At 40.0% G+C, this 105,987-nt stretch overlaps 9 protein-coding genes across 13 annotated transcripts; 3 read left to right on the forward strand and 6 right to left on the reverse strand.

Annotated features, from left to right (window-relative positions):
- Positions 1–6,934: 6,934 nt before the first annotated feature.
- LOC306842676 (N-acetyllactosaminide beta-1,3-N-acetylglucosaminyltransferase 2-like) lies at positions 6,935–15,890 on the reverse strand. The gene is made up of 2 exons (XM_079373679.1): positions 15,812–15,890; positions 6,935–8,502 (listed from the first exon to the last, which is right to left on the reverse strand). Exon 2 carries the CDS (start codon positions 8,346–8,348, stop codon positions 7,077–7,079), a length of 1,272 nt encoding a protein of 423 aa, XP_079229805.1. The 5' UTR covers positions 8,349–8,502; positions 15,812–15,890; the 3' UTR covers positions 6,935–7,076.
- A 4,499-nt stretch (positions 15,891–20,389) lies between these two features.
- napab (N-ethylmaleimide-sensitive factor attachment protein, alpha b) lies at positions 20,390–27,708 on the reverse strand. The gene is made up of 11 exons (XM_079374331.1): positions 27,522–27,708; positions 26,190–26,269; positions 25,889–26,005; positions 25,363–25,409; positions 23,548–23,625; positions 23,392–23,447; positions 22,959–23,043; positions 22,357–22,461; positions 22,182–22,250; positions 21,452–21,502; positions 20,390–21,230 (listed from the first exon to the last, which is right to left on the reverse strand). Exons 1-11 carry the CDS (start codon positions 27,617–27,619, stop codon positions 21,129–21,131), a joined length of 888 nt encoding a protein of 295 aa, XP_079230457.1. The 5' UTR covers positions 27,620–27,708; the 3' UTR covers positions 20,390–21,128.
- A 2,538-nt stretch (positions 27,709–30,246) lies between these two features.
- On the reverse strand, positions 30,247–39,610 carry LOC306842520 (EH domain-containing protein 2-like). The gene is made up of 7 exons (XM_079373444.1): positions 39,220–39,610; positions 37,736–38,206; positions 36,515–36,691; positions 34,868–34,965; positions 32,437–32,849; positions 32,058–32,222; positions 30,247–31,975 (listed from the first exon to the last, which is right to left on the reverse strand). The coding sequence occupies exons 2-7, from the start codon at positions 37,954–37,956 to the stop codon at positions 31,418–31,420; spliced, it is 1,632 nt and encodes a 543-aa protein (XP_079229570.1). The 5' UTR covers positions 37,957–38,206; positions 39,220–39,610; the 3' UTR covers positions 30,247–31,417.
- A 391-nt stretch (positions 39,611–40,001) lies between these two features.
- LOC306842521 (BRD4-interacting chromatin-remodeling complex-associated protein-like) lies at positions 40,002–55,476 on the reverse strand. 3 transcript variants are annotated; one of them, XM_079373447.1, is made up of 14 exons: positions 55,425–55,476; positions 54,008–54,053; positions 53,864–53,909; positions 51,022–53,034; positions 50,680–50,865; positions 47,974–48,618; positions 47,475–47,706; positions 47,315–47,397; positions 47,064–47,189; positions 46,922–46,971; positions 43,317–43,465; positions 43,112–43,206; positions 42,913–43,015; positions 40,002–42,795 (listed from the first exon to the last, which is right to left on the reverse strand). In XM_079373447.1, exons 2-14 carry the CDS (start codon positions 54,046–54,048, stop codon positions 41,114–41,116), a joined length of 5,451 nt encoding a protein of 1,816 aa, XP_079229573.1. In that variant the 5' UTR covers positions 54,049–54,053; positions 55,425–55,476; the 3' UTR covers positions 40,002–41,113. The 3 variants fall into 3 exon arrangements, with proteins under 3 accessions (XP_079229573.1, XP_079229571.1, XP_079229572.1); XM_079373445.1 differs by having other exon boundaries at positions 42,913–43,018; positions 55,425–55,455; XM_079373446.1 differs by lacking the exon at positions 50,680–50,865 and having other exon boundaries at positions 55,425–55,455.
- Positions 55,477–58,334: 2,858 nt separating this feature from the next.
- On the forward strand, positions 58,335–63,266 carry LOC306842525 (26S proteasome non-ATPase regulatory subunit 8-like). Its single transcript, XM_079373452.1, has 7 exons — positions 58,335–58,504; positions 58,990–59,062; positions 59,154–59,256; positions 59,601–59,766; positions 59,842–59,942; positions 60,026–60,137; positions 61,080–63,266. The coding sequence occupies exons 1-7, from the start codon at positions 58,394–58,396 to the stop codon at positions 61,215–61,217; spliced, it is 804 nt and encodes a 267-aa protein (XP_079229578.1). The 5' UTR covers positions 58,335–58,393; the 3' UTR covers positions 61,218–63,266.
- A 1,396-nt stretch (positions 63,267–64,662) lies between these two features.
- Positions 64,663–68,171, forward strand: LOC306842632 (sprouty-related, EVH1 domain-containing protein 2-like; the record flags this gene model as incomplete). The annotated part of the gene is made up of 5 exons (XM_079373593.1): positions 64,663–65,008; positions 67,313–67,478; positions 67,621–67,789; positions 68,012–68,073; positions 68,154–68,171. The coding sequence occupies exons 1-5, from the start codon at positions 64,998–65,000 to the stop codon at positions 68,169–68,171; spliced, it is 426 nt and encodes a 141-aa protein (XP_079229719.1). The 5' UTR covers positions 64,663–64,997.
- Positions 66,999–86,506, reverse strand: dhx34 (DEAH (Asp-Glu-Ala-His) box polypeptide 34). 2 transcript variants are annotated; one of them, XM_079373449.1, is made up of 17 exons: positions 85,641–86,506; positions 83,816–84,127; positions 83,479–83,733; positions 83,039–83,141; positions 82,592–82,809; positions 82,255–82,429; positions 81,970–82,163; positions 81,551–81,652; positions 81,183–81,449; positions 79,059–79,232; positions 78,877–78,982; positions 78,689–78,795; positions 77,606–77,887; positions 76,349–76,534; positions 76,112–76,253; positions 75,139–75,284; positions 66,999–67,779 (listed from the first exon to the last, which is right to left on the reverse strand). In XM_079373449.1, exons 1-16 carry the CDS (start codon positions 86,334–86,336, stop codon positions 75,151–75,153), a joined length of 3,453 nt encoding a protein of 1,150 aa, XP_079229575.1. In that variant the 5' UTR covers positions 86,337–86,506; the 3' UTR covers positions 66,999–67,779; positions 75,139–75,150. The 2 variants fall into 2 exon arrangements, with proteins under 2 accessions (XP_079229575.1, XP_079229574.1); XM_079373448.1 differs by having other exon boundaries at positions 66,999–68,733; positions 85,641–86,496.
- Positions 68,473–74,391, forward strand: spred3 (sprouty related EVH1 domain containing 3; the record flags this gene model as incomplete). Its single annotated transcript, XM_079373450.1, has 2 exons — positions 68,473–68,655; positions 71,290–74,391. The coding sequence occupies 2 exons, from the start codon at positions 68,473–68,475 to the stop codon at positions 72,256–72,258; spliced, it is 1,152 nt and encodes a 383-aa protein (XP_079229576.1). The 3' UTR covers positions 72,259–74,391.
- Positions 86,507–86,738: 232 nt separating the features above from the next.
- st14a (ST14 transmembrane serine protease matriptase a) lies at positions 86,739–101,520 on the reverse strand. 2 transcript variants are annotated; one of them, XM_079373835.1, is made up of 20 exons: positions 101,418–101,520; positions 100,855–100,940; positions 96,922–97,081; positions 96,696–96,826; positions 96,539–96,609; positions 95,802–95,962; positions 95,367–95,399; positions 94,105–94,339; positions 93,872–94,014; positions 93,662–93,765; positions 93,474–93,574; positions 92,070–92,206; positions 91,817–91,921; positions 91,620–91,727; positions 90,876–90,992; positions 90,631–90,744; positions 90,352–90,535; positions 89,962–90,230; positions 89,467–89,603; positions 86,739–87,865 (listed from the first exon to the last, which is right to left on the reverse strand). In XM_079373835.1, exons 2-20 carry the CDS (start codon positions 100,897–100,899, stop codon positions 87,707–87,709), a joined length of 2,514 nt encoding a protein of 837 aa, XP_079229961.1. In that variant the 5' UTR covers positions 100,900–100,940; positions 101,418–101,520; the 3' UTR covers positions 86,739–87,706. The 2 variants fall into 2 exon arrangements, with proteins under 2 accessions (XP_079229961.1, XP_079229962.1); XM_079373836.1 differs by having other exon boundaries at positions 101,085–101,424.
- Positions 101,521–105,987: the final 4,467 nt, after the last annotated feature.

The raw sequence follows: 105,987 nt of genomic DNA on the forward strand, positions 1-105,987 counted from the left end.
GCAATAATGCTTTCAAATTCAGTCAGGTTTATCACAAAATACAAATTATAAATGTGATTTTCCTATTTATTTAAAGTTATAGCATGATATAAACGTGAAGGAAGAAAACTCACATGAAAAACAAAATATAGCCTAATTTAATTAAAGGTGCAATAGGTCATTGTCTTCAGAAACATATTATGTTATGCTGGTTGAAAATCTCTTCACATCCCCACAGCAATCATTAAGTTAAGTCTAAATGTATTTATGTATTTAAATATTCTGTGGAAGGTAAGACCAAGAAATGTTCGTCCAATCAATATGTGCATTATTGTGGCATCTTTTGAATATTCAGTGATTACTATGGTTAATGACGTCAAGTTCACCACAGCAATATGGCGGACGGCTTACGTATAGCGGCCCATAGAAACAGTCGCTAATGAGGCATCTAGTATATCTATGTTCATCAACAACCTCCCAGCTAACAAATTTAAGTTCTGAGAAAGTTTTTCTAACGTTCTGTTTTGGTTGTGGGAACGTTATTTGGAATGTTCCAAAAATGTGGAAATGTCCAGTTTGCTTAACGTTCCTAGAACATTATTTTATGGTTAGCATAATGTTCCTACAACGTTCTTGCAACCTACATTTCACTAAAAATATAACGTTCTATGAACGTTTATTTGGAACATTCCAAGAACGTTAAAATGTCGTTTGCTTAACGTTCCTAGAACGTTATTTTGTGGTTAGCATAACTTTCCTGCAACCTAAAATTCATTAAAAATATAACGTTCTATGATCAAATGATCAAGACTATGATCAAAAGTATTGAAAGTGGCACTGAGATAAGAAAAGGAATGAGATTAGTGAGCCATAATCAGATGCCATCAGCAAGTCTTTGGTAACTTTGACCAAGGCCGTTTCTGTACAGTGAAATTTATGAACAACTGACTAGAGGGGGTCAAGGTGGTTATACAAGCTAGAGGCAACAGCTAATTATTTTTGCCATGAACGTAAGATTTGAGAAGGTGTGACAATTGTTAATAGTTGCATTTTTTGAGTTACAGCAACAATTTTTTAATGATACTTCTTTTTTTGCAGGCATATCCTTCACTGCTTTCTGCTCCATTTTGGCAGCTTTATTATTGCTTATAGTTGCACTTCTTATTCTTATGATTTATAAAAGGTAGGATCTTGCTTAATTTTTTTAATCAAATATTTTATACATTATTGAGATAGTTTTCTTGTTTTGGTTTTCATGTTTTGGTATGTGTAGGTATAAAGAACCAATCAGAAGTGTAATTATGTTTTCTGCCATATGTTTTTCACAAAGGTTATATATAACCTCAAAGCTAAAACACATTGAATAAAAGCTACAAAACCTAAGTTTTGATTTGAAATTCTTTGATTTCAAAACAATGTTTCATTTCAGTCTGCATTGTGCCTGTTGTGAGAGAATTATCATAAAAACTAACAGAGTACATAAAAGTTCACAGCTCATTTATCAATGCATTTCAGGAAACAAGCCAAGATCAGGACATTTATGCCGATGAGTCTGCAAGTACAGAGGAAAGCCAGCAGCTTCAGTCAAAGACATGTGAAGATGAGAAGACCTGCACCATTAACCCTGTATACGCATCCAAACAGAATCTCCCCGACGAAAGCATCTACGCAAACTGCTGAAGTGAAAAGTAGCATGTTTTAAACACCCGTTCATGGATTACCACTGAACAATTAGTCTCTGCATGTCATTAGTGATCATTTTAATAATTCACAAAATTCACTTCCTTTCTCTTCTCAAAAAATGGAAATTCTCCAATACCTCAACATTGAATCTACACTGAACTACCTGTATCTTTTAAAAAAAACTCATAAATCCAAGGCACTCGAGTAGTGTGAAAAAATTAAAAAGCCTTTATTCACATGGCTTTAGAATTTAAAAACAACACATTTGTGCACCGACGCGTTGCGGCTAACACACACAAGAGTTCATTTAAACAATCAGTTCATCACATGACGTAGTCACCGGAACAGTCAAATTCTAAAGCCATCTTCACACTACTCGAGTGCCTTGGATTTATTAGTTTTTTGATGATACGAAAGAATCCCGCATCCAAAGAGCACCGATTAATGGATTTTTTTACACCCCAGCAGCACTTTTTTGCATAATTGTGAATACCTGTATCTTTATTTTTAATCGTTTTTGTGAAACAATTCCCCTCACGTAATTTAAGAATTCATTTATGGGTCATTTGCACTCATAATGCATAATTAATACTGTAAATGGTATAGTACAGTGTAAGGAATATATATTTTCTTTGAGCAAGGGCTTCTTGAGTCTAAGTCTTATGATTTGCTTTTTCTCTCTCTGCATTTTTTTGTCAATTTTGTTTAAAATTATTAATGGTCTGTGGTGTGTAAAATATTGATGTATATTTCATTTACACTTTTTTGCATGCCACATTTAAGACTGTCATATCACATTCACTGTATTGTGTAGGCCTGTGTGTGGTTTTAGAAGTTCGTTGATAATTATGAGAAAAACTAGTTTGGAAACTCAAGTTCACGTTGTGCATGTCAGTGAGTTTCTGTTTCCCTTGGTAGATTTTTACACCAAAGCAATGAAGTTTATTCAAATAGTAAAGGCTGCCCATTTTTGTCTGATTTGCTGTTGAGTTTTGTGGAAAACTTTAAAAGTTATTACCCTCAAAAAGGAAAACGAAAAGTTTCATTTATCAGTATTTAATTCATTTGAAAATTAACTTAAAACCTTTTATTTGATAAAAGAATCTTCTAGATGGTTTGAAAAAAACAAGGATATTTTCTTTCATTATCTAACAGTGTTTAATGTGTGGCTTTCTACTATTTGATCTTCACAAATCTTGTTTTTGCCTACTCTTATCATATTTGGAACATTGCGTAAAAGCATGTGTGAGCAATATGGCCTTTGCACATATGGAGTAATGGAAAATGCAAATTTAAATACGGAAATAAATGGCCATTTTGAATAGCCTATTGCATTGCCATTTTGCGTATTACATTGCAAATTGAATTTTGCTATATGCTTCCATAGATTACAGACATCATGTGTCAGATTGATGATTTATCATTAAGCTACAAGCTAAGGATGTTTCAACTATTATCATCATTTCTTTTTGACCCTAATAAACCGGTAATGAATTTTCTATGGCGAGTGATACACTATACAGTTCTCATACTGTGTGTAAATAGCTGTGCTAAAACATTCATAAGTATTTTTGCATGCCAACAGATTTTGTTAAGGATGTGTCGCATCTAACAATCTTTTGTAAATGACATTTTTCTTAGTCATATTACCAAGATTTCAGATGACCGTTCACAGGTTGTTTGCTGGACTGTGAATTTTTTAGATGAAGACACCTCTTTGTGAGCTGTCATCATAATAGGTATAAATTAAGAAATGAAGTAACTTAATATCTTTTCTCTTTGAGATATTTCTTTTAGTGCAACTTTGTGTCTGTCCACGATGTGCGAACACATGAAGCATCAACACGAAAACTAAGTCTTGCTGTTTTACCCTTATTACAGCTGAAACAAATCAAAAGCTGCACATTCATTTAAGTTTGAGCATGTTAAAGTTTCCACACTCTTGTAAAGAGTACTGAATTTCATCCATAACCTTTCGTACAGTCAAGAGACAAAATCACTAAGAAAGAGAGTATAGCGAGAAAAGAAAATGTTTATAATGCATATAGAATTCAGAAAATCTGTTTCATAAACAATTGATTAAACGCGGATTTGTAAATGATATTTTATTACTCCACTGGATTTAGTCATCTTGCTCAGATAGCAGATTACACAATTCACATTTCGTTTGGCTGTATTTGTTTTAAGACTCCTCCGCAAGTCCATGCTAATCCTTGCATGGGAAAGAGAGCATGACGAGCACATACTTATTTGTTTAAGAAATCGAACATTTGACTGAACTTTTTATTATTTTGACTCCATTTCAAATGATTTCTCTTGAGGTGCTTGTCCACGGAATCTTTTTCAACACAACGACATTAAACATTAAAGAATGTTATCAGTCACTATCGCCATCTTCTTTGACTCAAATAAAGCATCTGGTGTACATAAGCATCTATAATGTGTGCATGTGTTAAACATCTTTGTTTCTCCACTTCTGTCATATTTGTTAGATGTAATGCCAACACATTTGAGAAATATGAACTTTTGGGAAGGTTATAGAAAAAAAATCAAACATAATCTTTACATAGGGATTATCTTTGCACAAAACAAATTGACTATATAAAAATAATTGAATTATGAAATGCATAAGTGTGCGGCATTTGGCAAAAGAGAATGTTTGCTATAATGAGCACATGAGAATCGTAAATACTATTTTTTCCACCAGAGATAATCGATGAGTCTGTTTACCTTTTGTTTTTGAATAGTTTTCAGGTGATGAGTTCATTCTGATTGTGGTCAAACATGCAGTGCATAGGAATTTATGAACAACTACAGCGTAAAAAATCCACTTTAGCCAGATTTGCTAGAGGGACTATGTCACCTTGTTGTAATGTGATTATGATTAAGAAACATAACATTACACTACACACCCTTGAAAAGGTTATAGACATACTCTTTTATACAGGAAATATGTTTGCATGCGAGACACAACAGACCGATCCCTGGTAAGTACACCTAAAAAGGCTAGATATCTTGACTTTCTATTCAGCTAGGCCTTGTGCACCGTTGTGAAATATAAGCCACAAAGTTTTCCATAGCGTTACACTTTGAAAGCAGAACAGTTGTATTGGTTTCCACGATTGCATTCTTTATGATTGAAATTTGTTCCCCATCCAGCTGTAATTGATAGCCCTCAATTCATATACTCGCACAATCTTAAAATATGTTCTACATGAAGATAAAGCCATCAGCATGATCTACATGGAAAGTGCAACATGTGCAATAAAATAAAAACCCAACCACTGGGAAAACTAACGAGCAAATGTTTAAAATCGTTTAAAAACTGCCTGTATTCACTTATGAGAGATGCCTCAGTCAACAAGAAACAATGCAGCTGCAAAATCTGGCCTCATAAAACCATATGTGCTTGACATCATTAAAATGTAATTACCTAACTTAATCATTAGCCTACAAATAACACAAAAACGAAAGTACTGAAATCAAGGTTTTGATTTTGATTGGCTTTTGTGAGCAAACACTACATTTCCCAGGGGAATGTAATACTTTTCCAAGAGAATGCAAAATGCAAATGTTTTGTTAGCAAACACAAAAGCATTGAAATATATTTTTTAGATATTTTATCTATTTTCATAAGTGTTAAAGAATGCAGACTGTAAAGCAGTACTTGTCCATTCCTGTCACAATGAGTGGTTCACCCATAGCTTCCTCATTTCTTTGTCAGTGCCTGCTTCCTCCATATCCAGAACGAAATAAACACTGTTAATTCTATAAATGCTTGTTGAAACAGAATCAGCAAATTGCATCGTTTTAGGTTCTTATTTCAGTATACCACTCACTAAATAACTTTAATGTGAACTTAACATTGTATTTCATTTGTGCAGTTTAATATAATTTGCACAGACACCTGAATACTGCAAAGTGAAAATGATAACAGTCTAGACACATTATTTAAGCATAGACTGAAGCACAAAAATATACAAAATTCATCTCACGCTTTGTTACAATTTTTACATTTATCACTAGTAGACAAGGCACTTATATATATAAAAATGTCACAGATAATGATGGTATTCATGCAACCATTATCACAGATCACGAGAGAAATGATGCCTGATGATAAAATTTAAAAAAAAAGATATTCATCTTCCACCAGGCTAACGTTCCAGGAAATGTGGTTCCCAAGAAGTCATTTCAAGCAATACTGCCACCCTTGCGTTTTACTCATGCACCAGTCTCATTTCGCATATGCAAACTTGTTAAATAGTGTATCCGTCTTTCGCACAGAACATACAGTGAAGAATGCTCAAGTCAACAAGGTTTAAACTCCAGAATAGATCCAAAATAGGACATACAGAGGTAGTGTGACTAAATCCATCAGCTTCAGTAGTATTGCATGTTCTAAGGTTACAATCACACTGCAAGAATCGGTGCTCAATTCTGATATTTTGGTCTGATCTGATTTTTATATGGCTGTTCACATTATAATTTTTAAATGTGGCCAATGTCAGATTCCAGTGTGATATGTCACATGAATTCAGATATGATCATACAGACTGGAGTCGTATTGCAAAACATCTGACCTAAATCAATTTAGGACCACATAAGCAGCCTAAAACAGATGCAAAAAGTTCAAATTCCATGTGGTTTGTGCAGTTCACACTGTCATTGAAATAAAACGATGTGGGTCACATGTGGGAACCATTAAAAAAAATTATAAAAATCAAATGGGCCACATTTTTGTAGTGTGAATGTAGCCAGTATGAGTTTGAATCAAAATACCCTCATGTCATTCCAAACCTTTAAAACTTATTTCTGTGAACCACAAAACAGGGTATTTTGAAGAATGGTAGCCATTAACGTCCACTGAGTAAAATACACAACTTTGACTTCCTGGGTGAATGGTCCCTTTAAATCTTTTAGGTTTGTGTTTGCATGTCTTTGTTTAGATTTGAGGGTGAATAAAATGAAATTGTGGTCCATTCAGCATACATCATGATGCCACTTCACTATGTATTTTTTATTTGGATTCTATTCATTTTCATAAGGACAAAAACTTCTGAAACATTCCTCAAAATGTGTCTTCCACAGAACAAAGCTTGTTCTGTACGAGTTTGGAAAGACACAATGATGAGTAAATGATGATGAAATCAATTACCTACAAAAGTTAACCTTGCTCAGTTGCACAGAAACATAAGCTATGATGGTGTTGGAGAACCACTTTTCTTTCAAGTATAATATTAAAATAATAGAAAACAAAGATTCTTCATCCAGAGTTTCTTAAGATGTACCTTTAATGCTCAGTATTGTCTCCATGTTGCCCTCCAGAAAATTTCAACAGGTTATTCTTTTCCAAACATGGGTTTTATCAAGCACTACAGCTGAACTCAATGGGGTTTAATAGTCTACAAACATCAGCAGGTCAGCATGGAACTGTGCATACTTCTCCACAGTCTCATGGTCTGCTGAGGGTCACGCTGGTGCACCAGGAGCAGGTCTTTGTGTACACAGGGGTTCTCTCTGTCTTGTTCCCGAATGTCAAATGTCCTGAAACCATCATGTTTCGTTGCAGTGATTCCAAGTGCCTTGAAGCACATCCCATTGTAGACGTCATCAATTGGGAAAAAGGGTATGTAAAAGGAAACGTGGTAAAGAGACGGAAGAAGATTTCCAGAAAAAAGGAATCCACCGCCACTAGCATAAGGAGGGTAAGGACCATCATAGAACGAATGAGGAACATAATATTTTATTTTAGGGTCCCGTAACGGGCTGGCATCAGTAATTACCTGCCCGGTGTACAACACCGTGGCCTGTTCTGGCTCAAGAGACTGCAGATGATTCAGTATTGCTCGAGTGTTAGCAAAAACATCATCGTCACCCTTAAAAATAAAAGACACGCGAGTACAGTTATGAAGCATCCACTTGAAGAACACGTGCTCCTTGAGAGTCAGGTTGTAAAAGGAGTCGTGAAAATCCCAGACGAGGAGATCTTGAAACTGCTGAGCTTCAAATGAAACCAGTTTGTCGAGACTGGGATCATCTGCAGATGATCGGCCCAGCAGAAAGACAGTTCGTACCTGAAGTCCGTTTTCATACAAGCCTTCTCTTCCCCATGTCTCTCGGACTGCTTGGCGCCTCTCGAAGTTCTTTGAAATGGATTTGATTGCAAAAAGGAGGAAAATCTGATCCGGTCTGCTCTCTGATGCACATTTGTCAGGCTGATCAATAAGAAGCGGTGGGTCTCGACACTCCATGCCTCTAAGGAAGTCTCCATAAAGTGGAGGGTACGACTGAATATCCTGAATGTTGGTTTGTAGTGACTCAAAATTCTCTGGCTGACAGTGAAACTTGTCATGTGGGTCTTTGTGCATATGATTGTCGATGGAGTCAAACTGCCTGAGGAGAGAATGAAACTTCCGGTTCCAGAAGGCACCATTTTGGGGAATGTCTTTTCTCAAAGTCTCAGAAATAGCTAGTGGTCGGTTTTCATACGGCATATCACTTTTGGTTTTGATAGTGCTCATCACTACAGTTGTTGGTTTTCTAGATGTGGCAGCTGGAATCGAAAGGATCTTAGCCAAGTATTTTTGGCTGTGTTCCACATAATTTACCTTGGAAAAGATGAGGAGAATGCAAAAGCTGCTAGCTAGTGCTACGATTAGTAATTTTATATACTTCTTTTGCATTTTACAACAACTCTGAGAAGCAAATAAGGATGTTGGTCTTTACAGGAAATGGTGGGGATCGACACTACAGAATGTACTCGTGTTAAACATTCATCTTCCACTGAATTCAGTTTCTTCAATCATATTCCCATTGATGTCAAGTTCAGCTGTGAGCCTAGCAGACACAAGAAACAGTAACGCAAGTGAGATTACAAGAATGTGACAGTTAAACAGTTTGTGTAGCTTTTCAAATTATATGAAAACATCATGCATACAAAATAACACCAGACCATTTCCTCTGTGGTTTGTGTGAGTGATAAATGTTGTCGGTCTGAGTCTTGCTTTAACATTAATGAACGTCTCGGTTACGTCCCCGATGGAGGGAACGGAGACGTTATGTCGTGACGACATAGGGGGTTTACTTGGAAGCCCCAATCATCTCTGACTAAAGAGAAAACGCCAATGAAATTGGCTAGTGGATTTTGCATACCTGAGCCACTCCCCGTACATACGGGTATAAAAGGGCGACAGGTGCATCCACTCATCAGGTTTCTACCCGCTGAGGAGCCAAGAACGAGTCCTCGGCAACCAGCGATGGTTCAAGATTGTGGCATGGGGACATAACGTCTCCGTTCCCTCCATCAGGGAACGAGGGTTACGTACGTAACCGAGACGTTCCCTATCTGTCGGTCACTACGAGTTATGTCGTGACGACATAGGGGTCATATGGAAAGCGCCACAACCTGAACCCCGTCACGACCTTGTGCATGCAGATGTTGACAAGCTAGTGCGTGACAGACAAATGCCATGCGAAGGTCGCAACCTTCCCATCGCCCCAGCGCAAATTCGCTAACCTTGGTGCCCGCAGGGACCACTGAGTACATTGCCGCTGGAGATAGCCAAGCCGCTGTTCCTTTCCCCAAGAAATCGGAAGGGATTTCGACCTTCTATGAAAGACTGCTTCAAGTCTTTCCTATTTGTTGTTACAGCCTGGCAGTAACGACGGGGAAGCGAGCCTTCCGGAGAAGGGCGCTACGGAGGCCACATCCTGCCCGAAGGGAGGTAACATGTGAAGACACTGATATGGACTGACCCAGGCCTGGGGCAGTACTACATACGACTGGACCCTGGGGCAGATCCTACCTAGGAGTAGGGAGGAGGGCTGCCAGCAGGGCCTGACAGAACTCTGCCAAAGGGAAGACACGGGTTTACCGTGAGGGAAACCGTACCGTGGACGAATACACGTGTGGGATTACCCGAAGGGAATCAGGCCATACGGACACCTAGCCGAGTACAGGGGCTGACCGGAGACCCGGGCGAGCTAGCACCAGTACTGGGCCTGGCGTCAGACTGCTCCGCCCAGTCTGACTGCCGGGGGTGCTGGAGGTCTCCACCAGGGTTCGCCGTCCGGGGAACTGAACTGGAGGAGGAAACAGGCGCTCGTATCCCCGGGTGAGGGGGAATGGCGCAGCAAGCGTGACACCGGCCAACTCTTCCCGCCACTTACCTGTTACCCAACACACGGGAAGAGACTGGCTCCACGCGGAGACTGTAAAATCTCGCGAAGGTGTTCGGTGTCGCCCAGCCCGCAGCTCTACAGATGTCTGCCAAAGAGGCGCCGTGCGCTAACGCATAGGAGGAGGCAACACTCCGTGTGGAGTGAGCCCTCACCCCAAGGGGGCACGGCTCGCCTTGGGATTGGTATGCCAAGGTGATGGCCTCCACTATCCAGTGGGCCAACCTCTGCTTGGAGACAGCCTTCCCTTTCTGCTGACCTCCGTGGCAGACAAAGAGCTGCTCAGAGCTTCTGAAGCTCCGGGTGCGGTCCACGTATATGCGCAATGCTCTTACGGGACACAGCAACGCCAAGACTGGATCTGCCTCCTCCGAAGGCAGTGCTTGCAGGTTCACCACCTGATCACGGAAGGGCGTGGTGGGAACCTTGGGCACGTATCCAGGCCGGGGTCTCAGGACAACGTGAGAGTAGTCTGGCCCGAACACAAGGCACTCTTCGCTCACCGAAAATGCTTGGAGGTCCCCGACCCTCTTGATGGAAGTGAGCGCGGTCAGGAGCGCTGTCTTAGCCGACAGGAATTTCAGCTCGACTGAGTCCAGCGGCTCAAAGGGACCCCTCTGAAGTCCCGCCAGGACGATAGAGAGGTCCCAGGAGGGCATCAGGGGTGACCTAGGCGGATTCAACCTCCTGGCACCCCTCAGGAACCTCACGATGAGATCATGCTTTCCCACGGACCGGCCGTCCACTGCATCGTGATGGGCCGCGATAGCAGCCACATACACCTTCAAGGTGGAGGGTGACAGCCTACGCTCCAACCTTTCTTGCAGGAAAGAAAGCACTACTCCAATCGTGCATCTTCGGGGGTCTTCCCGGCGAGAAGAACACCAGTTCGCGAACAGACTCCACTTCAGAGCATAGGCTTGCCTTGTTGAAGGAGCTCTAGCCTGAGTGATGGTGTCTACCACGGCCTGTGGTAGACCACTTAAGTCTGCCGCGTCCCGTCCAGGAGCCACACATGGAGGTTCCACAGATCTGGACGCGGGTGCCATATGGTGCCGAGCCCCTGAGAAAGGAGTTCCTTCCTCAGAGGGATACGCCAGGGAGGGGCTGTCGCGAGGAGAATGAGTTCCGGAAACCAGGTCCGGGTGGGCCAATACGGCGCGACCAGCAGGACCTGCTCCTCGTCCTCCCTGACCTTGCACAGTGTCTGTGCGAGTAGGCTCACTGGGGGAAATGCATACTTGCGTAAAGCCCGAGGCCAGCTGTGTGCCAGTGCGTCTGTGCCGAGGGGCCCCTCGGTCAGGGAGAAATATAGCTGGCAGTGGGAGGACTCGCGGGAAGCAAACAGGTCTACCTGAGCTTCCCCGAATCGACTCCAGATCAGCCGGATCGTCTCGGGATGGAGTCGCCACTCTCCGGGAAAAGTGAGCTGTCGTGAGAGCGCGTCGGCCGCACGGTTGAGCTCCCCCGGAATGTGGACAGCGCGCAGCGACCTGAGCTGCGTGTGACTCCAGAGGAGGAGATGGCGGGCGAGCTGTGACATGCGGCGTGATCGTACACCTCCCAGCCGGTTGATGTACGACACAGCCGCAGTGTTGTCCGTACGGACCAACACATGCTTGCCTAGCAGCAGTGGCCGAAACTGCCGCAAGGCCAGATGCACTGCCAACAGCTCCAGGCAATTGATATGCCAAAGCAGTCGAGGCCCTGTCCAGAGCCCCGAGGCTGCCTGCCCGTTGCATGTAGCGCCCCCGCCCGTGCTGGAGGCATCTGTTGTGACAACAACATGCCGGGACACTTGTTCTAAGGGCACCCCGGCCCGTAGAAAGGCAAGGTCCGTCCAGGGGCTGAAGGAGCGGCGACACTCGCGTGTGATACTTACCCGAAGTGAACCGCGGCGCCATGCCCACCTCGGGACTCGGGAGTGCAACCAGTGCTGGAGTGGTCTCATATGAAGCAATCCGAGCGGCGTGACCGCAGCTGCGGATGCCATATGCCCCAGGAGCCTCTGAAACTGTTTCAGTGGCACCACAGTCCTGCCCCTGAAGGAACTCAGGCAGTTCAGCACTGATTGGGCGCGCTTGTCCGTGAGGCGCGCCGTCATACTCACCGAGTCTAACTCCACACCGAGAAAAGAGATTCTCTGCACAGGGGAGAGCTTGCTCTTTTCCCAGTTGACCCGAAGCCCCAACTGGCTGAGGTGCCGTAACACCCGCTCCCTGTGATCGCACAACTGCTCTCGGGACTGGGCCAGAATGAGCCAGTCGTCGAGGTAGTTGAGGATCCTGACGCCCACTTCCCGTAGCGGGGCAAGGGCGCCTTCTACGACCTTCGTGAAGACACGGGGAGACAGGGAGAGCCCGAAGGGGAGGACCTTGTACTGCCATGCCCGACCTTCGAACGCAAACCGTAGGAACGGTCTGTGTCGCGGAAGGATCGAAACATGAAAGTAAGCATCCTTCAGGTCGATCGCTGCGAACCAATCCTGGGGCTGAATGCACCTGATCATACGCCTGTGCGTCAACATCTTGAACGGAAGCCTGTGCAGGCTCCGGTTCAAGACTCGCAAATCCAGGATTGGCCGAAGACCACCGCCTTTCTTGGGTACGATGAAGTAAGGGCTGTAAAACCCCTGCCTCATCTCGGCTGGAGGGACCGGCTCGATTGCATCCTTTGCCAGGAGGACAGCAATCTCCTCGCGCAAGACAGGGGCGTTCCGAGGTACCACTGAGGTCTCGAGAACGCCGCTGAACTTGGGAGGTCGCCTGGCGAACTGAATCGCATAGCCGAGTCGAATTGTACGCGTGAGCCACCGAGACGGGCTGGGCAGCGCAAGCCACGCTTCCAGACGTCGTGCAAGGGGCTCCAACGGCACAATCGACGTACCTGTGGTGGTGCAGCGCAGAGGAGTATGGCTGGATGATACAGAAGGCAGCGCGTTCTGAAGCACCCTTACCGAACTCCCTGGGTCCCAAAGGGTACTGGCTAGAGGTGCGTGGGGAGGCACTGCGTCCCCAACGCGCACTCTCCTGGCCGCTGGCAAGATGGGTCGCGGGCGAGAGTGAGGAGGCAGCGCGTCGCACACTGTCAACCCGCGAACCTGATAACCTGGAGGAAAAGGAAATTGCTCTTTCTGTGACATTGTGGGTACCGCTGGCCCTTGGGCCAACGGCGGAACAGAAACAAAAGGGAACACAAGATTCTCCACCCGGCCCTCCTCCGGGGGAAGGAGCGGCGCTGTCCTCGCCGTCTCCTGAGAAAGAGCAAATTCCATCATCTCCAGGTTGCCCGCGTCAGGGCCGCTTCATCGCTCTCCTGGACGACTTGGGGCCCGGCTGGGACGCGGGGGGCGCCGCCCTCCTGCGAGAGGCTCGACGCGCCGGCCCAGGTGTTGATTCGGCACGGGGCGGAGCAGCTCTGGAGGACGCAGGGGGGCGCCCACGGCGGCGAGCAGACTGAGGCCTGGGCCCGGGGGCAGCTGTTGCAGGTGCCTCACGCCGGGGCAGGATGTGCTGGATCGCCTCTGTCTGCCTCTGCACCGCCGAGAACTGCTGAGCAAATCCCTCGACGGTGTCGCCGAACAGCCCAACCGGGGAGATGGGAGCGTCGAGAAAGCGTGCTTTGTCGACATCCTTCATCTCCGCCAGGTTGAGCCAGAGATGGCGCTCTTGGACCACCATGGTAGACATCGCCTTCCCGAGGGACCGCGCCGTGACTTTCGTCGCTCGTAGAGCGAAGTCAGTTGCCGTGCCGGGTCGGAACTACCCTCGTGCATTTGTTTGAGTGCCTTGGCTTGGTGAACCTGCAGGATAGCCATGGCATGCAGGGCAGAGGCTGCCTGGCCCGCAGCACTATAAGCCTTGGCCGCAAGAGCAGCCGTCAGCTTACAGGCTTTGGACGGGAGACGCGGGCGATTCCTCCAAGTGGCGGCGTTTCGCGGGCACAAGTGCACCGCGACCGCTCTCTCCACCTGGGGAATGCCCACGTACCCCCTGGCAGCCCCGCCATCGAGGGTAGTGAGGACGGAGGAGGCAGACGAGCGGCTTCTGGCCGTGAAAGGGGCCATCCACGACTTCGTCAGCTCCTCATGCACCTCCGGGAAGAAAGGCACTGGAGTAGATCGCGGTTGTGAGCCGTGCCCCACTCCGAGAAACCAATCATCCAGCCGCGAGGGCTCGGGACTGGGCGGTCTGTTGACCTCAAGCCCGATGCTCGCGGCTGCCCGGGCAAGCATGGCCGTCAACTCTGGGTCCGGTGCAGGGGAGGCGACCACACCCGAAGGGGGCAGCCCCTCTGCACCTTCATCCTCAGAGGACGAAAGCCCGTCCCCCGATGCTGCGATCGACATCCTATCCTCGGGTGGCGCACCGAATGAAATGCTGGGCGCCCCGTGGGACGGACCAGCGAAATCACCCGGGAACCGGACGGGACATTCGCTGCGTGAGGAGTAAGAGGTCCGTGGGGACGTACCCGGCGGAGAGGCTCTTACTGTGACCCTCAGATCTCCCAGAGCGCCAACCGGCGGTCCTCTGCTCGAGCCAGAGAGACCGGGGCGGGTGGCGGCAGAGGGTGCCAATCCTTTCAAAAAGGAAAGGCAAGATCGCAGCGACGTCATGCTCATACGCCCACAACAGGCGCATGAGTCATCCACGAACGCAGCTTCAGCGTGCTGGAGACCCAGACACTGAAGACAACGATCGTGTCCGTCATCCGCGGACAGGAAACGACCGCAACCAAGAGGACACGGACGAAACGGCATCTTGAAAAAGACGCGATCGTCCGTGATTTTGCTCTTTTAGAATTTGCTCTTTTAGTTGAAGTGCCCAGGGGAATCGCTGGAGAAGGGACTCCGCTGTTTGCACCGTGACGCCAACCAGGAACAAAAACAAAGATGAGGCTTGTGGAGAATGGCACAACCGTCTTCATCCACTTGGCTCCGAAGCAAAAATCTGATGAGTGGATGCACCTGTCGCCCTTTTATACCCGTATGTACGGGGAGTGGCTCAGGTTTGCAAAATCCACTAGCCAATTTCATTGGCGTTTTCTCTTTAGTCAGAGATGATTGGGGCTTCCAAGTAAACCCCCTATGTCGTCACGACATAACTCGTAGTGACCGACAGATAGGGAACTGGCTAACAGTTATGGTGCAGTTCACTTGAATTAAAATTCTGTCATCATTTACTAAACTTCCTGTTAGTCCAAAGCTGCATGCATGCATTTCTTTCTTTAACTATATGGACAAAAGAAACCAAAACATTTTTCAAATTCAAATTTCAGTCATACAGGTTGGAACGACATGAGGGTGATTAATGATGACAATTTTCATTTTTGAGTGCACTATACCTCTTACATAATACTGACTGAAACTGAAGATAGAGCTTTGTCAACGGCAATAATACCATGCATCAAAATTATTAGTTTGTTCTTACTGTATGCATTAATAGACATCATTTTTGTATGTGGATCTAAAATTAAACACAACCTTTTAATTTATTGGAAAATTGGTCTCAGGTGATTAATTAAATAGCACAGGTTCTAAAATGAAGTACATTTCAGTCCCAAGAGGACACTGCTTTGAGCTCAGGGACAGATGATATACAGCACCCAAGAGAAAGTGAATGCTATACAGTCTTAAAACCCCTGTAGATACTCCTTTAGTAAATATTTCTATTGTAAATAGATTATTGTCCTTCTGGAGGTGTATTCAGAATATTTTTGATCTGGCGCATGATTTATAAGTGTAAGCTCTTCATCCTGATCTATTTCTTCAGCATTTGGCATATACAGCAAAACTGGCCTCGTTTTTAATTGATAGTGCAGATAAAATGAGGTTTATTGTGGCTAAGCCTTTCCTTTTGAGTATCATTGCAAGTTTTGTATGGGTGCAATATAGGCTACTGTCAGTTTGATAGAAAAATGACACTAAGCTTTTGAACAGAATAATGAGGCAAAGCATAACATGGCTTACCGTGTGAGCGTCTATAAATATTCAGTCCAAACTGCTTGTCTTGACAAGAGGAAACCACGTTGTTGCCTGCCACCAGAGTGTGCGTGCTGTTCCACTGTAGTAGGCTATATAGGCAAAAGCAAATAAAGCGCTACGTCGACCTGCCTCTTTATTCTCCATCAGCACCTGACTGTCTGTGATTGGTGATCATCTGCCAACACACCTAGGATGTATTCCAGGAAGCAGGTTGTGACATACCGGGGTAAGTTTGAGGATAAGTGAGCGGATGACCTCAGCTTTTGTTTTCAAAATAGGAGGTTACTACTTTCAGGGTACATAAGTAACCGTAATAACTTGCACTCTGAAGAAGTTACAATTACACAGTAACTACACATAACAAGAGGGTAACAAGGCATCGCTTTAGATTACAGGCCGAGGATGTTACACTTACACAGTAACTACATATAACAAGGGTGTACGCTTGCACAGTAGTTAAGAAAAAGTTTGTAGTACATTTTATTCTACTTTCCTCAACCCACATACGCAAGCCCAAAGTGCACCAACAGCACTACAGCTATCAAAAAACATCAATTATACAGTAATTATACGTGTTGTGTATTATGCTGTTATATATCCTGGGAGGAGCTGGAAACAGGTCATTTCCACTGTATTGCACCTCGACAGTGCAATGCTGGTGTCCTGACTCGCTGCTGAGATGACCATAAGCAACACTCTTTCATCAGGCAAATTTTCATATGGAAATTTCTAAACCAAATTATATCAGAAGCTCATCACGTAACTGCCCCATACTTACAGCTGAGTTCAGCAATCTCCATGATCCCACATACATACATAAGTAAATAATATAGCTTATATTCTTTAGTAAACTGTGGTAAAATTTATAAAGACTATGGTGGTTTTTAACTTCACTATAATTACTAAATTATACTATAGTATACTACAGTTTACTATTTGTATCAATGTCATGTAAGATATTAAATTGTTGATATCAGAAATGAACATTGTCACTAGTGACAATTTAGTTGTTGATATCAAGAACAGACATTTTTACTAGTAAGAATTGTATTTCTGTGAAATTGGAATTTCAACTAGTAAGAAATTCATTCTTGATATCAACAATTGATTTTGAATGGCAGCCTATGGTGACATTTAACTAGTGAAAATACAATTACAGATATCAACAATTTAATTGTTGATATGAAGAATTAGCATTTTAGCTAGTGAAAATTGAATTGTTGATATCAAGAATTAACATTGTTACTAGTAGAAATATAATTCCTGATATCAAGAATTAACATTTTAACTAGTAAAAACTGAATTGTTGATATCAAGAATTCATATCCTGAGAAGGAATAAAAGTCAAAACGGCTTGCCATAGAGCGCGGGCGGAGTTCATGTAGTACTCCAAGTGGACAGTGTCGCATCTGAACAGCAAGTCTTTGCGGTGTAAAGAGAGCTACAGTATCCATACTAATGTCAGCATACCACCGAAGGATGAACCACATCTAGGAGTAGCTGTCAACGCAAGAGCCTGAACGGGATGTACAGGTTATTAACCTGGATTGTACCCCCCCCCCCCCAAAAAAAAACATAAAACCACAGCTGCCTAACACACTACAGAATGAAATATGCACCTTGACTGTCCTGTTTCCACCAAAACTGTTCATTGGGAGCTTCACAAGGTCGACTGCTATGCCCAAACCTTTGGTCACTTGTGCTAATGCTGAGGAATACCCAACCATTGGACCACGTGGTTCAATCATTGTACTGGTGCCATGTATCAGCTTGTTAATGCACCAGTACACACAGCACGACTGGTGACAGAGTGAAGTTCATCTCCCATGACCTGCACAATCACCAGATCTGAATATTATTGAGCCACTTTGAGGGAGTGATCTGGCCACTGTTCTGCAAGATGAATGGCTCAGAATCCCCCTGGCATGTAAAGCACTTACATCTGTAATTCCCAAGATGAACTGATGCTGTACTGGTGGTGGAAGGAAGCCCTACACCATACTAATAATTATTGTGGTCTAAAACCAGGTGTTACAGTTTCATTGCCCAACCCCTGTATTTATTTCTAAGTTAGCAATTTTGAGTATTGGCATTATATATGCACATTATACATATAATTTACGCATTTACTTATTCTCGGAGATAAAATCCTTTTTTTATTGTGTAAAACTGTTGAATTTGTTTGTTTCACAAACTCCAGTCTGTGTTACATTGGTGCTACAGTACTTGTCCTTTAAAATCTTAAGCATATGCCCTAAATCACATGACTTGATAGAAGTGACATAATTTCTTTGGAGGGAAAGCAATTCATGGAAGACATACATTTTTTTTCTTCATTTTAGAAGACTTTTTTAATAGTCTTAACACACACATACATTTTATATATATTATACATTAAGAATTTTAATAATGTTAATCTTTTAATTATCAATTAATTAATCAGTTGATTAATTTTTTACTTTTATCACATCTGTTTAGCTCACAATCCACCAAACAGTGGGAATGACCCTTAATTATATTTGTACTTTATTCAGGAAATAAACTTTATGAGACTAAAAGTCACCATATAAATACATATTTAAAACATCTGCGATTCGAATATTGCTTTACCAGAAATTATCTTCCAGGAAACCATTAGTAAAGCATTTTAATCGCTAGATGTGTCATAACAAAAAGCTTCTTTCCCATGTTTGTTCTTACAAACAGAATTGAAAGGGTAAACAAGTTCTGTATGTGAAGAGCATGCATTAACAATTTGCTGTTGAGTGAGAGAACAAAGATATGACAATAGACTCAAAATGGATTTATAAATGAACAAGTAATGCTTCAGTCAGCATGTTGATAATGAAGACTAACATGCTATATTATACAACTCATAATGAGTTCTAAAATGACCATTTGTTTTGAACCTGAGTGCACCGTGATATAGTGTGTCTAAAGAACATTCAAAACTGGCACATGCAAATTTATAACCATCTCCATAATCAAAAACTGGCAAAAAGTAGCAGAAACTACACTTTTTTGCCTCCATAGGCTTTATTTCTAATATGCAATCCCAGTTTCACCTTGTGTTTAAACTGTAACTGATTTACATGAGATTGAAAAGATAAAGATTATTCAAATATAAAACCAAGATATCTGTATTCTGGCACTAACTCCTTTACAGTGCTCTGTATAGCTGTAACCAGTATAGAGTTTGTCCTTTATTTAACCAGGAAATCGTTGATCATATCTTTTGAATAAGAAAATGCTTAACTTTAGTTCCTCTTCAGGAACTCGAGCTGCGTCCGAGATTGCATTGGGGAACGACTCCAGCATGAGCGGCTCTGAATATCGTTTGCAACCTATGGATGGGCACCTCATGGCGTCATGGACGGGGTGACGTAACGACCAGCTGGTATAAAAGCACATGCGGTGAAACCGGAGTGAGCTTTTTGTCATTCAGCGAAGCACTCTGTGTGTTTATCTGTCTGATATTTTCTGTTGTGAGTCTTATTTAGTGTTGTTTGTCCTCACTATTATAAGCTCCCTGATATCTTTTGCATATGAGCTAAGAGGTATGTCTAAAAGATATCTGCGATTCCTCCCTGCAAGCATTGCATCACTGCAGGTGGCACACACAGCTTGTGCGCGTTCTGCTTGGGAGCGGAGCATGCACAGTCGGCTCTCGAGGGGGCCGGCTGTCTGCATTGTGAACGTTTGCCAATGCACGTGCTCCGCTCCCGGAAGGCTCTCTTCGATGAGAAGGGAGCCTTCACCAGCCTTCCCCGCGGTGCTGGTGGGCCCCGAGAAGGCTCTGGTAATGGAACAAGAAGTAGATACTCTCTTGAGGAAGGAGGCCATCGGGGTGGTCCCTCCTCACAAAAGAGAGTCAGGGTTCTAAAGCCGGTACTTCATAGCTCTGAAGAAGGATGGAGGGTTGCGTCCGATTTTAGATCTGCGTCGATTGAACCGCTTAGTCATGTGACTGAAGTTCAAAATGCCTACTCTCAGAGGAAGTTCCTGAGGTTTGCTTTCGAGGACGAAGCTTACCAATATTGGGTTCTTACTTTCAGCCTAGCACTCTCACCCCGCATTTTTACAAAGTGTGTGGATGCTGCGTTAGCGCTGTTGCAGCTGCAAGGCATCCGCATACTCAACTACATCAACGAATGGTTGATTCTAGCTCATTCAGAGCAGATGACAGTTCAACATCGAGATGTCCTTCTTACTCACATGAAAGTGCTGGGGTTAAGACTGAGCGCCAAGAAAAGTTGCTCAGACGCAGCTTGAATTTCTGAAGAGGAGCGTCTCTAGGTTACGTATATAACACTAGTTCCTCGAGGGAACGAGATGCTGCGTCTCAAAACCACACTTTCGGCATTCCTGCCAGCGCTTGCTTCATTCCTAGAAGCTGACGACGGTTTCACCGCACGTGCTTTTATACCAGCTGGTCATTACGCCACCCTGTCCGTGACTTCTCACCCATCCATTGGATAGTTTGCACACAATATTCAGAGCCGCTCATGCTGGAGGCTTTCCCCAATGCAATCTCGGACGCAGCGTCTCGTTCCCTCGAGGAACTAGGGTTACATATGTAACCTAGAGACGTTTTCTTAGCTTTACAAAAAGATCAATGATTTTCATAGCAAACGTAAATGTTACATATATTTACCAATGACTCATGAACAATCAGAACTGATTACAAGAAAGGCGTAAAAAAAACAAAAACTTGTTTCTCCCTTTTTGGGAAGTCAATAAAACCACACTGTATAGGTTGAATCAGTCCTTTTACTCTTTCTTCTCCATATGTCAAAATAAAAAACAGGAAAAGCATTTCAAATCATTTTTCAAGCTTAGTCTACGCAGGAATCAGCAAGCAAAAAAATAAGCAGAGATACAAGGTATAGTATTTCCGATAAGAATAAAAATACATATGCCACTATTAAAGAATTGAACAGAATGAGCAAAGGTTTTTGTGCTCAGTAATACAGGTGCTCCGTGTCAGCCTGAGCACAAGGTATTTCTGAAGCTTGGTGTGCACAGCACCCCGTAATATTACTGTAGCTGGTTTCAGCTCTCATGCAACACTCCCTCAAATCTCATTTAAACAACCAACCTTCCTTCCTTTCTTTAGTGTTCTCTGAGGCCTGGCGGTACGGCCGTGTCATAGAGAGAGAGAGAGAGATAAAGCAAGAGCGTTAAGGCACTGAGAGTTGAGTTGGTGGTAAAAGAGGGCGATAGTCCACCATCATACTGAAGTCACGGTGTTAAAGGCACGAGGCAGAGCGAGCGGCAAGGAGCAGAGGGGAGGAAGAGGATCTTAGCGAAGGTCGCTTTCATCATCTTGTATGGATTTCTTGATACGAAGCAGCATGGTGGTGAGCCACTGATCCAGTCGTGAGATGGTGTCATACTCTTTTACCTAAAAGATGGAGAGAAATAACAGTGAAAATGACAAACAGCCCTGCTACTGTTACTATGAATTGACGTGACAGCCATTGATAGGCATGTCACGTGGGTAGCTTAACTGTTTTTTAGTGGAACTAGGAAGCTATGGTAGTGAAACTTTGCTTCTCTAGTGAAATGAAAATTGTTTAAGAGGTTTTATTAAGAACAGAAAGGGCAAGTAAGCACTTGTCTTACAGCGTCAGTATATGTATCCACATTCTGCTCCTCAAAGGCATCTAAAAGTTTCTGTAAAAAAAAAAAAAAAAGAACATGTTAAGCACATAATTTATCCATCATCCATCTGTCAGGACCACAATACCGCTGCTGTTACCCAACACACTTCACAGACATAATGATTGTGGTCTAATCACAGTACTTTCACATCACTGGCATGATACTTTTCCACAAATGAGAATAAATTCTTTCAGCAGATATTATTTTTGCACTTTTTAATGTCACTGCATTAAAAATGACAACAAGCCAATCTAGAAGCACAGCTGCAGAGCAAAGTATACAAAACCAGTTTGCCATGTCAATTGATAAATCACCAAAATGGCATGTTTTTACTAGCTAAAAATACAGCAACCTTAATAACTCGGATCAAAAATTACTACTGTACAAAAAAAATCCAGTATTATAAAAAACCATTAGCCATAAAGTTTTATGGAATACTTTAATATGGATGAATAAATAAAAATAAATTGAATGAATAAATAAATGTATGAATAAATAATTATATACATGCGGTATTTATAAAAAAAACGGGTTTGTTCAGTTCGTCAGTATGGGCAATGAATTACCAAATAATAATTAAACAATCAAAAAGCAAATACATAAAAATAAAGTGATGATAATAACAGTTACGATGATAATGCGATATATTTTATTTTGTGATATGTCATTTTGTGCCAACATCCAGGCTTACCTTCACCAATTTGCATTCACGTGAATCTGAAAAGGCTGGAAACATTTCCTCATACTTCTGCACGGCAAGCTACAAGGGCAGCATGAAGGATAAAGTATATGAAAGGGAAATGCAAATGACACAGCTGTTTTCCATCAGCTTGTTAAAAGATGTGGTTGTGGTGAGGTTTTCATACCTTAGCATTTAGCATGTCCACACAGAAGTGGCAGAGAGCTGCCTTAAAGAAATAGTCCTTTGCGCTGTATTTCAACAGAGTGCTGTCCATTGCATGTGTTGCAACCTGGAAGCCCACCAACACACATAAAGAAGCAACTTAATAACTAAAGAAAAAATGCCTGATAGGTAAAAAAGAAAAGAAAAAAAAAGCTGATATTTCTTTCACAAAAACCCTTTTTTCCTCTATTGAAATCCATTCACAAATAGCAGATAACATTATTAAAAATCTACATTTTCACATATGCAAAAAAACACTTAACATAGGCAGTTTTGAGTAAATGTGACTGCATTTTCAAGATCTGTTTGTTAGATAAAGAAACCCTCACATGAGATTTGATCTGTTTTCATTTGAGGAAATGAATGATAACAGGACTAAAATGTGGTATAAATGTGATGCTTTCACTTTCAACAGCTACCTTTATTTACATATCAAAACTTAATGTTGGCTACACAGAGGGAACTCTGTTTAAGGTAATATTTGTGATTGAACACTGATGACCTCATATGGCATCTCCTAGGGGATCAGGTGTACTGAAACCAGAATGACGTGGTTTTGTTTACCTGTTCATAGATCTCAATGGCTTTAGGGTACTGCTCCAGTTGAGCTGCATAGGTAGCAACTTTGAGCAGGCACTTGTTGGCTGAACTTTGACATCAGAGACAGAGCGAACAGATTAGAAACTCGTTAGAAACTTCTAGATCATGACTTGGTTACAATTACAGAAAAAAAATCTCCCCAAAAACATCAAGTGATAATGAATAACAGGGTTATGTGTCGTATGTTGCCTGGTGGTATATCTCAATAATGATCCCGTAAATGTGAGACGGGGGCAAGGGTCTTTACCTTCAGCAAACATGCTTGCTATGCATTAGGTACTCATATTGTAATCAAAACCATTCACTTGAGAAGATCTAAGTTTATAGGTAACCTATTTCATTTAGGATCGATAAGTCTTGAGCAATAGAAGTAAAAGTAGCTTTAAAACTGCCATACCTTGTGGACTCCTCGCCTTTGTAATAGTCTGCGGCCTGTTCATAGTGAGCTATGGCCTAAGGAAAAGGTTATAAAGTACTTTGAATAAATCTTACTGAATAACTGAATAAATTATAATATGTAAATAATCAATCAATGTGACAAAAGAAATCTGACCTTGTCAATGTCAACCAGTTCCGTCTCATAAACTTCAGCAATAGTGATGTGGTGTTTCGCCGCAATAGTAAATCGACCCTAAAAAACAAACAAGTAATATCACGTTTACAAGCTAGGCATGACTAAATGCATAGTTTAGATCAGGGCTCACCAAGTTTGGTCCTGGAGGGCCGGTGTCCTGCAGAGCTTAGCTCCAACCCTAATCAAACACACCTGAAGCAGCAACAAAAAAGGGTGTTGCTACCAAGGATCTGTTGAGACAGTTCCTTCAGCGAGCTCATGCAGAGCAAGCAGTAGCCCCTGGGTGACAGGCCAAGACCTAGTTACTTTCCTAAGCGCTTGGTCGTATCCCCTTAAAGGAATCTCTTCTTCTGATTCCAAGCCTTGAGCTCTACCCTGGGTCCAGGAGGACCGGCCCCTAACAGGTAAGTTCTGGTGTATGCAGCTCAGGCCTTTGGCCGAAGGGGATAATGTCACTGACAGCTGTTGAACCGTCCCAGGGGCAACTCCCTTAAGCTTTGGTAGAGTTGGTACTTAGTGCTCGCCTTTGGGCTTGGCATGCACTCCCTCAGCATGGCAGCGTGGGTATACCGTTCCCCATACCGACTCCTAGAGGACTCAGTTTGATGTTCCCTCAAAGGGGAACGTCTCAGGTTACGTATGTAACCATGGTTCCCTGAGAGTGGAAGGAGACACTGGAATCCTCTAGAATCCTCACCATGCTTCGGACGCTAGCTTCAGACGAAGAAGAGGATGACGTGTTCTCCCGGCGCCCCTTTATACTGTGGGTGCGCCGGTAGGGAACATACGTAACCTGAGACATTTTACAAATATCCTGAATTACCAATTTAAAAAGATCAAGTTTTGGGGGTCTTTTCAAAAGAAAGAAATAAACAAAGAAGAATTCTGTCTTTCATCACAGCTCAGGAGTCAGAAGTTAAAGGTTTGAGACTGTGGTTTCATCCGCCATTGTGGGTAATCATTTTGTCCTTTTCCAGAGTGATTAAATCACTTAAACATTTAGAGTTCTGTAGCCGTATTCACAAAGAATTTTATCTTACCTCCTAAAAGTTCTTGGCTAGGAGTTTTAGCTTAAAGCCTATTCATAAAACTCTTACTATTTTACTAAGAAACTGGTAATATAAGAGGTGGGGTTGACCTTGTTGCTATGGATGATTTCGCTTTTTATGAGAGCGTTCTTTTAAATCGCTCATAGTGGGTGGCAGAGATGTGTAGCAGGTAAACAGACAGTGGGAAGGACACTTATACTGCATGTATGCATGTATGTGAATATACATATATATATATATATATATATATATGTGCACACACGTACACACGTGTATATATGGGCTATTGCCTTAATCAATTAAACTAAATAGTGCATATATTTAAACCACATTTCAAAAATACTGTAAGCATACAGCGATACAGAACCACCAAAAAAAGGACTGGACTGTAAAATTAAGAAAATAGTTAGTCCTAAAATTAGGAGTGACATGTCCCTTATTTTAATGAGTTGCTCCTAAATTCTTTAGAATTTTTTTTTTTTTGAATACAGCCCCTGGTTAATTCATTCTAAACCCCATGCATTGTGTTACAGTGCCCTCTAGTGGTGTATCAAGTCATTTGAAGTATGTTTTATGAAAAATTGCTTTGGATGTGTTGAACAATTTCCAAAACAAGTGTTCACAGCAAAAATATGACAAGATGAAAACAAATGAAGTGTCGAAATTATTCTGTACAAAAAAAGCACATCTACCTTTATTTAAAACACCATCTACAGTCTAATAAGCAGATGCAAGAGACTCTTACCATGTCTGTATAGATCTCAATGGCCCTGTTCAGGCAGTTTATGGCCTCTGTGGAGAGAATGACAGAACCTTAACCATTTTCAATTAATCGCATATAGACAGCTAGATCATTTTTACACAGAAGTAAAAATATATATTTTTTTTGTTGGTGCATAAAAAGCAACGGGTTTCATTCACTAATAGCTGTGTGAATTATTTGTATTTCTATGCCCAGGGCCAGGAGTAAAAATGTTAATCTAATTCACAACACATGTATACTGTTAATGAATATAGAGATTTAATCTAATGAGTGACCAAGTATCCAAAGATATCCATTTGCATAAAACACATCCAGACCATCTCCATATGACTGGTTTCTGCACAATATTTCAGCATTTAGTCACAGCTTAATATTTTTGTGGAAAGCACGACATTTTTTTCAGAAAGAAAATTCAAAAGAACAGAATTTATTTGAAATGGAAATCTTTTGTAACAGCAAGTGGATGCTGAGAAGTATAAAATAATTAATGCAAAATTCAGATGAATACCTTGAGGGTCTGATTTTTTAAAGGCATTGCCGGCATCAATGAAGTTTGTGGCTGCGTCATGTTTACTCTGCATCTGCAGGTGTAGGAGAGCCGCCTGGGAGAAAGCGTTTCCTGCAGCTAACAACCACATACAACAAAATGTAAATATTACGATAAATATTAAAATACAAATGTACTAGACATGCATAGCCTGTAAACTTCAACTAAAATGTGCATGCACTTTTGTTCCATTCACACATTTAAATTAAGAGGACCAAATGACAAGTAGATTTTTATGTTGAAGCTGAGTGTATGTCTTTACCACTCCAGTTCTTGGCCATCTTGAACATATTTGCTGCCCTTCCATACAAGTCACAAGCATCCTCCATCTTTGAAGATCCCCTAGTAAAATATAATAATAAATATAATCATGATTTCTAACCTAATCACATTCTCAACACGCAACAGTTTTTTAAAGAAGTCCCATTTTGGTGTCCACATCAAATTAAATTTACAAGAACATTTATTATACATAGTAAGCATATTAAATGTAAAAAGTGTTTACTTTAATGTATCAAATAACTTTTGTGATAATGACAAAATATGGGTGAAAGCGTAACAGATATATTTATGTAAAAATTAAACAACATGCTTATTCTGACATGACTTATTAAATATATAAAATAATAAATCATAATACATTTTATTATATTTTTAGTTCTTGCTGACAAACAGGTAAAACCTAGTGGTTTGAAGGATAATGGCAAAGATTTAAAATAACAAAAATTAGTTTTTGGGGCCTGCACCGTGATCATTAAATGGAGTCTTTTAATGATTCTTGTTTTAAGTATGCCTGGCAAGATTTCTATAGTATATGAACTATTGATACATTAAATGGCATTTTAGTGGGTGCATTCTGTAAATCATGATAAAAATGTATGCTAGTCATACATATAAAACAGAATAAACCGGTCACATTCAAATGTAAGGGGCAATAAAACTAAATTTAAAGCTGTATTGAATTATTATTACATTATTTGATTATTTTGATGCACGAAAAACCTTCGTCTTTGACCTATATATACAACATTTGTCATAAAAGACACTTTTTTTCTTAAATTTAGCAAAACATCAACATTGATGGTTTTCCAGCTATTACAGGTTTGGTGGCAGGTTAATGTCGTCATGTGTGTCCAGTGATGTTGTAACTGGCTCGACTGGGTGTCAGCTGACTCTCATCTCATCTCCTGACTATTTCATCATCAGTTTTATGGAAGCTTTAAGCCAGATCACATGACTAGATCTCAACCTTAATAACATAAAGCTATAAGTATAGACTTAAACAGACACAAGATCTATGGTGACAATATTTAGATTTATTACAATTAGTCGTTGCGCTAACTAACGTTACATTACGAACTCACATCTGGAAACCAAATATAAATTAAACTTACAAACGTTTAATATTAAATGTGGTTCCTCACTCCACGTCCAAACAATTATATTTGGCAGGAAAAGTTGTTTTAGACCATTTTTTTCCACTCGGATAATCACTTATATGAAGTTCGTGTTTGACAGCTAACTGACTAGCATGCTAACTGTCTGTTTACCCCGGTTGGTCTGTCAACAGTGATTTAAAAGTTATAAAACATACCCAAACAGAGAGCCAAAGAACGACTGCGAGGACTTCACTTTCTTCTCGGCTTCAGCCATGAGAGCCATGGCCTCTTTTTCTTTCCCGGAGTTATCCATGAATATTGTTAACAGTTTAACTTTAGCAGCAGACTCTGGAGTCCAGCCACATCAACACATCTCTGAGGAAACTACCAACATGTCCGTCTGCTGCCTCATTTCAAAATAAAAGTACAAAAAAAAAAGCACTGAAAGTTTCAGTAAAAGCCTGACATATAAAATAATAGCCAATAAAAATCCAAAATGAAACTTCAGACAAAATATTTGTTATTATTTTAAAGTTTGCATGTGTTTTATGTTTTGTATTATATTTGATATATCAGGCTTTTGGTGGTTTCTTGATTTTATTGCATGTACATTTTGTGCATTTTTATTTATTTGGACAAAAGTTAAGGTGAAACTCTGATAACTTGTAATGTCAATTATATAGGAGTAAAACAGACCACTTGCATATAAATATCAGTTGTCACTCTATACCTCACAATAATGATATTTATATGCTTAGTTTTATGATCAATGTGCTGTCGTTTTATCATTGTAATGGTCTGTTTGTTTGTTTATTTTTGGTTCCGTTTTAATTCTTTTCCCTGTTCCTATTTTGCCTTTGAGTTCTTGTACATTGTCAGTTGTCATGGTTCCAGACATGTTCCTGTTTGTTTCTACTGTTACTCATTAGTTCCCTCAATTTGTGTTCTCAGTTAACAAGCTCAGCCCCACTCAGCCACAGCCTACCCAGCCCACTTTCATAACTCTACCGTCGCCCATCATCATTCCAGTGACCCGCCTGCCTCAGAATTCCTCACTAGTCCTTCCCCACTCCTCCACATTTCTGCCACAAACCCAGAGTCAGTGCCACACCCCATCCAGGACCTAAAGCCTGAGCATGTACTTAAACCCAATGGTGAATAGTTTTAGAACTATATCTACTGAAAGGCATTTTACTTACTAAAAGAAATGTGTGAACTATACTAATCAGAGGGAAGAAGGCTTTTTTTCACATTTTGATCATGTTGATCATTTGGAGGCTTTAGAAATTCAAAAGGTTAAGCTCTTAAAAGTAAGGTGCAGAATTGTTTTAGCATGAAAAGATAGAAATAAGTAAAAAATTGCTATTATGACAGGTTTTGTGCTCCAGGGTCACATATATAAGCAGAAATTTCCCACTTGCTATAAAACAGTGCAGCCTCTGTAAATGTCCACCAGAGGAGGCGCTCTGCTGATGTGAGATGACACTTGCCTGGGCTAGCATGAAGTTTGTGGGGCATCTTTGTGAGGAATTCCCGATGTAGGCACGTGACCTACAGACCCCTGAGTGCTGGTCTGAGAGGGAATCCCGGCGTAGAGGCGGTGTCCACAACATGTACAAATATTATGCATGTTTTCTCGTTTCTGTGGTTACTATGTAGGCTGCCACGTGTTTGGTGCCTTTACTTAACTCTTTTTTCCTACTTAAAGTACGAAATGTCTCATAGTTCGCATGGAGAGACTATGTGAACACATTTAGACGCTTGGTAAGAGGCTTGTGGAAAATAACATGCCATTATGTCCCAAGGGAATATTGTTATGCTGGCACAGTGACTAAAATATGTACTTTTTCTGTTCAGGATAATATTTTAATATATGGAGAGGTGAGAACCAGAAAGTAAGTGACATTTCAACTTTTTTTTTTTTTTTTTTTTACTATAGTTTGATCTGACTTGCTTTTAAATTGTTTGTAATAAAAATTTGTACACTCATGGATGACACACACACACACACAAACACAAACACACACACATATATATATATATATATATATATATATATATATTTATATATATTCTCACCCCCTCGATATGCACATCTTTATTTTGTAATATTTGAAGCACCCGGTTTTGTTTAAGGAAATTGTTAGGAGTTTCAGTATAAACTGCAGATGATTATAATGATTTATGTTTACTTGCTCAATTTATGAGGTGGATCTCAAATGCGTGTATGTCCACACAGCCTCAGTCACCACACACGCATACAAACTTGCAGGGTTCAGGATTGAAACCAGCCCTGAAGAAATGTCCAAATAGGGGGATGTTAACGTTTTCCATAAAGAGATGGCGTCAAATCCTGAACTTGGACTTTGGGAAACTTAACGGACCTGAGGAAAAGATATTAATAACTCTTTCAAGCCCATCCCACCACCGCATTCTTCACCACTGAGTCACAATGTAAACCAGCTAGCAATGGAGCGATGGGTGGATTGCCTCTGTTTCTCATTTGTGTTTCTTTCCACTAAGAAATTTAGGAAAGAAACAGGGAGATACCCTTCCTCTCTTTCTTCACAAACCTGAAGAGGGACACACACACACACACAATGCTTTTACAGTTTGCGGGGTTGTGTGAGAGAAGAGGAACAATCTAAGCACTGAGTAAGATGTGAGAAAAGTTATAACACAGCCTCTGGAGTGATGAAGGGCTGGAAAGTATAAGCGAAGAGAGGAACGGGTGGTTGTGCTGGAAGATGGAAAATGGTGGTATGGGGTTTTGGCAGGGAGATCTGTGACTCACTGTTTATCTGGCCTGTCACAGAGCAACTGTACAGCATATGTGTGCACAAGACTGCAGCCTTTCTGCCTGCTAGTGCCTCCTTTCACAAAAATTCAAGATTCGTAAGGCTTTTTCCATAGAAAGGATAACAAATAGGCTTTGAAATTTTCAAAAGTCTGTTTTTTATTGGTGAGTGAATGTCAACCCAGGGATGTAAAATGAAATGTTATATAAGCTGTTTTAAATTTCTATTTGTTTTGATTGAGGATAGCATAACCTTGTTAGAGAAATTTGATATTTTGTTATTTCTAGCAATAAACATTACATAAACACAAAAATTTATATTAAAATTAATATAATAATAATGAAAAGGAAATCAAAAACTTAGCACGGGCTATCTAGTTTGCCGTAAAATGTTGGTTTATAGTTTGTGCAATTTGTTTTTGTTTTCTTCTTCGACATTTTACATATCAGTGTTATGCTTTTACAGTGCAGTTCTTTTTATAAAAATGCCTTTTCAAACCAAAAAGGTACAGTCAAAGGGTCTTTATTCAGTTCAATATATTTACTGTGAAAACATTGGATAACTGAAGCAGTCAGTGGAACTGTTTACAGTAGTCAGCAAGAAATCTCCACTTTTTTGCTTTAACATGACATTGATTTTATATATTTTGTGACAAACGTTCATAGTATGCATAGAGCTCATTCTATAAAAAAGACAAAAAACTGATCACACATAAAGCATATCTCATTTTTGATTTTAAAAGCAAAGACAGCAACATACTAGTAAACTGATTTACATGTTCCAAAAAGAAAGTCTCAGAAAGGTTTTCACTTGCCTCCTCAGGTCTGCTGTCAAAGGAGTTTCAGAGTTTTAAATGCTTATCTTGACTTCACATTCTGATTTAGCTGACTACATTAAAAGCCACATGGAAAAATGAGTAAAGCCAAGTCTATAGATTTCTATAATGATGAAAATATCTTGTTATCTACAAGAGTTTTTTTGCTATCCCTTAGTTCAGGAGCCATTATAGTCATGTGTAGCATTTCTGGATGTGATGTCATATAATTTTACCATCGGGAAAAGAATGGCGACAGATGCAACATTCCTTCCAAATGACTGAGACCAGTCTTTGATTTATCACAACGCTCTTTGGCTTCCAGCTGGGAATCTTTGAATTGTTGCATTTGAACCAAGAATACACAGTAAGGCATTAATTGCGTGTTACAAAATGACACAAAAATACAGTGAACGGAGATGCACTGCAGCTGCTGTGGAGCTGGACAACATGCAGGAAGTGCAGAGATAGATCAGTGGAAGCCACGTGGGCGAATTGTCTAAGCATCAGAGCCTTTTTGTCTGCGCTTAGATGGAGGTACGAGACGGGCAGGCAGCTCAGGGGGCAGCCCGTGACCATCCAGTTTCACTTCAATCAGGTGGCTGGCCAGGGCAAACTCCTCGTCATCCAGCATGCCATCGCGATCCACATCTGAGAGCTTCCAGATGCGGCCCAACACGGAGTTTGGCAGCCGTGTGCTCACCATCCAATCTTTGGCTTTGGTGCCACTTAGCTTGCCTTCGTTCGGCACTAGGTTGTAGAAGATCTCATCATACTTGGGCTTGTCCTTTGTCACCACCCATTCCTCATCTTCCTCACCCATTTCACCATTTTCATCAGCGGTCTCTCCAAAGGGGTCACCTTCCACAAAGGGTCCGGCACGGGTTCCCCAGAAAGCCCCACCTTGGACCCCAAGTTGGACCCCAGCGTCTATTTCTTCCTGCCTAAGAAGGGGCATGAGTTTGGAAATGTCGCTAGACAACAACTCATCCAGCATAGCCATCAGGTTGGGCTTCAGGGCTTTGAACTTGGTGAAGTCATGTGCCATTAGCTGCTCCTAAGGAAAGTCAAGAAAGGCTCTTTCAAGCAACAGAAATGGTGTTTTAACCTCAAAACAATGACCAGGTGATTGCACTAACCTGCATCTTGGTACAATCAGGGAAGTCTCCAGGAGAGATATGATGCTGTAGCTGAATCTGGGAGAAGATGACCGGGAGCTGGTAGATCAGGTTCTTCTTTTTATTGTCCTTCCTGAAGACAGACGGCATCTCTTGCTTCAAGTAACTGATGATATGGGCATGTACCTATGAGTGAAGCATACGTAGACCCTATTGACTTTTATTGTATTGACACAAAACACTGATATATTATTAAAAATATTTTTTTTTGTGTGTTCCACAGAAGAAAGTAAATGATGAAAAACTCTTGGATGAACCAATCCAAGTGTTTGCATTCAATCAGTTTTATCTTCTGACATCAACAACAATTAAAGCAGTCATTAATGATTGTTTATCGTACCCTCACAAGACGGGCCCTCTTGACCAAGTCATTAAGTTTGCGTAGGGCTGCATTGCGTGGCAGATTCTGGATATCAGCAAACAGGTCTTCCTCCTCCAACTCAAACAGTTTGCGACTATCGCTCACCATAAGAGGTTCAGACCAGAAGGATCCGATGTACACTCTCAGAACCTCAGGAGTACCAAACACTTTCCCCAGAGACCACATTAAAGCTCCATACACCCGCATGAGCTGCTGGGTGTCAACCATATCAGCCTTGTTCAGCACAACACGGAGTTTGTCTTCATTGCCCTTGAGGGCCCCAATGGCCTCTGAGAATTCATCCGAGATCTCCAACTTGTGAGCATCAAAGAGAAGGATGATCCGGTCCACACGTTCAGCAAACCAGCGGAGAACTGCTGGAAAGTCATATCCTACAAAATGAGAGAAGAGGTAGAACACAATCAATAAACTGAACAAAACAGACTAAACTCTTCAATAAGGAGTTTGTGGTGATTAAACCCACCAGCTCTGATTTGATTTGAAGCAAGAGAGTATTTGAAAATCTGAAAAAGGTCAACTTAAATTTTACTTTAATTATTTAATAAGGGAATGAACTGCAAGAAGCATTGCAAATAACAAAATCAATTTACAACCAACAGTACAATATACAACTATTGGCTACTGTTATAAAATACAATACATTTAATGGTTCAACTGTTCTTGTTTCCATTTTAACATTGACCTCTCTGATTGGTGGGGCTCTTTTCAGGTTAAACTCACACTGGTTTGTGGATTGTAGAGAAGCATACACTATTGCTGTACAACAGGGGTCTCCAATTCTGCTTCTGGAGAGTTACTGTACAGATTTCAGCATCAACCACAATCAAACATATCTGAACTTGCTAATCATAGGTTACTTAGTAATTACAGACAGCAGACAGGTGTGTTGAAGCAGGGTTTTAACTGAAGTCTGCAGGACGGTAGCTCTCCAGGAGCATGGTTGGAGAACCTTGGAGCTCATGGTAGGCTTGTCTTGAATATTTGTGTCAAGGAATCCAACCCTACACCTGGAGGGCATCACTTCCAAACCTGCTCCAACACAAATAATCCTGAACGCCTTAATTAGCTTCTTTTTTTTTTTTTATTAGCGTTGAAGCAGCAGAGTTACCCCTGTTCTATGGATTGTAATTCTGGAACCCAGCTGTTGTGCTCTAATGAAGCTATTTTCAAATTTTGAGACCCTATTAGCTAATCTTCTGGGTGATTATGTGCACATGTTGTATGAGCAATATATGCTTATGACAGCAGTTGAATCCTACAGACCCTCCTACACCCCCCTGATACATGTAATGCCTTCACATTCCTTCCCTTTCCTCTCCCTGTCACACCTTAATGGCTCACTTTCCCATTCTGTGCGTCACTTCAACTGCTGGAAAATATGTGAGGAAAAGCAGACATCGACCAGAGATGTGCAACACTGATAAACTAAGATTGCCCAACGATGTTCTCTGTGGGAGAGCCTAGAGAGAGATCCTCTACTGTTTACTCTGAAACATGTCTCAGATCAGTATTGTCATTTTTAAGTACTCCAGTTAATACCTAATACCTGCAGGGTCTTTTAACTGTTTAACAGAAAGTATTTCTGAATTTTACTGGTAGAAATAGTTTGAAAGGCATATTGTGGAGTATTGTAGAATTGTAGAGGGGACTGGGGGAAAAGGCTAATACTGGTAATAATGCTCAACACAGAATTAAAGAGACATTAGCTGTGCTTCCATGACTCTGTTTTAATGCGCATTTTGAAGTATCGCATGAGAAACGAGTGATGGAAATGCCAAATTTCGAATAAAAGTCCTTTAATTCGCAAAAACGTTTTTACGGTCGCTTGAGGTGGTTTTTGACTTGTGCGAAAAAGGGTTAATGTGAATAATGGGAGATGGAAATTCCTCCAAGCGCTTCAAAAAAGTAATGTGACTTTGCGCTATGAGACGGGATAACTTGACTAGCAGCAGACTGATCTTGTTCCACAGCATCTGAAATGTTGTTATGGTCGTTCTGAAATGCCTGAGCAAAGTCTGTCAAAGTATTTCTGTATAATTGTCTTAAACAACTGCGTTCACAAAGAGCAGCATTCACCTCCGAAAGCATTAACCGCATTTATTGTGTTTCCTCTGCTCGCTCTGTGGCGCAAGTAATTTTTCATATATGAAAATTATTATATTCAGTAGCTTATCCTAGTTTTCTATAGGCTATTTAGTGCCAGTTTACCAGGAAGTGACGATTTTGTTCTCTTTGATTCAAAACTGCTTGTACACTAATGTTTTATGCGATATTCCAATTTTGCGCATAAGTTAAATTTGCAACTTTGGATGGAAACCCGGCTATTGAAGACCATTGAAATTTGGCATAAAATACTTCCAAACCCCTCTCCCCCTACTTTTCAGCTTACCTCGACTCACTCTCTGTTTAGCACCAGAGAGGATGCCCGGTGTGTCAATGATGCTGATGCTCTCCAGAACCTGGTTGGGCATCTGAGCACACTGGAATCTGTCAGACAGATAAGAGGTTTAAACACATTTTGTATTGTATTCAGTGATTGAACCAAACTTTAATAAGTTAATTATTCCTCCTGGTTGAATGGGTAAATCAAGTAAATACTTAATGTTGTTAAGTGTTATAAGTGTCCAAAATTGTGTAAATGCACTTCAGATGCACTTCTCATCACGTTATGCACAAAACAGCTGTGCTTTGATTTCTTCACAGCACAGCACAATTATCAAACATTCAGGAGCTCTTTAGTTAAAATCACTCTCCCCTGAGAAAAGCTGAAAAAATGATCCATTTTCTATCACAGCTGTTGTGTGTGATCTTAGAAGCAGACTTCTAGCGTCACTCCTCCCAGGCCGATCCATTGTGTGGAAGTGGGGCTTGAAACACACAGGGCTTCCTGAGGGAAAATGACCAGCACTGCCAAAATCAAACAATACTTGCCACTAATGATCTGCGGCATACAAAACATGGTCTCTTCCTGCTTTAAATGAGTTTAACGAGTGGAATGCTTCCCTGGGCAGGAAGTAGGAGAAAAGAAGTTCTCAAAACATGTTTGCAAAAATACACCCAAAGAGACCAGGGTAAAACTGGATCTGATAAAGACTCCCGGCGCTTAGAACAGTGCCTCCTCGGGTGCTGACAGACCACTGCATGCTGATTACGTTGAAACTCTCTTGGCTAGGTTAATAAGATGACGGAGGTATTCAGATGACCTGGACTTGAACTGCAGCTTACTTTCCTCCCACTGTTTGGTTACTGTTCTGTATTTTAATACCCAGCATTGCTCACTTCATTCACCAAATTAACATCGATCACACAGTACGGAGGACGACAAATGACTTAAGTATATATATATAAGAAAATAATGATTGACATGTATACACTCAAATGTGTTCACGTACTTTTTACTTAGTTGTTACAACACATGACATTAAATTGAGATCTGTTAAACTTTCTGATCATTTCTTCCATATCATTTGTACTACATGAATGCTACCTATGTCATAAAGTTAGTAAGCAATCACTCAAAACACACTTGCAAATGCATAAGCTAAAAACACCTTGGCAACCTTATAGTAATGCTCTGGCAACCACCCACTACAATCTACCATAGTGTAAAGCACCATTCACTTTATCTTCAGAAAATGCAAAAATCCTTTTTTCATAAAATGTGAAACTCATTAATATTGTATTATGTAAAGACGACTTTGAAACAAGGTCTTCTCTTTAAACTTTAGTCTGAATAATTGCACGTTGCAGTTCTGCTTTAGGCACATTAGCGCTCCTTACCCTCTCTTGTGATATCGCTCCCTTCCACAAGTTTTCCACAAATAAGGAAAGTCCCTCCTACCTTAGAAATTTGGCACGGACGCTTGAAATTCCGTAGAGCAAAAACTAGCACACTCTTTCTCTGTTATCTTCCCTGCGTGCCCAGAGTAAGCAGACGGATCAGTCGACACATTCTTCCACACAACCCACCCTCATTTTTCATGTCATGTCGTACATAGCAGCTCAGTGTAACATCTGCCTGTATGACTCTCTTCACCTGTTGAGGAAGGTGTTTCCGAAGGGGTTGAGCTTGCGGAAGGGTTTGTTGGAATCTACTATCAGGGCATTTCCAGGAATGATGCCCTCCACGTCTCCGTGCATGATAGCGGTGAAGCAGTCGGTGGTGGGCTCCGGCCCTATACGACTGCCTGGGACGTCCTGTTCCAGCAGATACCTGTGTTGACAGAACAAAGCCATGGTTACGGTGTTGACATGATAGTTTTTAATAACCTTGTGGTTTTTATTCTGTCATCTACTAGAACAAACAAACTCTGGTACAGTTCAGGTTAGCTATGTATTTCCATTCAGTAGGCTACCTAAAACCAACCGTTGAATTTAATACCGAGTTCAAACCAATGTTATACAGACAGAAAATATGAATCAGTTAAGAGGAGAACAACTGCACACTCACTTAAGCATATTTATTAACCAACGTTTTGACTAGTAGCCTTTTTCAAGGTACCTCTTAATTGTTTCATATATTTTTTCCTTCAACTTGCACTCTATAAGGTGTGCGTTTGCCTTGCCTCGCTTGTTCTATATAGACAGAAAATAAACAGATATTCACACCTAGTGAGCTCCCAAGATCCTATCCAAGGCCATAACCACACAGAGACCATAGTTTTAGCTTCTGTCAAACATACTGTTGTTTTAAAGTCCGTGTAAAGCAATATTAAATACGTGTTCTGAGTTTGTCACACCACACAAAAATGTGTTATTAACCACCCAGCCAAAGTTGAATGATAAGAAACGCTAAGTAAATAAACTGTCGAATACCGCTACAACCTAAATGGATGCTTCTTCTAGCAGCCTAACTGGATTTACACAGCCAGACAACAGGTGATATGCATTTACAGCCTAGCTAGTAAACTGTAGGCTGAAGTAATTTACGGTAATATCAGTAACTCACGATTGAACGGTGAACCACCGATGCTAATGCACTTTAGTTATATTGTTAGGGCCATGCTCAGTGGCTCCAGTGCGTCATTGAGACATGATTTCAGGCCCTCCCAAAAAATCCTGAGCACAAAATGGTGAAAAAACTGTTTACCGGTCTAACTACACAATTCAGTACTACATAGTTCACAGTCTTTGTAACGTGTTTTCAGCATTTCTATCATCTATAATGTGTTTAGATTGCCTTTACACGGACTTTAAACCCCTTAAAAGCCCTAGATTCATAAAAAGCACAAGTTAACTGACTTATTTAGGATCTTACTTGATGAAGGTGGTCTTTCCTGTGGAGTACTGCCCAACCACTAGCACCATGGGTTTGTTGTCAAAGTCGGCGTCCTCCAGACTCTGTGAGTGGAAGTCATGGAAGCAGTAATACTGCTCCAGGGGCAGGAGTTTTTTTCGATAGAGTGACTTAAGGCCCTCGGTCACTGTCCTGATCACCTCAGGGGCCTTCTTGACATTCTTGCGTCCCCAACGTGACATCTTCGACTTGCGGGAGTATTCAGAGTTTCCTTTGCAGTTAATTTATGGCTCTGTTTACGTGTCCACCGGGATGACTGTGAAGACTCTTCTCTTGCTTACAGAATTTATATAGTGTACCCAAGTGTTCTGCCTCAAAGGTTTACAGTAGTTAAGGGATGTTTGTTGGAGTTATAAAGCAAACTATAGTATAGGATGTTATATAACTTTTAACCCCCGGGTTTCTTCTGTTTTAGTAAATGAATTTTTTTGCCTGAAAAACATAAAAAGGTAAACGGAAGGATCAATGGTTAAAGGTTATTTTGTATACTTATACTGGCGTTCTATTTCTTGGGTAACAGGCCTTCCCATTAAAATGCCTAGCTTTTCCATTTATCTTCAAATAAAGAATCTAAACAGACGTTTTCAGCCTACAGGGAAAGTAGAGGGCATTGTCCATGCATGTCCCTGGAAAATGTTGGTGCTCATTTTGGAAACACTTACACACACACACACACCCAAACACTGGGTCCTCAAACACACATTCATAACTTATTTCCGTATATTGAAAAGAGTGAGCCATGTTTTCCAGTGGCGGCCTACAGTGGAAAGTTAAATGAGTGAAAGATTACGGTGTGTAAAGGGCTGAATACACAAGTGATGCATCAAACAAAAGCGTATTCAGTAGTTTTTGTTGAAATCGGACAGAATTTTGCATTATGTCCACTAATGAGCATTTGGCTCACCGTGGATTTGAAACACTCCCTACAAATGCGTCAAGCTTAACAAAAGGACTTATTCTGAATCAATATGGAGTTCATGCAGAAGTAAATGCATGTTTCTCACGTCAAGGTTGTGCCAAATTTAGAGCCTCTGAAAAGACAGTCGTGTTGTAAGAAAAGTTCAACTTTGCACAGCTGCCTTGGCAAAAGCATGATCGTTGGTATTTGACTTTATGTAATAAGACTCACATGTTGCGCAGAAGAGGGAAAATGCCTTGTGGCATCCTTCGCCTCAATTGCAACACAGACAGTTGACTTCTTTTGGAGAAGCCTTGAGCTTTAGTTAATTTCCATTAGTATTACGGAATCAGAACACTGACATGTGCCAATAATCGGAGGAAAAGCCAAAGGCATTTGCTCCCTTGTTTGGATCTTTTCTTGGTTCATCGATGCATGCATCAACTGTTCAGAACTTTATTCCGAAACACCTAATCAGAAAGGGATTTTAAAGTGCAACACACAAAGAAAAGGTACACTTCAAAAAGTCCAAGATTTGTCCTCTTACCTGGAGAATGCGGAGTCTCAGATTGAAGTACTTGAAGAGATTATGAACCTTAACTCTTTCTACAGCCCTGGAGGTATTTCTACCTTAGAAGAACAATCTTTGTCCAAGGCACCCAAGTAGCACCAAATCAAACGTTTCAAGTGATGGTTCTTCTCTGATTTTTCATGTATTTCAGATGAGAGGTCTTGATCTGATCTGCCTGTGCTTCTGACTGCTCCAGCAAAATCAGCTCTAAGGCATGCACACAAGTACTGCCTCTTTCCCTGCCTACGTATCTCTCTGCACCTCTTCTTCAAACACTGCCTGACGCAGAAGCAGGGGAGAGCCCTGGACGGCGAGTGATGACAATGGGTTTAAACCAGGGTGGGGACAGGGAGTGAGGGGGCACATCAACAAGCTAAGGTGGAGTCAAGCGTTTTATAGGGAGAGTCATTCATTTACATAAGTACTGCCTGCAAACGTGAGGGTGTGGTGGTGCTTGTCTTTCAGCGGATGCTGCACCATGGGGCAATGTATTCTATTATGATTTTGTTGGCTTTTGTTTGATCTAAGAGATCTGTTTGCAGAGCAGATTTTCACGTGGCTCTTGATGCTGGCATGATAGACCACCTTTGAGAGACTTGGCAGATCATTGTGCTCTGTTGTGCCTCTCTGACTCAGACCCGATTAAGCAATGCCACCTACTGGCCAGCAAGATCATTACATATACACAATGAAGTCAAATAAATCTAGCTATCAGCCTTGAAAAAAACAAGTCAAATGGCAAACAGAAACTTGTGATTGTTTCATAAAAGCAAGGTTTAATTTACAGTTTTACTAAATGTACAGTTTTTTTTAAAAAGTGTCATTATACACAATAAATACAATACAAAATTAATCTGTAGTACTATACTTCAAATTCTTACAGTTCTATTTTCTTTTTTCTCTTTACATTATTATTGTTTTTTTTTTCCATGTCATTGCTTTCGCTGTGTTTGCTTCTGAACGGTTCAAAGAGCTTTCAGTGATTCTTTATCTTAAATGTGTAAAAGTGTCTGAACATATGCCTACAAAAAAAAAAAAAAGCATAAATGAGGGAGGCTTTGTTTCTGCAAAACTGGGTTTTTTTTTTTTGATTTTCAACAATACCCCCCACCCCCCAGTAATTTCTTTGATTAAAAAGGTGACCACATTTGCTGTGCTGTGAATGTTTGATTTGTAAACATGCTCTTGATGCTGGAATGCTTTAAAGGTCAAGAGATTTTCTACAGTTCTGGTGACTTTTCTGTTTGTGAATGCTTCGTTGTTAATTCCTGTAGCTGGATAACCAAAAACAGATTACATGTCATAGGGGAGACAAGAGCACTCTATTATTATGCATTAATGAGCCTCTACACAGTGATCACCAGTTCCCAAAAATATAATTTCATGGTATAGAGGGACCATTCTAACACAGGGAGAAGTGATCCATTAGTCTCTCCAAAATAAATTCTCCATAATAACCAAATAAACTACTATTTGATATGACAATTTTCATGATATCACTTAAAAAGTTCCTGCAATCTGCAAACGTCACAGTAATTACAAACATTATTTATTAAATGAATGGTCATATATTTAGCTCTCACAAGTTGAGAGAAATCTTTAAATTGGGAAACCGACGTAGGAACTTTCCCAGATTCAAACCCAGGAAAAAACATAGGGACAAAATTTTGAAAATCATATCAAAGTGCACTTTTTATACTTTAGAAAGTACACTTAAAGGGCCATATGTAAACCAAAAGAACACATTTTCATCAGCACAAACCACAGACAAAGCAAACAGCTGATCATGGGAAAAGTGTCTCCGTTTGCTTCCCCTATCCATTGACATCCTGCTTTTCAGTCTTTCAGTCAACATCGGCTAAAGGGACTGTTATCTACTGTGCGTCTGTGAAACCAAATTTCCATTTTGACCTCGGCCCCCCACCTGTGGATGCTGGGACATGGGGGCGGACGAGGGTGGTGTAGAGAGGGGAGGCATGGACTGTCTGTAAGAAGGATGGGTTTGGTGCTGATTAGGCAGGTTTTCCCCATGAACCCTCCCTAAAGCAGCTTTCCCTGATCCTCCATGTCCAGGAGGGCCCTGTTGGAGGTTCAGTATACTGTCTATGGCACACTGCAGGTGCTCATTCAGCGAGTCGTCAGGTGGCGGGCTGCCGCTGGAGAAACTTGCATTGTCCATATCCGGAGAGTCAGACTTACAGCGTTTGGCAGGAAGTGCGGAGTCTCTTGTGCAGGAAGACTCTCCAGGAGAAGGTGGGCCGGGGGCATGCTGATCCATCCTAAAGGTACCCCTTCCTCCCTTTCGGTTTTTGCTCCCTATGCCCTTCAACCGCCCCAAACGGCCACCTTCCTCTGCCTCGTCCTCATCCTCTTTGTCGGAGAACTCTCTGTGATGTTGGTACGCATTTTTGATGCCACGGTAGAGGACATCTTCTACTGCCGCGAGGCTCTGCGACTCTGAATGGGGGTGAGACCGCCCATGTCCGCCCTGCCTCTCTAGTTTCACACTGGCTATCACAGTCCGTTCAGTTTGAGGAGAGGAACCTTGTGGCTGGGGGGAAGTAGTAATAGGGGGTACTACTGGTAGAATGGGCACCGTATCTCCACCTCCTCCTGGTACTCCCGGCCTGTGACGTGGACTGATGTTCTCACGATACGTCTTTCGAAGCGGGAGCCGGCAAGTGGTTAATGGTGGAGTCGCTGTGGACGCTGGGTTCCGTTTAACTCCGCCTACCTCGTTGTGTTCTAGAGTGCCATTCATCTGTGCCGTAGACGTGGAAGGGGACGATGAAGACCAGGAGGAGGAAAATGAGGGCTTAGGTCCACTAGTGGAAGTTGAGCTACTGGAGGCAGAGCCTGTGTGTGTGGTTACCGTAGTGACAGTAGAAGAGGGGGTGGAGTAAGAAGTTGGGGGAGGAGTTCTAATGACTGTGGTGGGTGGGGTTACATGGGTGGGCTTGACTTTCTGCGGCTGCTCAGGGGGCGCCGGTTGTGGAGTGAGTTGGGATTGGGAGTGGACTGGATCTAAAGCAGTGTTGTGAACCACCTTACTAAACCCTGCCTCCTGTTTGATCTTCAGCTTCAAACCTATTCGCTGGCGTGCCTCGTAGGTCTTGATGGGCGGTTTGCTGGTCCGCTGGGGAAGTGCAACATCATCGTCATCATCAGCAGGGCGGGTGGACGGAGTGCGGCTGAAGGAGGCGCTTGGCGTGACTGGCTCTGCAGATGGCCGGACCACGGGACCAGGCGTAGGCGTGGAGCTGGTGGACCAGGATACCGACGCTCCCCCTCCACCTTGCTTAATCACCAGCTTGGTAGGAGGGAAGAGGGCAGGGGTAGAAGCAGGAGTGGGGGCAGCAGCTGGAGTAGGTGCAAGGGTTGGGGTTGAAGCAGGGGCAACAGCTGCAGCTGGAGCAGGTGCGGCTGCCACAGGTTGACCAGCACCTGCAGCTGCTGTTGCTGATGATGATGCGGTTCGTACAGAACTCAGCTCCACCTGTACAGGTCTCACTACACTGCTGTCCAGCAAACAGGAATTGGCCACAAATTCTTCTGTAAAGAGTAAGAGTTGAAGGTGATTAAATACCACACCATCAGAAAATGCACAGTTCATTCCCGTTTACGATTCACATGCTTTAATGGTAACTTGAACTGAACCCTAGTCATTACCTGGTTTCTCCTTGGCCAGAACCCTGTCCTGACTAAGAGCAACCTTCTCCTCCTGAATGAACATCCGGTCAATCATAACCATCTCTGCAGAGGGCCCCAGCCTCTGCTCAAGGTAACAAGCACACAAGAGACCAATGAATTTAGGGCCCACAAGGTCCGAACATCAAGAGAGATCAAATGAGTGAGATTTAAATGATACCTTTGATTCCTCAAAAAGCAAGTGACGATATTTATCCACCATTGCTTGTGTGCGCTTCAAGAGTTGGCATGAGACGTTCTCAAATTCATCATCCACTGGACAGAGAAGTGTAAAGTGAGAATTACACATCAGCCCCGAAGAGGGTGCAACACAACTACGCTACAGCACCGTAAAAGAGTGTTCACAAAGAAGTGTGAGCATTTACCTTTGCGGTAGTCTTCCGGGGATGAAGCCATGCCTTGGTACAGGTGGTATGGCAGCAGTCGATGAAGTGTGTCCTCAAATGAGTGGAAAGGAGAGCTGTAGTCAGGATGGAGAACTGAGCCTTGCTGTTTTCGCAGCTGTTCCAGCATCCTACAAAGAGATAAATCAGCACGCGAGTAGGAAAACAGCTTTAATGTCATAGTGCAAAACAACTAGCAAGTCATCAACAAATGGTTTCAAACCTTGCATAATGCATACTCTTAAAGGGTTAGTTCACAGTAATCAGCGTTGTTTACGCTCAGGAGAAAGCATGCGCATGCTCAACGTAAACAATGCTGATTAAGTTCTGGGGAAAGCGCGCACATGCCTCATGGTACTCTCCAAAATGGCTGAAGACGTAAAATCGGGGAGAAGAATTGTTGAATAAATTGTTATTTTTGTTTTCTTTGCACACAAAAAGTATTCTCGTAGCTTTGCATTATTGAAGATGAGCCACTGATGTCACATGGACTGTTTTATCGATGTCCTTGCTACGTTTCTGGGTCTGGGAACATTTCAGTTGTGTTGCTGTCTATGCAGGGTCAGAGAGCTCTCAGTTTTCATCAAAAATATCTTCATTTGTGTTCCAAGGTGAACGGAGGTCTTACTGGTTTGGAACGACATGAGGGTGAGTAATGACAGAAATTTCATTGATGGGTGAACTAACCCTTTAATGATTTGTGTTCAATGACTGGTAAGCAGTTTAACAGTAAGCCCTTAAAGGGTTATTTCACCCAAAAAATGAAAACGATCCCATGTTTTACTCACCCCCAAGGCATCCTAGGTGCATAAGACTTTCTTCTTTCTGACAAATCCAATCAGAGTTATATTAAATATTGTCCTTGCTCTTCTAAGCTTTATAATGGCATGGGGGGGGGGGGGGGGGGTATTTTCAGCAGTCCAAAAGTAGTCAAATAAAGCACATCCATCCATAATAAGCGTGCCTCACACGGCTCCAGGGGTGAATAAAGACCTCCTGTAGCGAATCAATGTGCTTTTGTAAGAAAAATATCCATATTTACTAGGGCTGCCCCCTAATCGTTAGTCGACCAAAATTTTATTAGTCGCAGGAAAAGCGAAGTCCACAAGCGAAGTCACACAGTCTGTGACTAACAGACCGTTAGCGGTTAGTCTATGGTAATACAATACATCAGGCAGGACACCCAAACGCTCGCCTATCATTCATCGACCTCAAATATGGCTTATCTGAAATATTTAAGTGTTAGCAACTTTACACGGCCGCTCAATCTAATGTTAACCTAGAAAACTGCGCTATTGTGTCTGTGCGGAGAATGGAAACTGAACAGTATCTCACTGCAGGACAGATGAAGGTGCCACTGCGCTTACTTGCTCTTAAAATACTGCCTCATTTTTGGTCATACAGATAAGAGTAATACATCTTTCAAATCTTTAAAGACTATACGTTTATTTGTGTGCACAACTCGCGCTTTTATGAAATAATGAAAGCAAACAGCGTGAAACTCCGTGAATATCTTTACCTTACAGAAATAAAAAATATATCTACAGAGAGTGAAATATCTACTTTCAAATGAACCGATTCAAATGGAAGACAAATATTCTCAGATTATGGTATGTAATCTGTATGAAATATGCACACAGGCGCATCACTTCTGGAGAGATGATGAGTCAGTGTCGACGACTTCATCTCTTAAACCAAGAACAAAGTAAGCACTAGTTTATCAAAATATTAAAATGACAATGCAGTCTCCTTACTGTTTTTCACTGGCACATTCATAATAATTACTTCTGTGGTGCACTGTGGCAAGCTTTATGCTTGTGCTTAAGGGCTTTTTAGGCTATGTAGGCAATTAAAAGGCTCCTAATAATGATTTAAATGGTTTATTAATAAACTTGCCATTAGTTGACTAACGCTTAAAATGAATAACTACTAGTCGACCACAAAAATCCTTAGTCGAGGACAGCCCTAATATTTACTATGTTATAAACACGTTTTCAAAATGAGGATTTGTAAAGAAAAATGTAGGAGGATTGCAAAATAGGCCAAGAGGAGACTGGTTTTTCTCTGCTAAAGTAAGGAAACTTTGCGTCCTTTGCTCCTGTAAACAAAATCGCAAGACCAGCAAATCTCACAGGCGCATGCGCTATGCCTGCGTCATCCGCCCGGAACAGCCTGCGCATATGACAGTTAGCGGAAATGAGATGGGTGTTTATAATGTTGTAAATATGGATATTTTTCTTACAAAAATGCATCAACAATTGCCAAAAACAGGACAATTTTTTAACACAACTCTAATTGGATTCAAGAAAGTCATATACAACTAGGATGCCTTACACATACAGACTTTTCCGGAAAATTACCGGTAAATTGCCGTAAAGAGATCATGTGCGAACTGGACCTTTTCAAAAATACCGGTAAATTCGTTCTGGCAATTTACCGGTATGAGAAGTTGTAACATTACCAGTAAATTGCTGGAATTCTGCTGTGTGTTAACGCAGAAGGAAAATTAGCGGTATGAGCACGTACGAGTTCAGAACGCACTGACGTAAGACGTCTACTCCGGGCCAATCATAACATTCTGACGCAGATGATGCATTCACACTACACTTTCCCATGTATAATCTGCCCATGTCCGTCGCACAGACCCCTGTGTAGCCTATACACATGCGTTTTCTTTCTCAACTGTTTACTTAAGAAAAAACCTGCATACTCGCCAGGATGGCCATTTTTGCGTAATTTTGTGTGTATTTGGCCACTTAAGCTCAACAACAAACTATGAAAAATAACTCAATATGATACTCACTATAGGCGGCTTTGAATGTGACTGAGTGCTCAGCCTTGAAACGAGTACCAATTGGCTTAAAAAGACGTGCAAATTATTAATTTTTATGATGATCCAGCAATGACCCGATTAAGCAAATGACAATTTTGTCAACTGTCCCGAAATGCAAGCGAAAGTCTTGGATCGGTGTGCAGCAGCTTCAGATGAGATGCGCTGATGTGAAGCCGCTTTGAGAGAGTGAAAGAGAGAAGACGTGGTCCAGCTGAATCACACACACTGTTTTCAAATGACTGATTTAATCTGATAGTTTGTGTGGATTTATTTACTCATATAACCTACTTGCTATATTGAATAAATGTTTGCAGGAATTTCCCTCATTATAAACTTGAAAGCAGTGGGGATGAGTAAAACTATGTGATATAAGACACAATCCCCCATTAATCATGTCCCAATTCGGGACATGATTAATTATAACTCTATTACAGAGATTTGTTAAATAAAATTCCATTATTTTTTTATTTTTTTCCCAGGCCTGGAAATTGCTGTTTCAAAATGTAATGGCTTTTTCAGGACGGAATGTCGTTGCCTGTGTGAACAGCGCATTTTTGAATTTACCGGTAAAGTCGTTCCGGAAATTTTACGGCAATTTACTGGTATTACTGTGTGAAAGGGGCTATGGGCTAATTTTAATTTTGGGTGAACTAACCCTTCAAATGTCACTTTCCCATCATTTATGGGACGTTATTCTTGGATTTAACTAATAACATTTACAATTTCTGCTCTGTATGCATTATGTATATATTACCTAGCTTCTTTGCTTGGTTCCATACTAAAAGGCCTTTTTAATGTTGAAGTCTGTGAGAAAACAAGGGATACCAAGATTACCATAAATATAACATCATCCAGTTCATTTTAATAGTCTTCTGTAATGTGATTTTGAACCTTACCTGTGTTTGGGGAGCAGGTGGTAGAGGTGCGGGCATTTGAGAGAGTGCAGCACTTAAAACCTGTATCTGCAAACCTGCTTTATTCAGAGTCAGCCCACCAACTGAACTTATGACTCCTGGCTTTGCCTGCAAACCAGAGTCAAGAGAGTGTTCAAAACTGAGTTGAGATAATTTTGCAATATCTTTACTGCAAAGGTAAATTGTCCAGCAGTAAACTACAGTAAAAATTCTAACAACTACATGTCTCTCACCTGAACAGCCTGGGCAAGGTTTGGAGTCGTGATTCCCTGGTTCACTGTAGCCCCAGCAGAAAACACTTGAGTGTCATTTGCACCTAAGGTGAAGATAACATTGTAAACATAGGAATATTTGAAAGTAAACATCTAAAGGATAAACATATGCAATCCCCACCTGTAGTAGAGGACTTGACAAGCACAGACTGCTGCAGAAGGGACTGGACTGGCGCTTGGATTGTGCCACTGGCCGTTGAAGTTGCAGCTTGGACTGAAGGCTGATCTGGCATTTTGTTGAACTGGTTTGTGGCCTGTTGCTGGGAGGCCTGGGCTTGGGCTTGAGCTTGCGCCTGAGCTTGGGCCTGTGCCTGAGCTTGCTGCTTAGCCTGGAGAAGAATGTTTTGCTGAACCTGTATAAATTGAAAGCACACAGACAATCTTTTAAGTAGAGTTCATATGAGAAAAAAAAACAAAACAAAAAAAACTTAGTAAGTAGTCCTGCCCACAGTGACACCTAAACGTTAACAAAGCTCTGCTCTATATAACTGAATTAACAATCAAAAATGTGCTGATGGGTGATTGTATCAGTTTTGGCAGTATTTTAATTTCAGTGCAAACTTTATCATTTTTACTCTCAGTTAGAACACTATATAAAGTATAAGGTGATGATGCATTACCTGGTGAAGTTTTTCCAAAAGCTGCTTTTGCTGAGGAGAGGGCTGCGTGATGGATGACATAGTCTGCAGCTGCGCACTGACCAGCTGAAGGTGATGTTGCTGTTCTGCAGTCAGCCCCGGCACCACTGTCACCTGCTGTTTCACCACTGTAGCTGGAGGCGAGCTCACAGCAGGCTGGAACTGGAACTGTGCAGGAAGTGGCTGCGGAGGCTTCGGGGAACACGAGGAAGGAGGTATGTCTGGCTGCAGGGGGGTAGGCTGAGGCAGAGTCTGAGGAAGAACTTGAGGCTGGAACTGCACTTGTATTTGCTGAGGCTGCTGCTGCTGCTGTTGAGGTGGAGGAGCTGGCTGTGGTGGTTGTGGAGAACCTCCGATCTGATTGTGTATGATAAAGAGGGGCGGTAGAGAGGAAGGCGTGCAGGAGCGCGAGGGAGTCTGTGCCTGAGACTGAGGCTGGGGCTGCGAAGGAGGCCGAGACTGCTGGTGATGGTGAGGAGACTGGATCTGCTGCCCGATGGTTATGGGAGAAGCTTGGGCAGGTTGAGGACTGTCAGTGAGAGTGGGTGTTGGTGCAGGGGTGACCACAGGCTGAGCTGGGGAGGCGCTTTGGATCTTTATAGTCTGTGAATGTGCTGCCGATGGAACCTAGACAGCATAAAAAGAGGAGGAGGATGAAGTAGAGAGAAAAGAGTCAATGGATCTTTGATTAATCATACAGTTCATATTTCTAATTCATCAATTTGGGAAAATGAATTTTTAGGGATGCACTGAAATTTCAGCAACAGAAAGTGACACCTTGTTAATTCAAAAAATGCTTTCAATAAAAAAATAATAATAATAATAAAAAAAAAATCGCTTCAATAGCAATATGAAAGTGAAAAACACCTTACCAAACTAACATTTTGCAACACTGACATTTCAACTTTTCAATTCTGCACAGCAACAAAAATTAGAAAAAATCATCAACATTACATAGGAGAAATGCATTCAGGAAGATCTGGATTTTTCTATTTGTTTGAGACTTTTCCTCACTTCTCTGAAAGATTTGATAAGTTTTAAGATAAAAGGGGAACTTCATCGCAAACCACAAAAGTTTACAATCACTGTGTGAATTAGGGCAGAACTACTGTAAAAATGGATCAACTAGTGAAGCAGAGACATTATAAAACAAGCAGATGCGAACAGCAGAAAAGACAAAATAATGCTTAAATAGATACCCAATCCCAGGTGCTTCTGAATATATTCTACATTACATTTTTCAATGAGTCACTTTAGGAAATGACAGAACATCGTGTAACTCTAAATGGCTTTATATTTCATGTTGTTTTCCATTTAATTTGACGAGAATACCAATAGCAAGAGGTTCTTTATATTACTGTTGTACAATTCAGTTTCACAATCATTTTTAATATATGTAAATGGTACCAAAAGAGTAAGAAAAACAAAAAGGTATGAGTTTCAGTCAAGAATTTCATTTCAGTGCATCACTAAAACAATGACTACTTTGCAATCATACCTATAAAGTGCAGAAACAAAAAAACAGCACAAAAAAGTGGTGGAAAAAAAACCGGCAACAAGCAACAATTAAACAAATATAAGTATGATAATACAAAAGCAAGAAGAAATAGAAAGGAAAAATCTCTTTTCAAATTCTCAAAAAGACAGTTTTCATAAAGACTACAACAGCTTAAGTAGTAAAATGTACAAAATATGTAAACCATACATAAGGTACTCACTACTCATCTAACAGATTAGTGCTTTCTGGATAGACACTATTGGGGTTTTAAGGGGGGGGGGGGGGGGGGGGGGCGGGGGGGGTTAAGACAACTGACACAAGGACATAATTTTTGCAGAGAACAACAAAAATTGGTTCACAGAGAACAGACAAGAAATAAAAATAGTAAAAAACTAAAACGGATTTGCTGGTAGAGGGCAAAGGTAATTCAGGGCAGCGAGCAAGTGATCAAGATCAAATCTTTGAAAGTGATCTTGAAAGGAATTCATTTAATTTCTCTTGGGGAGGCTGGGTGGTGGTGGGAGGGGGGACTGATTGAGGTTAAAAACAGCAGTTACCGAATGTTTGGGTAGCAGAGGTAATGAGTAGGCTGAATGTTAATATGAATGGACAGAGTGAGTGACAGAGATATACAGCAGCAAAACTAATAGGAAGAGCCATTGCTCCATCATGACATGCCCATGGGAAAATGCACAAAGATGATGCAAACACACAACCGAAAAATAAAGTCCCTAGAGTTTCATTATTGTATGTGAAACCATTTGAAGAGCAACAACTGCACTGTTATTTGCATCAACCCATATCCCAATTAGTGTCAATATAGTTCGGCAAGCTTCCTATTAAAAAATGATCGTGCAAATAACAGTAGGAAAGAAATGGATACTGAGGGTTAGGTGTTGCATGCAATAATAGTATGGATTAATGGACAAAATAAACCCACTACACTATAATTACAGTATCAATGACAGAAACAGATTACAGTGCAGAAGAATGACCTGATAAAAACACAGGCAAAAACAAGAGTGAGAATGAGTGAAAGAGCAATAAAAGGCATTCACGCCTGAGCAATGAGAGTAGAAAGACAGGGGGACAGAGAAAGAAAGGGAGTTCTGCTGGGAGACAGTGGTCCAATACGCAGCAGTGGCAGCAACAAGTGGGTGGGGCTTAGTGCGGAGCGTGAGCTCATCTACCTTGTTAACCACTGTTGCCATGTGGGCGGGGCCAAGGGAGGGGCTGGGACTCTGCCTCTGCCGAGTCTCAGCTAACAAGCTGTCATGGCCTGAAGGGGCGGGACCAGAACTGCTGCCGCTGACGATAACAGATGCAGGTACACCCACAGCGGCAGGTGGGTCTTTTCCTGCTTGCTGCTGTTGGTCCTAACATGGGCACATTTATCAGTTGAGGAATGGGAGAGGTAAAACAATCATCCAAACTGGTCAGAGGTCAGCTTGGGGATCAAATGTTATGTTAGCTTATTAGCAAAGACACACAGTTTGCAAACAACAGATAAGGTTTAAAGAGAGCACACTGACCTGCTGCAGGAACATATGAAGGGACTCCTGACTAAGGATCATGCTGGAACCAGGTGATGTGAACAACACCTTTCCTGGGCTGTGCTGGGCCTGAGGACCCAAACCCACCATTGAGGACGTGGACGTGGCCATAGTTGGGGATGGAGATGAAGAGGAAGGAACCGAAGCTGCTACTGAAACTGGTGGAGTCGTCTGAACCGTGAGAATTGAGGGCTGCGGTTGGGTCTGTGCTGGTTGAGCAGCAGGGTCCGTAGAGCCGCCCATTACCGTGATGCCCTCTCCTGGCTGGCACGGCGCCATGGCCGTCGATCCGCTGCTACCGTTATTAGGGATGCCCCCAGATTGCTGCAACGTCTGTAAACTGACTGCTGGGCTAAGGCTCTCCACAGACAGGGAATTCTGTATCGGCATGCCCTGGATGACCGTTTGTACGTGGCCCGTTACCGGATGGGCTTGTGTCTGCGTTTGCGCCAGGGACACCGGCATTTGGAACAGTGTGGGCTGACCCATCTGACCGGGCTGGAGCTGGATGTGTCCAGAGAGAATATGGGCGGCACCAGGATGGCCCTGTGAAGCCAACACCTGACTTAGGTTGATGTTCTGATTAGCTGTCAAGATCTGATTAGCGATTATCTGCCCTCCAGGCCCCTGACTAGTAATGATGTGACCCCCGGGATGCTGAGTCAGGATCTGACCTCCAGCCTGAAGCCCCGGTAACAGGAACTGGTGGTTTTGGCTCTGCAGGACAGTTTGTGAGGGAATGACAATGCTGCCCTGTTGGTTTAACAAGTGAACACTGAGCGGTTTGCCTGACGTTTGGGGGCCCTGTTGCTTAAACAGCGCTTGAGAGAACTGCGTTCCCTGCGACGTGGCCTGTGTGCTCAAGACTACATTTGAGCCAGGCTTCCCGAGGAACGTTACATTCTGAGCAGCTGATACTGGGATTTGCTGCACCCCCAGAGCCTTATTAGCGTCATTTGGCAGGGCATGTGGAGCAGGAAGCTGTTGCTGCTGCTTGAAGACTTTGGGTTGGATGGCACCCCCTTGCGGAGGTTTGGGCTGTATTGGCGTTGGCGTTCGCTGGATGATGACATTCTGCATAATTTGGCCTTGAGGCTGGGTTTGAGATCCAATTCCTGCACCCAAAGAGGCATTACCGAAACCCACAATGCCACCTGCAGCTGCCATTGTAGTTGCACTGTTGTTAGTATTCGTGTTGCTTAAGGAAACAGCCGGCCCATTTAAGGCAGGGGACCCTAGAGTGGCCTTGCCCCCTTGAATTAAAAGTCCGCCCCCTGAACTCAAAACAGAGCCTCCAAGCCCAGCCTGTGTTCCAGTGCTTGCTGCCTCAGGCCCAGGTTGATGCAGTTGGTAGCCACCCATGGTTTTCGCCAAAATCTGCTGCCCAGATGAATTTATAGTCATTACAGTGGGTTGGCCCACAACTTGAATTTGTCCAATGCCCAACGGTCCAGACTGACTGCCATTCGGTAAGGCCTGAAGGCTCGAAATAGGTTGAAGGGTTACATTTCCAAGCCCGACTTGTTGCATGAATGGCTGGACGCTGATAGCTTTGTTCATGACCTGGGGTTGAAGCTGCAGGCCTGGATGTGCCAGGACTGAGCTGAGCATGTCTGGGGTGGCATTAGAGGGTGCAGTAGGGGTGCCTTGATTTGGAAAAATCTGAGTTGCACCTCCAATGCCCACCCCAGACAGGCCAGCATCGGGCAAGGGTTGGACAACCTGCGTAAGGCCAGTCAGCCCAAACTGACTGAGGTCGAGCTCAGCATCTGCCTCTTGAAGGCTCTGCTCTGTGATGTTAGCCTCTTGAAGGCTCTGCTGCAAAATGTCACAAGGCTCATGATTTGTCCCAACACCATTGTTTCCGTTGTCTCCTCCCGGCGATCCCCCCAAGATGTCATCTTCCAGGAAGTCCAAATCAACGCTGACTCTTGGAAGGCCTGGCTCATTTGTCGACAGCTGAGCCTGTGGCTGGACCTCAGGAACGTGGCCCTGGAAGACACAGAGAGCAATGTTAGCCGTTAAACCTTGCCACACATTCAGAATGACAAAAAAAATTAAATGGTAGGGATGGATCTGGGATGGTGGTAGGCCTCAGGGACTGACTGCTGTAGATGCAGATCTGGTGCGCAATTCATCTGACGCGGATGGCGGGTCTGAGGAACACGTGCTACCAAAAAGGATGGAGACAGGAGGTCGGCACAAATGGGGGATATTACTCACCCCAGTGCTGGAGAAGAACGAGCTGGACGGGTCGCTTGAGCCATCCAAAAGGTCATCAGTGTCCAGCTACAGACAGACATACCCAGGATAGGACAGGCAGAAATCACCACAGCACACAGACAGGCGTGTGAAAGCGACAGGGATCAGATGCATAAGGGGCAAATAGGCAGACAAAGAGGGAAAGGCAAGGGAAGAGCAAAGTGAGGACAGTGCACCAATCAACCAGAACAAAATGCAGGCATAACCAAGTTAAAAGGCCAAGCAAACAGGAAAGAAAACAGGAGTCAAAAGACAGGAAAATTTGATTAGTATGTCATGTATGTGAATTACCCAAAGAGGAAAAAATCAGGTCTGAAATTAAGAGGAGCAATTATGTTCTAAAGAAAAGATAAAGCTGGACAACCGGTTGAGGGGCAGAAATGTAAAAATAACCTGAAAAGGATTGGGAGGTTCAGGGAATTCTTGTTGGGCGAGTGTGCTGGGCTTTTCTGTGATTTATCTGGGTTACACTTTCAAAGTGGGATTTCTGCCTTGCCCACCAGTGGAACTTTTTCAAAAATCTTATTTTTTTTTTTTTTTTTTCCATTTCAGTACTCACTTGTGTTTCTGATCCATGAAGAAAATCATTGAGTGCTTGTGGGTCACTGTACAAAAAGAAAGATATTATTCAGCTGGATTTTCCATGCAACTAACATTCAAGTTATGTGCATCAAAGTTATCTGTCATTTTTGCCACAACTTACCAAATTACATCTAGCAAGCACCTGCCATCTTCATCATCCATGTCAACTGTAAAAAGACAAAGTGCACAAACATTAGCCCTGTGAACATAAGTTTTTTTTCCCCAAATCGGCTAAAAATTACACAGAACTCAAAGGCAAATCCTTCCTCAGCAGTGAAATGTAGGTCATTTAATGATATTTGAATTGGAGCGTGTACACTATAATGAAAACAAAGTAGAACATCGATTAACATAAAAATGAAAACATGATGAAATTCAATCTAAAGAAAAATAAATTCACTGTTTACAAAGATGCAAATAATATTAAAAGCAAAGGAAAAATGCAAAGTAAATCGGTGAGTGTCAAAAACTGAAAGTAAAACTGTATTAAAAAAAACAAATCAGCAAGCTTGTGGTATCATCCAGGCACATATTTGTAACAAAAAGCATGTTAAATATTGACATTAATATTATGGTTACACTGTTCTGGTGAAACACTAAATTTCAACAAATTCGACAAACGTATGTTGAAATATAAAGCATTCTAGCGCCTTTACGAGGGACTATTACAACATAAAACTACTGAATGTTTCTCATCCTTTGAAAGCAGCAGCTGAACTCTGTTGCGCGAGAGAAGTGCATCACCTCACCTCACACAGTGTCAGATATCACGATTTACAGACTCCCAAACAACAGATGAATCAGACTTTAGTCACTGCGCTGTTCGATGGAGGAGGTAGGCGGGGACGCCACTAATGTTTGTTGGGGGTAAAACAGTCTCTGTGAAGAGCACACAGACCATCATTAACAAATATCAGCGAAAGCTCCTGCTGTCAGAGGTCTGTTTTGGGTTATTTTGAGAGCATCTCGCACCAGAAGAGCATGATTGGACCTGCAGGACACGGCGGTTATTTTCGCATTTGTGAAGCTGTAACAACTCGCTCCACATTCCCTCTGCTGCATATGCGTTTATTTGCAACATTTTTACAAGTTTATCCGCACAGAACGCCTTTAATTCGCTTTTTTAAACGCTCGCTCTGCTGCAGACTCAGTTAGCTGTTGCTAGCTAGCTTCCTAGCTGTAATATGTGCGTTTACAGACGCAATACGAACAAATCTGACAATAACTGGCTGTAAACACGTAGTATTTGTGCCGTAAGAGCGCATTCACTGGAGCAATGCACATAACTGGTGAATATTCGGTGTCCGGGCTCCAACAGACGCAGTTGCGTAGCCTATCTTTATCCTGCTAAATATGAGTTTATGTTGGAATACTCTTGGATCAGGGGGGTATGTTTGGGAATTCGCTGTAAAACCATCCTGTTCGCAAACCTATGCAGCGGGCCGGCTAGATGAAGCAGGACGAGGTGAGGTCTGCATGCGAATGTTGCAGTAGTTATTGAGAATTATAGAGAAATTACTACATTGTATCAAACTCACCCGAGACGATAAAGGTGCAGGCGGCGCGGGGTCTCCAGTACGGCCCTGCACGGGCTCCGCGTCAGGACCCAAGCACAGCGCTCACAAGCAGGAAACAGAGGCCCGCCGCGATCGCCTGATTAATAAACAACACTACACTGTAGTAGCTGTTGTTATTATTACTGCAGCAGCACGCATTTGCCCTTTTTATGATTTATTTGTGCATTTATTTGTGCATCAGTTTCACTGTAGTAGTAGGGGAATATTGTGCTGCATTAAATTGTTTCGCGGTTGTATACATAATACAATAGTTTAACCTTGTAGTTTAACTCATTACGTAGACGTTAATATTTTGATCATTTTATACATAAGTTAGATTGTAACACTAGCTTTCCTATAATTACGATTTTATTTTAGTTTATTAATTGTGTATATAAGCAAGCAAGCTGACTAACCCCCAAAAAAGAAAGTTTGTATATGTATTTTATTATAATTTGAAAAATAAATCACATTTAGGTATCTGCTCTTGAGAATTTGTGAGAGTGTATTCAATTGGATGTAATAGCTATAACAACACATTTTTGCTTTTTTAGTCTAATAATGTTTACTACAGCAAAGTTTTGTATGTATAGATTTTAGCCAATTATTTATGATCGAATGAATTACATAAAACTGGTAATCATCCTTCCCGAGAAGCACATTTTCCCACCACAACAGAGAGATGGATGGACTCTGTCCACAATAACAAACAGGCGGTTGTCTGAACAGCTTCTCCTTGGGTCCGGATGTTTTTATGACAAAGGAGTCTGTTTTGATGAAACACTGGGGGCTCTGATTGGCCCTCGTTGTTAAACATCATAAATAAGGGGTGGTGCGACTTACGCATTACAGTAGAGGATTGGCTTCTTTGTAATAAAGGCTAAAATTAACCATATGCCCTTCACAAAAAGGCATTTTTATGAACTATGCATAAGGGGCGTGGTCTTCCTTGTTTACAGCCATTGATTGGTCTCAGTTGAAGTTGTGCATTGCTCACAGTTAAGAGTGTGACAGACATATATAATAGATCTTCATCCGCCACTCCTTCCTCTTTGTCTCCTTTCAGCTGCACATGTCCTTCAGCCATGTCATAATTCTCATGATATTGTATCGATAGAGTATTACAAATATCCCAGGTTCTAGTAATAAACTACACTAATAATGTTGTTTCCAGCAGAGCATAATTTTATGACCACCACCAGCTCCACTTCAAACAATCTATGTTGGTTTATTTGACAAAATAATTAATGAATCTATGATCTTTTTTTGAACTGTAATACTGGATCGGATGGAGTTGATAACACTTTAAAGGTGATAATTCTTCTTGGGAGGTTCCATATGCATAAAGCAAAAATTACATCTATTAGTCCCTCATTTAAGTTTTTTTTTTTTGTAAAGAACTTAATATATTCTATGACTCACTGACCTCGATTACCAGAAACAACATCTCTCATATTAAAAAATGTTATTTGTAAAATGTAATGCTTTACCATACATCATATATATTTGTTATATATATTTTGTTTTTGGGTGTGAGTTATGCTTGAAGTTAAGTACTTCTGTATAATTGTAAAAAAAATATAAAAAAGCTCCACTTCAAACGGATGATCACAATAAAAAAACAATAATGACTTTTCAGTATTACACAATATTTTGTTGATCTTTTTCCTCCAAAAAGCGATGCCGTCATTTTGCACATTAAAAATTTCCCTCAATGCATTTGAAACATTTCATAGATACAATTTTAACATATGCATAAAATCGTTTAAAAATAATACATTTCATATTATAGCCTATTGCTATATGTTCTAATAATATTGCACAAATATTTTGCACATCAGTTAACATAAATACGAATCAAATACAAATTTTAGTAAATATATTAAAGAGAATTCATTAAGAGATACTTCCTGTGTCTTGTTTTTAGAAAAACATGGATGAAATCTTTTTTTTTCAGCTCTACTAAACCTTTCAGGTGACACTGCATCATCATAAACACAAGAAAAATTAAATAATAATAATAATAATATCAAAACACGTAAAGCTAATTATAATATGGTTTAATTTAATTTCAGGAGGGTTAATACACGTATATTGTTTTAATGGTTAAAATACAATTTTAAAATATTTTTAAAAACCTCAAAACATGGAGAAACAATCTATATTTGTGTAATGTTGACTAAAACTTGGCTACAAAATTAGCTAACATGTCAGTAGCCAAAAATTCTGTCTCTTTGTTTTGCATAAGGACACCAAATTTAACAAAAATAGATCAAATCTTACTTTCGGGAAATATTTATATTTCTGTAACTAGGGAAATATATATATATATATATATATATATATTTTTATTAAACAAATAACAAATACATACACAAGTAATTACCTGAATAAAAGTAGTAAAAAAAACAAACAAAAAAAAAAAATAATAGTTACTATAAACATCTTTTAAAATAAATAAATAAATAATTTATAGAAAAATTGAAATAAACTATAACTAAAATGAAAAATTACACATAAAATGTCAAATTCAAGAAAAGGAGGTAATCCTTACAACAAAGTAATAATTTGTTCCATCAATACAGTTGTTTTAACAGCTTTCTTATTAAGTGATGAGCAAAGGGATTCATAAAATAATTTCAAATCAATACAAAAAATCCTAAAATTGGGCAAACAATCAGTAACTTTAGATTTATGAAGATGAAATACATCATCCAGCTCCTTTGATCCTGATTCCCAAATCAAAAACAGTACATTACTTATTTCAAAATTAAAAAGTTTGTTGTAAGCTGAAAAAAACAAGCCAAGACATTTCGGAAATATTATAAACTGCAGCGCTATAATTTCACAGCCCTAAAATATCCTGGTTTCCATGGTAACACCAACATTCTTTACGACAGCGTACTGCCGTGTTCTGGCAGACCGGTGTCGTAGGTTTTTGCAGAATCACCATGGCGTCTGTGTTGAAAGAGACTGCGGGATTATATGAAACATTGAAAACCGAGTGGAATAAGAAGAACCCAAATCTTAATAAATGTGGGGAGATCCTGAGCAGGCTAAAGGTAGGATCAATGATATATAACAACAACAATACTCCTAAACTATAGAATAAGCCGATGTTTACAGGCTGAAGAGCAGTTAGCATTGCTGCTATCTAGAACTCTTCAGTCCGATTGATTCCTGTTTACCAACAAACAATGGGTTTTTGTGGTTAAGATTATATATATATCATAAAAGCACTGATGATTTTTTAGTGAATTGTGTGGATTTGGGTTTGTTCACCTCTAAAGTACCAAGTTAGCGTGCAGATATTTAACCGATACAGCAGATGTAAGATGACAGCGCGTGAATTGATTTAATTTAGTTTTTTTTTTTTTTTTTGTCGTTTTCAGAATTATGTTATCTTGCATGCTCTTATTGTTTAATATCTTTTTTATTATGATAAAAAAAAAAAATACACAGGTCCTCAATTGACAGTGGTGAGGAACCGATTGGTATTAAATCTCTCATTTTATGAACCTGGATCTGAATTTTTAATTTTTGGCAGATATCCTTGTTGGAGTTGAACTTTCTACCAACTACTGGTACCAAGCTAACCAAACAACAGCTTATCCTTGCTAGTGAGTAAATGACAATATTTGAATTATTAATTTATATTAAATGTTTTAATTATTTGTTATTAATATTTACTATTTTTTGTTGTTGTTGTAGGAGATGTTTTGGAGATTGGAGCATTATGGAGCATTCTAAAGAAAGACATCCCCTCCTTTGAACGCTACATGGCTCAGCTTAAGTGTTATTACTTTGATTACAAGTAATTTTTTCTTCTGTTTACTCACTATCAATCAGAATTGACTTAAAACGGGCTAACAATAGTTGTGCTGAAATCACATTATGGCCTACTACGCTTTTATGCTGTATGTTGGTATCTGTAGTCTGATGAAACGCAGCATTCAAAAGGACTGGACACACATTGTACGCAGGCCATCACATGTCAGGAATCTACATGAACGTTTACAGCATACTTAATTTCTTTAAGGAATAGATTAGGATTCTGAATACAGTTCTAGATACATTTTCAACATGCTATACCCTGAATTGTTTTGCTGGCTTTTTCTTTGCTCTGGTTACAGTCTCGAATCTTGTTAAATGTCACAGGGATGAGTTGCCCGAGTCAGCCTATAGGCACCAGTTGCTGGGTCTCAACTTGCTCTTCCTGCTGTCTCAGAACAGAGTGTCTGAGTTCCACACAGAGCTGGAAAGACTGAGCGCAAAAGACATCCAGACCAATGTCTACATCAGACATCCAGTTTCATTAGAGCAGGTGTGGGACACTTTTTTTATATTAATTACATACAGCACTGTCTGTTTTTCTTACCTCTTTGTTTCTTTATTTCAGTATCTGATGGAAGGTAGTTACAACAAGGTCTTTCTTGCCAAAGGAAATATTCCTGCTGAGAGCTACACCTTCTTCATTGACATTCTTCTTGATACTATTCGGTAGGGGTGATTTATAGTCTTGTTGACTAAATGTAGATGATGAGCAATGTCATTGAAATGTTTTGTTCTTTGTTTGTTTGTAGAGATGAGATTGCAGGTTGTATAGAGAAAGCATACGAACAAATTCAATTCAATGAGGCCACACGGGTGCTTTTCTTTTCTTCTCCGAAAAAGATGACAGAATATGCGAAGAAAGTAAGTGTTCGATGTTTGTCAAATATTGTCACTAGGCCTGTCACAATCATGAATTTTGTGATTAGCTGTCTTACAAATAATAGCAATTAATAATTTAATTCTGTCTTGTCCTAATATGTAATCTTGTTTTTACTGGAAATCCTATATATAATAATAGAACAAGCCCATGTGATTTTATTTAATGAAGCAAATTCATCCCAAAAATTGTTGAAAACAAACTCATTCTCAGTTACTTCATTGCAACAGATTTGGAGAAGTTTAGCATTACATCTCTTGCTCACCAATGAATCCTCTGGCAGTGAATGGGTACCGTCAAAATGAGTCCAAACAGCTGATAAAAACATCACAATACACAAGTAATCCACACCTCTCCAGTCCATCAGTTAATGTCTTTTGAAGTGAAAAGCTGCATGTTTGTAAGAAACTAATCCATCATTAGGATGTTTTTAACTTCAAACCATTGCTTCTGGCTAAAATACGAGTCATATATCCATAACTTTCTCCAGTGAAGATGTTGTTTCTTCTGAATCAGGAGAGAAATATGCACAGATCAAGCACCTTTAACAAGTGAAAAACCATTGATGTGAGAGAACAACAGGAGATGGACAGTAACACTGGAGGAAGCGTTATGTGATTTGGCCAGAAAATCAGTGTAAAGTTAAAATTCCTTAAAGATGGACTTGTTTCTTACAAACAAGAAGCTTTTCACTTCACAATATGTTCATTTATAGACGAGTCATGTAGATTGTTTGGATGATTTTATGATTGGACTCTCATTCTGACGGCACCTATTCACTGCAGAGGATCCATTGATGAGCAAGTGATTTACATTTCTCCATATCTGTTCCCATTAAGAAACAAACTCATCTACGTCTTGCAAGCAAATATTAATTTATTGGATAGATACTGATATGTCCATGGTCTGGCTTTTGTGCTCTGCAGAGGGGCTGGAGCCAAAGTCCTGATGGATACTATTCATTCAGTACCCAGCATCAAAAGACCGAGGAAGTGACCATCCCTTCCACAGAACTGGCCCAACAAGTCATCGAGTATGCAAGACAGCTGGAAATGATTGTGTAGTGCGGATATAGCAGCGTTTAGACACACGTATACATAAAGGTTCACGTTTGTTTACCCAAATATACAAATCAAAGCATTGTACAGTGGCCATATATCTGTACTCAGATTAGACACAGGATGACATGGCTGCAAATAAAGACTCTCAGATGATGAGACCAGAACTCTTTAGCCTCAAAGTTATTAATATCTACCTGTATCAGGGTCTCTCTGATTGTCTGCTGGGTGTGTCAACCTGATGAACATCTAATGACTGGGTCTCATGTTTTTTTTTCTAAATAAACATTTAATTTGTCTTATTTTGAATATTCACATGTTGTTCCTCTCAACAAGGATGGTTTTTATCAAGAGTGAGTTTGTGTAGAGATGTGAGACACTTCTCTACTTCTCTTGTGTAGAGACACGAGACACTTCTGGTGAATAAAACGTTTTTCTGACTTTTATAAAATGCCTTCTGAAACTCTGTATAAATAACATGTTCTCATTTATATTGTGTTAGATGCAGGAACTACTGTGAAAATGTGTCTTTGTTTCAAATGCAAACAAAGTGAGGTAAGTAGTAATGTTGTATTCTAAACTGATTAAAAATGACCTGAACTTTAACAAAAGGAAGTCAACATTTGTAATGGATGCTGTAGAGTGGCTCAGTCACAATCTGCTTCATGTTCAGGCTAGACAACCTAGGTTAAGTCACAGATGCATTAAGATGCACATTTGACTCACCATCCTCTAACATTTAGACGCAGGTTAGCTCTCAAACTGCTTGCTTTACATATGCTAGTGCCCCTCAGGATATACTTTTGTCATGTTTATTTTTTTTTTACTTTCATAGATGCATTGTGTTTTGTTCTGGACTTGGCATATATGCTTAGGCTGTGTTTTTTTTTTCTTGGCCTTTTTGGGGCATGGAGGAGTATGGTGAAGCCTAGTTGAGCATAGGGTCTCCGATAGATAGTTCTCGAGATGTTTGTGGTGGTATCAAGCTGGGGTGTCATCTTCTATCCTCAAGTGCACCACCCACTTACAAAAGGAATCGTCACTGGTTTCTTTGAAGACCATGTGGAGGAGCTGTTGGAGAATCATCTAGCAGAGGTCTTCAACTCTGCTTTAGCTCCAACCCTAATCAAACATACCTGTTAAATCAGTCTTTTCTTGGAAAATCACGTGTTGAAGACTTAAAATCTACAGTATCACTGCTATTCTTTGCAGTCTTGCCTTTGTGTGGCCCTTAATGCTGCCTTTCCAACTGCAGGTGAGGGAAGAACTTGTAGTGTCATCGACTGGTTTCGATCCTACAGTTGCGGGCAGAGCAGAGGGATTTCTGAATGGTTTTGGTGTCAGATCCCTGGGGCTTAAACATCTGCTGGCTTTCATTCTCTTCTGTGCAGGGTTGACCTCTAATTGGGAAGCTTCTTTTGACAATACAGATGAGCCTCTTGTTTTATAAAGAAAAGAAAACCAAGAGAAGTTTAATGCAAAACATGTCCAGGTTATGTTTAACCCAATAAATCTAAAGAAAAAAGCATAAAGGAAAATAAGTCTTTTTAGGACCCTTAGGATTGTGTCATTGTTAACAGCTGAGTGAACTGTATTCGATTGTATTGAAATTGTGCATTTTGCATTACATTTCATGACTCGAGCGCATTAGTCAAAACAGTGTCAATCGGAGGAAAGTTTCCTTTTTTACTTCCTTGCATGCCCTTAATTTCACCCTCTTGAGTTTGCCACATGTTTTCTTGCACTTCAGCATGTTGGCTTAAAGTGGAGCTGGTACCCAAGCTGGTGTCTTTTTGGTTGTAGCCTCATTTTCCCTTGGCTCTTCAGGTACAATGTGTGCTGTCTAATAAAAGACCTGCCCTTGTTAGCACAGACTTTAACCTTTCCACTCTTGGATCCCGTTGAGGGCTCTTCCTCATGTAAGGTTTTAATTTAACTGTGTGTTACTGTGAATACAGCAATCGACATGTTGTTTTGTTCATTATATATCTCATGCATGTGAGTTCTATAGACACATTCAAGTATTATATAAGAGAATGGGGCTTTTTATCCCAGAAATGAAGATTTTGTGTCAAAAGTCATTTTTCCAGGTTTTGTATGAAAGGTTCAAACATCTAATTTGAAGCAGACCCTTGTGTAAATATCAAACTATATTGTGTTTTAGCTAAATTACATGTGTTTGAAACCAACAAACATAACTAAAGCTAGTACTGAAAACACATGTCTGTAATTCACCATTTGACTCTAAACCACGTCCTTGCAGCTTTCTTCACGGCCTTCAGATTGTTACATTATTATTATTATCTCTACTGCTGTAACCTACATTCAGTAAACTGTACTAAACCTTATATAGTATTTGTGCAAAATACAGTTTAAAGTATCTCCAGCTAAAAGTGTAGCTATTGATTATTCCTTAATTAGGTGTTGATATTGGTTCATCTTATTATCCCAATTAAAATAATCATTTTATTTTTCGTGTAAAATGATTAGGCCTATTCGAGACAATTGACTACAGCACCTGAAGAACATTATTAATAAAAAGCAAAGAGAAGAGCTTTTGATTAATGATATGTATTTATGTACACACTCGTATTTTGTGCAAATAAAATTTGCAAATTTTGTGTTTTTTTTTGTTTTTTTTAAATGTAACCTATTTTTTTAAAGAACAAATGCTATAGAAAAATAATAGCGATAATATAGGCTACGACTAATTTAACAACTAAAATAGAGTAGGAATATTTGTCAATAATGTCAGTTTGGACGAACAAAGAAACAAAAACACATCCACAGAAATTCTAAAAATTCATTGATGATTCCTCGCATCATTTCCGAATGTTACTTTTGAATTAATCAGCGCGCAAACATTCATTAGACAACTGATGATATTTGACCATATATTTTTTATTAAAATAGCAAACTATTTTCATGCACTTAATCCAAATGCTTGAACGGGAGCGAGACGGGCTGTTTATTGAGTAATAAAGGCTCGACGCCGGCGTGGCTGTTTATCAATGGTGGGCTATCAGTGAACATGAATGGAGGAGCTGGAGATGAATGGAGACTAGCTGCTGTGAATTCTGTCATGGCGTATAGAGCTGTATGGAGCTGTCCAAGGTACTGAAGCGTTATCTATCGCTGATCAACCGAGTTTGTGCACTTACCACACTGTTATTAGACTATTGATCATTTGCTGTGTGTAAACATTTTTCTCACTAACATTAGCAGCCACTCTCTGTTCAGTTTTGGCACTGCTGGTTGTTTATGCACATTTATAGAAGCAAATCGCTCTGAATGTCCTGGCAGCCACAAAACTGGACCGATGCGACTCCCACTCGGGGACACAGTGTCCATCCACGAGTGTGTTTAATATGAGTGTGTGAGAACTGCTGTAGACAGGTAGAGAGAGAGAGAGAGAGAGAGAGAGAGAAACAGGGAGGGAGTGATTGAGAGAGAGGGAGAGGGAGGGAGGATGATGATGATGCCGCCGGTGGAAAATGGTTGCTGCATCCTCGAGCCCATCCGAAACCCTATGAAGGTGGACAGAGAAAGACACGAAAATGAGAGCAACGAGCGCAAGGAGTGAGTGAAAGAGAGACCGTGTGCGTGCGTATGTGAGCGAGAGAGTGAGGACGCGCGCGCGCGCGCACGTGTGTGTGTGTGTGTGTGTGAGTGTGAGAACGCGCGCGCGCGAGAGAGAGTGTGTGTGTGTGTGTTCGGTAAGAAGGGGAATAAAAAAGACGAGAGACCGGGGGGCAGCCAGCTCGAAGCGGCGGGCAACACCGAGCCATGGAGGGCGAGTAAGTCCATGCATTTTTATTTGAGCAGAACAGACTGATTGATTTGCAGCACCTCTAATGGACTGTAAGATGCTCATAAACACTATTACGCAGCTATGCTATCAACACTGTGCACCATATTCTCCAACATTTGATGAATAACGCCACTGAACGGGCCTCGGCTGAAGTGCACTAGCGGACATAAAACGCCTTCAATGCCGCGTGAAAGACGAACGGGGTGCAGTAAGAGACGGCTTTTTGTCTCGAAGATGATGATGGTGTGTGTGTGTGTGTGTGTGTGTGTGGAGGCTCCACGTATAACCACCAAATACATCCGTGAATTATAAAACGTTTCGTTACAAATCGACGAAATATGGCGAGTTTTCTGTCGTCGGGAGCACACTGGAGGCGGAGAGGGATGCTTTTATCAACGCGTCTCGAGTTTCATTATGATTTTTAAAGCCAAACTTTATGAATGAAATGTGATTTTTCTCTCACCCCCTCCTCCTCTTCCTCTTCATGTCTCCCCTCCCCCCAGCGCTTCTCTTCTTCTTCTTCTGGTCCATATCCTCCTTTCATCCACTCATCCGCCGTGCTTCAGCATAGATGTGCTTTATCCATTCATAAAATGAACGAATGAGTGCGCGTGAACGCCTGCTGCAATGGCTTATAATAACCGATGCCGTTTAATAACACAAACAGGGCTCTGAATCAAAATGGATGTGATTTGATAGCTTATTGTAATGGAGCTTGTGTCTATGAGGGCCTGTATGGGCGCGTTCATTGATGCATCTCAACTCTTCATCTCCACACATTTCATTCCCCTCAGGCCATTCATTTATTTACGAGCTACTCCCCCCATATGGAGCCATGATGCTCTTTGTTGTTTGATGCCGGGTTCATTGTAAACGACTGTATTAAAGACTTTTCTACAGAAATGAGCGATGGCTGGAAACGTGCGCGCGCTGAAAGAGTGATTAGATTTTCCTCGCCCACGTGACCGTCCATTAAAAAATCCTCTCATTGTTATAATCGTGCTTCACTGTTTATATATTCCCTGTAGTTTTGGGAATACACAAAGCGCACGTGACGTTGTGATTTGATCATTCAATCCATTTAACACGATATAACAGCCCTTGCCGCCATGCCACACCATCTCGTCCCAAGGAATCATTCAAAATTATACTAAAGGGCGATTTTTGGAATACCAAGCATAAAATGTCCCTGTTACCTGACAGATATCACTAAAATGGGCGTCTTGACAAATCACACCTGTCTCTGTCACAGCAGAACTAGTCCTTTCCAGCGAATCAGAAACGTTTGCGAGTTCGGGGCGGAGTTCTGGAAAGGGGGCGTGTCATATTCATTGGCTAAATCTGGCGAATGGATGTTGCCAAAAGAGGTGAAATCCATTGCACCTTCAACGTCAGCATAAAATGAACCATATTTACGTATGGGCTCTATTGTGGTACACATTCATTCAAATGTCTTAGTAATATTTTAACACATATAATTGCTCCGCCTCTGAAATGACTCTTCATTTGGACTAATATCATCATCATGGCGTGGGCAGGGAAAAGAGCCAAACATGTTTCATCCAGTCTCCTCCAGTCACGTGTCTGCTGCTAGCTGTGACCATCACATCAACCATACTGTAGCCTAAGACTGTGAGGTGTGTTTCCCTCCCAAAGCCCAGATCTCCAGACTAACCTGCTTGCATTTGGCTTAAACTGGCTGGCTTTAAGTTTTCAACTTTGAAACAAAGACGATTGTGGAGGTTAAAGGTATTTTACTACTAAGTCCTTCTAAAATTTCAGTCAACATGAAATCAAAACTGAACTTTACTTTTTTAATGCGTGTTCTTTGATGGCTAGTGCATGCTGTTTCTATTAATCAAATCTTTCTTTTTTTTTTTACAGATGTAATGTAACTTGCTCATTGTCTGAAACATCCTTTCTTTTTATGATGCTTTAACGTCCACTTTTCACGATCTAATAAACTTCAAATGGATAAGAGCCATTCTTTATTCTCACTGATATTCCAGAAATATTACAGAAGCAAAATGGTTTATGAACGTCATCATTTCAGTGGAGATTGCAGGCCAATAATAGTACTTCCTTACACATCTTCACACTGCATCTCTGTCTCTTTTCCCTATTAATTGTCAGTTCCCTTCATTTTGAGGCTATTTTAATATTTTGTACCGATGGTTGTATTTTCTTCTTTAACTGCCTATGTCTCAAAGTCTGTGTTTGTGTGTGTGGGTGTGTGTGTGTGTTTGCGCTCAGCTGGCTAGTGCACTCACTGCTTTCACTTCCCTAACAGTGTGCGTGTCCGAGCGGTGGTGATGACACGTGACGATTCTAGCGGTGGCTGGGTGCCCCTTGGAGGTGGCGGCCTCAGTCATGTGATCATATGCAAGGGGCGGCGCTCTGAAGGTCGTGGGCGGAGAGAGTACGTCATACGTGGAGAACGGCTACGCGATCGAGCAGTGAGTGTGTGCGTGTGTGTTCATGCATGTCTTTGAGTGCACTGATGTTCCCTCAGCCTGACAGTCCTGGTCGTTCTGGTAATCTGGTAGTTGCCCTAACGAGTGGCCCACCGGTGACCCGCCTCTCTCTTTTTTTGTGCAGCCTGTGCTGGAATGCGCCATTCAAAAGGGTCTGGTCTACAACAAGGTGAACCCCATCTTCCATCACTGGCGTGTGGAGGAGAGGAAGTTTGGTCTGACCTTCCAGAGTCCAGCTGACGCCATCTCCTTCGAGAGGGGGCTTCAAAGTGTCCTTGAGAAGCTGGACAGAGGTACAGAAGCAGCAAAAGATAGTGAACAGGAAGCTGGAGCGAAAAGATTTAATGTAGTTTCGAGATTTAAAGCCAAATAACCCTGTTGTTCTGGCCTCTAAACATACTATTACAGTGAAGACGACGATGCCATGCAAGGATATTACTAATGTGAACTCCTGTTTTTATTCTTGAAATGTATTTATGATAAACCAGAATCTATTTTTTAACACTTCCCTGCAGGATCTGACTCGCCATCCTCCTCGACACCTGAAGAGGGAGACACTGAGGATGACGGTCAAGCAGTGAGTGTTTTTATCAAATCAAAGTGCTTCACAGTATCTGGTTCATCTTTGTGTCTGTCTGAGAATTACTTTGTGCCTAGATACTCATCAAGTCGTGATAGATATTGAAGTCAAAATATCAAAATGGACTATTTATGTGTTTCTGGTCTTATTGTGTACGATTCATTCCAAAGAAAATTGTCTTTGTAATCATCAAAACTAATCAAAATGTAATAACTTGTTTTGCTGTTTCCCGTCTAAAATCTTGGCAATAATTTAGTTTCTTTTTTTGAATACTATTCAAAGGAAGTCAAAGCAGAATTAGTGAATGACTCATTCATAAAACAAGAAAATCCAAACTACACATTTACACCTATCCTCCATCTTGTTGCGTAAGCATGAGGTGGTTCTGCATGTTTGATGACTTGCAGTCTGTCTCAGTCTCATACAGGGAGTGAGTCGTCATCCAACAGCAGAAAAGAGATGCTGCCCAAACCCATTACCATTGTGACCAGTGAGTCCTCCTCCACCTGTTTTGTGTGCTCCACAGAGGAGTTTGCGTATGGGACAGGGCACGCCTGCACGACGCAGACCCCGGCTCAGGTAAAGGATTCACATTGCTTGAAAGTTGATTCTGGTATGTTCCGTCAATGCCGCGTCCATGTGTCCAAAAAGGGAAATCTAGTTTAAAACAAACATGGACTCTTTGTATTCATGTGGTTTTTAAAAAACCTTTATACAATTTTCAAGAAATGGTGTAGATCAATGGGAAAAATGTCATGTGGTTCAACCATCAATATAAAGCAATGAATACACATGAATGTATTCATATTAATAATTATGTACAAAAAGCTTTTACATAAATAAATATATAATTTTAAGATGATTGTTTTTTTTCATAAATATCATGAATTTTTTATTAATATTAAGTTTGTTGGGAGTCGCACCACATGACATTTTACAAGCAGGATGACCAACAAGCTTTTTTTTTTTCATTCAAATATGCAGTGAAGGAATTTTGCTGAAAAATACTACGCACGGTTTTCTTTTCAAGAACTTCATTTTTTTTTTGTGAGGGTTTTATTGCTTCATAAGGCGGTTGTATTACTCTGACTTTTTTTACTTGGTGCATTGGAAATGGTGCATTTGAGTCACTGTACACTCTTAGAAAAAAAGTACAGTTTCAAAAAGTACTGATATGTACAATTTAGGTACTAATATATACCTTTAGGCTACTAATATGCACCTTGCTGTAGCCCTTTATTTTACAGTACTGTTCTGCATGTACATACTATCTATTTATTATAACAATTAAAATAACTGCGTAACAACTATGTACTAACCCTGAACCTACCCCTAAACCTAACCTTAACCCACGTAGCTACTTCATACTACGCAGTACTGTTTTACACTGCAAGTACTCTAGAATAAAGTGTAACCTAAAAGGGTCTGTCAGATTCAAAGAAAAGATGTACCTTTTGAAAAGGTGACAGCTTTTTAGGGTGTATTCACACTTGTCTTGTTTGGTTCAATTGAGTCAAACTCAAGTTCGTTTCCCCCCTTGGTGTGGATCTTTTGGGCAGGTTGAATGGATGAACCAATGAATGAATGACTTTAGAACACATGTGTTTTTGTTTAGGGTGTATTCACACCAGGGGCCTGTACCATGATGGTAGATGAACAAATTCAGAGTTATAGGATAAGTTTTGAGTTGACAAATCCAAACCACTCCAATCTGGCTTTGTCGGTACCATGAAGCTGATCATCAACTTTCTCTGTCAACTCAGGCTTAATCCTGAGTTAATGGAGCGCGTGCACATGAATGTGTGACATCAGCGGCGAACAGCCAATCACACCACAGCGCAAGTGTGATTTACTTCTCGCGAGAGCCAGCGAGATTCAGAACTATTTTGTTAAAGGTTAAGAGATTAAAGAATATGAGGAATTTAAACGCATTTCCACTGAAGTACTTGTCCATGAAAGAGGACAAATAAAGAAAATTATCTTGCTCTATAAGTGCAGTCACAAGTTAAACTTGTGAAGTTAGTTTATATAGTTGATAATATATAGTGATAGAGACTCAAACATGTAAGGTCACATTTTAAAGCATTATCTATTGATTCTACCACTTATTTATATTACATATGATCTGTATATATTAATATTTATTTAAAATGAATGCTTTATAATAATTGTTAAACTAAAGGTGCTTGTGTGTAATGGAGTAATAATAATATAAATCTTATAATAATTATATAAATCATACGTAAATTGTAATTATCAGTGAAGCCAGACAATTTTGTTGTATCTTTTTTAAGGTACTTCATAGTGACCTTTAATTTGTAGAAAGAGAAACTGGGGGAGTGACTTTTTTTGTGTCATACATGTGTCACTTTGCTCACATCTGATTGGTCCAATTTCAGTTTGCAATCTCTAACTCAGAACATAACCTGCCCCAGAGCAGGTTAGCCGTGGAGTGTAAGTTACTATGGCAATGAACGCAGCTAAAAGCCAAGCCACTTTCATGGTATCTAAAACCCAGGATTGGTGCAAACTAAACTGAAACTTACCTGGCTAGCCAGCTAATCCGGCTTCATGGTACAGGCCCCAGGAAAGTCCGCTAGTTCACTTGTTTTGGTCCAGACCAAATACAATATTTATATATATATATTTTTTTTTGTTTGGTTGTTCTCTTTCACACTGCCCTTTTTGCAAGTGAATCATAAATTGTAAACAAAACCACACCTGTTCTAAGGTCATCCATTCATTGGTTCAACCATTCAACCGTACCAGAGTTCCCTTGGAACCGGACCGAGACCACCTCTTCAGCTGGGTCTCGGTATGGTTGTTTGGTCCACACCCGAGTGCAATTGCTGTATTCACACCTGCCCAAAAGATCCTCACCAAGGGGGAAAATTAACTTGAACTCGATTCAACTGAACCAAACCAAACAAGACAGGTGTGAATACACCTTTACAATTTTTGGTTCACTTGCAATATAGGCAGTGTGAAAGTGAACCACAGCAAAAAAAACAACAACAACTGACATTGTATTTGGTCCGGACCAAAGCAAGTGAACTAGTGGACTTTCCTGGTGTGAATACACCCATCCACGTACGAATTAATTGCATGTTTATTGTATTTTTTAATAAATGAATTGATCCAGACTTAAAAAACGAGGGTCATGTCACTGCCTCTCTAGCGTTATATTCAACCCTTGCTCTTCTCTCACTGCAGATCCACACCCGACCAGCCCAGCACCAGCTCACCCAAGTTACCGCCGTTTTGAACCCTCCGGCACCCCCTCCGCCTCCTCCAGCTCCCCCGACCCCCCCCATAGTGCCCCCTGCCTCCTCCCCCCTCTCTCCGCTCTCGCCCACCATCTCCCTGCTGGAGGAAGGGGACCTCCGCAGCCTCGACCCCTGCAAGGATCTGTGGGGTACACGTGGCTACGAGGACTACCGCCGCGCCGGTGCTACACGGACCAAGGTGGGCGGGCTGACGGGGGGCGTGGTGGTGGGTGGCAGCCAGGACAAGTCGGAGCTTTGCGTGGTGCGCTTCGAGAAGGAACTGGCCGGCGTGGGCACCACGGGCTGTGAGGTCACTGTCATGCTGGACACCAAAGGATCCCAGTGCAACTCTTCGCCCACCTGCATGCCCAACGCCGTGCCGGGAGTGCCGTCGGCCAGCGGCTCCCCGCAGGAGACAGGCAAAGGCTCACCCTCGCCCTGCTGCATCCACACCTCGCTCGCCACGCCCCGCTCTCGGACTCGCAAGCGAGGGGCCGGCGGAGGGGAAGCCATCTCGCCCGACGACGACAGCTCCTGTCCGCAGGGCTCCTCCTCCTGTTCGTCGCGCTGCGTGTACTGCCGCTCCGTCTTCAGCGCCTCCGAGAACGGACGGGGCCGCTGCCGGGACGCTCCCGATCCAGCGCTACACTGCCTGCGCCAGTGGACGTGTGTGTGGTGCGCAGAGAGCCTGCTCTACCACTGCATGTCGGACTCCGAGGGCGAGTTCTGGGAGCCGTGCTCATGCGAGGACTCGATGGGCGGCCGGCCGCACACGCTGTGCTGCGCTCGCTGGATGGCGCTGTTGGCGCTGTCTCTTTTCGTGCCCTGCATGTGCTGCTACCTGCCCCTGCGCGCATGCCTGCGCTGTGGGGAGAGATGCGGCTGCTGCGGAGGAAAGCACAAGGCCGTGCGATGAGGCCTGACCGGGGGGAGGGCGCTTGGGCGGGGTTTATTGTGACGGGACGGGAGCACAAAGACGTTGTCGTTGTTCGAGGAACAGCCGTAGAGCCAGATCTCCAACATAAACCTTCACGATAATATCCCCTCGCCCTCTCTGAGGCCGTCTGCTGCATTCCGTTCTTTCTATTTTCTGCTCTGACCCTTCACGCTCGTACCGGCGGTGGGTGCATGGGTTCGGGGAGATCGCTCTCTGATTTGCTGGTCGTTGGAGTCAGGGGTCGTCTCCGGGAAGTGGGGAGTGAATGGGGATCAGTGACGTGTAAACAATTGTTACGTTTTTTTTTCTCTTGGGTTTTATTTTTTATTTAATTATGGAGAAAATATGAGATGAAAAATGTTTATAGCTATGGTTATCAGACCTTTTTTGGAGTATCTAATTTTACTTGAACTATTGAAAGATATTTTTTGCAACTGATTTAACGAATACACTCCCCTTGTACCTCTAAGTTACTGTGTTTTACCTCAAAGTCCAGAGGAGAGGAAGGCAGATAGACTTATTTCGGGGACTGTGTGCTGTGGTGAGGTTTTGTATATGGTCTTTGCGGTAGGTTTTTCACGCACGTTCGCCCAGAACATATTTGTGAAGGAGAACATGTTGATGTTGTATCACTTTTAGTTGTTTGAGAACAGGGAACGTGATCGAGGGCAGTTTCACCAAAACCACCACTTTCACCACATACATGCTCATTCTTCTGTCAAAAGAGTACAGTTGTATTGAACTTGCCAGCAACCAAGAATGTTGCCTATATTTGAAGTATAGACCAAAAAAAACGTGGAGAGATAATCTAGACGTGAATCTGCCGAACATTTTCACAGCAAATGTGAACCGAGGCCTTGAAATGTAGATGTACACGCCACCAAAAATACAGTGCAATTAGTTGTTAGTAAGATGAAAAGAAGAAAAGAGCAAAGGCTTGTTGTGTGTAACACAACATTTTAACTTTATCTGTCCGAATGGCAACAAGAGAAGTACTGAATCATTAACTATAACGAGTTACAGTGCACCTCACGTGTGGTTTTGGGCCGTCGCACCGAGTCCTGAACAGAGCAACGAAGTGACAGGACATTTTGTCTGGGTAGCCCCGCCCACAGTGAAATCCCATTGGCTGGCTGTGACTGTGTTACAGAATATAATTTTGTTTTCACTGTGGACAGGCAAATGTCTTGACGCTGAAAACTGCGTTGTCTGGCTAAAGGACGCAAGAATTTAGACCAATCAGTTCAAACACTGCCTGGCATAACGTTTTGGACCTCAAAGTGTTAAGAAACATTGTTTTAAATATCTCGAAGCTGCTATTTCAACTCCCCTAAACTTGTCTTACCTCGCTGCTAGTAATGAGGAGTTAGGGAATCAGACACAGCCCTGTAGTCAATGTTTGAGTTAGGAAGACAACGCCTCTAAATTATGATATCTATGATGGGGAAGAACTAACGTCCAAACTCCAAGAGGTTTCTCCATCAATGTTGTATTAACTGCTCATTAAAGTCACTTTAAAAGAAAAGGGTTTTACAGCAAAATGAACCACTGGACCATTCGATCTACATACATGCACTGTATTTCATTGTCCATCTGGACTCATTTCAGTCCATTTTCTAAGACGTGAAACATTCTTTCTCACTCACTCACACACACACTCACTCTTTATGGGCAGAATATTAGACATGAGTAGAGAAACACAAAAAGACCCAAAAATAGCACTGGAAAAAAGAACTTAGCGAGATGAGACCACCCTTGAGGGCCCTAGTCATACATCCTATTAATAAATGTGCCTTTTGATTTATTTAACCAATAACCTATAATTTCTAAGTAACGACGTACCTAAATACTCATTTTCTTTTCCAGGTTGTTTATTTCTGCCAATGTGCATATTTTAATATGTATGTGTCTATTAGTTTGAAAAGTAATCAATGGAAAATATTACCTGTTTATATATTTATTGAGATATTCTAATTCTTTATTTATTTTTGGAGACGGGTTTTTATTTTCTGTGCTGTCTTACTTCTCTGACTTTGTGCCAATTTGCTGCTTTGAGGTGTTACATATCGTGGGTTTGTATCATTAATTAAACCCTAACTCTATATTTTAATGAAAAGTTTGCACTCTGAATCGTCTTTACATGTGTTTATGTACTCTTAATTGTGGGACGGCATCATTCAGTATTCACTCATAACCACAATATCAGTCTGGTGTATTAGAGCACAAGACAGCAATAGTGCATTGTGCTCCATTCAAACATCCAGTTGGAATAGGGCCGAATTTCATGAAGAAATGTCTAGGTCATATTTCTCCCTATTTTCAAAGGAAACACATAAGAATTTATATATTTTGCATAAAGAGAAGTAAATTCATATTTCCACGACAATAATCCCCCCCCCCCACACACACACAAAACAAACAGAGTAATGGAAATTTCTTTGCAGACAATATTTTTCAAATTAATATCAATAAAAATGAAATCGGTATATTATTATATTTAACAAACACTACCTATATACTCGTGTAATTTAAATAATTGTATAAATAACTTGCATTATAGTGGAAATAACTACAGAGAATTGGGAGGACATGCTTGGTTGTCACGAAAATAGTGTTAAAAATGTATTTTCTTGAAATAAGAGCCAGACGATTTCTGATAGTTCTGTTTGATATACATTCAATAATCACTCTGACCACTAGGTCACCACGCACGTTCTTGATTGTCTACAAGGGGGCGCCTCAGTCAATTCCAGGACCCAACTAAACTCAATTAAAAGCAAGTTGAAGAATTACATCAAGAGAGTTTTCACAGAGAGTTATATAAATACAGAAGGATGGATGCAAAGTGTGAGCATGTACCCATGTGTGAGCTCAGGACAGGTGCTGGCGCTTGTGTTTTAGGATCTCTGTCGAGGTGAGAGTCAGGTCTTTATTACAGATGTCACAATGATAGACCCTAGTCAGACCCGATGAAGATGATGAGGACGCTTGTACACTTTCAGACTCTGTAAACAAAGAAAAACATTTACTGTGCAGAACTGATTAGTGATAACCAAATCTAGAGCATTTACAGAATAAAAATAGAAAATATTATTGCTAAGACATGAGAAGAGTTAAATATCATTTTGTATTAGAAACAAAATATTAAGATATTATAATAGCAATAATAGATTTTTTTATTTATATTTTGAATATTGTTTTATTAATTAAAATAATTTTAAACTTGGCAAATTGGAAAATGTTTTCACATTTTTGTGAATACTGAGCAAACATTTAGTTTTTTACATTTATTTATTTGAGCTATTTTTGTACGTCTCATTTCCCATAATTAAATAAGATACTGGGATGATGTATTTTTGTAAGCCAAAACATGGAAATGAGGTTAGGGTTAGGGCTAGAGTCTAAATGAGACTACAGAAGCTGTCGGGGACATTAAACATCCTAACACCGAACAGATAAAATCCTCTACTCAGTTCACTTTCACAGCTTCAATGTGTTTATAATCATAGTTTTGCAAACTATTCTTCAGAGAAAATGTTTTTTGAATAAAGACTAAAAGAGTTGGAAGCTTAATGGTGATGACATTGTGATGTAGTTCATTTAAAGCCTATATTTAGGTTTTTATTTATGCTTCAAAAGTTGTGTTCATGGAAATAATTGGGTTTTTGTTGAGGGACCCAGGGTGACGTTAACTTCCAGGCTGGCCTACAAAAATATATAATCACTGCACTGCTCTATAGTAAGACATCCAAGCATATTCTGAGCCTTATAGTGAAAAGACAAACCACAAAAGCTGACTTATAAGAGCACAGTCCTGCTTCCTGCCGCTCACCTTCCTCAGGCTGCTGTTCCTCTGGGGGCCTGCAGGTGGCCTCGTGTTGCATGCGCTCCAAAGGCGTCAGTGGCATGTAAAGGTCACAGTGAGGGCAGCTCCAAAAACTGCGTAAACATTCACTGTACAGGTCCTTAGAGTCCTACACGACACGCATTAAAAACATAGGAAGTGGTGCTATTAGAGCACTGTAAGAAAGGGCTTTTAAGCACATCCTGTTTGAGGAAGAGCACTTACACACAGACAGTTGTAGGTAAAGTAGCTGCACAAACGCAGGCCTCCTTTAATGGGATCTGGTTCGGTTTTCATGCCAGGAAACAGAGAGCCGATAGCCGAAGCGGAAGACAGATCGGGATCCAGTTGGGGTCCGATGTACAGGTTCTGAGACTGCAGCGCTGTCAGACGCCTCAGACTGTAACTAACCTATGAGAGAAAGTCATGTGCGTTTGATCAAGAGTGATAGTACAGATGCATTATTCAGAGATGCAAACAGGCAAGAGGGTAAAAAGGTGAGAACCGGGGGCATGCTCCACATGGATTTTTTTTTTAAGGATATTTGTTTTACATACTCAATTGTAGTTATTTTAAGGTATTTTTAAAAAAAACATTTTTATGACCTTATATGTCCAAAACCCTAATTTTTCACACACAAAAAATAACATCTTGTTGCAACATTTTCCAAAAATCAAGATTGAATATATTTGGGACCACAAAACCAGTCAATCTTTTGACATTTTTTGAAATGGAGATTTATACATCATCTAAAAGTTGAATAAATAAGCGTTCCATTGATGTATGGTTTGTTGGGATAGGACAATATTTGGCTGAGATTTGAAAATCTGGAATCTGAGGGTGCAAAAAAAAAAAAATATTGAGAAAATCACCTTTAAAGTTGTTCAAATTAAGTTCTTAGCAATGCATATTACATTTCAAAAATTAAGTTTTGATATATTTACTGTAGGAAATTTACAAAATATCTTCATGGAACATGATCTTTACTTAATATCCTAATGATTTTTGGCATAAATAAAAAATGGGTAATTTTGACCCATACAATATATTTTTGGCTATTGCTACAAATATACCCCAGCGACAAGGTCACATTTGGTCAAAATCCCATCAGTTATAAAAGATGAAGTGCTATGCAGTACATGCTATTTAAGACAATATTGGCTGATTAGACCTAAAATGCTAAATGTTTGCCCTCTCTCTCTTTCCTGTTACCACATCTCAGACCTAAAATACATCAAATATTACCCTTTTTAGATAGTTTAGTAAAGAGTGAAGAAAAAACTATATAAAACTTACTAGCAGTTGCCAAGTGGTTATCAGTCTTACTTTTCCAATACAAATAAGACCAATCTACCTTTTCATAACTGAATTAAAAAAGATCTAAGCAAATCTCAAAGGTGATGTATTTTGATCTCAAAAAAGTGAGTTGCCACCTAAAGGTGAGGAGTTTGCATCTATGATTTATTATGTTTGCCTCGTTACCTCAGTGTATAACAGAAACCGCACGAGTCCCTCACAGAGCTTATCCAGTTCTCTGCGGGACACTTTGGGCCCGGCTGCCCCGAGTCCGGCGGAGGAGCCCGGGCCTCCTTGTCCGATCTGAGCCTGAAGCAGCCTCTCCCATTCACCCCGCAGGCTGAGGGCCGAGGAGAGCACCTTCAGCGCAGAGTCTCCGTCAGTCAAGCCCAGCTCCAGCCAGCCGTCCACCACCATCCGCGTGCAGTCAGCGTTACTGTCCACAGAGCTGGCCACCAGCAGCAGAGCCTGTGACAGAGAAGAGCGTCCAAGACCAAGAAAAAGGACTTCTCAGCTACATATACTACCATTCAAAAGTTTGGGGCTGGTAAGAATGTTTTTAAAAAGAAGCCTCTTTATCTCAGCTAGGCTGCATTTATTTGATCAAAAATACAGTATATATATATATAATATTTTATTATATTTTAAATTTTAATTTATTGCATTCATTTTTTCAGGCTTATTTGATGATTAGAATAGCGTTTATTTGAAAAAGAAATCTTTTGTAATGCTATAATGCTTTATTGTCAATTTTTTTATTTACTAAATTGCTGAATAAAATTCATTTCTTACCCCAAACTTTTGTGTACTTTGTTTTTCTTGTTTGTTTTGAAAATGATTATAGTGTTTTCTAGGCAAGTTTAAATTTAATGACTCCATTGAGTAATAAATGAATAAACAAATTTTTTCTCACATTTTGAATATATGCGAGTGTGCAAATTTGATTCATTTTTAAAATGTTTTAAATAACATTTCTCAAAATGTTACTTTTTTATTATTTCAGAAATATCATTAAGCTTATTGGGGACTTTTTAATGACATGAACCAACCCTGCCTTGTCTTTAAAAGGTCAAATTATCTGATATTTTAAGAGATTTATTGACTTTCACACAGTCATGAGGGTCTGTAGGGGTCCTCTCTATCTATTTTGTATAAAAATAAAATCTTGGCAACTTGTGAATTCAGCGCGTTTCTTGGTTCAAACAGTAAATAAGGAAAAAATATATATCATTCTATATGAGGGTCGCTATTTTCCCAGCTGTCACTGACCTGTAGTGCTGGAACCCGCAAACAGTTTGAGATGTAAGGCTTGTTTGTTTCTAGCAGAGTAACGAAAGCCAGTAACTGATGCCTGTTGCTCTGGCCTTTATCAGCACCTACAGAGAGAGGAGTACAGCAGTGAAACGGAGGACAGAGTCCATCATGATTCCTGTCCCATTACAAAGAGGTGCATGTACCGAACTCGCTGGCCTCGTGTTCGGGGACATGCAGAACTTCAGGGTCACTGGCAAACACACTAGTTGGGTGGATCACAACGCCTTGTTTATTACGTGTGTGGAACACCTAACACACAAACACAAAAGAATGTTAGCTGTCCAAAGCTGCCTGATATTACTGTGTATACATGTGAAGCCGTTACCTGCTCTGAGTCTTTGCGGGTTGCGTTGTGCTCATCTGGCATGGCCAGCTGTGGGTAAAGGCCGCGGCACAGCACCAGTTTGAGCAGAGCCTGCTGCCGTGATGACAGATCTGCACTGGCGTATGCAGCTTCCTGCAGCTCATTCACATTGTGACGCAATTTGAACTTGACTTCCTGTAAGGAAGGATTAGGACAACCAAGGATTAGGGTCATATTCATATTAGGGTTCTCCTGGGTCATATTTCATACAAAAGGATACAAAATAAATAAATAACATTTTTCAAAAATAAAATAAAGTCTATTTTTGACTCTAGGATCACCAAGGCTGCATTTATTTGATCAAAAATACAGTAATACTCTGAAATTATTATTACAATTTTCTAATTTAATATATTTTAAAATGTAACTTATTCCTAATGTTAAAGCTGAATTTTCAGCATCATTACTCTAGTCTTCAGTGTCACATGATCCTTCAGAAATTATTCTCAATAAGATGATTTGGTGTTCAACAAACATTTCTTATAATCAATGTTGGAACAGTTCTTCATTTTTATGTGAAAATCACAATACATTTTTACAGGATTCTTTGATGAACAGAAAATTCAAAAGAACAGAATTTTTTTTTAAATAGAAATCTTTAACCATCACTTTGACTAGGGATGTTCATTTCGGTCATTTTTCCAAACATCACGCACCAACAGCGCTTCTGCGAGCGGAGAAAAACATCATAAAGCTAGGCGCTCTATATACACAAAATCTATATATTATAACGAATAAATAGGCTGTAGCTTATGCAGAGTTTCGGTTCATTTTTGTGCTGCGTGAAAGGAAACCAGACGGCAGAAAGCGGCATCCTATTTTTTTAGGCTTATTTTACAAAAGCGCAAATATTTATTTTTATTGTGAATGTACACAAATAAAAGCAAACCGTTTACAATTCCGATTATCTTCATGACTAAAAGGAGTAGTTGCTTCCACTGCTAGAAGGAAAATAAATAAATCAAGTGATTGCTCCAGCGCCACATGCGCGCGCACACAGTTAAGCATTCTACCTTCACAATAATGCAGCCTTTCATTATCATTATAAAAAACAATCAGTCAAACAATAAAAAAAAAAAAAACACACTGCTCAATTGAAATATGTAGTAAAATCTGTGCCGTTAAGCGTTATCACCGTACCGCCATGAATTGCGAAACATTCTGTTTTCCGTCGATATTGGAACACGAGTGAAGTAGGCCTACATTAAAGGTAAATAATATTTTGCCATTCAAATACATCACGAATACAGAAACATTTGATTTTGTGTCGAACGAGAGACCCAACATTGGTTTCAGTTTCGTTTTAGCCTAAATTTATTTGTTTTGGTTTGGTCCTCCATATATAGCTAGCTTCTTACATTTTTAATTGTTGCTCTTTTCTAAATAGCCTACTGTTAATTGAAAGGATTGTTGTGGAGTGAAGGGAACTAAAATAGCCTAGCTATGTTTAAAGTGTTTATGTTTGTAATTCGCATCTGCCTATTTCTCTCTAAAAAACATATATATATTTTGTTAACGCGTAGCTTATTTTAACCATGCAGCAAACCTTTTAAAATATATTGATAAATTACTGAAAAAAAAAAAATAAGTGACTTTATATCGTTTAACTGATTGTATTAATCAGTCAAAATTCTTCTCGGTCGGTTAACGGTTAAAATGAACTTTGTCCAATTTATTGCATCCTTGTTGAATAAAATAATTACTTCCTTAAGAAAAATAAAGAAATTTTACTCGCTACAAATTTTCAACATTATTGTGTATTAAACTGAAGGGATAGTTAAATCAAAAATAAACATCCTCATGCTGTTCAAATAGTTTTGGTTTCCATTGACATTTTATTCTTTGTCCATTCAATGGAAGTCAATGAAAACCAAAACTGTTTAGTTACCAACATTCTTCAAAATATCTTTTTTTAATGTTCCAAAGAAGTAAGTAAGTATACATGTTTGGAACGACATGAGGGTGAGTAAATGATGACAGAATGTTAATTTTTTGGGTGGGCTGTCTCTTTAAGGATTGAATACAGTAAACTGTTGATTCTTTTCTTTTTGCCTTATGCTACAGAATCTAAATCAGCTGAGGCACCTGTATGTCCACAGTCTGTTCAGCATCATCTCTTCTCTTCTTGCTCGATCCTGCTCCCTCATCATCAGACCCAGACAGGGCGTCTCCCTCCAATCCTTCCTCCAGGCGCAGAACTTTCCTCTTGGTGTTCTCCTGGAGCTCATGGTCTCGTTTCAGCTGGTGGAGCTTCTGTCTCTCTGTAAGTCTCTCTCTGCGCCGGGCTCGGTCCTGCAGCTCTGTCCTGGCGCCAGTATTTGCCTCCAGCAGACCATGAGTCCGCAGCAGCTCCTGTAAGAACCAGATGACACTGTCAAGGTCAGTCACATGGGCAAACGCAGCTGTAGCTGTTAGAGAGTCACAGAGGAAACCGTTGATATAGAGCTGCTGACTTTGAACTGTCGTCTGAGGTTGACCATCTCGTAAAGCCTCTGTTCCTCCAGCCCTCTCCTCCTGCACCACTTTCTGGAGCCACTTCCTCTGTCTGCTTTCACCTGTTGTCATTGGATATATTGATATTATTAGATAATACGGTTATTTTAAGTTACTTTTAGGTTACCTTTGACGTCATCTAACACTCACTTAAAGTTAAACTCTAAAACAGTAATAATCACTAGTAATAACACAGGTATATTTGGTAAATCTCAAAACGAATATCTATTTAGTATACATGATCATTATAATGGTAGGGAGCAAAAGGACTAAAAGTATGGAAGGCCATTTCTGCCATGAAAAAAAAAAAAAAAAAAAAAGGTAATTGTGACTTGCAGCGCTGATACACAAAAACAAGCAAAGAGGCCGAAAAACTGACCTGCACCCAGGCATTAAAGGTGTTCATCAGAGTGAAGGGGTCACCCTGGTTGCTGTTCAGGGGCTGGCGAGTGGTGGAGCAGTCAGGGTTGTGCTGAGCACTGCGCAGAAACGGAGACTGGACACTCAGTGCAGCGGCAACCGTCAGCACCGGCTCCACCAGCTTAAAGACTGAACCCAAAACAAGCATTTTTCCTGCACAAACACAAGTAGGAGCATTTACAATGCCATTAATACATTAGCAAGCTCAACTAACCACACAAAACCGCAGCTTAGGGTTCTTTACCAATGACCACATCCACAGGCAGTTGAGCCAGCAGCCTGCCAATGGAGGTGAGCTCCCCGTCTTCATCTAGCGCCCCCTGTTCTTTCAGATACATCACTGCAGTCTGAATACTAGAAGCCGGAGGAGGGTCTATGAAGGTAAAAGTGCGAGGGTCACCCAGATCCATGCTCTTCATCTGCAAAAACATAATTTGAAACATGTCTTGAAGTCCAGTGTTTCACTCAATTATTATAATTATCTGATAACATTATGGCCCTTGACACCATGACTAAATATAAGCATATTTTTATCATTTTCATGAAAACAAAGATTTGTTTTCCCAGATGTGAGAGGGCACCTGTAGGATGAGGGAGTCTAGCGCCACTCTGTGGATCTCAGGAACAGGATATGGGGCGAAGGCGTCGTAATCAGATTCAGAGTAGAGTCGGTAACACACTCCCGGTCCAGTTCTGCCTGCTCGTCCCTTCCTCTGTTCAGAACTGGCCCTACTGATCCAGAACTCCTGCAGCCTCTGCATCTTGGCCTTTGGATCAAAACTCATCTCTTTCACCTTTCCTATTGAAAAACATCAGTGACAGACATTTTTGGAAAGGACAATGATATAAAAGTTGGTGGCAGGCTCTGATAAAATCTTAAAATTTAAAAGAAAATATTATCTACACACACACACACACACACACACACACACACATATATATATATAATTTATTTTTTTTAAACTTTAAAATGATACAATATATAGAAACTAGTAAAATAATAATAAATAATTAATAACAACAGGTACCTGAATCAACCACAAAGCGCACTCCATCTATAGTGACCGAGGTCTCTGCAATATTGGTAGAAATTATGCACTTTCTCACACCCGGGGGTGCAATGTCAAACACCTGAAGGTCAAAGTTCACACATAGAGAAGTTATTTAAAACTAATACACGGACATATTTAATACACCATTCAAAGTTCATAAGAACAGGATTTATTTGAAATAGAATCTTTTATATTACATTATAAATGTCTTTACTGTCATGTTTGATCAATTTAATGCATCCTTGCTATTAATTTCTTTCAATAAATGAAATAGTATTGACCCTAACCTTTTGGACGGTAAAAGAAGAGTGGAAATAAGAATCACTGATCAAAAGCTACTCAAAAATATATAAATAAAGATCATGAGGAATCCACCATCTCCTGTCCTGAATGAACCTGCTCTAGTGCAGATGTACCTTATCCTGCTGGGCCAGTGAGAGTGTGCTGTGCAGAGGAAGGACGATCCAGCGCTGAGTGTGTGTGGCGTATGTCTGACAGGCCTCCTGGATGGTGGAGATCTCAGCCACTCCGCTGAGGAACAGCAGCAGGTCTCCTCTCTCCTCCGGCGGGTACCGCTGGTCAATACCCTGCAGCACACGCAGGTATGGCCTCGGGTCCAGTTTCTCAGAGCGGGACACCTGCTCTTCTGGAGGAATGGGCTGGTAGATCATCTACACACACAAGCACGCGAGAAACTTACACTGCAATTAATTCACAAAAAACAAACCTATGAAGCCTGCATTGAGAGCTCACCTGAATGGGGAAGAGTCTGCCTGGCACCTGCAGAACAGGTGCGTTGTTGAAATAGCTGGAGAAGAGTTTGATGTTGATGGTGGCCGACATGAGGACCAGCCGCAGGTCTGGGCGCAGGGGCAGAAGGGAACGCAGCACTCCCAGCAGGAAGTCACAGTGCAGGTGTCTCTCATGCACCTCGTCCACGATCAGCACCTGGTACTGGCCCAGGGAATCGTCCCGCTGGATCTGCCGGAGCAGGAGACCCTCGGTCAGGAACAGCAGTTTGGTAGCTGTGGTGCGGCTGGTCTCAAAGCGGATCTGGTACCCAACCTGAAGACAGAACACAGAAGACAATATGTATTTGGAAACTCATTTTCAAACAGTTTTCTCTGCCAAGTTTCTTTAACTCTGTTTGCATCTTGTATGAATTTTCTTGTCAAATATTGAGATACAGGAAAATCATAAAATTCATATTTTCTTTGTATAGTGATTCTGCAAATTATAGCTACCCTAGTAAAAAATAAATATACTTAAATGTATTTGAAATACATTTATTTTATGCTAAGTATACTACAAATACATTTTTATATTTATGTACTTAATAAAATGTCCTGCAGTTGTACTTATAGTATACTAAACTGGTATAATTAAAGTCTGCTGGAACAACTAATTTAGTACTTAATGCACTTTAATTGTGCAGAAGTCCAATTAAAGATATACTTAGTATATTTGATTGTGCTAAAGTGGAACTATTGCAAGTATACTTTAAATATTTTGCATTTAAAGTCTGATATTATTCAAAGATCATACAATCCTCATCAAAATTGACATTAAAACATTTTAGACTTCATATTAATTATAATGTTTATATCAGTACGTCTTGAGTTATCTGTCAGTAAATATGTTAATAGATTTGAACTATAGGCCTACTTAGTATATACTACTTAGGTATAATTTTTACTAAGTTATATATAGTTATATTAATTAATGATTGTATATATGCATGGCTCTCTCTCTCTCTCTCGCTCTATACAGTACATATATAAAATATATTAAAACTTCCACTTAGTATTTTTATTATAAGCCCATACATAAGCATATACAATTATACTATATTGGTAAAATGATAAAATTAGTATTATTTATATCTATATCTAGTAATATTTTTAATGTTTTGTTTAAAGAATTCTCTTCTCACCAAGGCTACATTTATTTAATCCAAAATACAGCAAAAAAGTAATATTGTGAAATATTTTTACTATTTAAAATAACTGCTTTCTGTTTGAATTCATTTTCAAATGTCATTTATTCCTGTGATCAAAGCATCATTACTCCAGTCTTCAGTGTCACATGCTGATTTACTGTTGAAAAAATATTTTTTTATTAGCATCATGTTGAATTTTTATTTTTATTATTGACTGGTAGTGTATTGGTTTACAATTATTAACAGAAATAACAATTGCAAACCTGTATGTATATACATACATGAATATATAAATAGAATTATAATGTAAAATTATGCAATTATTTTTATTAATTATTCTCATTCATTGGAATAGTATTTCTGTTAATAATTCCTGTTTAAAAAATGGCATAGCTAATGTCAGTTTCAGCAAGCCTATTATATTACTATTATTAGCCATAAAATAAATTATATGCAAAAAGAAAATGAAGCCTCTTAACATTTAAGCATTTCTGCATTCATTCCAATAACAGTTATGCACATTTTTATACCTAATTCTCATTTACATAATGAAAATCATCCTGTACTAAAACTACTGATTTTTTTTCAACTGAAATGCAAATATTATTTGTTGTGAAAATAATGTACTGATCTTTGTACCTTGGAGCCGTACAGGTTGAGGCTCTCAAAGCTGACTCTCTTGGCCAGTGAGATGCAGGCAATGCGGCGTGGTTGAGTGCAGGCTATGTGGTTGAACCCTGATGCCAGCAGATACTGGGGCACCTGTGTGGACTTTCCACACCCCGTGTCTCCAGCCACCACCACCACAGGATGAGTCCTCACCATCTCCACTATCTTGTCCCGGTACTGGAAGATGGGGAGGCTCTTCTGCTCCTTTCTCAACTTGGAAAGCTTGCTGAAGCTCTGCTTCTGGTTGAAGTCTAGGAAATGAAGGAGGGCAAGACGGCAGTCTGTGATCTCCTGCCTGCCAGGACCGGAGGGGTCCCTGCGCCTCTTGTGCTCAGATCCTCCTAGTCGCTCCTCTATGTCTTTGGAGCACACTGAGATGTTGATCCTGTACCTGGCATCATAGTCCTTTGGAAGCCCCAGATCCACAGATCCAGACTTCTTCCTGGCTTCTCCCTCGTGTGACTCCTGCCTGCTGGATTTGGCTGCAGACATCTCTCTTTTGGCTTTGAATCTCTGGAAGCGCTCAAAGAAGCTCCAGAACTCCTTGTGTTCGGCGCCGCCCGTCTGGATGTAGTCATGCCGGCGGAAAAACACCTCGTCCAGCTGGGCTCGACACCGAGGACTGTCCCAGTCCCAGCTCCGGCTCTGCTGTCGCTGATGGGACATCTTTAACCACACACAGTGCGATTATCTCACATTACTATTGTTAATATTTATAGTGGACTTTTCTCAGGTATTGTAAACCACATGTTTGTGATATTTACGCTTCTTGAAAAGGTGCGATACCGGTGCGTTAACTTGAGGGGACCGTTTCTGGTCCGTCTGTGTTTACAGTCCGGCTACCGCGCGTGCTAACACACAATAGTTCCTACCGCGACAGTTCAGACATTCTGCGCGTTTAAATGCAAATTAAATACATCCAACAACAAATACTGTGGATCAAAACGTTTGTGGAGTGCAAAGATGCCTGCATCACTCATGCACTAGTATATTTATCTTTTTTTCCAGTATATGGACAGTTAACATGATAGCAGTGTGCAGTAAAAAAACATATGAAACAAGCTTTTTAAAAATATTTTATAGTTTTATGACCTGCTTTTGTACAAAATAAAATAATCCCCTCATATACCACAGAAGCATTTAAATAACTGAGGAAAACTAACATTATTTTGGTTAAACTTGGTGAAATTGGAAGTTTAAGGAAATGGATGATTTAAAAAATGTCTAAATAATTGTCCATTCACAGGTATGTAATTCTTGACCAACTGCATTGTTCAGCACTATTAATGAAATGACAGACTGTGTGTGCTATTGACTGACACCATCTGAAACCACTGTAAGTCTGTATTTGAAGTTTCCAAACAATCTTCTACAGGCAGAATTGAATTTGTAATTCTAGAATCAATTTATTGCACTCTTTTAGTAAGTATTACACAAACTGTATTAATCAGATACACATTTTATTTGTGAAAGGTTGCTAAATTGTTAAATCATGGTGAATTAAACATTTAGTTTCTAAATGTATTTTTAGTGTTAAACGTAATCCCTGAATCAAATTTAAATCACTCCAGACTTCTTTTCAAGTGTTTCCATGTGTAACTCAAACTTTAAAATCACATTACATACATTTTGCACAAATGTCAAGAAAATACATCAGATGCTCACATTTAACTTTGTGAGCGTGACACTAGAAATACACACTCCTCGAACCAAAGAAAACTGAAGGTACAGACCAATAAAACAATCATTCACATTCAAAACACAAATGCTTCACTTTAAGAATGTAGTCACTAAAAACCACAAAATCGTTAAAAGGAAAAAAAAATAAGGCATTTATTTACATATCCCCCAATAAAACCCTCATACCGCTCTCCTCTTAAAATATACAAATATATAAAACAATTGTTAGACAAAACAGGTCAAAAGTCCATCCCTCTCATCAGCCAGGCTACGCTGGGTTATTCCATATGTTATTAAAACATTTGCCACCTAAAAAAACTAAAAAGTCTCATAGTTCATTATAATCTTTGAGCAACTTATACTCCTGTCTTCTCCTTGATCCAGGCCCTGAATTTGGGCACGTTTGTGTAGATGCCTGGCTTGTTTCTGCGAGCACAACCGTCACCCCAGCTCACCACTCCTGCCAGGAACATGCGATCATTCATTAAAATGGACATAGGGCCGCCAGAATCACCCTGAGTGAAGAAAAGGGTGTTATTTAGATGTGAACATGTGAGTGAATAAAGAGAAACAGTTCAATAAAATGGCAATTACATTAGGGATGCCCGATATTAAAATTCTGACTGATACCAAAAAGCAGAAAATAATTGTTATATTTTGATGAATAACCAATAAATGGCTGATATTAAAAGTCTATATTATTTTGTCTAAATAAATTTGAAATTTACCTGTATATATAAAAAAAAAATCTATTTTTGGTAAATGCTACAGGAATGTACTGGTATTGGAATTCTGACTAATAGCAAAAAGCTCATTAATTAATTAGAATTTTATGGTTAATAACCAATAATAGGCTGATATTAAAAGTCTATATTATTTTGTCTAAATTAACTAAACCGTATAAACAAAAATCTATCATTTTAAATGCTACAGAAGTGAGCTAACATTCTGATTAATACCATAATTTATTAAATATAATTACAACAACAATAATAATCTGTATATTGTATGATAACCGATAAATGGCCAATTCTGAATTCAATACTACTTGAAAAAATAAAACTATAAAGCAAAATACAAACTTTAAAATGCCTCAGTTGATTTTTGGCATTGCATCACTATCATGCACGATATGAAAAATCAATATTCATTTTGAGAAGATGACATTCAACAGTGTTATTTAAATATAAGTGATTTTAAAGATCAACCGTAAGAGCCTGTTTACACCTGGTCACTTCATGCGTTTTCTCTGATTGGATATCTGTCTGATTTGTTAACATGTTTCCATTTACACTTGGCCACATAAATGCGTCTTCGCAAAACGGATATAAATCTGTTCTTTAATTCCTGCGCTATATGCAAATTTAACGGAGTTCACGTCAATGAAAGCAATAGATGTGCTGCATTTTATTCGTTATCAGATCATTTCAATATCAGAGACAGCAACAAGAGAGAGCACGGTACCAGCACTGGAAAGATAGGTTAGTCTCACTACTTTTAATGAAGATGATTGTGTGTTGAGCGTCTGCGACTTACTTTCAGTTTGATTCGCTGCAGTTCGCATGTCGGCTTGCTGAAGAGATACTCAGCTACTCATCCGCGGTGATGCTTGTTGCATTAGCGCGGTCATATCTGACTATAACATACCTTATAGCCTATAAAACGCTCTCACATGTTTATTATTTTAATATTTTGGGAGGAGTAAAATTAGCATGTGTGGTTTCAACAACCAGATGCATTTACACTTGTCCAGTTTCGTCTGGAATGCGGCCCAGACCACCTCCTGAAGTGGTTTGAGCGATCAGATTTATATCCGCCTCGAAAGTGTTTTGGAGGGCATTTACACCTGGTCTTTTCAGGATCGGATAGCTATGCGATCATAAAAAATGCATGAAGTGACCAGGTGTAAACAGCCCCTAAGTGAGCATGGTAAAAGAGATCTAAATCTGAAAATTGGGACAATTAGCATTAACAAGTGAATATCCAATGTCGACCAAAACTGATATTGTAAGAAATAAATAAATCTCTAATACTGATCGCAGAAATAAAAATACATGCTTTGAAAAGAAAAAAAGTGTGCTTCTGCTCCAGTGATCAATAGACTTCTGAAACCCACCTGGCAAGCATCCACTCCTCCTGCCAGAACGCCAGCACACATCATGCGAGATGTGATCTGTCCATTCATTAGATCATCACACACCGTGCCGTTGATGATGCGGACATTCGCTTTCTGCAGCACAGGTGCTCCAGCGCCTGAAACAAACACACACACACACCAAGTTACTGAATGGTTTTAGTTACAATATTTCTAAATCTTTGTTAACATTAGTAAGAATACAAGTACTATTCATTGTTAGTTCATGTTCACTCAAGTCCAATAAATAATACACAGCTTTTTGTTTTTATCGTGTATTTGTAAATATCAAAATCAGCTAACTAATAGCATTAAGATTAATAAATGCTTGAGTAGTATTTTTCATTGTTTGTTTACTTTAACTACTGTTAACAACTTTATTGTAAAGTGTAACTGATAGGAATTTTTGATCTCGGGCTGAAATATGTCAGGATGTGTGAAAGGTATGCAGCATCGTTGTGTAGCTCTTTTACTGACCCCCTTCTCTAGTGGCACCCCAGCCGCTGATAGTGACTGTTTCACCAGTGGGGAAGACGTCAGTGGCAGCGGGCAAGCAGATGGTTCGAATGGTCGCACCGAAGGTCACAGGTGAATCCAGCTCCATCAGAGCGATGTCATTGTCATAGGTGTAGGCGTTGTAGTTTGGGTGAGTAATGATTTGTTTTAGGAATCTCTTTGTTGCTTGCTGTTTCTCTTTTTGTCTGTGGAGACCCAAGTATGCTTCCCATGTTCCTGGCTGCGCATATCTGTGAATTCATCAGATGTACACACATTAATATTTTACGGAAATGTTTAGTTAATGATGTAGGTTTCTCAAGTGAAAGTTATAGATTAAAGAGAGAACAAAGAAACAAACAGAACATTTACTTGATTTTGGCATCGTCTTGTACGCAGTGGGCAGCCGTCACAAGCCATCGGTCACTGATGACTGATGCACCGCAAACATGTGCTGTGTTTTTAACGTGCAGGCTGACCTGCCATGGGAACTCGCCCATATCTGCTTCTTGCCCACCCACAATTCGAGACGTTGAGTAAGCCCTCTTGCCACAGTCTAGAGGAGAAAGAAAGAGCGAGAGATAGAAATCAACATCAAACAATGCAGGATGTGTGTTGAAGAATAGATGTGAGGAAGCAGATGCTACACACTGCAGTTGGATTCATCCGAGTTGTCGCCACAGTCATCTTGTCCATCACACATAGGGTTTGGTTTGGTGATACATTTGCCATTATTGCACGCAAATGTTGAGACTTGACAAATATCTGTAAGACAGAAAGACAAGCAATGAGAAAGAATGAAGTGAAGGAAACTGCTTTTTTCTAAATATTTTCAAATACAATAAACAACAAAAATAAATAAACAGACTTGTATTATTCTTTATCTAACATATTACCTCCTCTTGTACAGCCGTCTTCATCTGAGCCGTCTTTACAGTCATGCTTTCCGTCACACTTCAGCTTCTCTGAGACGCACTGATCGTTGTTGCATTTAAATTCTCCAACCTTACATCCTGCCAGAGAAGAGGGCAACTAGGTTAAACCAAGTGAGGATGTGTTTTTGAGTGGGAGAGAATGAGGAAGAGAGAGAAGACAGAAGCTGGTAGTCGTCTTGCTGTCTGGCACATCAACGGCCAGCCTTTGGGTCCTCAGAGTAATTTCCAAATCACAATAACATCATGTACTGATGTATTTTTCTTCCAAGCACTCCTCTGTATATGATCCATAAAAGCCTTTATCTAACTATTATTTCATGACAGGCTTTACAGGGTTAACTAACATTACTGCATTATTAAAACATAATAATAATAATAATATGCATAATGGCATAGTTAACTCATTTCAAATTTTATATGCTTGATATATTCTTCACGGTCCCCCTGATTAAACTAGAAATCAAAGTGAATAAAATACTGATTTCTTGGTAGAAATATTGATGAATATTTAAAAAGGCCTATAAATAATACACTTGCTGTCTTCTAAAACTGAGATGATTACGGTATCTTTGTATATTGAATGTCACAGAACCAATGAATTCGCCTGGGTGTTCATACCTTTTATTGCCTGTGGGGGCAGTATTCCTCACATTTGGATGCATATGGGTAAATTGAAAGAAAAAGGAAAGCAGAAAATGGTCCTACCACAATTAAGTTCATCTGTGTTATCTCCACAGTCATTTACACCATCGCACCGCCAGAACAGTGGCTTACAGACCCCATTTCCGCACTGGATCATGCTGGCGTCACATTCTGAAATCCACATTCAAACTGCATATCTGGACTCGAATTCATATTCAGAGAGCAAGTGTGCAATTCTGTGTGTGAATGTAAGCACTTACTGCAGTTCTTCTCTTCTGTGCCATCACCACAATCGTTCCAGCCGTCACAGCGCAGTGATGGATTAATACAGCGCTTGTTGTTACACTGGAATTGGTCCGGGCAGGCTGAGAGATTCAGAAACTGAATTTACTTTTTAATGTTCACACTGACACCACTTTAAAAACAGGCATCAATTAGTCCATTTTTTCCACTTCAGGCCATGCTGCTTCTACAATAGTGAAAGGTTTAACCCATTTTTATGTCTTTACTTACGGTCAGAGGGCTCAAAGACCTCATAAGTTGCGCTAAAACCTCGATCTACTTGTGACGAATCCGATTTGAACGCAACCGTCACCTTGTTACTGTTGACTGTAACCATGGTATTAGCAGGCTGCTGCCCACACAATGTACTGCAAAGAAACAAACAAGAATGTGTGTATGAAATCTCAGACTAAATGATTATAAGCACTGGTGGTTTAAGATCTGGGCTGGGGAACTTAAAGGATGTGGGTTCAAACACCACAGTAGCCGATTAAACTAAAAAAATCTAACTTTGTGTTGGTATAAACCTAATCCTCCACAAATGGATTGAAGTTTTAAAAAATATATTTACCATGGAGAAATTAGCATTTCATGTGAACCTTCAGGGAGATACATTTTTAAATGACTGGACCAAGTGGTTTTAATTGTTTAACCACTATTTAGCCAAATACATTTTTTGCAATCAATTTGCGATTGTTGTGACTTTTTTGTGCTGAAATTCAAAATAATTTAAAGAGATACACTGATTTTCTATGAACATGAACTTGTGATGCGAGAAACCTGTCACTTTTGACTCCAAGAATAAATTATCCGCTTTATATTAATCTCATTAAATAAGATATCTGCAAGTTGGAAAAGCTGTAAAAGTGACAAATGTCATAAACTGATGTTGTCAATTGTACCCTTTATTTTGCAATAAAAAAAACACACACAATAGTTGATTGTGAGCCTTCACCATTACGTCCTTGAGCACAAAATTTAAACCCAGACGGATTGTTTCTATAATAAGTGTACTGTATACCACTTTTGAATAAAATTAAACAAGAGGTGAACAACACATGTGACTATACTGGTATTAGTCAGATTTAGTGATTGATTTATTTATCCAAAATATCAGTTATCTGAGAGGAAAAATAACCCTATAGTTTTTAGCCTTATAACTGTATCCAAAAAATATCTCAGTATTCATGCGCTCTAAAATGAAAACCTCCGAACTGCTCACGTCTTGTTACCGATAATTTCTGTCTTGTTTTCCAGTAAAATATATGATGTCCTTTAAACAAGATAATTTTACTTAAGAAGCACTTATTTACTTATTATTAGATATATAGATTTTTTAGTTTTTTCTTGTTAAGCCAATAGGATTTTTTTTTTTTGTTTCAAGCATAAATCTAATCTTTTTTTTTTTTAAACAACGTTTCTTGTGTAACATTTTCTTCTCAAAATAAGTGTATATCAATATAAAGATGTTTAGACGGGGTTCTTTTACAAGGAAAATAAAAATAGAGAGGAAAAAAGTGAAAAGTCCAATGCTGTCATAGCTATATCAGTATTTTTAGAGGAACATCACCCAGACAATCAGACTTAAGGACTAGAACTAACTGTTCTACATGAATCAACTCTTAAATTACTGACCTTTTACCAACAATCTCCACACGATCTCCTGGGCAATTTGGACTCCCTGTAGAAACCATGAACTTGGGGAACTTCAACTTGATGAATTTATCACTAGGAACCTTTAAATAATAGAGACAGATATAACACTGTTATAAAAGTGGTTCAAAATGACATTAACTGGTTCGAAATGAGTGTCTGGGTCATACCTCGATGTCCCAATGACATGTGGTGCTGGCTGGGTAATAACTGGGGAAGTTGGGTGATGTAAAACTACCAGAGGATCCAGTCAATTTACCACCACATGCAAGATCTGTTAAATGGGGAGAACCATTGAGAGAGATGACTCAAAATTTCAGTGTAAAGCATTCTGTACTATTAATCAGTCAAGTATGTTTTTGTTCAGGATTCATTTTTACCGATGCTACTTTGACTGATCTGAGTGACACGGGCTCTAAAACCAGGAAAATTCCCTTCTTCGTTGGTTACAAAGGTGACCAGCATAACATTCCGGGATGAGATGAAGGTTAAGGGATTACTGGGAGAATAAAAGCCACACTTCCTGTTTAAGAGAGAAAGAAACTTGCATTAAAATTCCTTACAGTTGCATATACAGCCACCAGATGGTACTACATCCACAAACACAACTCACTCTGCCATAAGGTGTTTGTCCATGGCGACCAACGAGTCATACACTCTCACAAAGTCATTTGCACAGTTTGTTTCCAGGTTGAAGGTGTCAAAAGACAACTTGAGCACATGGCCTGGATCTCCCCGAAGCTGCCACTGCACAAAGGAGTTTGGAGGATAAGGTTGGTCAGGGAAACCCGGTGATATAATGATCTCTTCAGCAGAACTCCTGGCGTGCTGGGCTAATCTCGTACTTGCTGGACATACAGAAAACAAACGGTTAAAATTACAGATTTATTATTGGATACTTGGTATATTAATGAGTTTGAATGTGCTTAGGGAATACAGCTCTGTTCCAAAACCTACTGAAATTTGGACTCTATGATTTCCACTACGTGACAAGAAAATGCGTAATTCAGTCATAAGAGTGGAATTGACTGTATATTTGGCAAAATGAGAGTTCCCCTTGTGAGTATTTCAGCATTTCATTTGATCAAACTACCATCAGATACACAACCACCAAAATAAAAATTGAACCTGAAGAAATGATGACAGAAATCGATTACTATTGTACGATAGAATTGAGTTCCCAAAGTAATAACAATAATAATGCAGCTTATTTATTCAGGAATATTACAATTTCTCAATGATGTTTTACTTTCCTTTCAGGCAACACTTCTGTCAAAACGTTTTAAAGGAACCATTCAAATTTCATTTGATAACATTTTGATTAATTCCATTGCTAAAGTTGTGTTTTGATTACCACAGTTTTTGATAATAAATTTGTATAAAATAAATAAAAACAGAATATTGAAAAAGTTAAAAAACAACCATTTCTGAAAAATGAAACATTTCATAGGCACTATCATTATTCATTTTAATACATTATTAAATAGTTTTATAAATTCAACTGATTAGGCATCCTTTGTAATTTTAATCAAATATAATTCAACTATTTAAATGGAATCCATCAAAATTATGGAAAAAAATGAAACAAACAAGAAGTTAGGAAATAATAAAACAGAATTTGGGAAAAATCAAGATGGATTCATAGGGCTCTATGAACTGCTTTGATGTCTCCTGCCTTGCTGCAGTTCATTAATGGGATTTGCTGATACTGCCTTAAATTAGCAAAAATATGGTATTTTACCATAATTAGGTTACCTTTTGAAACAGCCTTTGTTAGGAGTGCATCTATGATATCTTTAATTGCTTTCTATGGAGGCAGAACACTAGGTCTTGGAAAAGAGAGTATATGACAGACATAAGTAATGCACTACTCACTCCTGGCTTTTGAGAACAGACGTGTGTCCAGAGCTGTAAATGAAAGATTGACACAGTTATTATAAATATGTCAGGCTGAAGACATTAATCTGTGCTTCAGTTTCATGGGAATTCACATATTCTATAATATAATAAGCAATCTAGAGATCAGTATCTCACAAAACCTGTCAAGAACCAGGTCACATTTCACCCCACAATCACAAGAAAAAATATTCAATTGCTTCATCAAGGTTCAATAAACAAATATATAACCAGCAGTGAAATGTAAATACTAAGAGGAGTGACCTGGAAGGCATCCGAACACAGTGGTGCCATCTTGGTAATCCAAAGTTTCTTAATCCAAAAGTCTCTTTATTCAAAATTTATGCAAATTATAATTTTTTATTTCGAATTTAATGATAGTTTTAATGATATCCATCCATCCAAAAGTATTACCTGAAGACACAATGTGATCAAAGGCCAGGGGACCTTGTTGAACTCTGCGAACTTTGTTGTTATACGTTTCACTTAAGCTGCTCACAGCCCGATCCACTGCTGCATCCTGTGCCACTGGAACAGCAAACTCGGACTCATAGTAAGCCATTACACTGCCCTCACTGCAGAAAGCCAGACAGACAGATTGAGATTGAAATTGCTGAAAATGTACTCGCCCTCAGGCCATCTAGGATGTAGATGATTTTGTTTGTTCATCAGAACAGATTTGGAGAAATGTAGCATTACATCACTTGCTCACCAATGGATCCTCTGCAGTGAATGGGTGCCGTCAGAATTCAAACAGATGATAATAAGTAATCCACATGACTCCAGTCCATCAGTGGATTTTGATGTGCGAGGAAAACAGGGGATGGAATATTTATTAATTTTTTTTAACCAGAGGAAGCATTATGATGTATTATGGATTAATGGATTATGAACAAACACAGCTTATCACTTTGACAGACTGGAGTGGTGTGGATTGTGATGTTTTTAATCAACTATTTGGACTCTGACGGCACCCATTCACTGCAAAGGATCGACTGGTGAGCAAATTTCAAATTCATCTACATCACGGATGGCCTGAAGGTGATTCGATTTTCAGGAAATTTACATTTTTGGGTAAACTATTTGTTTAAAAGCGTGTGCATGACCAAAAAACATGAAAAAAAAATGTGGGCAATCACATGTAAACGTACCTGAAGGCTTGAACTCTGGAATCAATGTAATATTTTGACAGTTCTGGAGATTCTGAGTACATTATTTTCAGCTAAACATGAATAAAGAAAAAAATTAAAAACTTTTCACTATCGTTACTATGAAAAAACTAATTAGTAATTGCAGTTTGGTTCTCACCTGATTCAGGACTTGGTTTGCCAAGTTTTTAAACTCTGCACTGTCCGGGTTTTCATATGCATCCACAAAAACTTGATTTGTTATCCTAAGCGAGCCGGTGTAAATCTTCTGTAATGTCAAATCTTTCCGGACTGCAGACACCAGGGAGACATGAACCAACAAACACATGATCAGAACTATCATGACTGACGCCGGTAACAGTGTTATGCTCTCTGTGACTGCTTACAGTGGAAATGCCAGACCAGAAGCCCAATGATCAAAGCCAAAACGGCTGCCAAGATCACCAGACCAACAATGATCCCAACTTTCCCAGGGCCCCTCTTCTTCTCCAGTTTTTTATTATCCGATGCTGGCAAGAATGTGACAGCTGTGTCCCAGTCCTTGTCCTGAACACAAAAGAGGCAAAATACTTTTTACTATTCTCTGTAAATTCCAGTGCCTCTGAATTTAACTACATAAAAGACAGTTTGAAGAAAAATTGCAGCACATATCCTCAACAGAATGAGATTCTGATTGAGATCAGAAAATACACCGTAAACTGCAGAGCTTTTTTTGACAGAATAAGCACAGATTCATAGGCATTATATAAGAGCAGCATCAGAACACTTCCCTAGATGCTCCTACTGCTCCACGCAACTTCGAAGTCTACATGGGCTTTGGTTTCAGAGGAGGAGAGAGGCAGACACCATAGATAGACACAATGTTTGTGTGAATTGAGAAAATTATGACTGCTTTTTTTACTGTAGTTACTAATTATTGTAATGTGTTCTTTAACAATACAAAACATTAAATGAATACTTTTATTCAGAAAGGATGATTGATCAAAAGTACCAGACATTTATAATATTACAAAAGATTTCTACTTCAAATAAATGCTGTTCTCTGAATTTTTTGTTCAAAGAAATATGGAATAATGTTGCTGAAAATACATCTTTGCATCACAGGAATAAATTGCATTTTAAAATATATCAATATAGATAACAGTTCTTTCAAATTGTAATACTATTTCACACTATTTCTGTTCAAATAAATGCAGCCTTTCATAAGAAAGTTTAAGAATAATAAAAAAAAGTAGCATTTGTGAATTTTATCCATGACGATAATCTGATTGAATCATGAAAAGTGGACATGACTAAATTGGAACTTGTCCTAGAAGTGAGGTTGCAGTTGTTAGTAGAGGACTATAGAGGAACCATACACAATAACACCAGGAATGAGTATTAAGGATGTAAGCCGTGCTGACTTTAAACCGAGACACAGCACACTGGATACCCAATCAGCCTGATGATGGAAGTAGAAGGCATAATAGGACCATGTGGTTAGAGCAATTATAATGAAACCAGTGGTGAAACATCAAAAGCTCACTATATTTGCAGAACACAATAATTATTTTTGTATTCAGTGAGTATTAGTATTAACCTTCAATAGGCTTTTTAGAATTGCATTTCAGTAAATATTCTTAATTTATGAGTAAAAACAGTTGTTTAAAATAAATAAAAGGACTTTGGGACAAAAGAGTGTTTACACTTGATGTGAAGTAAAATACCTATCAAAAGTTTGGAGTCGGTAGGAGTTTTTAATGCTTCTGAATGCCTCTTGAGCTCACCAAGACTGCATTTATTTGATCAAAAATACAGTGAAAACAGTAATATTGTGAAATATCATTACAATTTAAAATAACAGTTATCTGTTTAAATAGATTTTAAAATGAAATGACGCAAACCTGAATTTTTCATCATTATTTCAGTTTTCAGAAATCATTCTAATAAGCTGATTTGGTGGTTAAGATTATCAGTGTTAAAAACAATTGGGATTCTTAATATTTCTCATGGAAATTGTGATACATGTCCTTGACAAATAGTTAAAAAAGTATTTATTTTTAAAAAAACATAAAAGTCTTAACTGTCAATTTAATGCATCCTTACTGAATAAAAGTATGAATTCCAAAAAGATCTTACACACCCCAAACTTTTGAACGGTGTACTTTGCTCACTATGAAACGCTGGCCTACAATTATCTTTTATAAACGTTGGTTGTCTCAGTTATCTCAGACTGCTGTCACATGACACTGTTCATGACCTATATTCCATTTCATTTGTATCAAAAAATATGCCAAGACAAAAAGTCCCACCTGAGCTGGAATTCATGGAATAAATGCAAACTTTTATGAAAAAGGCTTTGGATTTTTTCTATTACCATCCAATGAAGCCAAACATAAACTACGAGTCCCCAATGAGATTTTCAAGGACATCTAAACAGTTTTAGTGTCTGTGTAGTTCTTCTATTTGCCACTGCATATTTGAGACCACAAATTCAATAACAATGATCAGGATTTTCTAATGTCAATTAAACAAATTCATTTTATTGCTGTCACGTGCAAAGTAATGAGAGAATAGACTAATCGTTCCTCTTCCAATCTGACCTGCTTTTGGTGTGAACTTAAGACATTTAAGTCAATTAGCAATGAAAGTCCAGCTGTAAATGAATGAACTCCACCTGAGTTAAGCGGTTAACATTCTATAACGACATGCATGATGCACGAGAAGCAGCTGATCACTGCTGAATAAGTGGGAGAAGCATAACTGTCGTAACAGATCTGTGGAATGTGTGCATCTCTACACACACCACACATACGTATATACAGCAACATGCTGTGGTGTGGATCATTCAAAACTGATTACTGATTCACCAAGGCATTGAAACATCAGTTCTTCTCATGTGCACCAAAACACTTAACCTGCTCATTTAGTGTTGCATACACAACAATGCTCAGCTACAAGTTAGTCATAATCTAATGTTTTAAACTACGCCAAAATCTATATAGAATCTATACAATAGATATTCATCCTTTAGTCTTTTTATATTTACAGATATTTATCATACATTGATTTTTACAATAAACACACAATTCATAAAACTTGAAACCACACTACGTGCAGGATATTTAAAAAAATATATATATTTGGAATTAACCAACACTGCATCTGACAGAAAGAGAGATGGCATTAGATTATTTTGAAAACTTCGAGCGACTGTCAAACTGCTGAGTAATGCAGTTAAGCTGCATCACTTTTAAGGTCTTGCAATTGTCTATTGACACCCTATCCTCACAGACGACAATGAAGCACAGCTAATCCAGTCAGCAGAACGACCTAAAAACATGATTGTCTACTGATGATCAATAGAAATGAAATCCCCTACACATGCAAACCGATCGAGGTGAAAAGAAAAGGAGTGAATGTCAGCCTACCACCCCAGATCTTACTGAGTTACTACAGACAGGAAATGATGGGTCACATTTTCAACAAATACATGGAGTGAAACCTCTTGAGGTGACAGTGGTGGCACACTTCTAAGTTTGGTAACATAATGCACGTAAACATTAGGTTGTGCAATGTGTCACAACATCTTATGGTCAACCTTTCAGATCAGGGGAAGTCGTGGCCTAATGGTTAGAGAGTCGGACTCGTAATCGAAAGGTTGCGGGTTCGAGTCCCCGGCCGGCAGGGATTGTAGGTGGGGGGAGTGAATGTACAGCGCTCTCTCCACCCTCAATACCACGACTGAGGTGCCCTTGAGCAAGGCACCGAACCCCCAACTGCTCCCCGGGCGCCGCCGCATGGCTGCCCACTGCTCCGGGTGTGTGTTCACGGTGTGTGTGTGTGTGTGTGTGTGCGCGTGCGCATTTGTTCACTACTCACTGCTGTGTGTGTGTGTGCACTTGGATGGGTTAAACGCAGAGCACCAATTTCGAGTATGGGTCACCATACTTGACAATACGTCATGACTTTTTACTTTTACTTTTACTTTAAAATACAGAAATTAATGTTTCAATCCAATTTTCCAACACATTTGGAGGCCTGTAAACCAAACTCGTATGATTTCCTGATATTTGCAGGTTTTCCATGAGCGTGGGACCCTTGATAGTAATAGATATAGATGGTAGCAATGCCAATACCACCACAGCCCTTGCAGATCTTGATATGATGCCTTCTACTGACACGACAGGGAATGTATTCATGTGATAAAAAATGACCACAGCACAGCTTTTAGGACAGATGTGTGATATTTCAGATATCATTACATGTTTAAGTCTGCTTAAAAGTTTAAACATATTGTTAATAAGTTGTTAATATGGTATAGGCCGGATGAATCTTACCGAAGAACCAGGAGTGTAGCGCATTCCTCCATCAATAGGGTCCATTTCTGAGAGACCACCAGGAGAATACACTCACACTTCCACTTCTGCTGACAAAATAAGACGAGTAATTGTGTATTGTAAGGAAAAAAACGCAGACGTGTTATTCTCAGATGAAATCAAACAAGTGTGGAAAACAACAACACGCCCATAACAAGTGCACGAGCAACAAAATATCAATAAAAACTTACAAACGAAGACGTGTATGTCTCAAAAACGAAATCAGAGGATTAAAATGAGGTACATTTGATCTTCCGCAGAGAGAGAAGTTTGTTTCGTCCACCTGTGAGATATTTCCGCCTTACAATAGAGTGACTAACTCAAGCGATACTAGCTCTACAGGTGAGCACTTCCCACAAATAACACTTTAAAACCCCATCTCTAAACTACAAAACAGCCCTAAATACATCAAAGTACGGTGACCACACGCGTTAACATTTTAAAACAACTGCAAGGTATATTTTAAGCATAGATATGACTGTAGAAATTCAGTATCGATGTGTTTCTGCACCGGAGCGACTCACCTTCAGCGGGCGTGTCTGTATCGTGGAATCTGGCCAGCATACCTAAACTGCTTCGGAAAGCGCCTATGGGACTGAAAAGACTGTCTAGGTAGGGCGCCTAGTAGGATTTGAGACATAGACTCAAATGCAGTTTACCTCGGTGTGATACAAAGTAGACTTGCAGGTTTCTGCTGCATAAAAATGGCGTTTCCACGAAGTACAGCTCAGTGGAAAAACCGAGAAGATTTTAAGATATATAAATGGAAACCATTTACACTACAAACCAATAAAAACTATAGTAATATATATGTATATATATATATATATATATATATATGTATGTGTGTGTGTGTGTGTGTGTGTATTAGTGCTGTTAAACGATTAATCGCGATTAATCGCATCCAAAATAAACGTTTTGTTTACATAATGTATGTGTGTACTGTGTATATTTATATATAAATACACACACGTGCATGTATATATTTAAGAAAAATATGTAATGTTGATATATTAAATTTATTTATATATGATATAAATTATATTAATATAAATATATACACGTAAATACATGTAAATATTTTCAAAATATATGCTATATGTGTGTGTATTTATAAATACATAATAAATAAACACAACACACACATACATTATGTAAACAAAAACTTTTATTTTGGATGCGATTAATCACAATTAATCGTTTGACAGCACTAATATATATATATATATATATATATATATATACGTGTGTGTGTGTGTGTTTATTTATATCATACAATACAATCAAATACAATATAATAGACCTACAGTAATAAAATGTATTAATATCAGATATTAATAGGCCTATTGGCTATCATAAAAAGATGAAGTCCAGATTTAGGCCCGTTTGGTAAACTCAGTTACAGAACTTAAAAGATATACACTATAGAAATTAAACAACTATATTCAAAAGGCAATCTGAAAGATGAAAGATACCAAAAAGATCTGATTAGTACTAGTCGAGTTGTACAAATATTCACCAGGAATTGATATGGGTGAGTCTCTCAAAATGGCAAGCTTTAAGTTCTCTATAAAGTGCTCTGTCCATGTTAAAGGACATCTGTCAGAGAACAAATTGGCAAGCTTGTCAGTCTCGTGTACAATGGGTCAGCAAATGCAAATAAAATCAATTGTTGTAAATACTGTATGTTATGTAATCTCTCACAGCTTCTGCAAACAGTGTAATAGTGAAATACTAAACATTCACAATTTTACTGCAACAAAACATAATTTATTCTGAATTATGTTTATGATAAAAAAAAATTTTCTATATACACAGATAAATGTTTAGATGGATTAACTTATTGCTCTTTGAAGGTAAGCAGCATCAACTGCACAATTTATAGCACACACTCTGATATGTAATATATAAGATACTATACAGTATACAGTGCAACAGAATGTGGGAAAACATAAATGTCAGATGGCAGATGACATTAAAAGCTTCTCTGTCAGATTTATTGACTATTGGATTGTGTAAATGTGGTGTGATGGGAGAAGCAGGCAGTCTATTGTGTAATAGCAGCAGGCGGAAAAACATCATGTTGACTTTTCTGCCCGCCACTACTGATTTTACACGGACCACCTGTAGATCTGTGTTTATGCTCACATGGACATGTCAATCAGGGACCTGCTGTGACATTACTTCATATAATACAGTCTTGGATACAGAATTGTTTTACTTTTTTAGTAGTTTTTAAAAATGATTTTCATTTACATTTAGTCATTTAGCAGACACTTTTATCCAAAGCCACTTACAAATGAGGACATTAGAAGCAATCAAAACCAACAAAAGAGCAACAACATGTAAGTGCTATTACAAGTCTCAGTTAGCCTAACACAGTACACGTAGCAAGTTTTGTTTGTTTGTTTTTTGTTTTTTTAAGAAAACGAGTAGATAGAATATAGAAAAAAGAAAGCTAGTGTTAGTTTTACAAGAAAAACTAGCAGTTAGAGAATAAATATGCAATTGATAGAGGGTCAAATGTGGTTGTTTTTTTAAATAAAAAGAAGACAGATAGATAAAATAGAATTAGAATAGAGAGTGCTAGAGTTAGAGGGTCAAATAAAGATGGAAGAGATGTGTTTTTAGCCGTTTCTTGAAGATGGGTAAGTGATTCAGATGCTTGGATTGAGCTGGGCAGGTCATTCCACCAGGTGGGAACAGTTAATGAAAAAGTCAGTGAAAGTGATTTTGTGCCTCTTTGGGATGGCATAATAATGCGTCGTTCACTTGCAGAATGCAAGCTTCTAGAGGGCACATAGGTCTGAAGTAATGCATTTAGGTAAAGGGGTGCAGAGCCAGTGGTGGTTCTGTAGGCAAACATTAATGCCTTGGATTTAATGCGAGTAACTATTGGTAGCCAGTGCAAATTGATGAACAGAGGCGTGACGTGCATTCTTTTCAGCTCATTAAAGATTAATTTTGCAGTGGCATTTTAGTTATTTGCGGCATATTTAATTATTTATTATTTTATTTTTTTTTACTTGTTTTTTCATTATTATACCCCATGACCCTAGCAATACATTTTTGCATGACATTTTCACATTTTAAAGAGCGTTAAAGAGGAAATTGTGGCCTTTTCTGAGATACCAAATGTCGTTTGGTCATGTCAACTTCCCCTCGTTGATTGTAAAACTGCTGACACCACAGGACAATACTGGAAAGAAGAGCAGTAGATATATTATTTGGTAATTAGCATTTATGTTTGTTTTTATTTTCACTTTATCTCTTATAAACAAACATCTCTCTCTCTCTCTCTCTCTCTCTTTTAATTAATTACGTTCTTACAAGAAAGACATTTATAAATGGTTTTATTTGTAATCTGTCATGACCACTAGGACTTTCTGCAGACGTTTTCACTGGATATATACACTCTTAGGAATGGTTCTAGACAGTACCAGTTTAGGGTTCTTCAGCTTGTAACAATAGTTGAACCCTCTTTATAAGGTTCCATAAAGAACCATGCTTTAAAAGTGCTATATAGGAGGACCTTAATGGTGTTGTAAAGAACATTTTTAATATTAATACTTTTTTCATTAATATTAGTTTTTTTTCATTTATTAATACTGTATTTTTTCTACCCCTGGTCATCTGCCTGGTCTTATAAGCTTATAATAGGGTTTTACATCAACACCACAACAGCATGTTGTGACAGTTAGGTACTTTTACATATGAAATTGTAGCATTTATGACAGTGCTCTAACAACAGTTATTAGCTGAATATAATAATACATGATAATTGACACTGAATATGAATAAATACAGAAGTAAAACTCAAAGTAGAAACAGAAAATAGATGTAATGAAGACCAAGTTAAATATCTTGACAATGCTCTATGGCAATTTCTCTTGAGAAAGAATGAAGCTGTGATAAGTGGCAACATCTGTCTATTAGAGATACACTGTGTTTCTTCCATTTGTTTCAAGGGACAGTTCACCCCAAAAATCTCACCCTATTTTTTCAATACTATGGATTGGAAGTCAATGGCTACCAGCTACCAAACGAGGTTACTCACATTCTTCAAAATATCTTCTTTTGTGTTCAGCAGAAGAAAGTATGGAAGCCCGTTCCCGCCACCTTAAAAAAATATATAATTATGTAAGTCATAATAATGAGATACTTTCTCATAATTATGACTTAGTATCACGTTATATTGAGAAACTTTCTCGTAATAATGACTTAGTTTCTCGTAATAATGAGAAACTTTCTCATAATAATGAGAAACTTTCTCATAATAATGACTTATTTTCTCGTAATAATGAGAAACTTTCTCATAATAATGACTTATTTTCTCGAAATAACGAGAAACTTTCTCGAAATAATGAGTTGCTCCTAAAGAAAAAAAAAAAAAGACTTACTCGACGCATGCGCAGTGCATGAGTGGCGGCACGCTAGCGACATCTGCTGGTCAAAGCCATGCAGGAACACCGCAAACATCGCTTGTTCTGTAATCTAAAACTGTATAATATATCATTAAATAACGATTTCAGATATATTATCTGCATGTAGTCTTTTGTTACTCTGCCAGACAATGAAGTTCATGGCTTCAGATATAGAGGAATGTATTCCAACAAAAATCACACGCATTTTATGAAGAAATGAAAGCCATATAAACTTAACGAATAGACGTTCATTTCGATGATTTGTTAGTTTTTTATTAGCGGTCACTTTCCATATGCATCAAATGCATAAGCCCACAGTAGCCCAATCTCCTCTCGCTAGCACAAAGCATCATTGTTCGTTACCACAGCAACCGCTTGGTCTTCAGCATCCCACACCGCTTCTTGCAGGACATGTGAACGTGAAAAATGCTTAATGTGGCTTAAAGTACAATGCCTAATTCATGATACAGTATTATTGATCATGCATACAGGCAAGCATAAGAACCCAGAATCTGAACACAACACCCAAAGTTGCATGTTAAGCGTTTTCCTATAGAAAACCGTTATAGAAAATGCTGCATAAGAGTTGCTGTTTTGCGTTGCATTCATATTTTGGGTCCACCTGAATGTCTGTATATACAGTATGCATGATCATTAAGTTATGTACTGA

This window comes from Barbus barbus (assembly GCF_936440315.1).
Source record: "Barbus barbus genome assembly, chromosome: 23".
Taxonomy (NCBI): domain Eukaryota; kingdom Metazoa; phylum Chordata; class Actinopteri; order Cypriniformes; family Cyprinidae; genus Barbus; species Barbus barbus.

Bases quoted from the DNA above. Each gene is read 5' to 3' on its own strand.
- LOC306842676 (XM_079373679.1), bottom strand. From the start codon at position 8,348: ATGCAAAAGAAGTATATAAAATTACTAATCGTAGCACTAGCTAGCAGC.
- napab (XM_079374331.1), bottom strand. From the start codon at position 27,619: ATGGATAACTCCGGGAAAGAAAAAGAGGCCATGGCTCTCATGGCTGAA. The intron at 22,462-22,958 runs GTAAACAAAACC...GTGGGCTTCCAG, and splicing joins CCATTGAGATCTATGAACAG to GTTGCAACACATGCAATGGA. The intron at 21,503-22,181 runs GTAAGCCTGGAT...TTTTTTTTACAG, and splicing joins GTGAATGCAAATTGGTGAAG to AAACTTTTAGATGCCTTTGA.
- LOC306842520 (XM_079373444.1), bottom strand. From the start codon at position 37,956: ATGTCACGTTGGGGACGCAAGAATGTCAAGAAGGCCCCTGAGGTGATC. The intron at 34,966-36,514 runs GTGAAGAGAGTC...TCTGTCTGACAG, and splicing joins GGAAACACCTTCCTCAACAG to ATTCCAGTGTGCTCAGATGC. The intron at 31,976-32,057 runs GTTAGTGCAATC...GACTTTCCTTAG, and splicing joins CTGATTGTACCAAGATGCAG to GAGCAGCTAATGGCACATGA.
- LOC306842521 (XM_079373445.1), bottom strand. From the start codon at position 54,048: ATGGATGATGAAGATGGCAGGTGCTTGCTAGATGTAATTTG. The intron at 47,707-47,973 runs GTAATGCATCAT...CAATTTATACAG, and splicing joins TTTTGGAAAAACTTCACCAG to GTTCAGCAAAACATTCTTCT. The intron at 42,796-42,912 runs GTAATGACTAGG...TACTCTTTACAG, and splicing joins TCTGGCCAAGGAGAAACCAG to AAGAATTTGTGGCCAATTCC.
- LOC306842525 (XM_079373452.1), top strand. From the start codon at position 58,394: ATGGCGTCTGTGTTGAAAGAGACTGCGGGATTATATGAAACATTGAAA. The intron at 59,767-59,841 runs GTGTGGGACACT...TCTTTATTTCAG, and splicing joins ATCCAGTTTCATTAGAGCAG to TATCTGATGGAAGGTAGTTA. The intron at 60,138-61,079 runs GTAAGTGTTCGA...TGTGCTCTGCAG, and splicing joins TGACAGAATATGCGAAGAAA to AGGGGCTGGAGCCAAAGTCC.
- dhx34 (XM_079373449.1), bottom strand. From the start codon at position 86,336: ATGTCCCATCAGCGACAGCAGAGCCGGAGCTGGGACTGGGACAGTCCT. The intron at 84,128-85,640 runs GTACAAAGATCA...TTCTGTCTTCAG, and splicing joins TCAACCTGTACGGCTCCAAG to GTTGGGTACCAGATCCGCTT. The intron at 79,233-81,182 runs GTGCCTCAGCTG...CCTTCCTTACAG, and splicing joins AACAGACTGTGGACATACAG to GAAGTCAAGTTCAAATTGCG.
- st14a (XM_079373835.1), bottom strand. From the start codon at position 100,899: ATGGACCCTATTGATGGAGGAATGCGCTACACTCCTGGTTCTTCG. The intron at 95,400-95,801 runs GTAATACTTTTG...TTTCATTTACAG, and splicing joins TGATCACATTGTGTCTTCAG to CTCTGGACACACGTCTGTTC. The intron at 92,207-93,473 runs GTCAGTAATTTA...GTTTCTTTGCAG, and splicing joins GTGGAGATTGTTGGTAAAAG to TACATTGTGTGGGCAGCAGC.